Source organism: Scyliorhinus canicula, chromosome 15, assembly GCF_902713615.1.
Source record: "Scyliorhinus canicula chromosome 15, sScyCan1.1, whole genome shotgun sequence".
In the NCBI taxonomy this organism is placed as follows: domain Eukaryota; kingdom Metazoa; phylum Chordata; class Chondrichthyes; order Carcharhiniformes; family Scyliorhinidae; genus Scyliorhinus; species Scyliorhinus canicula.
In genome coordinates this window covers 129,572,057-129,716,235 of record NC_052160.1, presented here as the reverse complement: position 1 = coordinate 129,716,235, position 144,179 = coordinate 129,572,057, and the positions used below count along the sequence as shown (strand labels likewise).

The window sequence follows — 144,179 nt, the reverse complement described above, 5'->3', positions numbered from 1 at the left end:
GGTTGCCACCGCCTAAAGAACCCTTGTACCGACCCTCTCAGAGCGAATTTGACCTTCTCCAGTTTGATAAATCCCGCCATGTCATTGATCCAGGTCTCCACGCTTGGGGGCCTCGCATCCTTCCATTGTAGCAAGATCCTTTGTCGGGCTACTAGGGACGCAAAGGCCAGGACACTGGCCTCTTTCCCTTTCGCCTCCTGCACTCCCGGCTCCACCCCAACCCCAAAAATCGCGAGTCCCCATCCTGGCTTGACCCTGAATCCCACCACCCTTGACACCGTCCTCGCCACCCCCTTCCAGAACTCCTCCAGTGCCGGGCATGCCCAGAACATATGGGCATGGTTCGCTGGACTCCCCGAACACCTGACACACCTGTCCTCACCCCCAAAGAACCTACTCATCCTCGTCCCGGACATGTGGGCCCGGTGCAGCACCTTGAATTGGATGAGACTGAGCCTCGCACATGAGGAGGAAGAGTTGACTCTCTCCAAGGCATCCGCCCAAGTCCCGTCCTCTATCTGCTCCCCGAGTTCCTCCTCCCATTTGGCCTTCAGCTCCTCCACTGACGACTCCTCCACCTTCTGCATTACCTTATAAATGTCAGACACCTTCCCCTCTCCGACCCACACTCCCGAAAGCACCCTGTCACTCACCCCCCTCGCGGGAAGCGAAGGGAATCCCTCCACCTGCCGCCTAGCAAATGCCTTTACCTGCAGATACCTGAACATGTTCCCCGGGGAGCCCAAATTTCTCCTCCAACTCCAAACCTCCCATCAATAAACAGGTCCCTCAGCTGTCTGATGCCCGCTCTGTACCAACCCTGAAATCCCCCATCAATGTTCCCTGGGACGAACCGATGGTTCCCCCTTAACGGAGCCTCCATCGAGCCCCCCACTTCTCCCCTATGTCGCCTCCACTGCCCCCAAATCTTGAGGGTAGCCGCCACCACTGGGCTCGTGGTATACCTCATGGGAGGGAGCGGCCACGACGCCGTTACCAGGGCCCCCAGGCTTGTATCTCCACAGGACGCCCTCTCCATCCGTTTCCATGCTGCCCCCTCCCCCTCCATCACCCACTTGCGCACCATCGACACATTGGCCACCCAATAATACCCCGAGAGATTGGGTAACGCCAGCCCCCCCCCCCCCCCCCCCCATCTCTACCCCACTCCAAGAAGACCCTCTTAACTCTCGGGGTCCCATGCGCCCAAACAAAGCTCATGATGCTGCTAGTCACCCTTCTAAAAAAGGCCCTAGGGATAAAGATGGGCAGACACTGGAAGAGGAACAAGAACCTCGGGAGAACCGTCATTTTGACGGACTGCACTCTACCCGCCAACGATAGCGGCACCATGTCCCACCTTTTAAATTCCTCCTCCATCTGCTCCACCAGCCTGGTAAAATTAAGCTTATGGAGAGTCCCCCAACTCCTGGCCACCTGCACCCCAGGTATCTGAAACTCTTCACTGCCCTCTTAAATGGGAGTCTCCCAATTCCCTCCTCCTGATCATCCGGGTGCACTACAAATACCTCACTCTTGCCTAAATTTAATTTATAGCCCGAGAAGCCCCCAAATTCCGCTAACAGCTCCATCACCCCCAGCATTCCCCCTTCTGGGTCCGCCACATACAACAGCAGGTCGTCCGCATACAGCGATACCCAATGTTCCTCCCCACCCCGCACCAGACCCGGCCATCTCCCTGACTCCCTCAACGCCATAGCCAAAGGTTCAATCGCCAATGCAAAGAGCAAGGGGGACAGGGGGCACCCCTGCCTGGTCCCACGGTAGAGCCTAAAGTACTCCGATCTCCTTCCATTGGTAACTACACTTGCCATCGGAGCCGCGTAGAGCAGCCTCACCCATTTGATGAATCCCTCCCCGAATCCGAACCGCTCCAGCACCTCCCACAGGTACCCCCACTCAACTCTATCAAACGCTTTCTCTGCATCCAGCGCCACCACTATCTCCGCCTCCCCCTCCACTGCCGGCATCATAATAACATTTAGCAATCTCCGCACATTCGTGTTGAGCTGCCGTCCCTTGACAAATCCTGTCTGATCCTCGTGTATCACCCCTGGCACACAGTCCTCTATCCTGGTGGCCAGGATCTTCGCCAGCAACTTAGCGTCAATATTGAGGAGCGAGATAGGCCTGTATGATCCACACTGCAAGGGGTCCTTATCCTGCTTCAGGATCAGAGAGATCAGTGCCCTCGACATCGTCGGGGGCAAAGCCCCCCCCTCCCATGCTTCATTGAAAGCTCGCACCAATAGGGGGCCCACCAGATCCGCATACTTTTTATAAAATTCCACCAGGAACCCATCCGGCCCCGGCGCCTTACCTGACTGCATTTGTCCAATCCCCCTGACCAGCTCCTCCAACTCTATCGGCGACCCAGCCCCTCTACCAGCTCCTCTTGAACATTTGGGAAACATAGCCTGTTCATGAATCTCTCCATCACCCCTCTCCGCATCGGAGGTTCCGACCGTTACAGTTCCTCGTAGAAGTCCCTAAAGACCCCATTTACTTCTGCCCCCTTCTGCACTACATTCCCACCCCTATCCGTCACTCCACCAATTTCCCTAGCCGCATCCCGCCTACGGAGCTGATGCGCCAACATCCTGCTCGCCTTCTCCCCATACTCATATACCGCGCCCTGCGCCCTCCTCCACTGTGTCTCCGCCTTTCTGGTGGTCAACAAGTCAAATTTGGCCTGCAAACTACGCCGTTCCCCCAGCAACCCCTCCTCCGGTGCCTCCGCGTATCTCCTGTCCACATCCAGGAGCTCCCCCACCAGTCTCTCCCTCTCCCTCCTTTCCCTCCTTTCCCTATGGGCCCGGATGGAGATCAGCTCCCCCCGGATCACTGCTTTCAGGGCCTCCCAGACCATCCCCACCCGGACCTCCCCCGTGTCGTTGGTATCAAGATACCCCTCAATACTTCCCCGGACCCTCCTACACACCTCCTCATCAGCCAGCATCCCCACATCCAGGCGCCAGAGCGGGCGCTGGTCCCGCGCCTCCCCATCTCCAGATCCACCCAGTGCGGAGCATGGTCTGAAATTGCTATGGTCGAATACTCTGCATCCTGTACCTTCGGGATCAATCCCCTGCTCAGGATGAAAAAATCTATTCGGGAATAGACCCTATGGACATGGGAGAAAAAGGAATACTCCCGCGCCCTCGGCCTCCCAAACCTCCAGGGATCCACCCCTCCCATCTGGTCCATAAACCCCCTCAGAACTTTGGCCGCCGCCGGTCCAGTGGGGGATCCAGCACTGTGTTAAAGTCTCCCCCCATGATCAAGCCCCCTGCCTCCAGGTCTGGAATGCGGCCCAACAAGCGCCTCATGAAGCCAGCATCATCCCAATTCGGGGCATATACATTGACCAGCACCACCTTCTCTCCCTGCAGCCTACCCTTCACCATAATATATCTGCCCTCCTTGTCCGACACCACCTCAGCCGCCTCGAACGCCACCCTCTTCCCCACCAGAATCACCACCCCCCGGTTCTTCGCGTCCAATCCCGAGTGAAAAACCTGCCCCACCCACCCCTTCCTCAGACGAACCTGGTCCGCCGCCTTCAAGTGGGTCTCCTGGAGCATAGCCACGTCCGCCTTCAGCCCCTTCAGATGAGAAAATACCCTAGTTCTCTTAACCGGCCCATTCAGCCCTCTCACGGTCCAGGTAATCAGCCGGATCAGAGGGCAACCCACCCTCCTCCCCCGCCGGCTAGCCATAGCTTATCGACTGCTCGCCCCAGGCCAGCTCACCCCGCCCGACCCGTTCCCCATGGCGATAACGCCTCTCCTCTACCCCCCCGGCCCACACCAACTCCTTCCTGGCCATTCCAGCAGCAACCCGGTATCCCCCCCACCCCAGGCTAGGACCCCTCCTAGCCGCGACGCACCCTCCATGATACATCCGTGAGTCAGCTGACTTCTGCTGACCCCGGCAGCTCCCGCCAAAGCCCATCCCCTCCCGGCATGGGGTCATCCCCTTCTTGCCACACCTCCTTGGCACCGCTTCAGCGCGGGAAAGAAAACCTGTAGAGGCCACGCCCCCACCGCCAGCTCCGCCCCCCCCGCCCCGCAGCACGGGAAACCAGAGGAAAGCCCGCGCTTTCACACCTCCACACCCCACCCTTCTGACGCAGCTCCCCAAAATCCAGTTTCACCCCAACCCCCAGCCCCATACAGAAGAGAAAACACAAACCCCCAACATTCCCCACATACCCCACAACCATACCCAACAGACAGACCCACTCGGAAACAGAGCAAAAAGAAAACCAGCATAAAAAACACGTGTCAAAATTGCAGAACAACAACAGCGAAAAACGAAAAACAGCAACGGCCATAGTGTGTCCCCAGACCCTAGTTCGAGTCCAGCTTCTCCGCCTGTACAAAGGCCCACGCCTCCTCCGGGGACTCGAAGTAGTGGTGCCGGTCCTTGTATGTCACCCACAGACGCGCAGGCTGCAGTATTCCAAATCTGACCTGCCTGGCATGCAGCACCGCCTTTGTCCGGTTGAACCCGGCCCGCCGCTTAGCCACCGCCGCACTCCAGTCCTGGTAGATTCGCACTACCGAATTCTCCCACTTGCTGCTCCTCTCTTTCTTGGCCCAGCGCAGCACACAGCACACAGTCCCGGTCACTAAATCGATGGAACCGCACCAGCACCGCCCGCGGGGGTTCATTTGCCTTGGGCCTCCTGGCCAGCACTCTGTGAGCTCCCTCAAGCTCCAGGGGCAAATGGAAGGACCCCGCTCCCATCAACGAGCTCAGCATCGTGGTCACATACGACGGGAGATCCGACCCCTCCAGTCCCTCCGCAAGGCCCAGGATCCTCAAATTCTTTCACCTCGTGCGAACGTCCAGCTCCTCCAAGCGGTCTTGCCACTTTTTGTGAAGTGCCTCGTGCAACTCCACTTTCCCCATGAGGACCACGGCCTCCTCCTCCCGCTCAGCGGCCTGCTGCTGCAACTCCCGAATGGACACCTCCTGGGCCGCCTGGGTCTCAAGCAGCCTGTTGGTAGTTGCATTCAGGGAGTCCAGCAACTCAGCCTTCTGCTCCGCAAAACAGCGCAGAAGAGAAGTTTGCTGCTCCTGCGCCCACTTCCACCGGTCCTCGGGTGTTCCGCCAGCCGCCATTTTGTCCTTCTTCCCCCGCTTTTCTTGGGGAGTTGCTGCAGCTTTTTCCTTTGCCCCACTCCGGGTGAGCACCATAAATTATGGGGAATGCTCCTCTAGACACCTTCCCCCACCGGGCTTCGTCGAGACAGCGCCGTTTGGGGCCCTCAATTCGGCCCAAAAGTCCTTAAGTAGCGGGAGCTGCCGAACGTGCGGCTTAGCTCCGCATAGCCGCAACCGGAAGTCCCTTGATTTGATTTATTATTATCACATGTATTAGTATACAGTGAAAAGTATTGTTTCTTGCATGCTGTACAAACAATGCATACCATACATAAGGAAGGAAGGAGAGACTGCAGAATATAATGTTACAGTTATAGCAAGGTGTAGAGAAAAGATCAACTTATTACGAGGTAGGTCCATTCAAAAGTCTGATGGCAGTAGGGAAGAAGCTGTTCTTGAGTCAGTTGGTACGTGACCTCAAACTTTGGTATCTTTTTCCTAATGGAAGGAGGTGGAAGAGAGTATGCCCGGGGTGCGTGCGGTCCTTAATTATGCTGGCTGCCTTTATGAGGCAGTGGGAATTATAGATAGAGTCAGTGGATGGGAGGCTGGTTTGTGTGATGGACTGGGCTACATTCACAACCTTTTGTAGTTTCCTGCGGTCTTGGGCAGAGCAGGCTCCATACCAAGCTGTGATACAACCAGAAAGAATGCTTTCTATGGTGCATCTGTAGAAGTTGGTGAGGATCGTAGCTGACATGCCAAATTTCCTTAGTCTTCTGAGAAAGTAGAGTCGTTGGTGGGCTTTCTTAACTATAGTGTCGGCATGGGGGGACCAGGACAGGCTGTTGGTGATCTGTACACCTAAGAACTTGAAGCTCTCGACCCTTTCTACTTTGTTCCCATTGCTGTAGACAGGGGCATGTTCTCCACTACACTTCCTGAAGTAGATGTTTCGTATTTTGACCGAATGACCATACAACCAGTATATTAGTTCAAAAGACAGTTTATTAATAAACACAAGACTTATTTCTATATGCATTGATACACGCGGCTACGCAATAAACTAGACCTAATAACTAAGATGACCTTTACTTATCTTCAGCTGTCTGCGGGATATAAGGCCTTTTTCTGTGTCCGTGTGGGTCGGTTGGAAGTCATCAGGTTTGTCTCGGCTGGGCTCGTCCTTCAGGTAGCGATCGGGGGTCCTTGAATTTGGCTGGTTGATATGCTGCAATTGGTCGCACACAGGCCAGTCCAAAAGAGGCCATCCTTTCGGTCTGCAGTTCTTCTTATTCCCCAGTGTTTTCGCACCCTTTGGGGCGGTCCTAACTCCAGATCCAATAGATCGATTGATCACCCTCATTGATCCTGGCCTATTAGGGGGCGGATACCTCGATGGCTGGGCGGGTCCGAGCTGTCATTATCCCAGGTACGTATACCTTTCCAAATAAGGGGAAGTGGTGCCGGTTAGTCTGCTACTGTTGCCGTTCCTTGACTTGAGTTCTATTGTCCTGGGGAAAATGGTGATTGACCTTTTTTTTAAAAATAATTTTTATTCAAGTTTTTTAATAACAATAACAAATTTTCTCCCCGCAATTTAAAACAAACAAGGCGTGTTTCCACACCAAAACAAGAAAAGAACTCCCCCCCCCAAAATAAATAATAACAAATAGCAATACAAGAAAGAAGAAAATAACATAACAAACCCACCGCTGCAAACCACCCCCCCAATCATCACCAAACCCACCACTCCCTGCCCCACCCCCCCCCAGTTGCTGCTGAGACCGACCACTCTCTACCCCTTCGCCAGGAAATCTAGAAAGGGCTGCCACCGCCTAAAGAACCCCTGTACCGACCCCCTCGGGGCAAACTTCATCCTCTCCAACTTGAACCCAGCCATGTCGTTGACCCAGGTCTCCGAACTCTGGGGCCACGTATCCCTCCACTGTAACAGAATCCTGCGCCGGGCTACTAGAGACGCAAAGGCCAGAATGCCGGCCTCTCTCTCCTCCTGCACTCCCGGCTCCGAAGCTACCCCAAAGATCGCGAGCCCCCAGCCCGGCCTGACCCTAGACCCAACCACTTCCGACAAAATCCCCGCCACCCCCTTCCAAAACCCCTCCAGGGCCGGACATGCCCAAAACATATAGGTGATTTGCCGGGCCGCCCGAACACCTCCCACACCTGTCTTCCCCTCCGAAAAACCGGCTCATCCTTGCCCCCGTCATGTCAGCCCTATGCAGCACCTTCAGCTGAATTAGGCTGAGCCGTGCGCAAGAGGAGGAAGAATTCACCCTCTCCAGGGCGTCTGACCAAGTCCCATCCTCAATCTCTTCCCCCAGCTCTTCCTCCCATTTCGCTTTGAGCTCATCTACTGAGGCCTCCTCCTCCTGCATCAGTTGGTAAATAGCCGACCCACGACCCCGAAAGCACCCTGTCCTGCACCCCCCTTGGCAGCAACCGCGGAAACTCCGCCACCTGCCTCTTAACAAAGTCCCTGACCTGCATATACCTAAAAGCGTTCCCGGGGGGAGGTTCCACTTCCCCACCAGCTCCTCCAGTGTCGCGAACTTCCCATCCATGAAGAGGTCTCCAAACTGCCTGATGCCTGCCCTGTGCCAACTCCCAAATCCCCCATCCGTTCTCCCTGGCGCAAAACGGTGATTGCCCCGTATCGGGGCCCAAACTGAGGCCTTCACTTCCCCCCTATGCCGCCTCCACTGTCCCCAGATTTTGAGAGACGCAACCACCACCAGACACGTGGAGTACTTTGCCGGGGGGAGTGGAAGTGGGGCCGTCACCAAGGCCTCCAGACTCGTACCCACACAGGACACTACCTCCAGTCTCTTCCACGCATCCCCCTCCCCTTCCGTCACCCACCTGCGAATCATCGCCACGTTCGCCACCCAATAATATCCACACAGGTTGGGCAGCGCCAGGCCCCCAACCTCCCTTCTTCGCTCCAAAAATACCCTCCTTACACTTGGGGCCCACACAAACCCCAGAATCGACTTATTCACCCTTCTGAAAAAAGCCTTCGGGATCAATATGGGGAGGCACTGGAAAAGAAACAAAAACCTCGGGTGCACCGTCATTTTAACCGACTGGACCCTGCCAGCCAACGAGAGCGTCAGCTCATCCCACCTCCTGAACTCCTCCTCCATCTGCCTCACCAGCCTCGAAAAGTTAAGCCTATGCATAGCCCCCCAGGTCCTAGCCACGTGGACCCCAAGATACCTAAAGCTTCTCTCAGCCCTCCTCAACGGGAGTTCCCCTATCTCCCTCTCCTGACCCCCCGGGTGCAGGACAAACAGCTCGCTTTTCCCCACATTGAGCTTATATCCCGAAAAGTCCCCAAACTCCAAGTATCCTCAGCACCTCTGGCATCCCCTCAGCCGGGTCCGCGACATACAGCAGCAGATCATCTGCATACAGCGACAACCGGTGCTCCCCCTCCCCCACCCCCCCGGCCCCCAGCGCAAAATCCCCCTCCAACCCTTCGAGACCCTCAGCGCCATGGGCAGGGGCTCAACTGCTAACGCGAAGAGCAGGGGAGACAAGGGGCACCCCTGCCTCGTCCCTCTGGAAAGCCGAAAGTCCTCTGACCTCCTTCCATTCGTCACCACACTCGCCACCGGGGAGCTGTACAGCAACCTCACCCAGCTAATGACCCCCTCACCAAACCCAAACATCCGCAACACCTCCCACAGCTAACTCCACGCCACCCTATCAAAAGCTTTCTCCGCATCCATGGACGCCACTATTTCTGACTCCCCAGCCACCGGCGCCATCATCATGACATTCAGGAGCCTCTGCACGTTGGCATTCAATTGTCTCCCCTTTACAAACCCCGTTTGGTCCTCATGAATCACCATGGGGACCACATTCTCCACCCTCCTGGACAGCACCATTACCAACAACTTGACATCTACGTTAAGGAGCGAGATCGGCCTATAAGACCCACACTGAAGGGGGTCCATGTCCCGCTTCAGGAGCAAAGAGATAATTGCCCTGGACATCGTCGGGGGCAGAGCCCCCCCTCCCTGGCCTCATTCAGGGTCCTCACCAGCAGCGGGCCCAGGGAACCCATCAGGCCCCGGCGCTTTCCCTGTCTGCATGCTTCCCAATGCCTCCACCAGCACCTCCAACTCAATTGGGGCCCCCAAACCCTCCACCCGCTCGTCCCCTACTCTTGGGAACTCCAGCTTATCCAAATATCGGTCCATTCCGCCTGCTTCCCCAGGGGGTACCGCCCGGTACAGACCCTCATAAAAGGATCTGAACACCCCATTGATGTCCTTTCCACCCCGCACTAAGTTCCCACCTGCATCCATGGCTCCCCCAATTTCTCTAGCTGCCTCCCGCTTCCGGAGCTGGTGAGCCAACATCCGGCTTGCCTTCTCCCCGAGCTCATACTGCCCCCTGTGCCCTCCTCCACTGCGCCTCCGCCTTACGGGTGGTTAAAATGTTAAACTCCGCTTGGAGACAGCGCCACTCCCTCAGAAGCCCCTCCTCTGGGGTGTCTGCATATCTCCTATCCACCCTGACCATCTCCTCCACCAGCCTCTCCCTCACGACCCTCTTTCCCCCCTCTCCCTGTGCGCCCGAATAGATATCCGCTCCCCTCTAACTACTGCCTTTAGCGCTTCCCAAACCATCCCAACCTGCACCTCCCCGTTGTCATTGGTTTCTAGGTACCCCTCTATACCCCTACGGATCCGCCCGCACACTTCCTCCTCTGCCAAAAGCCCCACATCCAACCTCCACAGCGGGCGCTGGTCCTTCCCCTCCCCCAGCTCCAGATCCACCAAATGTGGAGCATGATCAGAAATGACTATCGCCGAATACTCCGGCCCCACCACTCTCGGGATCAGCGCCCTGCTGAGTACGAAAAAGTCAATCCGGGAGTACGCCGTATGAACATGGGAGAAAAAGGAGAACTCCCTACCCCCCGGATCCAAAAACCTCCAAGAGTCCACCCCTCCCATCTGATCCATGAACCCACTCAGCACCGAGGTCGCTGCCGGCCTCCTGCCCATCCTAGACTTCGAGATATCCAGAGCCGGATCCAGCACCATGTTAAAGTCCCCACCCAGAATGAATCCCCCTGTCTCCAGGTCCGGGATCAGGCCCAGCATATGCCGCAAGAAGCCCGCATCATCCCAGTTGGGGGCATAAACATTAACCAAGACCACCCGCTCGCCCTGAAGTCTCCCACTCAACATCACATATCGACCTGCACTGTCCGCCACCACTTTGGACGCGACGAACGACAGGCTCTTACCCACCAAAATTGCCACCACACGGTTCTTTGCATCAAGCCCCGAGTGAAACACCTGTCCCACCCAACTGTTTCTTGGCCTCACCTGATCTGTAACCCTGAGGTGTGTCTCCTGGAGCATAGCCACATCCGCTCCCAGCCCCCCCAAGTGAGCCAAGACCCGGGATCGCTTCACCGGACCATTCAGCCTCCTCGCATTCCATGTGACCAACCAAACCCGAGGGGCCGTCCCCTTCCCTCTATGCCGTCCCCTTCCCTCTATGCAGCCCCCTTCCCTCTATGCCGCCCCCTTCCCTCTATGCCATCCCCTTCCCTCTATGCCGCCCCCTTCCCTCTATGCCGTCCCCTTCCCTCTATGCCGATCAGCCATAGCCCTTCCGCAGCCCACCACGTGCCCGGGGAACACCCCCAAGCCCACTCCCCACGGTGGCAAACCCCCCTCCCAACCCCCCCCTTCACCATCCATTCCCTCACAGTCCCTGCAGCAACAACTCGGCACCCCCCCCCCTCATCTACCCCCCCAAACCCCCCCCCCCCCCCCCCCAAGCTAGGCCCCCCCCAGCTGCGTTACCCCCAACATTATGCTTCCGTGAGTCAGCTGACTTCTGCTGACCCCGGCTACTCCCGCCATAACCACGACCCCCCCCCCCCCCGGATGCAACACAGCCGCCAATCCCTCCCTCCCAGCGCCGGTCCCGCCCCCAATTCCACCGGCGCGGGAAGAAAGCCCGCGCTTCCAACCCGAGCCCCGCCCCACGATCCAACACGCGGGTAAAAGACGGACACATGACCCATCGGGACCCCAAACTACTCCCCAACCCACCAGTGGAAAAAACAAAAAAAAACACAATAAACAACCAACAGCCCCAAAGAAACCCTGAAAGAACCCAAATAACCATAACTAAAATAGCGAAAATGGCGAAAACAAACAGGAAACAACCATCAGCAAACACAGCCACTATGGGCGAAAGGATACCTAAGAGGGCAAAGCCTCCGAGCAAAGTACATTTCCCCCCAGCCCCCCAGTCCTCAGTCCGAGTCCAAGTTCTCAGCCTGGACCAAAGCCCAGGCCTCCTCCGGAGAGTCAAAATAGAGCTGGAGGTCCTTGTACGTGACCCAGATGTGAGCCGTAGAAGGCCAAACTTCACCCCCTTCCTGTGGAGCACTCCCTTCGCTCGATTGAAGCCAGCTCTTTTCCTCGCCACCTCCGCGCTCCAGTCCTGAAAAATCCGAACGTCCGTGTTCTCCCAACTGCTGCTCCTCTCCTTCTTCGCCCACCTCAACACGCACTCCCGGTCAACCAAGCGGTGAAAACGGACCAGCACCACCCTGGGCGGTTCGTTCGGCCTGGGCTTCCGCTGCAGCACTCGATGGGCGCCTTCCAGCTCCAGGGGACCACGAAACGACCCCGCACCCATCAGCGAGTTTAACATTAGGACCACATAGGCCGCCAAATCCGAACCTTCCAGCCCCTCCGCGAGAGGCCCAAAATCCGTAAATTCTTCCAGCGGGAGCGGTTCTCCATCTCCTCCATCCTCGCCTGCCATTTCTTGTGCAGTGCCTCGTGCGAATCCACTTTCACTGCCAGGCCCAAAAGCTCATCCTCATTCTCCGAAGCCTTGTGCTGCAGCTCCCGAATCTCCCCGGCCTGAGCCGTCTGAGTCGCCACCAGCTTGTCCAGCGAGGCCTTAAACGGCTCCAAAATCTTGGCTTTGAGCTCCTTGAAGGAGCGCTGAAGCAGCTCCTGCTGCTCCCGCGCCCACAGCTGGCACGCTGCTGCTGCTGCTTCCCCGCCTGCCGCCACCGGAAGTCCCTGGTGATTGACCTTTAATAGGTGCAAGTTTCTGTCAGGTCTGGCTTCTTTGCACAATACACAGAGGCTGTGTACTTGTCTGTGCCCCAAGTGGACTACAATTCCCATGGTCCTTTGCAGGTGGCCATTTTAGATGGCTACAATACAAACCTATGGTTATCACAAATAAGCGTCCACAACGTCATAACTTCTGACCCCAAGTGCTGCCTACGCTGCCCCCACAGCCTCAAAGCGGACATCACCACTGGACTAACAAAATATCTGGCCAGCAAGAAGAGGAGAGGAGCCGACAACAAAGCCCTCAAGCTCGTTCCCCTGCATGATGCCGCCTCCGCCCGTCCCCAAACCGACGTCTCTTACACGGCCCATTTCCTCACCATCGCAATGTTTGCAGCCCAGTAATAATTGATCAAATCCCTCCCCCCTCGCCCCCGCTCCAGAAAAAACAGCCGCACTCGCAGGGCTTTCCCCACCAACACAAACCCCGAGATCAATTTAATCTGGATGGGTACATGAGGGAAGTATTAGAGGGAAACGGACCGAGTAGGGGCAGGAGGCTTTTTTTTTTAGTTAGGGCATCATTATCGGCACAGGCTTGGAGGGCCGAATGGCCTGTTCCTGTGCTGTACTTTTCTTAATTTTAATTTTTTTTAAATAAATTTAGAGTACCAAATTATTCTTTTTTTTCAATTAAGGGGCAATTTAGCATGGCCAATCTACCTAGCCTGCACATCTTTGGGTTGTTTTGAAGAGGAGCACGGTGGCACAGTGGTTAGCACTGCGGCCTCACAGCGCCGAGGTCCCAGGTTCGATCCCGGCTCTGGGTCACTGTCCGTGTGAAGTTTGCACATTGTCCCCGTGGTTTGCGTGGGTTTCGCTCCCACAACCCAAAGATGTGCAGGTTAGGCGGATTGGCCACGCTAAATTGCCCCATAATTGGAAAAAATTAATTGGGTACTCAAAATTTATAAATTTAGAGTACCCCCCCCCCCCCCCCCCCCCCCCCCCTCCCCCCCCGGCAAGAAAATCGATCCGGGAATACACCTGACGCACATAGGAGAAATGGAAAACTCCTTTGCCCTTGGCCTCCCAAATCTCTATGGCCCCACCCCCCCCCCCCCCGCCCCCCTCCTCCTCCATGCGCCGCTCCATGAACCCACTGCTCAGCTCGCTAGCCACAGCTGAGCTCCTCAACGACTTTGGGCTTGACCGATCCAGGCTCGGGTCCCGGACCGTTCCCCCCCCCCCCCCCCCCTCCCAAATCAACTGCTGATATCTAAATCCGGAATCCTCCCCAACACCCGCCTCATAAAATCCCCATCCAGGCTTGCCCTCTGATATCTATCGCCATCTCTTCCTTCCCAACTGCGCCACACCCATGCCAGCAGCCCTCCCCTCACCCCCAAACAAAGAACCAATCCCCCTCCCATGTCTTCCTCCTGGCAACCCCCCACTTCAATTCCGTTAACTAGCCCCTACCCAAGGCTGTAACCTCCTCATCCCCTTCCAATCCAAGCCCCTCCCAACCACCAACAAACAAAGAACAAAAAGCACACTCAGCGTTGCCGCTCCCCCATTGAAACCCACCGCAGACATTTTACCATATGCCCAAAGCTCTTCTCCAAAGCTCAGTATCCTCCCACTCCTCCCACTCCATGGTCTCTCATAAAGTCCATGGCCTCCTCCGGCGGGTCAAAATAAAACTGCTGCTTCTGATGAGTCACCCATAACCGAACCACAAACTTCACTCCCTTCTTAGGAGGGCAGTCTTGGGCAGCACAGTGGCCTAGTGGTTAGCCCTGCTGCCTCACGGCGCCGAGGTCCCAGGTTCGATCCCGGCTCTGGGTCACTGTCCGTGTGGAGTTTGGACATTCTCCCCGTGTTTGCGTGGGTTTTGCCCCCACAATCCAAAGATGCGCAGGGTAGGTGTATTGGCCATGCTAAATTGCCCCTTAATTGTAAAAAATAATTGTGTTATCTAAATTTCTTTTTAAATAAAAAAAATAAATTTTAAAAAGAGGGCAGTCCAGGCTCTCCTCTTCACCAGCTCCACACGCAGGTCCTGACAGATCCGCAGCTTATTCCCTTTCCAGGAACGCCTCCTGGTCTGCCTCACCCACTGCAAAATCTTTTCCTTGTCCAAGAAACGGAGCAACCGCACCTCCATCACTCTCGGCGGCTCCCCCACCTACAGCCTCCCCCTCAGCGCCCTGCCTCCTCGATCCATCTTGAGGGGCCAATCAAAGATCTCCTCCCTCTTCAAGAGCTCCAACATCCTCGCCACATACCTGGCAGCGTCTCCTCCCTCGGGCATCCCGACTGTCCTAACGTTCTGCAGCATGGAGCGATTCTCCACGTCCTCCAACCTCTCTCAGCCTCTTCTGGCTGTCCACCACCATCCCCAACTCCGCCGCACGCTCCTCGTGCTTCCCCCACCACCTCCTCCACCTTCTGAATTGCCAGGCCCTGAACCTCCGCCTCTGCCCCACTTTCTCGGTCGCCGCTCTAAGCGGCTCCACCCCTTCGCCAGGTCCTCCGAGGACTCCTTCCTCTCCTGCTGGAGCTTATTATCTAAAAACTCCACCAGTTGCTCCGTCGGCCACCGGGTGGGCAGTGCTGCCCCCTTGCCCTCCTCCGCTATCTTGACCTGGGCGCACCATAAAAACTTCCCTGCCCCAGCTGCTGTCTCTTTCTCGGAGCACTTCTCTTCCTCTGATCCATGCACCAGACTCACCAGAGGAGTATTACCTTCCCTGGGCACTCGCACACCTTTCGCCCTCAAAAGGACCATACGGGTGGGGAAGGACTAGTAAAATCCACCTTGGGTGGGAGTCACCAAATGTGTGACCACTCATAGAATCATAGAGTTTACAGTGCAGAAGGAGGCCATTCGGCCCATCGAGTCTGCACTGGCTCTTGGAAAGAGCACCCTACCCAAGCCCACACCTCCACCCTGTCCCCACAACTCAGTAACCCCACCCAAAACTAAGGGCAATTTTGGACACTAAGGGCAATTTAGCATGGCCAAGGTTTAGGGGCTAGTTTAGCTCACTGGGCTAATTCGCTGGCTTTTAAAGCAGACCAAGGCAGGCCAGCAGCACGGTTCAATTCCTGTACCAGCCCCGAACAGGCGCCGGAATGTGGCGACTAGGGGCCTTTCACAGTAACTTAATTGAAGCCTACTTGTGACAATAAGCGATTTTCATTTTCATTTCAATCCACCTAACCAGCACATCTTTGGACTGTGGGAGGAAACCGGAGCACCCGGAGGAAACCCACGCAGACACGGGGAGAATGTGCAGACTCCGCACAGTCAGTGACCCAAGCCGGGAATCGAACCTGGGACCCTGGAGCTGTGAAGCAATTGTGCTAACCACTCCATGGCCACCCCCGGAAGCCGCCTTACCTCTATTTGTACGGGTATTTGGGTTTTGTATTCATGGGCATTGGTGAGGTGAGGGTGGGCTTGCGGGTAGTATACTGACGGTGTCTGCAGATTTTGCTTTGTGCAGTCTTTTGATTTGGTTTGGCGGCCATATTGGATGGGCCTTGGAAACAGGCTGACAAGACACATAGGCCCTGAACAGACACTACCACACGAGGCCCTGGCTGGAATCGATACTGGCTGTCTGCAAGAGCACTTAAGTCAATACATAAACTCGCTATTCATACTGACTTTGTGATTACCCACTCACGTTTACACAAAAGAACAAGACCACTCTATGAATATGTAACAACCTTCCAGACACATGTGATCAACTTTGCAGCAGGACGAAGGATAGACAAAAAAAGCCATCAGACTCCATAATGAGCTGATGGCAGGTCAGCCGAGAATGATTCCGAGGACAATGGGCCTTTATTGAATCAATCTGGATAAACAGGAGGATCCTGTTTTTCCCATTAACGAGTTGGGGTCTGGATGGGACAATGGGTAGTTGTGAGCGTATAAGGAACATTTAGAGCAGGTGATAACCTGGGAGCCCCGCCCCCCTGGCACAACCATCGCAAGAAGAAGGGACCCTGGGTTGTGAAGCCCAGAGAAGACATCCACATCGAGTGATCGTAGCCTGGCCTCCTTCACTAAGTGTGGGTAAAACCTAGAGCTCAGCTGTGAGTCAGAGTCATAGCTTGTTGAGTGAGAGAATTATGAATAAAACCGTGAACCTGTTTTGTCCTTTATTCATCTCACAACTAATGGCACCAGGGTAAAACCTTTGATGGTCGAAGAATCTGGTCGAAGTATCTGAGAGTTTACAGATACAACGGCCTGCTTGCTGTGCCTTTTAAGTGTATTTTGGGTAATCTCCCTCAGTCGAAATGCCTGACTCTAGAGTGAGGGGGTGTGAGACCCCCCCCCCCCCCCCCCCCCCCCCCGTTCACTTGGTCACCTGGAACGTTAGGAGGTTGAACGGCCCAGTGAGAGGGTCGAGAGTATTTGTTCACCTTAAGGGCTTAAACTCTGATGCGGTGTTTTTGCGGATCAGGGACCAGACAAGAAGTGGTGGATTGGACAGGTCTTTAAAAAAAGGATTCAGTTTTCTGCCTCTAAGATTTTGTCTGACCCTAACAGCAGACATGTTATTGTCTATGGCTCACTGGGGGCACCCTGGTGGTTCTGGTTAATATCTCTGCCCTGAACTGGGACAATATAAATGTTATCAATAATCTGCTCGCCTCCCTCCTTGATTTAGACACATCAGCACATTTTGGGTGGGGATCTGAACTTTGTCTTGGACCCGAGAGTGGATTATTTTACACCCAAAACTCAGCTGGTGGATTCCATTCTTTTTTTAAAATATAAATTTAGAGTACCCAATGATTTTTTTTAAGGGGCAATTTAGCGTGGCTAATCCACCTAACCTGCACATCTTTGGATTGTGGGGGTGAAACCCACGCAGACATGGGGAGAACGTGCAAACTCCACACGGACAGTGACCCAGGGCCGGGATTCGAACCCGGGTCCTCAGCGCCGCAGTCCCAGTGCTAACCACTGCGCCACATGCCGCCCTCAGGTGGATTCCATTCTTGAGGTGAGCCACCAGCACTCAGTTGTCCCTACCCCAGACTTGTTGGCAAGTAGGAATAAGCTCTAAACACAATTTGAGCTATTATCGACAATTATCGCTATTATCCCCTTCAAGTCTGGAGTTACGGCCATGTCCATGCCCGCGGATGGGTCCAAGAAACCGCTAGTCATCTTAGCCTGGGAACAGTCTCGGGGGCCGACCATGTGGCATCCGGAGGTGTGTAGCGAACCGGAAAGCGGCGTTTCCGCACAGAGCGTCTTGCCGGAATCGTCGGAACAGAGGTTCCGGTGGTGGCAAGACGTCCATATCAATCTCGGAATCGGAGTTCAGCGGGACCCCATCCGGAATCTTGGTGTCCTCGATGTCCGAATCCAGCTTCTCCGGCAGGTGTGGCTGGGGCCAAAGGCGGCAGCTCAGGGCGGAGGTGGTAACTCGAGCTGGGGCTGGTTTTGGTCTGAAACTTCTGGAATCGGATCTGGGGTCTTAGGGATGTGCCCATGGAGGTGACCCACATGCCGATTTGATTTGGGCCCCTTTGCCCTCACTCGATAAGAGACCAGTCCTGTCTGGGCTAACACGACGCCTGGGATCGATGTGGCACCTTCCCCAAAGTTGCAGACGTGCACCATGTCTCCGACAGTGAAGGTGAGCAAAGGCGTACACCGGACTTTGCCAGCCTCGGCTCTATCTGGTGCCATCCTGAGAACCAAACTCGAACACGTACGAACGTGGCGGTCCATCAGCAATTCGGCCGGAGCGACCTGCGTCCTGGCATGTGGCATTGTCCTGTCGCAAAAAAGGAATCGCGCCAGTCGAGTCTCGCAGGACCCCTCTCGCTGACATCTTCCACCCGGTCTGATAAAACGGTGCCAATACTGAACAGTGACATGACAATGAGGGGTTAGGCGGCATCATAATGAGTTAGCAAACCAGAAGTCAGCTGCTTCTTGACTTGCAAGAAAGCTTTGTTGTGTTATGCTGCTTCAGATAACACAGGCTGCTACTTGATGCAGTCTTAACTAAAGGATGCTCCAGACTCTGAAATGAGTTCAACGTGTTTATTGAACTATTAACACAGTTCTCAAATGAGTTCGACTCTCTGCTAATCTAACTGTAGTAACTCAATCTAACGGTACCAGCTTGCTCTAAGCCACGTGCTGGGGTGTGATGCTGCTGATCAACCCTGTCTAACTCTAGATGTCAGCCTGTGGAAAGAGGCAGCGTGTGAGTGCCTCATCCCTTTTATAGTGTTTTTTAAAATAAATTTAGATTACCCAATTATTTTTTCCAATTAAGGGACAATTTAGTGTGGCCAATCCACCTACTCTGCACATCTTTGGGTTGTGGGGCGAAACCCACGCAGACACGGGGAGAATGTGCAAACTCCACACGGACAGTGACCCAGAGCCGAGATCGAACCTGGGACCTCAGTGCCGTGAGGCAGCTGTGCTAACCACTAAGCCACCATGCTGCCCTCCTTATAATAGTGTTTATGTCATGCCCCCTTGTGGTGATGGCACCTCTGAGTGTCGTGACTGCCCATTGGTTGTGTCCTATTCTGAGTGTTCATTGGTTTCATGTTTGCATATCATGACAAGCTTCACCCTGCTGCCGTTTCCACGCTCACTCCTGGGTTTTTTTCAAAAGGAAATTCAGGGGGTGCGACATAATTGTAAGGCTGGGGATGAACTTGCCATAATAGTTCACCAAACCCAGAAACAAACTGGCACTCGTAGAGGTAGGAGCCGACTGAATAGTGCATACCTTCTCCGCGATTGGGTGCAAACTCTCAGGGTCCACTTGGTAGGCCAGATGCACAACTTCTCTGCTGTGAAAACCATGATGTGTAGATGCCGGCGTTGGACTGGGGTGAGCACAGTAAGAAGTCTTACAACACCAGGTTAAAGTCCAACAGGTTTGTTTCAAATCACTTGGTTCGAAAGTGATTTGAAACAAACCTGTTGGACTTTAACCTGGTGTTGTAAGACTTCTTACTGTGCTCACCCCAGTCCAACGCCAGCATCACCACATCGTGGGAAAACATACTTCACTCTCCGCAGGCGATGTTCCGTCTCCGGGAACCAACGGAACAACCCAGCGTTGTTATCGAAATACTTTAGAACTCAAAAGCAGCAATCATCTGTGCAGCGCAGATAAATTGGTAAAACGCTCCAAACATATCACTATTATGAAAAAAAATTTGCAATCAAGCCATGTTAAGTAAATACTGGAACAGGTAACCAAAAGCCTGTCCAAAGAAGTGGATCGTAAGGAAAACCATAAAGGTGGAGAGACAGGTCAAGAGGCAGGGAGATTTGGGCAGGGAATTCCAAAGCTCAGAGCCCAAGCAGCTGGCAATAGTGAGGTGAAGGGAGCGGGGAAGGTGAAAGAGGCCAAAATTGGAGGAACGCAGAGATTTCAGTCGGTTGTAGGGATGTTGAAGATTGCAGAGATAGGGAGGTGGGGCAAGGATTGATTTGAAAGAACTTTGGCCATGGGAGGGTGAATGTACATCTTTTGCTTTTAATTTAGAGTACCCAAAATTTATTTTCAGTTCAGAGGCAATTTAGCGTGGCCAATCCACCTAGCCAGCACATCTTTGGGTTGTGGGGGCAAAACCCACGCAGACACGGGGAGAATGTGCAAATTCCGGACAGTGACCCAGAGCCGGGATCAAACCTGGGACCTCGGCCCCGTGAGGCAGCAGTGCTAACCACTGCGCTACCATGCTACCCGGGATGAATGAAGGGATGACAAGGAAACGGGACTTGCGCGTCAGAATAGGGGTGGCAGAGTTGTGGATGACTTCAAATTCATGCAGGGTAGAAGACTGAAGACCAGCCAGGCGAGTATTGGAATAGTCAAGGCTGGTGGTAACGTTTCCTGTGCAATGTACCAATTCATTTTTCTGTTCTTTTCCATTTTAATAATTTCTTTACAGTTTGAGAAAGGGTCCACACCAGAAATGCGTATTTATCTTTTCCTAACAAGTTGTTGACTTGTTTCCTGAATTCCCTGTTCTTTCCAGATTTCCAATGTTTGCTGTGGTTTGAATTGTTGCTCTTGTTCAGTGACATCGATGAACTGAAGCATCAACATTCAAAAATCAAAAGAGAAAGGAAAGATTTGCATTTCTTTTTTTTTAAAATATATTTTTTATTGAAATTTTTCCATTTTAACAAATAACGCAACAAGTCCTCAGGATTGGAGTGGGACAGTGTAAATGTCTCAGCATGGAAAAATATAGAAAAGGACAGGAGAACAACAATACAGTTGGTTCAACATAGTCACTGAGCTCGGTACCTCTGTATGTACCAACAGATACATTTGAGAATGCCCGAGAGGAGGATAAGGCCATGGAAACATGGTAAAATGGCAGACTCCTTCCCACACAGGGAGTGCTCACACAGCCCATGAGAGTTCCAGGATACCAGAACATGTCTCCTCTGGCTGCTCATTCGAAACCTCACTCAGCCTCCCAGGCCATCCCGGCCAAGAAGGAACATTGAAGCTTACGGGAGCCATAAGATACCGATCACAGTACACGATATGGCCCAGCGTTGTGCACTCTGAGATACAGGAGTCAGAAAGCCAAGGATACACACACCATGCCAACGTCACACCTCTATCACACCAGCCCCATTGACACTGGAAGATTCACACCATCCTCTCCACCCCACCAACAAAGAATCGGCAAGACATCCACCAACTGGGCGTCTCAGGAGGGGTACGATCCTCCCCCTCCCGCCTTGACCTGATAAGGGAAACCCCCACGAGACACAATATACCAAGTAAGAAGTCTGACAACACCAGGTTAAAGTCCAACAGGTTTGTTTCAAATCACTAGCTTTCGGAGCGCTGCTCCTTCCTCAGGTGAAAGAGCAGTGCTCCGAAAGCTAGTGTTTGAAACAAACCTGTTGGACTTCAACCTGGTGTTGTAAGACTTCTTACTGTGCTCACCCCAGTCCAACGCCGGCATCTCCACATCACAATATATCAAATTGGGGCCTGCATCGGCATGTTACCTACCCAAATAGGGAAACAAGACCCCAAAAAGAGACGAGCATCAGGATTAGCCAAAGAACAGCAGACAAGGACCAGCACTGTATACCATCGCAGAAAGGATTCTGGGTGCAGAACAACATAGCCTCAGCAGAGGCAGAAAACTCCATCCCCAGGGGAGGGCAATCGGGAAATCACTTTATAATTTAGCACAGTGGACTAAACAGCTGACTTGTAAAGCAGAACAAGGCCAGCAGCGCAGGTTCAATTCCCACACCGGCCTCCCCGAACAGGCTGCGGAATGTGGCGACTAGGGGCTTTTCACAGTAATTTCATTTGAAGCCTACGTGTGACAATAAGTGATTTTCATTTCATGAAGACCACTTGAAGGAAAGGCAGCACGGTGGCGCAGTGGTTAGCACTGCTGCCTCATGACGCCAAGGCCCGGGTTCGATCCCGGCCCTGGGTCACTGTCCGCGTGGAGTTTGCACATATTTCCCGTGTCTGCGTGGGTCTCTCCCCCACAACCCAAAAAAATGTGTAGGGTAGGTGAATTGGCCATGTTAAATTGCCCCTTAATTGGGAAAATAATGAATTTGGTACTTTAAATTTAAAAAAAGGCCACTTTGAGGAGGGCGCCGAACTCCCTCCATTCAATCCACCCTCGAACTGAAGAAGGGCGACCAACAACACTAATCCACAGCACTCAGTCTCTCACTCAACCCCTGCTGCCCCCAGGGTACAGCCTCCCCAGTGGAACCCTGGCTCAAGAGGGAGAGAAGACCAGGAGCCCCCAAAAGGGGACAGCGCAGGGAAGGGAAACTCACTCGATCTCCCAACAGATCCTCCACCCGACCCAGGTAAACACAGTTACTCCTGCCCTAACCTAGCCGATAATGCGACCACTACCCACGCAGCCAAGGATAGATTAGCCGAACAAGGATCAACCGACCACGCCCAAGCGTGCGGTATTGCACATTTCCCCTGACTCCCAACAACTTCAGAGACACCAACCACAAAGAGGAATCGCAAGGAACCCAGTCCTCCCCAGGATAGACAATCTGTCCTTTTAAAAAAAATTTAGATTACCCAATTATTTTTTCCAATTAAGGGGCAATTTAGCGTGGCCAATCCACCTACTCTGCACATTTTTTGGGTTGTGGGGCGAAACACACGCAGACACGGGGAGAATGTGCAAACTCCACACGAACAGTGACCCAGAGCCGGGATCGAACCTGGGACCTCAGCGCCGTGAGGCAGCTGTGCTAACCACTAGGCCACCGTGCTGCCCTGCTGTCCTGACTCTCATTGGAGATATGCATGGATTCCATAAACCCAAAGTAACAAAATAAAAAAGAAAAGCACGACACTGATAGTTCTAACTGGGGGCTTTCTTATCCATAGTGAGGACTTACATGGCCATACCAACCACCGCCACACCAAACTACCCACCCACTACCCTGCCATGGCCATACCAACCACCGCCACACCAAACTACCCACCCACTACCCTGCCATGGCCATACCAACCACCGCCACACCAAACTACCCACCCACTACCCTGCCATGGCCATACCAACTACCAACTACCCACCCACACCAACTACCCACCCACTACCCTGTCATGGCCATACCAACCACCGCCACACCAAACTACCCACCCACTACCCTGCCATGGCCATACCAACCACCGCCACACCAAACTACCCACCCACTACCCTGCCATGGCCATACCAACCACTGCCACACCAAACTACCCACCCACTACCCTGTCATGGCCATACCAACTACCAACTACCCACCCACACCAACTACCCACCCACTACCCTGCCATGGCCATACCAACCACCGCCACACCAAACTACCCACCCACTACCCTGCCATGGCCATACCAACCACCGCCACACCAAACTACCCACCCACTACCCTGCCATGGCCATACCAACTACCAACTACCCACCCACACCAACTACCCACCCACTACCCTGTCATGGCGCTACTCATCATCTCCATGAACAAAATGCATCAAAAGTGCAAGGATTACAGCGCATTAAAAAGCAAAACTAGATAGACACTGCACAAATGCCACGCCACTGACCAACATGGTTTTTGCTATAACAGGCGACCACCACCTCTGTGCTCATTTATCGTACACCCCTGTCAGGAAGAAAAGGACAATAACATCAAATCAGTGGCACAGTCACAAGGGGATACAGTTCAGGATTATTGATGAACTGCAGGATATCACTAACCACAGAGCCTGGAAGGGCCAAAGGAACGACAGGATCATCAAACAGCATTCAGGATTTCTCCAGGGTTTCATTGAAACGCCTGCACCACCGCCATGCAGCCGTCCCGAAGCCCAGGCAGGAAGAAACCTGAGCCCTGACAGGAGATGACGGTCTGCTGTGCTCAGCCGCCTGCAGCCCCTCTCAAGGTGCATCGAGGATAAGACAGTGTAAGACCAGTGGCCGAGCTCCCAGGCCGGATACAGTGTGCGCCGTCTAATTCCAAACGCCCAGCCTTCAAATCGAGATGGTGAAAGCATGGCAGCCGACTCTCAAATTCCTCTGGGAATGCGTCCCCTCAAAACCCGGGGAATACGGGCAGAGCACTCCCTGTACAGCCCCCTCTCCCCGAATTGGCTAGGATAATCGGCATCCCATGCAACAGGATTTCCACATTCCGAATGCGAGCCCCCATCAAGGAGATTGCCATATCGGATAAGTGGATTCTCTTCTCCCTTTCCACTGTTCCCTCAAGCATATCTCAAAGTTCATCAGAGTGAGCAACAACAACATCTCTACAGCATCTTTCACAACACTAAGATATCCCAATGTGCTTTCTAGCCAGTGATGTTTTAAAAAAATTTTTTAAGATAAATTTGGAGTACCCAATTCATTTTTTTTCCAATTAATGGGGAATTTAGCTTGGCCAGTTCACCTACCCTGCACATCTTTGGGTTGTGGGGAGAAACGCACTCAAACACAGGGAGAATGTACAAACTCTACACGGACAGTGACCCGGAGCCTGAATCGAACCTGGGACCTCAGCGCCGTGAGGCAACTGTGCTAACCACTTGCGCCACAGTGCTGCCCTGTGATGTATTTTTGAAGGGCAGTAGGGGCAGCACGGTGGCACAGTGGTTAGCATTGCTGCCTCACGGTGCCGAGGTCCCAGGTTTGATCCCGGCTCTGGGTCACTGTCCGGGTGGAGTTTGCTCATTCTCCCCGTGTTTGCATGGGTTTCGCCCCCACAACCCAAAAGATGTGCAAACCCAATTAAACCTCTATAACGTTGCAGCAAAATATCTTTGCATATCCATCAAAATCTCAAGTAAAGTATTGACCTTAAATTCTCTGAGTAGCACACTTATCCAGCAAGGTATCTCTGCTCAAGCGTAGTATCTGACTATGTATTTGGTACCTTAACTATGAGAAGCATTGATGAGGATTCCGATACTTTTGAACTTTCAATGGTGAATTACCTATTTTTATACTGTTTCTTTTTAAAAAAATTTAAAGTGCCCAATTATTTTTTGTTCCAATTAAGGGGCAATTTAGTGTGGCCAACCCACCTACCCTGCACATCTTTTGGTTGTGGGGGTCAGACCCACGCAGACAAGGGAGAATGTGCAAACTCCACACCGACAGTGACCTGGGGCTGGGATCGAACCCTGGTCCTTGGCACCGTGAGGCAGCAGTGCTAACCACTGCACCACCGTGCCGCCCTTTTCATACTGTTACCAACCTGATTCCTCTCCCTGTGTAGGTTCATCCCCTTTTCATTATCCTGTTAAGGCTTTATCATTCACCATTAGTATCATTTTTAATTATTCAGTTGTTCCAAATTCTCTAATCATGAAGTTGTGACTTTTATCTCGTCTTAAGTAACTTGTTTTACAGCAACGATGACTATAACTTCTATTTATTTGTTTCTTAAAATTAGAATTGAATCTTATTCTTAAAAGGTTTTTGAATTTCACGAAGAACATTAATCTCCTCAACCAGGTTAACCCAAAGCTACATTCCCATGGCTTCTGTGTTTTTGTAAAGATAGTAAGGTGTTCCATTTCCATTTCTGTGATTGATCATTTTTAGAAAATTGATAATGGATCGCAACACCTCGGTGATATCTGGTCCTACCTTGTACCAGCTTTTAACAACGTCCTTTCTCAACCTGAGTGCATTAGAGTCTCCAGGTCATAGACAAACTGGATATGGTTTATATCACAAAGAGATGTTATGTCTGTTAATCCCCTTTTTCGGGTTATTTTGGTAGAAGCTGTATTAACAGGATTATAAAATAGACAGAATTTGTAATGTAGTATCACCATGTAACTTGCATTCAAAGAGCTTTCAAAAACATCCCAATGCTATAGATTTATTCTTAGCACTGTTAGGTAATGAACATATGTTTGAAATCAATTTTAGGTCAGTACTGTGTATAGCAGATATCTCTTGGATGGAGACATTAACCCTTTTCTGCTTTTCAACAGAGTGACAATTTATATGTATTAAGGGTCACTTTATTCCTAAAATGTTATGTCCAACTTATATCTGAATTTTACCTAATTATCAATATTTGGCACGGTAGCACAATGGTTAGCACTGTTGCTTCACAGCGCCAGGGTCCCAGGTTTGGGGCACGATTCTCCGACCCCCACGCCGGGTGGGAGAATCACGGGAGTGCCGGGCGAATCACACCACGCCGCTCTGGCACCCGCACGCGATTCTCCCACCCCCCCAAAACGGCGTGTCGCGTTTTGCGACAGGCCGCTCGGAGAATCGGCGCTCCGGTCGAGTGGCGATTCTCCGGCCCGGATGGGCCGAGCGGCCTGCCAAATCCGACCAGTTCACGGTTGGCGCCGGCGTGAACCGGTTTTCACTACGGCGTCAGCACTCTGTCTCCCTTTGGGAGAATCGCGGCCCTGGTTCCTGGCTTGGGTCACTGTCTGTGCGGAGTCTGCACGTTCTGCACGTTCTGCGTGGGTTTCCTCCGGGTGCTCCGGTTTCCTCCCACAAGTCCCGAAAAATGTGCTGTCAGGTCATTTGGACATTCTGAATTCTCCCTCTGTGTACCTGAACAGGCGCCGGAATGTGGCGACTAGGGGCTTTTCACAGTAACTTCATTGCAGTGTTAATGCAAGCCTACTTGTGACAATAAAGATTATTATTGTTATTCCCAAATTATATCTATATTCCTTCACAGAAGTCGTTCAGGATTAATGGACTTTCTGCAGGTCACAAAGCTGGTTGCTTGTACTCTTATTTGGCCATTTATTTTTATTTCATAAATTTAGAATACCCAATTCCTTTTTTTTCCAATTAAGGGGCAATTTAGCATGGCCAATCCACATACCCTGCTCATCTTTGGATTGTGGGAGTGAGACCTGCCCCCCACCACCACCACCACCACCCCCGACCCACTGACTGTGACCAATTCTTAAAGTTAACAGACAAAAAGTTTGCCTCCTCCCTGGAGCCTAGACCCACCTAAGACAGTCACCAACCCCACCCCGAGGGCAAGACACAGAAAAGCCCTTTGGCCCAGTCAGATCCCTTCCCCTCCCCCTCCCCTCTCCTCCATAAACCTGAAGAAAAGCTTTCTGGAGACAGGACTCCATCATGCCTCTCCCCCTCCCCCTACCAAACAATTAAGCTAGGCTCACTGAACCTTCCCCAAGCAAGGCCAACGAGCCGCAGTCCCTTCCCCCCCACATCACTCCCTTTCACCACCTGGAACTTCGTAGCCAGTAACGGTATCCCTCCACCCAGGGAGTACGCTCAAAGAACAAAGAGAAAAAGAACTCCCCCCAACCCGTTCCAGCTACAGAAGAGTAACCAAAATCCAATACCTTTACAATACGTAAACCCCCCCCCCACCAGCCGGGGACCATTTATTTCCCATACTGTTACCTTGACCACTACCCCCAACAACTGTACTCCCCTCAATTCCAAACATATACAAACTACAAATCATCCTACAAACTACAAACTACAAATCAAATAAGGGGCTGGTTTAGCTCACAAGGCTAAATCGCTGGCTTATAACGCAGACCAAGCAGGCCAGCAGCACGGTTCGATTCCCGCACCAGCCTCCCCGGACAGGCGCCGGAATGTGGCGACTAGGGGCTTTTCACAGTAACTTCATTGAAGCCTACTCGTGACAATAAGCGATTTTCATTTCATTTTTTTTCATTTCCCAAACTAAACCCTCCCACCCATTAAAGCCCCAATCCAAACCAATCAATCAAGCCCAAATCCAAGCTTCTTTTCCTAAAATATTTTATTCCGGCTTTCGTCTAAACAAACAATAAACGAAACAACTAAGAAGAGAAGTGAAATTGTACAACATAATAAATAACCCTTCTCCCGTTCTGCCTTCCCCATTTTAACCCCCTTATTACTCCCCTCCCCCCTCCCCCTCTGCTGACACCTCAATCCTCCATAAAGAACAGTAAGAAGTCTTACAACACCAGGTTAAAGTCCAACAGGTTTGTTTCAAACACGAGCTTTCGGAGCACGGCTCCTTCTTCAGGTGAAGGAGCCGTGCTCCGAAAGCTCGTGTTTGAAACAAACCTGTTGGACTTTAACCTGGTGTTGTAAGACTTCTTACTGTGCTCACCCCAGTCCAACGCCGGCATCTCCACATCATGGCTCCATAAAGGAGTCATTGAAAGGCTTCACCTCCAAGCGAACCCATCGACCCCCCCCCCCCCCCCCCAAAGACGATCTTGGCCTTCTCCAACCTCAGAGGTTCCGCCAAGTCACTCAGCCACACCCTCGCTTTCAGCGACTCTGAGTACTCCATTCAAACAAAATCCGTCTCCGGGCTATCGAGGAGGCAAAGGCCAAGCCATCGGTTTCTCTCGCCCCCCCCCCCCCCCCGGACTCCCAGGTCTTCCCACACCCCAAATATCGCCACCTCTGGATTCAGTGCCGCCTTCACCCTAATACCTTGGACACCACATCCGAAAACCCATGCCAGAACCCCCCTCCCCCCGGCTTCGGACACCCCCTCCCCCCAAATTCACAGCATTCCCCCCCCCCCCCCCCCCAACGAACCCACCCATCCCAGCCACTGCCACATGTACCATGAGGACCACCCCATACTGAATAAGACTCACCCCCTCAGGGCCTCCTCCCACGGCCCAGCCTCCATACCCCCCCCCCCCCCCCCCGCCCCCAGTTCCCCCTCCCACATCCGTTGAATGTCTCTCAGCGGAGCTCCCTACCAGTCCATCAGCTCCTTGTAGACCTCGGACACCGTTCCCTCCCCTACTCCCTCCCTCGACAGCACCTTATCTTTCAGCCCCAAGGCTGGTAACCCAGGAAAGGACGGCACCACCCTCCTCACAAAGTCCCGGACCTGCAAGAACCTGAAACCATTCCCCCTGGGCTGTCCGTATATACTCCCCCAGGTCCTATAATTTCGCAAAGCTGCCCCCTCGAACAGGTCCCCGAATCACTCAATCCCCGCCTGCCGCCACCCCCGAAACATCGCATCCAGCCCCCCCCCCCCCCCCCCCCCCCAAGTCCATGCTTCTGGACAAAAGCCTCTGCCTCCTCCGACATATTGAAAAAATGATCTTTCGACCGAAACGTCACTCTCAGCCTCACCAGATACACCATTCCAAACATGACTGCACTTCTGAATAGCGCTGACTTTGCCTTATTGAAAGCAGCACAACACTTTTAAAAAAAAATTTTAAGTACCCAATTCATTTTTTTCCAATTAAGGGGCAATTTAGCATGGCCAATCCACCTACCCTGCACATCTTTGGGTTGTGGGGGCGAAACCCACGCAAACACAGGGAGAATGTGCAAACTCCACACAGACAGTGACCCAGAGCCGGGATCGAACCTGGGACCTCGGCGCCGTGAGGCAGCAGGGCTAACCCACTGCGCCACCGTGCTGCCCAGCAAACGCATTTTTTCAAAATAAATTTTAAGTACCCAATTCTTTTTTCCAATTAAGGGTCAATTTAGCGTGGCCAATCCACCTACCGCGCACATATTTTTTGGTTGTGGGAGTGAGACCCACGCAGGCACAGGGAGAATGTGCAAACTACACACGGACAGTGACCCGGGCCCGGGATTGTCAAACCTTGGTGCTGTGAGGCAGCAGTGCTAACTACTGCACCACTGTGCTGCCCTTCAGGAGACGCCTTTGAAGTTGGGGGGAATCAGACGAGGTTGAGGAAGGGCTGTGTGGGGCAGATATTTCATTCGGGGTTGAATATGAAGATGAGAGGGTTGGCAGTTTTGGCCAACAAGAGGGTGGTTTTTTGAGGTGGGGAGTATAGTGACAGACCTTGGGGGTAGATCTGTAATGGCGAGTGGGAGATTGTAGGGGGTGTCCTTGGTGCCGGTGAACGTGGGACGATGTCGAGGTTTTCAGGCGGGTTTTGGCAAAGGTGCCGGACCTGGTCACACACTGGGTTTTTTTTGGGTTTTTTTATTTTTATTTTTTAAAAAATAATTATTATTAAGGTTTTCACAAAATATAAACAACAAAACAATATTAACAGCATAACCATTGTAAAAACCCAAGAACAACACCCACCCCCCTACAAAAGCAACTACTAAATCGGAAACAAAAAAAAAGCAAACAACAGAAAGGAAAGAGATAACACCCGCCACATCCCACAAACCCATGGACACACTTCTCCCTCCCACCAAACTAAATCCCCCCCCCGCCCGCCCGCCCGGGTTGCTGCTGCTGCCGGCCTATTTCCCTACCGTTCCGCCAGGAAGTCCAGGAAAGGCTGCCACCGCCTAAAGAACCCTTGCACTGATCCCCTCAGGGCAAATTTCACCTTCTCCAGTTTGATAAACCCCACCTTATCATTGATCCAGGCCTCCACGCTTGGGGGCCTCGCATCCTTCCATTGAAGCAAGATCCTCCGCCGGGCTACTAGGGACGCAAAGGCCAGGACACCGGCCTCTTTCGCCTCCTGCACTCCCGGCTCCACTGCAACCCCAAAAATTGCGAGTCCCCAGCCTGGCTTGACCCTGGATCCCACCACCCTCTACACCGTCCTTGTTGTCCCCTTCCAAAATTCCCCCCAGCGCTGGGCATGCCCAAAACATATGGGCGTGGTTCGCTGGGCTCCCCGAGCACCTAGCACACCTGTCTTCGCCCCCGAAAAACCTACTCATCCTCGTCCCAGTCATGTGGGCCCTATGCAGCACCTTGAACTGTATGAGGCTAAGCCTCACACAGGAAGAGGAGAAATTCACCCTTTCCAGGGCATCCGCCCTCGTCCCCTCCTCAATCTCCTCACCCAGCTCCTCTTCCCATTTACCCTTCAGCTCCTCCACCGAGGCCTCGTCTACCTCCTGCATTACGCGGTATATGTCCGAAATCCTCCCTCCTCCAACTCACACCCCCGAGAGCACCCTGTCCCGTACCCCACGTGGGGGCAGCAAGGAGAACCCCTTCACCTGCCGCCTGGCAAACGCCCTAACCTGCACGTACCTAAACATGTTCCCCGGGGGGAGCCCAAACTTCCCCTCTAACTCCCCCAGGCTCGCGAACCTCCCATCCACAAACAGGTCCCTCAACCTCCTAATACCTACCCTGTGCCAGCCCAGAAATCCGCCATCGATGCTCCCTGGAACAAACCGGTGGTTCCCCCGTATTGGGGACTCGATCGAGCCCCCCACCTCTCCCCTATGCCGTCTCCATTGCCCCCAAATTTTGAGGGTAGCCGCCACCACCGGGCTCGTGGTATACCTCGTAGGAGGGAGCGGCAACAGCGCCGTTACCAGCGCCTCCAGGCTCGTGTCCACACAGGACGCCATCTCCATTCTCTTCCATGCTGCCCCTTCCCCGTCCATTACCCACTTACGCACCATCAGAGGTTGGGCAGCGTCAGCCCCCCCCCTATCCCTGCCCCGTTCCAAGAACACCCTTCTCACCCTCGGAGTCCCATGCGCCCACACAAATCCCGTAATACTCCTGTTAACTCTCCTAAAAAAGGCCTTCGGGATAAGGATGGGGAGGCACTGGAACAGGAACAAAAACCTCGTGAGCACTGTGATCTTGACGGACTGCACCCTACCCGCCAGTGACAGCGGTAACATATCCCACCTTTTGAACTCCTCCTCCATTTGCTCCACCAACCTTGTGAGGTTGAGCTTGTGCAGGGCCCCCCAGCTCCTAGCCACCTGGACTCTCAGGTACCTAAAGCTCATCCCAGCCTGCTTCAGTGGGAGCCTACCAATCCCCCTCCTCCTTATCCCCCGGGTGCACCACGAACAACTCGCTCTTGCCCAGGTTGAGCTTATACCCAGAGAAGCCCCCAAATTCGCTGAGAATCCTCATCACCTCCGGCATCCCCCCCACTGGGTCCGCCACATACAGCAACAGGTCGTCCGCATAAAGCGACATTCGATGCTCCTCCCCACCCCGCACCAGGCCCATCCAGTTCCCTGACTCCCTCAACACCATGGCCAGGGGCTCAATTGCCAACGCAAAGAGCAAGGGGGACAGGGGACACCCCCTGTCTCGTCCCCCGGTACAGCCAAAAGTACTCCGACCTCTTCCTATTCGTGGCTACACTCGCCATCGGGGCCTCATAAAGCAACCTCACCCAACGGACAAACCCCTCCCCAAACCGAAACCTTTCCAACACCTCCCACAGATACCCCCACTCAACCCTATCAAAGGCCTTCTCCGCATCCAATGCCACCACTATCTCCGCCTCTCCTTCCACAGCCGGCATCATAATGACATTGAGGAGCCTTCGTATGTTGGTATTCAACTGCCTTCCCTTCACAAACCCCGTCTGGTCCTCGTGAATGACCCCGGCACACAATCCTCTATTCTTGTAGCTAAGATCTTTGCCAGCAGCTTGGCGTCTACATTTAGCGGCGAGATCGGCCTATATGACCCACACTGCAGAGGGTCCTTGTCCCGCTTAAGGATCAAGGAAATCAGTGCCCCGTGACATAGTTGGGGGCAAAGACCCCCCTCCCTTGCCTCGTTAAAGGTCCAGACCAACAGGGGGCCCAACAGGTCCGCATACATTTTATAAAATTCGGCCGGAAACCTATCCGGCCCCGGCGCCTTCCCCAACTGCATGCTCCCTATCCCTTTAACCAGCTCCTCCAGCTCAATCGGCGCCCCCAGTCCCTCCACCTGCCCCTCCTCCACCTTCGGAAATCGCAGCTTGTCCAAGAAGCGCCCCTCTCCCCCCCCCCCCCCCCCCTCCACCGGGGGTTCAGACTGGTACAGTTCCCCATAAAAGTACCTAAAGACCCCATTAACGTCCACCCCCCTCCGCACCACCTTCCCAGCTCTATCCGTCACTCCCCCAATCTCCCTGGCCGCGTCTCGCTTTCGGAGCTGGTGTGCCAGCATCCTGCTCGCCTTCTCCCCATATTCATACACCGCTCCCTGTGCTTTCCTCCACTGGGCTTCCGCCTTTCTGGTGGTCAGCAGATTGAACCTGGCCTGAAGGCTACGCCGCTCCCCCAGCAATCCCTCCTCAGGAGCCTCCGCATACCTCCTATCCACCCTCACCATCTCCCCTACCAATCTCTCCCTCTCCCTCTGCTCCCCCCTCTCCCTATGGGTTCAGATGGAAATCAACTCCCCTCTAATCACCGCCTTCAATGCCTCCCAGACCGTCCCCACTCGGACCTCCCCATTATCGTTGGCCTCAAGGTACCTCTTAATACACCCCCGAACCCTCTCGGCCACCTCCTCGTCTGCCAGCAGACCCACCTCCAAGCACCAGAGCGGACGCTGGTCCCTCTCCTCCCCCAGCCCCGAGGTCCACCCAGTGCAGGGCATGATCCGAAATGGCAATGGCAGAGTATTCAGCATCCTCCACCCTCGAAACCAGCCCCCTGCTCAGGACAAAAAAAGCAATCCTAGAATAGGCCTTATGCACGTAGGAGAAAAACGAGTACTCCCTGGCCCTCGGCCTCGCAAACCTCCAGGGATCCACCCCTCCCATCTGATCCATAAATCCCCTCAACACCTTAGCCGCCGCCGGCCTCCTACCCGTCCAGGACCTGGATCGGTCCAATGGGGGATCCAGCACCGTGTTGAAGTCCCCCCCCATGATCAGGCCCCCCACCTCCAAGTCCGGAATGCGGCCCAACATAGAACATAGAACATAGAACAGTATAGCACAGAACAGGCCCTTCGGCCCTCGATGTTGTGCCGAGCAATGATCACCCTACTTAAACCCACGTAACCCGTATACCCGTAACCCAACAATCCCCCCATTAACCTTACACTACGGGCAATTTAGCATGGCCAATCCACCTAACCCGCACATCTTTGGACTGTGGGAGGAAACCGGAGCACCCGGAGGAAACCCACGCACACACGGGGAGGACGTGCAGACTCCACACAGACAGTGACCCAGCCGGGAATCGAACCTGGGACCCTGGAGCTGTGAAGCATTGATGCTAACCACCATGCTACCGTGAGGCATGCGCCGCATCAACCCCGCATCGTCCCAGTTTGGGGCGTAAACATTTACCAACACCACCCGCTCCCCCTGCAGCTTGCCGCTCACCATCACATACCTCCCGCCACTGTCAACCACCACATTTAACGCCTCAAACGACACCCTCTTTCCCACCAGGATCGCCATCCCCCGATTCTTCTCATCCAGCCCTGAATGAAATACTTGGCCCACCCATCCCTTCCTCAGTCGAACCTGGTCCGCCACTTTCAGGTGTGTCTCTTGGAACATGGCCACATCCGCCTTCAGCCCCTTCAAGTGCGCAAACACCCGGTCCCGCTTGACCGGCCCATTCAGCCCACTCACATTCCAGGTTATCAGCCGGATCAGAGGGCTCCCTGCCCCCCTCCCCTGCCGACCAGCCATAACCCATCCCCTGCCCGCCACTGGCCAGCGTCCCCCGCTCGGCCTGTTCCCCACGGCGGCAACTCCCCCACCCACCCCCCCCCTCCCCCCACCAAGCACCCCCTGCATACTCCAGCTCCTTCCTGGCCATTTCAGCAGCAACCCGGTACCCCCCCCCCCAAGGCTAGGACCCCTCCTAGCCACGCCCCTCCCTCCGCAGCACTCCCGTGAGCCAGCTAACTTCTGCTGACCCCGGCGACTCCCGCCACACCACCGATCCCTCCCCACGTGGGACTACTCCTCCTCCTTCGTGCCCATCAACTGCCCCCCCCCCCCCGGGCTCTTGCGCAGGAAAATAACAACCAGCAAAGGCCCGCGCTTCTCAGCCCTGACCCCGCCCCCCATCATCCCGCAGCGCGGAAAACCAGAGAAAAGTCCGCGCTTTCACCCTGCCCAACCCCGCCTCCTCTAGGTCAACTCCCATTGCCAGTCCCCACCACCAGCTCCCCGCACTCCCAGTTTACCTCCCTGCCTGAACCCGTCCACCAGACCCATACAATAAGACATAAAGACATCGCCCTACCCACCCTGAAGCCAACACACATCCTGCATTAAACAGAGAACCCCCCCTCCAGAGAAAAAATTAAACAGTTACATTTTCATACAAAACCCCCATCCTTAACCCTCAGTTTGAGTCCAGTTTTTCGGCCTGCACAAAGGCCCACGCCTCCTCCGGGGACTCAAAATAATGGTGATGGTCCTTGTAGGTGACCCACAGACGCGCCGGCTGCAACATGCCAAACTTCACACTCCGTCTGTGGAGCACCGCCTTCGTCCGGTTGAACCCGGCCCTCCGTTTAGCCACCTCCGCACTCCAGTCCTGGAAGATCCGCACCTCCGTGTTCTCCCACTTGCTGCTCCGCTCCCTCTTGGCCCACCGGAGCACGCACTCCCGGTCAACGAACCGGTGGAACCGCACCAACACCGCCCGCAGCGGCTCAGTCGGCTTGGGCCTCCTAGCCAGTATTCTGTGGGCCCCCTCCAACTCCAGGGGCCCCTGGAAGGACCCAGCTCCCATTAACGAGTTCAGCATAACGACCACATAGGCCGCCAGGTCCGACCCCTCCAGCCCCTCCGAGAGGCCCAGGATCCGTAAGTTCTTCCGCCTCGACCGGTTGCCCAGCTCCTCGAACCGCTCCTGCCACTTTGGAGCAGCGGGTTTCATTATCTGCGGATGATCTCCTGATGTATATTTTGCACCCAGTTGGGAGGTTCGACAGGACCATGGGGATTTTGGGTGGCTTTAGTCTCTTTTTGGGTTAGAAACTCAACATTGGGAAAAGTGAGACCTTCCCAATTAATGGGCAGAGACAGGGGAGAAGTTTGCTGGGGCTGCCACTTTGGCTGGTAGGGGCGAGTTTTCATTATCTTGGGATACAGTGGCGCGGAGTTGGGCCCAGCTGCATAAGCTGAATTTGGCCCAGTTGGTGGAGGGAATGAAGTGAACTTTAAGAGGTGGGATGTGCTGCCATTGTTGTTGGCTAGTAGAGTTCAGGCGGTAGAGTGGACGTGGAGAGAATGTTTTCACTTGTAGGAAAAACTAGAACCAGAGGACACAATCTCAGACTAAAGGGACGATCATTTAAAACAGAGATGAGGAGGAATTTCTTCAGCCAGAGGGTGGTGAATCTGTGGAACTCTTTGCCGCAGAAGCCTGTTGAGGCCAAATCACTGAGTGTCTTTAAGACAGAGATATATAGGTTTTTGATCAATAAGGGGATCAGGGGTTATGGGGCGAAGGCAGGAGAATGGGGATGAGAAAAATATCAGCCATGATTGAATGGCTGAGCAGACTCGATAGGCTGAGTGGCCTAATTCTGCTCCTATGTCTTATTGTCTTATGGTAAAGATGATGTAGTTGGGGTAGCACGGTGGCGCAGTAGTTAGCACTACTGCCTCACGGCGCCAAGGTCCCAGGTTCGATCCCGGCTCTGGGTCACTGTCCGTGTGGAGTTTGCACATTCTCCCCGTGTTTGCATGGGCTTTGCCCCCACAACCCAGAGATGTGCAGGGTAGGTGGATTGGCTACGCTAAATTGCCATTTAATTTTTTTAAATGAATTGGGTACTCTAAATTTATATATTTTTAAAATTGGAAAAAATGGATTGGGTAATCTAAATTTTGTTTTTAAAAAAAATGATGGTGTTGCCGAAGTTTTTGTTTGTTTTTCAGAACTTCAGTTTGTATTTCAAATCCTTTTTTAGGAAGGTTAATGGCATGATTTTGAGGTCCGTGTGGGCGGGTAAGGCTCCACGGGCTAGGAGGGTAATCTTGGCGAGGGATCATAGAACATAGAACATACAGGGCAGAAGGAGGCCATTCGGCCTAACGAGTCTGCTCCGACTCACTTAAGCCCTCACTTCCACCCAATCCCCATAACCAATAACCCCTCCTCACCTTTTTGGTCACTAAGGGCAATTTAGCATGGCCAATCCACCTAACCTGCAAGTCTTTGGACTGTGGGAGGAAAGCGGAGCTCCCAGAGGAAACCCACGCAGACACGGGGAGAACGTGCAGATTCCGCACAGTGACCCAGCGGGGAATCGAACCTGGGACCCTGGCGCTGTGAAGCCACAGTGCTAGCCACTTGTGCTACCGTGCTGCCCTAACAACGTGAGGTGTGGGGGGAGGGGTGGTTTAGCATTGCCGAACTTGCAAAACTATTATTGGGCAGCAAACATTGCAATGGTTAGGAAATGGGCGGTGGAGGAGCAGTAGGTGTGGGGGCAAGTGGAGGCAGACTCATGTAAAGGGACCAGTTTGAGGATACTATTGCTGGTGCCCCTTCCATTCTCGCTGGCCAGATATTCCACGAGCCTGGTGGTGATATCAGCGTTGAGGGTGTGGAACCAGTATTTTAGAGTGGAAGGCATGTCCTTGTGTGTGCCGATTTGCGACAATCATAGACAACCTGGCGAGGTTGGATGAGAGGTTCCGGGGGTGGCGGCAGGTGGGGATAGAATATTTTAGGGATTTGTTTGTTGGAGGGTAGTTCACGAGCTTGGAGAGGCTGGAGGGAACATACCAGTTCATAGAATCATAGAATGTACAGTGCAGAAGGAAGCCTATCAAGTCTGTGCCGGCCCTTACGAAGAGCACCCTACTGAAGTCCACGTATCTACCTTATCCCCGTAACCCAGTAAGCCCCATTAAAAAATTTTTGGACACTAAGGGCAATTTAGCACGGCCAATCCACCTGACCAGCACATCTTTGGACTGTGGGAGGAAACCGGAGCACCCGGAGGAAACCCACACGGGGAGAACGTGCAGACTCCACACAGACAGTGATCCAGCCAGGAATCGAACCTGGGACCCTGGAGCTGTGAAGAAACTGTGCTAACCACTGTGCTCTGTGTTGCCCACAAAGGGGAATGGGTTCAGCTATCTGCACTTCATGCGGAAGAAGGTGGTTTTGTTTCCACCACTGCCACCCCCAACGCTGCAGGACAAACTCCTGGCCAGGGCAGAAATAGGAGAGGGCAAAGCCTCAGACATATATGGGGCACTATTGAAGAGAGAGAGAGTGCCCCGGTGGAGGAGGTTAGGCGTAAGTGGCAGGAAGAGCTCGGCTTTGGAGGCTTGAGTGTGGGGTAAGGCTTGGCGGAGGGTTAATGCGTCCCCGCTGTGCACAAGACTAAGTCCCACCCAGTGCAATATGGTACACAGGGCCCACATGACATTGTCCAGGATGAGTTGGTTCTTCCCAGGGCTGGAGGATAGATGTGGGTGGTGTTTGGGGAGGCCGGTGGACCACGTCCACATGATTTTGGCGTGTCCGCGGTTGAGGGGCCTTTGGACAGGATTTGCAGATATAACGTTGAAGGTTCTGGGGTGGGCGGTAGCTTGGAGGTGCAATATTTAGAGTGTTGGAGGATCTGGGTGTTCGGGTGGGGAGCGAGGCCGACGTGTTGGCCTTTGCCTCCCCGATAGCCCGGAGACAGATTTTATTGGGCTGGCAGGACTCAGAGCCGCCCAGTGCAGGGGTGTGGGTGAGCAATTTGGCAGAGTTCCTGCACTTTGAGAAAATCAAGTTCGAGATCAGAGGTGCATAGGGGAGCTATTTTTTTGTTTGGGCCCGGGGTGTGGGTTAAAAGTTGGAAAATGGGGGAACAGAAGCCGGGCTGGCAGCAGGTCGAGTGGGGGGCGGGAGGGGAGGGGAGGAGGTTGGGGTATTTGCTGTTGCTGTGGTTGTTTTTTGTATTTTTCGTCTTTGTTATGTATATATTTGAAAATGCCCCCAATTGAATACTAGTATTTACAGCAATGAGTATAAGGGCGTAGCAATTTATGCACTGTTTAAAATGCATACATAGTGGCGAATACCAATGGTCTAAAGAATTGTACTATTTTGAATTAATCACACTGTTACAAAGTTTAGTTCTAAGACAAAGTTAAAAGATAATTGCTCCTCTTCGCATTTATGAGGTAAACTAAAGTGAGGAACATCTGTTGTTTTGCTTCTCTCCCTCGCCCCCAGTCTCCTGTTGGTTATTCCTTCTGCTGAATGCTGAGCAGTCCCGGCACCTTGAAGGATTGAGACCCATGTAGTGATTGACCGTGCTTCGTTAGCCTGGTCTTGGGCCTTAAATCAATGAATATCACAACCGGCATTTTGGTTTAGAGGAGGCCTAATTTAGCCAAGCCATTTGGGGGACTTGTCCAACAGAACAAACGTTAACAAAGCAGGAGTTAATGAGGTTTTTGTCAGAGGGCCATGAGTTATGTCTGGAGGCGAATGGGACAAATGTTATCAAAGCAGAAGTTAATGTCAGATGACCATGAGTTATGTCTGGGATCGTGGGCCTGGCAAATGGGCAGGGTTGGGGGGAGGGGGTGTCGGGCCTTAAACTTTAAACTTCGAATCCTTCAACATGCACCTCAAGTGCTGCAATCTGCAGGGAAATGAAATGAAATGAAAATCGCTTATTGTCACGAGTAGGCTTCAAATGAAGTTACTGTGAAAAGCCCCTAGTCGCCACATTCCGGCGCCTGTTCGGGGAGGCTGGGACAGGAATTGAATCGTGCTGCTGGCCTGCCTTGGTCTGCTTTAAAAGTCAGCGATTTAGCCCAGTGTGCTAAACCAGCCCCAGGATGCGGACCAAATGCTGGAAAGTGGGGTCAGGCCGTGGTGCTCATTTTCCAGCCAGCGCAGGTACAATGGGCCAAGTGGTGTCTTTCGTGCCATAAACTTTCTATGATCCTCCATCTAAACCCCATGGGCGGGATTCTGCGTTCCCCGTCGCCGATTTCACCGTTGGGGAGGCCTCACGACGTCACCTGAAGACCCTCCCCGTGCTCCGTCTCAGCGGTCGGGAACCTGGCGTGGCGGCTGCGGACTGTGTCCAGCGCTGCCACAGTCGGGCGGGAGTCATACTGCTGGCCGGAGGGGGGCCTGGGGGGCCTGGTGGGGGGTGGCCAGGGAAGTGGCGAAGGGCGTGTCCAGGAAGGGCACTATCTGGCAGGTCGGGTCTGCGCACAGCTGGCGCCATGTTGTACGGCGCGACCGCTGCAGGTCGTCGCTGTGGGCATGCGCGCCCACAGACCCGGCAATTCTCCGGCCGTTTTTTTTGTCGTGGAGGCCGGGAATTTTACGTGGCGGGGCTGCTAGCCCCTCACCAGTCAGAGGATGGGTGCTGGGGCGCCGCCGATTTTTTTGACGTAAAACGCCACGGATCCTCTGGACATAGCCTGAAAATCGGAGAATCCAGCCCCATATATTTTGGAACACTCTCTGAAATCTCCTCTCGACCTTCTTTGCTTTAAGGGAAACAATCCCAGATTCTCTGCTCATAACTGACATCCCTCATATGGGGCACTTCAGGAAATTCTCCTGGCGTCTTGGTGAATGTTTTTCGCACGAGACGGATGGGGTCGGAGCAGTTGGTCTACTAAGGGGAAGGGGAGCCTGCCGATGATACCGATTGAGTTCTGTATCAAGTCGACCAAGCATGGTACCAACTACAGACTCGGCTAGGACCTGGTGGATATTGTAAAAGTAATTGGATTGCATTTGTTTATTGTCACGAGGTACAATGAAAAGTATTTTTCGGCGAGCAGCTCAACAGATCATCAAGTACATGAAAGAAAAGGAAATAAAAGAAAATACATAATAGGGCAACACAAGGTGTACAGTGTAACTACATAACACCAGCATCGGATGAAGCATACAGGGGTGTAGTGTTAATCAGGTCAGTCCATAAGAGGGTCATTTAGGAGTCTGGTAACAGCGGGGAAGAAGCTGTTTTTGAGTCTGTTTGTGCATGTTCTCAGACTTCTGTATCTCCTGTCCGATGGAAGAAGTTGTTAGAATGAGTAAACCGGATGGGAGGGGTCTTTGATTATGCTGCCCGCTTTCCCCAGGCAGCGGGAGGTGTCAATGGAGTCAATGGATGGGAGTCAGGTTCATGTGATGGACTGGGCTGTGTTCCCGACTCTCTGAAGTTTCTTGATTGCGGTCTTAATCGCTTTATAATAAACCAGGTTTTTATTAGATCGTCTCAGTTCGGACTTGTTTGTGGCCTACAAGAGTGAACTCTCCTCCTGCGTCTTAATCATCGGCCTCATTGCATTTTATGAGATTTGCTTTCACCAAAATGGCTGCCCACATAACTACAATCACTGCACATCAGGTTAACCGGTTATTTGTGAATCATTTCACAATGTTTCTGAGAGATGGCATATAGAAATGTTAAAAATGACAGGGGGAGGGGTACAAGGAGAGGACAAGAATTGGAGTTACTGGTCACATGCAATTGTTTCACAATTTTATTCTCTAATGCTTCTGCTGTGAAGCAAGACTTTAAAGAATCAAGATGGGATTTTACCTACATTTGAAACTTTATTGAAGCAAACTGTGACCCACAAAAGCTAAACTCATGTTGCCACTTACCAACCATTTTAAAAAGACTGGACTCTAATGGCTGCATTTTTTTTTTGCAACCCTAGTTTCCTAGGACTGCATTGAACACAAGTGTGTGTCAGTCCCAGCTCCCCTTATCACCAGGCCATGAGCTGAAGTCTCTGTTACTCTCCCATCTCTGATGCTGCACTGGCTGAGTCCCCAGGTGTGTATCTGACCTCTCTACTCCTGCTGACTTTAGAATGTAGACGGCCGGAGTGTAAATTTTAGTTCCTGACCAGGACAATTTAAAGTCACTTTTGCAGCTCACGCAGGGGGATATTTTTAATGGGCTATTTTGCTATTGTGTATGGTCTGTGCGGGGGGGGCAGGGCAGGGAATATTGAACCTTATCCAAAACAGGGAGAACAAACAATTCTGCTACGGCTAACAATTAAATACAATTAGGCAAACACATGCCCACAGAAACACCCTTTCACCACCTGATTCGGGCCTGTTCCAATTTAGGAAATTCTCGATTGTGGCTGAAGTCGAAATTTGATATTTCAAATCGCGCCTTTACCAAGTGGGCATGCAAATTTGCTGCTAAATTTAGCGTTGTATACCGAGCTTGCATTTTGCACGTCCGTTTCAGAATTTATGCCGCGGGTTATTTACACCGTCTCCCAGATTCATATTGCAATGTATCCCGGGTTATTAGCACCCTCTATTCCTGATTCATATTGCAATGTATCCCGGGTTATTAGCACCCTCTATTCCTGATTTACATTGCAATATATCCCGGGTTATTAGCACCCTCTATTCCTGATTCATATTGCAATGTATCCCGGGTTATTAGCACCCTCTATTCCTGATTTACATTGCAATATATCCCGGGTTATTAGCACCCTCTATTCCTGATTCATATTGCAATGTATCCCGGGTTATTAGCACCCTCTACTCCTGATTTACATTGCAATATATCCCGGGTTATTTGCACCCTCTATTCCTGATTCATATTGCAATGTATCCCGGGTTATTAGCACCCTCTATTCCTGATTTACATTGCAATATATCCCGGGTTATTAGCACCCTCTATTCCTGATTTACATTGCAATATATCCCGGGTTATTTGCACCCTCTATTCCTGATTTACATTGCAATGTATCCCGGGTTATTTGCACCCTCTATTCCTGATTCATATTGCAATGTATCCCGGGTTATTTGCACCCTCTATTCCTGATTTACATTGCAATTGCAATGTATCCCGGGTTATTTGCACCCTCTATTCCTGATTTACATTGCAATGTATCCCGGGTTATTTGCACCCTCTATTCCTGATTTACATTGCAATTGCAATGTATCCCGGGTTATTTGCACCCTCTATTCCTGATTTACATTGCAATGTATCCCGGGTTATTTGCACCCTGATCTGATATTTTAGGGCGAGCACTTTTTCTAATTTCCCAAGTGTAACTGCGAATTCGAGAGTGAGTTTCGCTTTCGTTTCTTGTGTGTATTTCAATTCGGTTTTCAGGAACTCCACAAATCAGACGAGTTGATTCATTTGTTTTCCTCCCTGCCCCCTACGAAACTGCAATTTTCCTTAAACACTTGGAACCCGCCCCTTTGTTTCATTTTGTTGTTTTTCGGTGCCCGGTGTTGTTGGATTTTAATTCGGCGCAGTAGTAATTTAAAAGCAAACCTCCCCAAAAACCCACATCGAAATGTCCAAGAAACTTAGTTTGAAAGAGAAGCGTGACGTGGGGGTGAAGTTTGTCAATTTCCTGAAAGAGACGGAACGTCAAGAAGTAACCTGCAAGGAGTCGATTAAAAGTATTTACAATTCCGAATTCCGGGGCAGGTAATATTTCATTTACTCCCCTATCAATACATTCCAGTTCCTCTGTTGTTACTTTCCGCTGGCTGTGGAGCCAAAATGTTACAATAGGCTTCTGAGCCATTCGTAAGATTGATTAAAATGTATTAAAGTGCTTCCCCATTCTCTTAAGCCCCTTGCTGCAACATTGAGTAAGACAGCTGAGTCAGAGAGGAGCATCATGAAGCCGTTAAAGGTTTAAAGGGGCAATTTCAATTAATATGCTCTTAGCTAGCCAGGTGGGTGGGTGTGTGTGGGGGGCGTTATTGGCTGTTACTGGCGAGAAGTGGCTTGTGTTGGGTTACTATGGGGAGTCCATAGTTTTGTTTTTCTGTTTCTTGAGTTGTGTGGAGGATGTTTGAGGTTGTGTTCATTAATTGAGTCACAAATGTTGGAAATGGCCGCCTTGTTCACTCGGGAGTGCAGAGGCAAATTAAAAACCTGCATTAACTCTCCCATCAATGTTCCCTCATTACCTACCTTTTCAGGTTCCCCCTCACTCCAATCTTCCCCTGGGTGGTCCACTCCCACAGGCTCACTGTCCCCCGTGTAGTCTGCTTCGTTTAACAGGTCCTCCACCAAACAATATTCTCTGAACCCAAAATCAAAGGCAAATTCTCGTTCTTTACATGGGATCATGGACTTAGTGGGTCAAATGGTCTGCTTCTGTAATTATAGCCCGGATGGATTTGAGGTGAAGTTGGATGAACAGAAGAATTAAGATTCAGATGGAAAAGGGTGGAAGGAGGTTTGTGTGGAGATGGGTTGAATGATCTGTCCAGAGCAACTAACACTCTTCCAATAAATCACCCCACTTTTTTTAATGTATGTTAAAGTGGCAAAGATTTGCTAATTAATATCTGAACGGCCACTTGGTGACTTTCCTCACTTGTACAATCCAGGGATGGGGGTGGTGTAGTGGTAGTGTCACGAGACTAGCAATCCGGAGATCCGGGTTCAGATCCCACCACAGGAGATGGTGAAACTTGAATTGAATAAAAATATGGAATTAATGAGTCTAATGATGACGATGTAACCATTGTCGTAATAACCCATCTGGTTAACTATTACCCTTCAGGAAATCTGCCATCTTTGACACCAGAACCACAGCAATGAATGTTGACTCTTAAATGTTCTTTGGCCTAGTCAGTTAGGGCAATTAGGGGGCCAACCAGTATAGGAATCAAAACAAAACTGCTGCTTGATGATCCTTTCATACTCTGGTTACATCTCATTTAGATTGTAGCTATGCTCTCTGCCCACTTTCAAGGATTCACTCTGTATTAATGAATAATAAATACTACGCCTTTGGGCGGAACATTATTACATCATTGAATGTCCATGTCAGCAAGTGGTTCAAATTCCATGTGCCTGCTCAGTTCCTGGATCCCTTTATCTCCCTTTTCTTCAAACATGTGTCAATACGGTTATTGCTCCAGATTAATATGGTTGCTGCAATGACAGCTCCTTGCAACTAGACACACCTTCCGTGCGAGTGTCCCAGTTGCCTTGCGTTATGGAGCAAAACCTGACACCAGGTGCACACGGAGAGGAGAGATTGCGAGGCATTTCCAGAACTCCAGTAAAATAAATAAAATGTTTGCATTTCTACAGCACCTCTTGTGATCACCGGACGCCTCAGCCAAAGAAGTGCTTTTGAAGCGAGGTCACTGTTTGTCATTGTATTCTAAAATTTTAAAAAAACTTTAAAAAAAGATCCAGTCTTTGGCTGCCAGTTACCAGGTTGTAAATTTAAACACAATTAACTTTTATTACTAACAATAACTATCATTAAATAGGCAAAAAGTACAATTGGTTAACTACTATCTAATTTTTAACCCCCCCCCCCCCCCCCAACTCACAAGGCAGACAAACACGAGGGGACAGAGGGGTGTAAAAATACTAAAAGTAAAAGGATGAAAGTCTCTCTTTCAGCTGGACATCTTCCAGTTAGATTTTTCTTCAGTCTGGGCCTCCTGTTGGATATCCTTTGCTCTGTCTGTGATGGTTTTCACTAGATTCACCAGGGTCTCAAGACTTCTCTGCAGGCTCAGAAACAGCAAGCGGGAAACATTTCTGAGAAAGAGAGAGCAATGCACAACCTCTCCTCTCTACCTCCAGGGGCTTTTACCTGCTTTCTCTGAAAAGTCTGTTGCCGGGCAGAAAACAGACTTTGGCCAATCATATCGTAGAATTTACAGTGCAGAAGGAGGCCTTTCGGCCCATCGAGTCTGCACCGTCCCTTGGAAAAAGCACCCTACCTAAGCCCACATCTCTACCTTATCCCAGTAACTCCACCCAATCTTTTTGGACACTAAGAGAAATTTAGCATGGCCAATCCACTTAACCTGCACATCTTTGGGTTGTGGGGGTGGGTGAAACCCACGCAGACACGGGGAGAATGTGCAAATTCCACATGGACCGTGACCCAGGGCCGGGATTCGAACGTGGGTCCTCAGCGCCGTAGTCCCAGTGCTTACCACTGTGCACCGCGCTGCCCTCAATCCACCAATCCTGCACACCTTTGGACTGTAGGAGGAAATCCATTCAGACACTGGGAGAACGTGCTGATTCCACGCAGACAGTGACCAAAGCTGGGACTCGAACATGGGACCCTGGAGATGTGACGCAACTGTGCTAACCACTGTGCTGCCAATCCATTGGCTACCAGTCAACCAATGGAACTGATTTCCTCCAATTTCTCAGGTGCCATATAGTTCTTTTCTTTCAAATCTTCATAGCACAGTGTACTATTTTATAACTTTTGAGTTCCTTGCTTCCCCTGCTCAACTTGAAGGTTTTTCTCCATTAAAGAACCATGGACCAAAATGCTAATGCTAAAGCAATGATAACGATAAAGTGGGCAGTACGGTAGCACAGTGGTTAGCATTGTAGCTTCATAGCTCCAGGGTCTCAGGTTCGGTTCCCGGCTGGGTCACTGTACGGAGTCTGCACATTTGCCCATGTCTGTGTCGGGTTCCTCCGGGAGCTCCGGTTTCCTCCCACAAAGTCCCGAAAGACCTGCTGTTAGGTAATTTGGACATTCTGAATTCTCCCTCTGTGAACCCGAACAGGCGCTGGAATGTGGCAACTAGGGGCTTTTCACAGTAACTTCATTGCAGTGTTTTATTTTATTTTATTTATTTTTTTATAAATTTAGTGTACCCAATCATTTTTCCAATTAAGGGGCAATTTAGAGTGGCCAATCCACCTAGCTTGCACCTTTTTGGGTTGTGGGGGGCGAAACCCACGCAAACACGGGGAGAATGTGCAAACTCCACACGGACAGTGACCCAGAGCCGGGATCGAACCTGGGACCTCGGCGCCGTGAGGCAGCAGTGCTACTCACTGCGCCACCGTGCTGCCCTTCATTGCAGTGTTAATGTAAGGCTGCTTGTGACAATAAAGATTATTATTAAAATAAATACGAAATAAGGGAATCAACAGGAAGGGCGGTTACAGTTTATATTCTTACCGCCAAAGTGAATAACTTCACATATCCCCACATCATTATCCATCTGCCACCTTGCTGCCCACTCGTATCCGTCTATATCTCTTTATCGTCTCTGGAACTATCCCCGCAGCTTGCTTCCCCATCTAAATTGGCAAGGTTGTCAATCTTGGTCTTTAGATTTCAGTTGGCTACCGGCAAACATTGCCTTTTGAGAGAGACAGGAAGTTCCCGATTTTCACTGCCATTTTGAGTGGGAGTGGGGGTCGGACTTATATGGGAATTGTAAAGGTGGAGGTAGTTCAAGAGGTCGGCAGAGGTGAAAGTTTTTAAAATGAAGCAGGGTAGCTCAATGTAGGTAAGCAACGGAGGTTATAGGTGGAAACGGAGTGGCCAAAGACCCAGGTTCGATTCCAACCTTGTGTGACTCGTATGGAGTTTGAACGTTCTCTCCATGTCTCTCCTCCGGATGCATTGGTTTTCTCCCACAGTCCAAAGATGTTCAGGTTTTGTGGATTGGCCATTGCTAAATTGCCTCTTAGTGTCCAAAAGGTTAGGTGGGATTATTAGATTATGGGGTTGGCTGGGTCATGAGCCTAGGTAGGGTGCTCTTTGAAAGGGTCGGTGCGGACTCGGGTGGGCCGAATGGCCTCCTTCCACACTGTATTGATTCCAAGACTATGGAAAGTTAGGGTGCAGGCTTCAGATCAGGGTTGGGATGGAGGGAGATGACTATCAATGAAAAATAAACTATCAGCCACGTTGGATGAGGTGTTAAGAGGAGGCTGTGTCTGCCGCCTTTGGTGGACACAGAAAATCCCATGGCTGTCATTTTGAAGAAGAGCAAAGGAGTTATCTCTGATGTCCTGGTCAATATTTATCCTTCATTCAGTATCCCTGACACACATTATCTGGTCATTATCACATTGCTGTTTGTGAGACCTTGCTGTGAGAGCTTGCTGTGTGCAAATTGGCTGTTGTGTTTCTACATTACTGCAACAGATCTAAAATGCAATATATATATAAAAATTTCCTACATTCATCACATAATGTTTTTAAAAGCCTGAGTCTGTCGCAGTAATATTCTTAAAGAATCTAGATTAGGGGTGGCACAGTGGTTAGCATTGCTGCCTCACGGCGCTGAGGCCCCAGGTTTGATCCCGGCCCTGGGTCACTGTCCGTGTGGAGTTTGCACATTCTCCCCGTGTCTGCGTGGGTTTCGTCCCCACAACCCAAAAGATGTGCAGGATAGGTGGATTGGCCACGCTAAATTGCCCCTTAATTGGAAAAAAATAATTGTGTACGTTAAATTTATTTAAAAAAAAATCTAGATTAAGGTATCCAGACTCTCTGGCTGCAAAGGGTGCAATTAAGTGAGATCGTCATTCATTACAACCGTGCCATTGTTTAGCTATATGGGGCGATTGGAATTTTGCTTATAGAAAGAAGGTTCCTTTGAAACATTGGGCACGATTCTCCCCAAAACGTCAAAGTTCATTTGAGGCGGGTTTTTCAGGGAGTTCCCCACTTCTATTCAAGACACGTAGTCATTTTCTGGGCTTTGGGGAGTTTCTCAGCGGTTTAGTCCACACGTAGAATTTTTTTTAGCACAGTGGGTAGCTGAATTCTGAGATCGGGCTGCCATTTTGAATGAGTTCCCAGATCTCTAAATGAGCTTGTGGGTCCCCCCCCCCCCCCCCCCCCCCCCCCCAAGTGAGGACACCTTGCTATGGGGTCCCCCCTCTTCAGCCCCCCCCCCCCCACAACCACTTACAGGCCCATCCCCTTCCCGGATCCCCACCCGACCCCTACTTACCTGCCCTGCACACCCCCATCCTTCAAACACCCCCTCCACATTACTTTAATGGGCATGGCCCCCCTGGCACTGCCCCCAGGCACCATGCTCCTGTCAGGTTGGCAGTACCAAGATGCCAGCTGGGCAGTGCCAAGGTGCCTGCATTCCAGGGGGAGGGCCAGGGAGCCACCACCCAGGAGCCTCTGATGGCCCAGGAGACCCCCTGGGTGACGTTCCACCTGGTACACATTTGTGTGGACCAGTGCTGAATGGCGCCTGACTGCGGCCTCGATGGGGAGACTGGTGGATCCCGGGTGGACTTGCTGAATTTGGTTTAAAACCGGCATCGGGCACACCTCCGTGTGAAGGACCAGGTTAGGTTAAGGAAGGGGTGGGTCGAGGCAGGTTTTTCACTCAGGGATTTGAAATCGAGGGGTGTGGCGATTTTAATGAGCAGAAAATGGGATTTGTGAGTGCGAAGGAGGTGGGGGATCCAGGTGGGAGATATGTGATTGTGAGTGGGGAATTGGAAGGGGCACCGGTAGTGTTGGTAAATGTGTACGCCCCAAATTGGGATGATGTGGGTTTTATGAGGGGGTTGCTGGCAGCAATCCTGGATTTGGCCACATACCAGTTGATCACGGGAGGAGATTTTAACTGTGTCCTGGAGCCGAGGGTGGATAGATCGAGCTCCAGGTTGATGGGTAGGGTACGAATGGCAAGGGAACTGGGGGGGGGGGCTTATGGAGAGGATGGGTCTGGTGGATCCATGGCGCTTTTAGAACCCAGGGGGAAGGGTGTATTCCTTCTTTTCACACGTCTATAAGGTGTATTCGAGGATTGATTACTTTGTAGTGAGTCGGGAGATTTTGGTTGGAGTGGAGGGGGCAGAGTATGCGGGGATAGTTTTTTTTTAACAAACAATTTTAATGAGATATTTTGGGCATTACGAACAACAACAGTATAAAAACAATGTACAAAGAACAATAAAGATAGTGCAAACACCGACTCCCATCCATCCAAGACCCGCCTATTTAACCCCCTATTCTACGCTACCCTACCCCCCCCCCCCCCCCCCCCCCTCCCACCACCCCCTGATGATGATTAATTCTCCGCAAAGAAGTCGATGAATGGTTGGCACCTCCGGACGAACACTGACTCTCTCAAGGCGAACTTAATCTTCTCTAGGCTGAGAAAGGTTACCATGTCGGTAAACCAGGTCTCCGACTTCGGGGGCTTTGAGCCCCTCCAAGCTAATAGTATCCGTCTCTGGGCTACCAGGGAGGCAAAGGCCAGAACATCTGCCTCTTTCTCCTCCTGGATTCCCGGATCTTCCGACACCCCGAAAATCGCCACCTCTGGACTCAGTGCCACCCTTGTTTTCAGTACTTTGGACATGACGTCCCCAAACCCCTGCCAATATCCCCTAAGTTTTGGACACGACCAGAATATGTGGACAGGGTTCGCTGATCCGCCTGCATATTTTACACACCTGTCCTCCAACCCAAAGAATCTACTCATCCGGGCCACTGTCAAATGAGCCCGGTGTACCACCTTGAATTGGATCAAGCTGAGCCTGACACATGTAGCGGTCGCGTTGACGCTGCACAATGCGTCCGCCCATAAGCCGTCCTCCATCTCTTCCCCCAAGCTCCTCCTCCCACTTACGATTCAGCTCCTCGGTCTGCGTCTCCTCTGCCCCCATTCGTTCTTTGTAGATGTCCAAGACGCTCCCCTCTCCCACCCATCCGAGACACTACCCTATCCTTTTTTAAAATAAATTTAGATTATCCAATTATTTTTTCCAATTAAGGGGCAATTTAGTGTGGCCAATCCACCTACTCTGCACATTTTTGGGTTGTGGGGGCGAAACCCACGCAGACACGGGGCGAATGTGCAAACTCCACACGGACAGTGACCCAGAGCCGGGATCGAACTAACCACTAGGCCACCATGCTGCCCTGACACTACCCTATCCTTGATCCCCCTTCGTGGCAGGAGTGGGAAGGATGATATCTGCCTGCGCAGGAAGTCCCGCACCTGTAAATATCTGAAGTTGTTCCCTCTTGTCAACCCAAACTACTCCTCCAGCTCCCTCAAGCTAGGGAAGCTCCCTTCCAGGAACAGGTCCCCCATCCTCTCAATTCCCGCCCTTCGCCATACTCGAAACCCCCCATCCAAGCACCATGGGGCAAACCAGTGGTTGCCACATATTGGAGACCAAACCGATGCTCCCACTGCTCCAATGTACCTCCTCCACTGTCCCCAGATCCTCAATGCCGTCACCACCAGTATGCGGGGATAGTTATCTCGGACCATGCACCCCACTGGCTGGATATTCGGTTCAATACGGGAGAGCAGAGGCCGGGGGTGGAGGTTTGACTCGGGGTTGTTGGCAGGTGGAGGTTTTTGTGATAAGGTGCGGTTGGCAATTAGGGATTATGTGGAGTTCAATCAGAATGGGGAGGTGTCGGTGGGCATTTTTTGGGAAGGACTGAAGGCAGTGGTCTGGGGGGAAATTATCTCATTTACGGTTCGTGCGAATAAGGAAAGGAAGGCGGAACATGACCGTCTAGTGAGCGAGATAGTGGAGGTGGACAGGGAATATTCGAGGGTGCCCAACGTGGAGGGATTTGCGAGGAGGAAAAAGTTGCAGGGGTAATTTGACAGATTGACAACGGGGAGGGCGTTAGGGCAACTGCGTAAGGCAAGAGGGGTGCAACACGAGTATGGGGAGAAGGCGAGCCACATGCTGGCGCACCAGCTGCGGAGGCAGGCTGCGTCCAGGGAACTATTGAAGATCCGGGCTGGGGATGTGGTGTCAGAGCCAGGGAAGATAAATGAGGCATTTAGAGAGTATTACCAGGGACTTTATGAGGCAGACCCAGGAGGAGAGGAGGGGGACATGGGGCGGTTTCTGGACGAGCTGGAATTTCCCCAGGTGGAGGAAGCAAAGAGGCAGGCATTGGAGGAGCCCCTGGGGCTAAGGGAGGTGCTGGATAGCGCCAGGGGATGAAGTCGGGGAAGGCCTCTGGGCTGGATGGCGGACCTGGCACCACATCTGTTGGGGGCGTTTAATGAAGCACTGGAGAAGGGGGAGTTGCCGGAGACGATGAAGCAGGCAGTAATCACACTAATCCCCAAAAAAGGGAAGGATCCGGTGGAATGTGGGTCATATAGACCCGTACCACTATTGGCTAAATTGTTGGCGGGGAGGATGGAGGATTGTGTCCCGGGGGTGGTTGCAGAAGATCAAACAGGCTTCGTGAAGGGCAGGCAGCTCACGAGTAATATAAAATAGCTGTTGAATGTGGTGATGAATCTGTTGAGAGCTCTGGTACCGGAGGTGGTGGTGTCCATGGGCGCGGAGAAAGCATTTGACCAGGTGGAGTGGTGGTACTTGTTCGAAGTTTTGGGAAGGTTTTGGTTTAGGCTGAGATTTGTGGCATGGGTGTGGTTGCTGTATGTGGCACCAAGAGCGAGGGTGAGGACGAATGATATGAGCTCAAGAGGCTTTGACTTACACAGGGGTATGAGAAAGGGGTGCCCGCTGTCACCGCTGTTTGCACTGGCCATAGAGCCATTGACGATGGCTCTCAGGGGGTCGGCAGAGTGGCAGGGGATAATGAGGGGACGGAGGGAGCATCGGGTGTTGCTCTATACCGATGACACCTTGCTGTATGTTTCGGATCCGTTGGGGAGTATGGGAAGGATTATGGGCCTGTTGGGGAGGTTTGGAGGGTTCTCGGGATACAAGCTGAATGTAGGGAGAAGCAAGGTATTCCCGGTGAATGAGCTGGCACAGCGGGCTTATTTAGGGGGGTTGCCATTTACGGTAGCGAGGGATAGTTTTGGGTACTTGGGGAATGAGTGTAGCGAGGGAATGGACGGGGCTCCATAACTTGGAACTTAACAAAGCTGGTGGAAGAGGCCAGGGAGGATCTGAAGAGGTGGGATACACTGCACTTAACGTTGGCGGGGAGGGTCCAAGTGGTGAAAATGAATATTCTGCTGAGGTTCTTGTTCATCTTTCAAGCTCTCCCGATCTTTATACCAATGGCCTTTTTTTGGAAAGTGGACACAATCATCTCTGACTTTGTATAGACGGGGAAGGTGCCGAGGGTGGGAAGGGCCCTGCTACAGAGGCAGAGGCAGCAGGGGGGGGTTGGCGTTGCCAAACTTGCTTCATTATTATTGGGCACCGAATGTGGACACAGTGCGGCGGGGGTGGGAAGGAGAAGGGGTAGAGTGGGTTAGGATGGAGGAGGAATCTTGTAAGGGGTCTAGTTTGAGGGCTATGGTGACGGCAGCATTGCCAATGGCTCCGAGTAGGAATTCAGGGAGCCCAGTGGTGCAGTCCACGGTGAAGATATGGAATCAGCTGAGGAGGCATTTCAGGGTGGAAGGGATGTCAGTGCTAACGCCGGTGTGCAAGAATCATGGGTTTGAGCCGGGGGGGGGGATGGATAGTGTATACAGGAGGTGGAGGGAAGTGGGGCTGGTCAAGGTGAGGGATTTGTATTTGGAGGAAGGGTCCGCCAGTCTGGAGGAGCTACGGGAGAGGGAGGAGCTAAGGGAGAGGGTAGAGCTGCTGAGGGGTAGTGAGTTCAGGTATCTACAGGTTAGGGACTTTGCACGAAAGGTTTGGAAGGGGATCTCTTGATTGCCGGGATACACCCAGCTGGAGTGACTGCTGCTTCCGGATGTAGAAGGGGAGGGAAGAATTGGGGATATATATATAAGTGGCTGGGGGGGCAGGGAGGCGAGCGGGTGGTGAAGATCAAGGAGAAATGGGAAGCGGAGTTGGGAATGGAGATCAATTGGGGAGTATGGAGTGAGGCACTGCGAAGGGTAAACTGGACCTCCTCTTGTGCAAGGATGAGCCTGATACAGTTTAAGGTGATGCAAAGGGTGCATATGACTCAGACGAGAAGGAGTGGGTTCTTTCGGTGGGTAGCAGAGGGTAGCAGATGAGTGTGAGAGGTGTGGGCCGGAGCCAGCAAATCATGCGCGCATGTTTTGGGGTTGTGAAAAATTGGGAAGATTCTGGGCGGGAGTGTTCGCGGTCTTAGCCAGGATAGTGGAGGAGGAGGTGGACCCGGACCCTTTGGTGGTGATATTTGGGGTTTCAGAGAAGCCGGAGCTCATGGAGAGGAGGAAGGCCGATGTCTTGGCCTTCGCCTCTCTGATTGCACGGCGACAAATTTTGCTGGAGTGGCGGTCGGCATCGCCACCGGGGGTAGCAGTATGGTTGGGTGACCTGTATGACTTCCTGCGGTTAGAGAAGATAAAGTATGAGTTAAGGGCTCAGCAGGGGAGTTTGAGAAAAGGTGGGGGATGTTTGTGACCACGTTTTGAGGAGCTGTTCGTCGTGGGTGATGGGGAGGATTGGGGGGGGGGGGTTAAAAAGGAGAAAAATCTGTACAAACCATATGGTTGATTGTTGGGAAGAATGTTTCCTGGGTTATTTACTTGCTGTAACTTACTTTGATACAACTTTGAATAAAATGCGTTGTTAAAAGAAAACGACTTCGGTGAGCGCTGTTTGGTCATGCTCCTTGTGGGCATTCTTTTGACTCGGCCGTCTGGCAGGACTTGGGTGGATCCCGCGAGACATGACCCTGCCGTGAAACCCTTGAGAGGCCACTCCCAGCATCCACTGGCCGCACCACGCCCATTGTCTTTTCGTCGCAATGTTACAAAGTCAAAAAAAAGTATTGGGTTTCTTGTCCGGTACACTTACCTACACTTCAAAAATACTTTGTTGTCTGTAAAGTACTTTGGAATGGCGCCATATAAATGCAAGTCCTTCTTATAAAGCTGGAATCTGCATTAAAAGTCTGCAGTCTCAGATCGACAGCGAGAGTTTGGGATTCGGACAAGTGGAAAATGCTCACAAGGTTCCTCCCAACCTTTTAAAGATGTCAGAACCTGTAGGATTGGTACCTAATGGTACCATGTTGATCAGAGGGACTCTATGGCTGCAACAACAGAATAAGAAGCGTGTCCCAAGCAAAGGGAGAGAAAATCAGCAGTGTTCCAGCTGTTGGTGCACAATGCTAACGTATGGATCCATGTGTGAACTGGATTGAGCAAGGCTGTGCTGCCTAATCTTGGCTTTGCAGAAGTGGGCATTTGGGCTTCAGTCTAGTGCCCATGGAACTGTACCACAACTTTAAACTAACCCGCCCATTGGCGATCTGACAATTTGATACATCTCTGCTTTTTGAAGTCCATGAAGAGCAGTATTGAGCTGGATTTTCACCCTGCCTTTTTGCTCGATCACTTGAGTTTCTTGCCTGGTGAGTTTAAATTGCTCTTTCTTTGCCTCTATAGCTAGGTTTGATTAATCTGTCTATTTTTTTTTTCCAGAGATGGCATCGTAAGTGCCAATTTCTCGAGTGTAATTTACGCTCTAAGTAAATCGGGGAAGGCCCAAGTAACTCGTGGTGAGATCGCCTTTAATTCTCAGGTATTGTACTGAAAATTTCACTACACCCCTTGTACAACTTTCAAAGCAGGGAGGGGCAGCACGGTGGTGCAGTGGTTAGCATTGCTGCCTCACGGCGCCGAGGTCCCAGGTTCGATCCCGGCTCTGGGTCACTGTCCGTGTGGAGTTTGCACATTCTCCCTGTGTTTGCGTGGGTTTCACCCCCACAACCCAAAGATGTGCAGGGTAGGTGGATTGAAAATGCTTAATTGCCCCTTAATTGGAAAAAATGAATTGGGTACTCTAAATTTATTTTTAAAAACCTTTCAAAGCAGGGACACTAAATCCTCTCTGAGCTGTGATCAAACCTCGGGGGGGGGGGGGGGGGGGGGGGGGGGAAATCATAGTGGGGACATGTGTTATTCTCACCTTCAAGCACTTCTGTTTATTCCACTTTCACATGCTTGGAGCAAAAATAGTGGCAGGTTGGATAAACAGAACTGTTGGAAGATGAGGAAAACACACTTGTGTTTATCCTACCTCCTGCTATTTTTGTAACTAATAAACAACTGTTTGTTAGAACCGCCTGATGATTGGGCAGGAAAGAGTTTGCTTGCTTTCCGATTGGTTATGGGGAAGGCATATTGATGGGATGGACATGTTAGGGAACCAATTGTAGGACAGTGGGGATGGGGTAGTTCGAGATGAGGGGGGCAGAAGATGAAATCCTTGGTTATGCTCCCAACTCGGATGGCAACCCAAGGCCTTCAGAATGACGCATTATTGATGGGGTGCAGTCCTTTGAACACCAAGCGTCTCTCCCCTTCCACACTCGCTTCTCCTGGCTGAGCTCCCTATCTCGGTAGCATTGCTGTATTTTTTTTCAAAATTAATTCTTAAGATGCGGGCGTGATGGGCTGGCATGGCCCTCCTTTAGTGCCCATCTCTAGTTACCCTGAGATGTGAAAAGTCTTGAACTAGTTTGATGCAACTGGGTAAACCTCTTCAGAGGGCAGAGGCAGCTGCAGAGGGCAATGACCGGTGTCACGCCCAGTCCGGATTGGGTAAGGGCGCTCTCTCTCCCTGTTGAGAGTCCGAGTAAGGAGGCGTTGATGGCGGAGGGGGGAAATCAACTGGAATGAGCATCCTTGTCTGTTTTGAGTGGCACACAGAGTCCTGGGAGGAGAGGCCTGACACCAAAGGGAATTGGGAGAAACCAGTTAACACAGGAGTTGTTTGCACCCATCCCCTTCCAGATCTGGTTTAATTAAACATTATCTGCAGCGTGTTTGTGTGGGCTGAATCCTTTGGGGGAAAAGCAAATCTGTTGTTGGAACCATTGATATTCCATGTTCGGTGAAAGACGAAGATTTAATTGTGTCTTGGTTCACTAAATCATGAGAATGTTGAGTTAGGGTACACTCTGAATCGTGGGCGCAATTGTTGTGTTCCAGGCAGCTTTTGATTTCTGTGGGTGCTGATCCGGTGAAGACTTGTTGTGGGGCAGCATGGTGGCGCAGTGGGTTAGCACTGCTGCCTCACGGCGCCGAGGTCCCAGCTTCGATCCCGGCTCTGGGTCACTGTCCGTGTGGAGTTTGCACATTCTCCCCGTGTTTGTGTGGGTTTTGCCCCCACAACCCAAAGATGTGCGGGTTGGGTGGATTGACCACGCTAAATTGCCCCTTAATTGGAAAAAAATAATTAGGAATTCTAAAATTTAAAAACAAAAAAGACTTGTTGTGAGCTAGATTGTGGCAGCAGAGTGCACGGCTTGGGTCAAATGTCACGTTGCTTAGAAACAACCCGACTGTCTAGGAAGAGAACATTATTTGTGTAATGTGTTACCATCAATCCAAGATGCATCATTCACTGTTAAAAGAATCCAATTATTATTTTATTTTAAATTTAGAGTACCCAATTTATTTTCTTTGTGGGGGTGAGACCCAAGCAGAGAATGTACAAACTCCATATGGGCAGTGATGCCGTGATGCAGCAGTGCTAACCACTGTGCCACCATGCTGCCGTAAAGAATCCAATTATCAATATTTATCAAATTGGATTTTTAAAAAAAGAAATTTAGATTACCCAATTACTTTTTCCAATTCAGGGGCAATTTAGCGTGGCCAATCCACCTACTCTGCACATTTTTGGGTTGTGGGGGCGAAACCCACGCAGACACGGAGAGAATGTGCAAACTCCACACAGACAGTGACCCAGAGCCGGGATCGAACCTGGGACCTCAGCGCCGTGAGGCTAACCACTAGGCCACCGTGCTGCCCAAATTGGATTATTTATGATGCATCAGGTTCTTTGATATTTTAAAATTCATTCTCTGGTTATGGTGTTACTGGTGAGGTGGCGTGCTACGTTATGTGTGATGAATATACTCGCACAATGTGACTAATGTTTAAGTTGATGCATGAGGTGCCAGTCGAGTGCCCGGATTATTGTTGTGGCACCCAGCCAGACAACTGGGGCATATTCCATCACTGGCCTCTGCCGCATAGCGGTTGGAGGTGCTTTGGGGAGTCGGAATGTGAGTCACTCACTGCAGAGCACGGAGAATCTGACTTTCTACAGTGGTCACGGCACCGATGTGGCTGGTCGAGCTCAGTTCTGGTCATAGTCATTGATAATGCCGTTGAACACCAAGGGAGGAGGTAGTTAGATTCTCTTGTTGGCAGTGGCTACTGTCTGCATCGTCAGTCTCTAATGTACAGTCGTCTTTCTGCTGTGACTGGAATAAGTGACTCAGTCATTACTCGTCCTGTTTTCATGTTAGTGGAGCTAAAGTAAGCAACCGCCTCTTATCTTTACATTTCAAAGTCCTCCCAGACCCAGTTATTTAATAAAATTTTAGGGAGGTTAATAACAAGATGTGCCTTGTGAGAATATTCTCATGGTTCAAAGAATGATTAAAAACAAAACAGCTGGTGTCTGCTTTATCATGCAAGGACACCAGAATAATAATTGAGACAAGGACATAAATTCTCTTGCCTGCTTTCTGCCTTAATTTTAACAGTTGTCATTTAAAAAATATAGTTTATCCTTTTTACCCAGTGACACCTTAGCAACCACACAGTCAGGGGATGTTCACACTTTCTGCCTTTTCATAGCCCGTTTCTCTTTCTGCCTGCACCAGTCTCTCTGACTAAGTAATGCAGCAGACTGACAAATAAATGCACAGTCACATGGTGCTGAGTTCGTAGTCATAGAGGTTTACAGCATGAAAACAGGCCCTTTGGCCCAACTTGTCCATGCCGCTCAGTTTTTACCACAAAGCTAATCCATCGTTCCCATATAACTGTCGCATTCTTTTTTTAAAAATAGAGTACAGTAAGATTGGCTTTTTAAAAAATGGGGTATATTTAACACCATTATAAATGCAATTGGATTACTGTATCAAATTTGACAACTTGTCCGACTGATAGGGCTGTGGAGAGGGGAATAAAAGGAAGAAAATGAGGGAAAGCAAAGGTTTTTTTTAAAAAAGAAAGTTGAATGAAAATGTAGATTTTGCCAATTTTCTAAACTGTTTGAGCGTTGTGCTTTGTGTATTTAAACCGTCCAGTTCAATTAATCTTGTAGTTCAGTATTAAGTTCCACTATGATGAGAGTTTTCTGGTTTCAGAGTCTCCTCTCCACCCCAACATTGTTTTCTGTTTCGAAAGGCAAAATGCTGGAAAATCTCAGCAAGTCTGGCAGCATCTGTAGGGAGAGAAAAGAGCTAACGTTTCGAGTCCAATTACTTTTTGTCAAAGCTTGTTTTCTGTTTCCTCTCCTCCACTAACTTGCTGAGATAGTGTTCCATCGTAGCGTGTCCAGCACCCCCTGGAAGCCCACAGCAGCACACAGTAAGGCTTAGGTTATGAAGTATGCTATTCTGTGCAGCTCAGTGCACATAAATGGAGTGTGTAGACGATGAGGTTGTACCTTTCCATTCCTCACTCCTTGCTGGGTGAGCAGACTTTGCCTAGGGATCTGGGCCTTCATCATGGACTGCAATTCTCCTTAATTTAGCAAGGAAGGGGAAAATCCACTGAGGTTGCCAGTGTGGACATGACCCCCCCCCCCCGGCTGCAAAAACCTGAACACTCAGTCCAGCCTGATGCTCCCAATGCTGGACGGAGTGAATGCTGCACTGTCAGAGGTGCCGTCTTTTGGATGAGAGATGAAACCAACCAAATCTATTCGACCAAATTATTTTACCATTTGCGACTCCGATATTTGGTGGGTGGATTTTTGAACTGAATTTTTAAATATGTACCCTGTACCTCGGGGAGGAAGTAATTACTTTGGAGAGGGTTCAACACAAATTCATCAGAATGGCTAAACAACATCAACTTGGAATGCATTCCCTTGAACATTGGGCATCGATATGCCCCGGTCAGGAACCAATCTACCTCCTCTTTGATGGGGTGAGGGGTGTCAGCGCCCACTGTAGGAACAGGCCATTCGGCCCCTTGAGCCTTGGAAATTTGGAACTGTATTTCCCAGTTCTAGATTTCCTCCACGTGGGGAGATGTCCTCTCAGCATCCACCCTGTCAAGTCCCCTTGGGATCTTTTATGTTTCCAATATGGGCATAGATTTAAGGTAAGAGGCAGGAGATTAGAGAGGATGTGAGGAACAACCTTTTCACCCAGAGGCTGATGGGAGTTTGGAATTCGCTGCCTGAAAGGTTGGTGGAGGCTGAGACCCCCCCCCCAATAACATTTTAAGTTTTTAAATGTGCACTTGCGATCCCAGGACATACAAGGCTATGGGCCAAGTGCTGGGAAATGGGATTAGAATGGTTAGGTGGTTGCTTTTGACCAGCACAAAGAGTATAGGCCAAACTTGCTCAACCGTTCATCCATAAGATGACCAGCTGTACAAAGACTCTTGTGCAAAGAGGAACGACCTAATGTCCAGTGTCCTTTCTCCTTCCCAGCGGAGAAGAGTGGTGTATGCCGACCAGTATTCTAATCCATGGCCTGACCCCGTGGACAATCTGGGGAGAACATCGCCTCTGGCTCTTGTCCAGGAGCCTGGCAAAAGGGGCCGTGCCAGAGCCATCATCCGGAAGCTGAAAAAGAACAGGTAAAGTGTACACCCTTCAACGCTGGGGGGGAGGGGGGGAATGATTTGTTTGTGCTCTGAAGGCTGGAGTTCAAATTTTCTCCTAAATTTCTCCTAATCCAGCGTGATTGTCATTGAGCTGTTTGACCTTGAGGTGCATCGTTAATGAACCCAATCTGATCCTGTCTTCACTTGACGCCGTGAGTGCTTCAAGCAGGAATCATGAGGCAGTGATTGGAAGCAGGAGTGCCTGATTGATTGTCCTGTCACTAACCCAGGGCACTGAAGGCAGTTTTTAAAAATGTATTTATTTATTTTAAATTTAGAGTACCCAATTCATCTTTTTCTAATTAAGGGGCAATTTAGCGTGGCAATCATACCTAGCCTGCACATCTTTGGGTTGCGGGGGCGAAACCCACGCAAACACTGGGAGATTGTGCAAACTCCACGCGGATTTGTCCTCTATCCCAAAGAATTTGCTCATCCGAGCCACCGTCATGTGGGCCCGGTGAACGACCTTAAATTGAATCAGCCCGAGCCTGGCACATGTTGCGGTCGAATTTACCCTACTCGGGGCCTCTGCCCACAGCACGTCCTCCATTTCCCCGCCTAGCTCCTCCTCCCATTTAAGTTTCAGTTCCTCTGTCTGGGATCCTTCCTCCCTCATGAGCACCTTATAAATATCAGAGACTCTACCCTCACCTTCTTCCCCCCCTAGAGACTATTCTGTCTTGGATCCCCATTGGCGGGAGGCGTGGGAAAGATGAGATCTGTCTACGAATAAAGTCCCGCAACTGTAGGTACCTAAAATCATTTCCCCTTACCAGCCCAAATTTCTCCTCCAAGCTCCTCAAACTCGCAAAGCTCCCTTCCAGGAACATATTTCCCACCCCAGCCCGCTGCCATGCTCGAAACCCCCCCATTCATGCTCCTGGGGGCAAACCGATGGTTGTCGCAGATTGGCGCCCAAATTGACGCCCCCATCTCCCCTACATGCCTCCTCCACTGGCCCTATATCCGCAGAGTCGCCACCACTACCGGGCTGGTGGAGTACCTGGCCGGCGGCAGCGGTAGAGGAGCCGTGACCAGGGCTGCCAAGCTGGAACCCCTGCACGAAACCGCCTCCACCCGCTCCCAGATAGACCCCGTACCCACCATCCACTTCCTTATCATAGTGATGTTGGCCGCCCAGTAATAATTAATCAGACTCGGCAAAGCCAGCCCTCCCTCGCTGCGGTTCCTCGCCAGCATCGCCGCCTTCACTCGCGGGGATTTTCCCGCTCAGACAAAGCTCATGATCATCCTGTTAACTCTTTTGAAGAAGGACTGTGGGACAAAGATCGGGAGGCACTGAAAAATAAACAGAAATCTAGGGAGGATTGTCATCTTTACAGTCTGCACCCTCCTTGCCAGCGACAGCAGGAGTGCATCGCATCTCCGAAACTCTCCCTTCATTTGCTCCACCACCCTGGCCAAATTTAACTTGTGCAGCCTGCCCCAGTCTCGTGCCACCTGGATTCCCAAATACCGGAAATGTTCCTCAACCAGCCTAAACGGTAGCCCTCTCAATTGGTTCTCCTGGCCCCTTGCCTGTACCACAAACATTTCACTCTTGGCCGTATTTAATTTGTATCCTGAAAACTGGCCGAACTTCCTCAACATTCCCAGTATACTTCCCATCCCGGCCACTGGGTCCGACACTTACAGGAGCAGGTCGTCTGCGTAAAGAGAGACCCTATGTTCTACCCCGCCCCTCACCATCCCCTTGCTCTCAGCGCAATCGCCAGCGGCTCTATGGCCAGCGCAAACAGCAGTGGGGAGAGCGGGCAGCCCTGTCTGGTCCCTCGGTACAGCCTAAAGTACTCCGACACTTCCCGGTTAGAACTGACGCTGGCCTTTGGGGCCTGATATAATAATTTGATCCAATTAACCAGTCCCTCCCCAAACCCAAACCGTCCGAGCACCTCCCATAGATAGTCCCACTCCACCCGGTCAAAGGCCTTCTCGGCGTCCATCGCCACCACTACCTCCACCTCCCTGCCCGCCGGGGGCATCATTATCACATTAAGTAATCTTCTCAGGTTGGCCACCAGCTGCCTACCTTTCACGAACCCAGTTTGGTCCTCCCCAATCACCTCCGGTAAGCAGTCCTCCATTCTAACCGCCAGTACCTTTGCCAGGAGCTTGGCGTCAACATTAATCAGGGAGATTGGCCTGTAGGACCCGCACGCCTCCGGGTCTTTACCCCGCTTCAATATCAGTGATATAGTGGCTTGCGACATTGTCGGCGACAGGGTCCCTCCGTCCCTTGCCTCATTGAAAACCCTCGCCAAGACCGGGCCCACACGCTCAGAAAACCTCCTATAGAACTCTACTGGGTATCCATCCGGCCCTGGGGCTTTCCCCGACTGCATGGCCTTTAGGCTCCCCAATACCTCCTCCACTCTAATCGGGGCCCCCAGCTCACCCACTCGCCCCCCACCTACTGTTGGGAATGTTAACCCGTCCAGAAACCTTTTCATCTCCTCCGGTTCTTCCGGCGGCCCCGAAGTATACAGCTTGCGATAGAAGTCCTGGAATTCCTTATTCAATCCTGCCGGGTCCTCCACTTTGCGCCCCTCCCCATCCATCACTCTACTTATTTCCCTGGCCGCCTCCCTCTTCCTGAGTTGCTGCGCTACCAGTCTGCTAGCCTTTTCCCCATGCTCGTACACCACGCCCCTTGCCTTCCTAAGCTGTTCCACGGCCCTGCTCGTGGATAGTGCCCCCAGTTCTGTCTGTAGTCTCTGCCTCTCCCTGAGTAAAACCTCCCCCGGGAACTCCGCGTGCTTTCATCTATCCGACCCATTTCCCTGACCAATCTATCCATCTCTGCCCTGTCTGCCTTGGTTCTGTGGGCTCCAATTGAAATCAGCTCCCCCCCGCACTACTGCCTTTAGCGCCTCCCATAGGGTCGCCGCTGAGACCTCCCCCGTGTCATTCACCGGCAAGTAATTTTGGATACACCTCCGAAGCCTCTCACAGATCCCCTCCTCCGACAGCAGTCCCACGTCTAGCCTCCATTGTGGGCGTTGGTGATTCGCCCCTCCGACCTGCAGGTCTACCCAGTGCGGGGCATGGTCTGAGATAGTAATTGCCGAATATTCCGTGTTCTTTACCTCCCCTATACAATCCCTGCTCAGTACGAAGAAATCTATCCTAGAATATACTTTATGGACGTGCGAGTAAATCGAGTAGCCCCTTCCTGTCGGCTGTCTGGCTCTCCAGGGGTCCACTGCCCCCATTTGCTCCATAAACCCTTTCAGCTCCCTTGCCATTGCTGGGAGTCTACCCGTTCTGGGACACGACCAATCCAAAGCCGGGTCAAGGACCATGTTAAAGTCTCCCCCCCCCCCAATATTAGCCTGCGAGAGTCCAGGTCCGGGATCTTCCCCAGCATTCTTTTTTTTAAAATTTAGTGTACCCAATTAATTTTTTCAATTAAGGGGCAATTTAGTGTGGCCAATTCACCTACCCTGCACATCTTTTGGGTTGTGAGGGCAAAACCCACGCAAACACGGGGTGAATGTGCAAACTCCACACTGACAGTGACCCAGGGCCGGGATCGAACCTGGGACCTCGGCGCCGTGAGGTGGCAATGCTAACCACTGTACCACCGTGCTGCCCTGCCCCAGCACTCTTTTAATGAAGTCCACGTCATCCCAGTTCGGGGCATATATATTCACCAGCACCACTCTTCTCCCCTCCAGTCTGCCCCGTACAATCAGGTATCTGCCCCCCCTGTCTGCGTCTATGCCCTCCGCCTCAAATTGCACCCCCTTGTTGATCATGATTGCCACCCCTCTGTACTTCGAGTCCAAGTCCGAGTGGAAGACCTCGCTAATCCAGGCCTTCCTTAGCCTGGTCTGGTCAGACACTTTCAGATGTGTCTCCTGCAACATAATTACGTCCGCCGTCAGAGCCCGCAAGTGCGCGAACACCCGCGCCCTCTTAACCGGCCCATTCAGTCCCCTGACGTTCAAGGTGACCAGCCTGGTCGGGGGGCAGAAAAAACAGGAAAAAACAAAAACATAAGAGAAAAAAAAAACACAAAAGAAAAAACCCAAGCCAGTGTCCATGAACAAAGGAAAGAGTCCCAAATGTTCCGCTTGGCACCTTTGGCCCAGCAAACCGTTGAACAGCAGTCCAGGCCCATTCGGCGTACCTTCCCACTGTAATCCTTGGGCCCTAATTCACGTCTGTGGGGCCTCTTTTCGGGACCAGCCCCTGATCCCTCGCAAAATCCATCGCTTCTTCGGGCTTGGAGAAGTAGTGGTGTTGACCCTGGTGCGTGACCCATAAACGAGCCGGGAACAGCAGAAACACTATAAAGTTACAGAATAAACACTACAATAATGCGCACCCCCCCCCCCCCCCCCCCCCCCCCCCTCCCGGGTTGCTGCTGCTATTGACCCAGTTACCTATCTCTGAGCCACTCCTTGACATTCTTAAAGGCTGTTCGCCGCCGAGCCACCTCCTGGCTTAGGTGCTGGTAAATGCGGAGGACACTGTTGTTCCACGCGCTGCTCCTGGCGCTCTTTGCCCACCGCAGCACCCGCTCCTTGTCCACGAACCTGTGGAACCTAATCACCATCGGGCGGGGTGGGGTCCGTCCGGCCGCCCCTGCCTTGCCTGCACTCTGTGTGCCCCCTCCAGCTCCAGCGGTCGTGGAAAGGCTTTGGCCCCCATCAGCTGCATCAATAGTTCTGCTACAAACGCTGCGGCATCAGCTCCCTCAGCCCCCTGCGGGAGGCCGACCATCCTCGGATTGTTCCTGCGGACTCTATTCTCCAGCTCCTCCACTCTGTCTAGCAGTCTTCTCTGCCGCTCCTTCAGCCCGTCAACTTCTAGCGCCGCAACCGTCTGCGCATCCGCCTGCTCCTCCACCGCTTCTCCCAGCTCCTTAACTTTAACATCTTGCGCATCCAGCCTCTGGTTCAGCTGATCCACCGCTTTCTGGATTGGGTCCAAGCTATCCTGCTTCAGCGCTTCAAAACTGGACTTCATTACCTGGAGCATGTTATCCAGCGCCTGCTGGATTGCTGAGTCCGGGGTCCGTGTGTCCGCCATCTTAGGTTCCAGGTAAGTTTCATCAGCTCCTTGTCTCTGTCCCTTTTTCTCTCTCTTCTTCTGCCTTCTGGACTCCCGCTGTTCCATGTGCCGCAGCCCGCTCCTCAGCACTTTCGCCGCCGCCTTCCTTCAGCTCCGTGGTCCCCGCTATCGCGGGGAATCAGCCCCTAAACTCCCGCCGGAGTGAGAGCCTGCCGAACGTGTGACTCACTCGGACATCGCCGCCACCGGAAGTAACATTAATATCTTTTAATCACAAGGTGGAGACACAGCGGGATTCACTCCGGTTTACAGTTCATCATCCTGTAGGTCACATGAAGCAATGATAATGGGGTTTGTTGACTAATCACAGAATCCTGGAATTGTTACCATGCAGAAGGAGGCTATTCGGCCCATCGTGTTTGTGCTGGATCTCCGAATGAACAATTCCATCTCGTACCCCCACTTTCCCCTCTTGTAACCCTGCACATTCTACTTCCGGTGAGACCTGATTGCGGCCTACAAAGAGAGGACCAGACAGGGTGACCAGTCAGAAACTTGTTTCCCAAAGTGGAAGACTAAATTGCAAGGGGGCAACAGGTTCAAGGTGAGAGTGGGAAAGTTTAGGGGAGATGTGCGGGAAAAGATTTTCACACAGAGGGTGGTGGGTGCCTAGAAAGTGTTGCCAGTGGAGGTGGTGGAGGCAGGCACAATGGTAACGCTTAAGATGCATCTTTTTTTTAAATTTAGAGAACCCAATTCATTTTTTCCAATTAAAGGGCAATTCAGCGTGGCCAATCCACCTACCCTGCACATCTTGGATTGTGGGGGCGAAACCCACGCAAACAAAGGGAGAATGTGCAAACTCCACACGGACAGTGACCCAGAGCCGGGATCGAACCTGGGACCTCGGCGCTGTGAAACAGCAGTGCTATCCACTACGCCACCGTGCTGCCCTGCTTAAGATGCATCTTGATAAGACGCATGAACAGGCGGGGAATGGAGGGATACAGATCATTTGGACAATAAGTAGTAGGTCTAAATAAGGAATCTGGATCGGCGCAGTCTTGGAGGGCCGAAGGGCCTGTTCTGGCTGTAATGTTCTTTGTTCGTTTTAGATAACCGCCTAATTCCCTTTTAAATTCTTCAATTGAACCTGCTTTCCGCCCACTCCAGATCCTAACCACTTGTGGTGCAAAAACAGAATATTCCTCGTGTCTCCATTGCTTCTTTTGCTGATTTAGGCTTGAATTTGTGCCCTCTGGTTCTCGACCTCTCCATGAGTGGGAACAGTTTCTCCATATCTGCTTTAACCTGACCCCTGATGGCTTTTAAAAAAAAAAAAAAATGTTTTATTAAGGTATTTGAAAATTTTTATAATAGTAACAAAAACAATGACATCGACATGGTAATTACTCCCCCCCCCCCCCCCCCCCCCCCCCCACTGCCCCGGAATACTGCATCTGCTGACGTTTTTCATTTTCCCCGAGAAAGTCGATGAACAGCTGCCACCTCCGGGAGAACCCTAACATTGACCCTCTTAAGGCAAACTTTATTTTTTCGAGGCTGAGAAAACCAGCCATGTCAGTAATCCAGGTCTCCACACTCGGGGGCTTCGAGTCCCTCCACATTAATAAGATCCATCTCCGGGCTACCAGGGAGGCAAAGGCCAGGACGTCGGCCTCTTTAGCCCCCTGAACTCCCGGATCTTCCGACACTCCAAAGATCGCTACCTCCGGACTTGGCACCCACCACCCGTGTTTTTAGCACTGTGGACATTGTCTTAGCAAAACCCTGCCAAAACCCTCTAAGCTTCAGGCATGTCCAAAACATGTGGACATGATTTGCTGGGCTCCCCGCGCACCTCGCACACCTATCCTCTACCCTGAAAAACATACTCATCCTAGCCACTGTCATGTGTGCCTGGTGGACTGCCGCATGATGAGGAGGTATTAACCCTGGTTAGGGTATCCGCCCATAAACCCGCCTCTATCTCTCCTCCTAGCTCGTCCTCCCACTTGCCCTTGAGCTCCTCCACCGGAGTTTCCTCCGCCTCCGAAAGCTCCTGGTAAATATCCGATACCTTCCCCTCTCCCACCCAGGTACTGGAAACTACTCTATCCTGTATCCCCCATGGCGGCTGCAGCGGAAAGGCCGGCACCTGTTTTCTCAGTAAGTCACGCACCTGCAAATACCTAAAACCATTCCCTGCTAGCAATTTAAATTTATCCCCCAAAGCTTTCCCTGGGAAAGCTCCCATCTATAAATCGATCCCCCATCCTTCTAATTCCTGCCGTCTGCCAACTCCGGAAGCCGCCATCTAGCCTACCCAGTACAAACCTGTGGTTGTTATAAATCGGGATCCAAATCGATGCTCCCTCCACTCTCTAATATCTCCTCAACTGCCCCAGATCCTCAGAGCCGCCACCACCACCGGACTTGCGGAGTATCGGGCCGGCGAGAACGGCAGAGGTGCCGTTACCAATGCTCCCAGACTGGTGTCTTTACAACTCGCTGCCTCCATCCGCTCCCATGCCGACCCCTCCCCCACTGCCCACTTCCTGATCATGTCTATATTAGCAGCCCAGTAGTAATTGAAGATTACTGGAGCGCCAACCTACCCTCCCCCCGGCTGCGCTCCAGCAACACTTTCTTCACTCGCTAGGTTTTACTCGCCCACACAAAGCCCAAAATAATCTTATTCACCCACTTGAAAAAGGCCTCTGGGATGAAGATGGGAGGCACTAAAATCTGGGGAGGACCGTCATTTTCGCGGTCTGTACCCTCCCCGCCAGTGACAGCGGGAGTGTGTCCCATCTCTTAGAGTCCCCTTCCATTTGTTCTACCAACCGGGATAGATTAAGCTTATGCAGTACCTCCCATTTCCGGACCACCTGGATTCCCAGATATCAAAGGCTCTTCCCTACCATTCTAAGCGGCAGCTCTCCCAGTCTCTTCTCCATCCCTCTTGCCTGGATCGCAAGCATCTCGCTTTTCCCCACGTTCAATTTATACCCCAAAAATTTGCCAAATTCCCCCACGATTAACCCCTGCTGGTTTTGAACACCTCTATCGGTGAGTCTGTGACAGAGCCAGAATTGAGGTGAGGAGAACCCCCAGAGGTGGGAGGGCTTTGGTGGGAACAATAGGTCCAAAGACACCTATTCCTCTCGCCACATGTTATGTCTCAAATTACTCCGATACTGGAGCCTAATATATTCTGAAAGAGTTCTACCTGATTTGATTGAGGTTGTGGAAGCAGATTCTTCAAAAGCGTTCAAAGGGCATCTTGACATTTAGAGGGATACGGCACTGGGAAGTGCTGAGGGTTTTGGCCAAGGGTGGTATCATGAACGGTACAGGCTTGGAGGGCCGAAGGGCCTGTCCCTGTGCTATATTGTTCTTTGAATGTGTACTACCCTCTCATCATTTCCCTAGGGAACCCAACCCATCTAAACACCACTCACTGACTGAAATATTGTTTCCACAGAACTGTGTTAAATTTGCCCCCATCTCCACCAAATTTCTATTCAGAACATAGAACAGTACAGCACAGAACAGGCCCTTCGGCCCTCGATGTTGTGCCGAGCAATGATCACCCTACTCAAACCCACGTATCCACCCTATACCCGTAACCCAACAACCCCCCCCTTAACCTTACTTTTTAGGACACTACGGGCAATTTATCAAGGCCAATCCACCTAACCTGCACATCTTTGGACTGTGGGAGGAAACCGGAGCACCCGGAGGAAACCCACGCACACACGGGGAGGACGTGCAGACTCCACACAGACAGTGACCCAGCCGGGAATCGAACCTAGGACCCTGGAGCTGTGAAGCATTTATGCTAACCACCATGCTACCGTGCTGCCCATGTTTTGACATTTTCAATCCTCTTGTGAATTTTTGGCCTTTGCTGGCCACTTGCTGAATGGAGCTAATATTGTCCCGGATTTCTGATTTGACCCATTGCCCCAATTGTTGGAGTGGATCCCTCACTGCACTATTGACCCCTGATTGTAACAATGGGCCCAGATCCCAGTAGTGTCGGAACCCGGGTGCCGTTACTCAACGTGGTGGGGAGTTTAACTGCTGGACGTCTGGTTGCTGTGGTAACTCGGTGTTACTGTGTCTTTCAGGCATCAGATGATCCAGAATAAAGGCGGTGTGACGGTATGGTCGGAGTTCGATACCGGTGAGGGGAAGATCCGAGTTTTCCTCGCCCCTAGTGAACGGAAATCGGTTCCCATCTATGTCAAGAATGAAGGGAGTGAGTCGGTGTCCTTCGTACGATGTGAGATGCTTCGCAAGTTCCGTGTGTTCAGCCTGAATGACGTGGCGAATGTGACCAGTTCCCAACCATTGACGCTGGGCTCAGGTGAGGTGCCTCTTTCCTTTTCCTGACTTCCTGCTGCCAGCTTCCTGAAAATTCTCTCTCCGGGTAAGAATGGATTTGACCGCCAACCGCTGACTGCTGCTTGGAGGTGCTGGCAGGCCTCTCACACGGGGCAATCCACAATTTAGGGGCCATAAATAAAAGGCGGTCACTAATAAATCCAGTGAAAAATTTAGGATAAACTTACTTACCCAGAGAGTGGTGAGAACGTGGAACTCGCTTTCGCAGGGAGTGGTTGAGGTGAATAGCAGAGTTTTAAAAAGAATTTAAAGTACCCAATTCTTTTTTTTTCCCAATTAAAGGACTATTTAGCATGACCGATCCACCAACCCTGTACATCTTTGGGTTGTGGGAGTGGGACCCTCGCAGACACGGGGGGTACGTGCAAACTCCACAAGTACAGTGACCCGGGGCTGGGATGGAACCCGGGTCCTCAGTGCCGTGAGGCAGCAGTGCTAGCCACTGCGCCACCGTGCCGCCCAGGAGAGTTACATTTAAGGGGAAATCTAGATAGACGCGTGAGGGATAGGAAAAGAAGGATATGCTGGTGGGAGGGAGAGTTGTGTTGGGCATTAACACCAGCCTGAATTAGTTGGCCTAAATGGCCTGCTTATGTAAATTCATTCTAATTATAGATAGAAGGTCATAGAATTTACAGTGCATAAGCAAGCCATTTGGCCCATCGAGTCTGCACCGGCTCTTGGAAAGAGCACCCTACTTAAGCCCACAACTCCATCCTATTCCAGTAACCCCAGCTATCTTTTTTTGGACACTAAGGGCAATTTATCATGGCCAATCCAGCTAACCCGCGCATCTTTGGATTGTGGGAGGAAGCTGGAGCAGCCGGAGGAAACCCACACACACACGGGGAGAACGTACAGACAGAGACCCAAGCCGAGAATCGAACCTGGGACACTGGGGTTGTGAAGCAACTGTGCTAACCACTGTGCTAACGTGCTGCCTACTGTAGAAACATATAAAAAGCAGGACTAAAACATGTGGTCCACAGAACCTAGAGTCTAGAAATCTACCTATTTCTTTCTTCGATACATTCAGTGACTTGGCTCCCGCAGTCTTCTGTGGTAGAAAATTCCACACATTCACCACCCTCTGGGAAAAGTGTCCCCTCGCCTCAATCCAAAATTACCTGTGTCCTGAGACTGACCCCTTGTTCTAGAACCCCCCCCCCCCCCCGCAGGCAGCGGAAACAACACCCTTACCATCCAGTCTGCCCACCCCTGTCACAACTTTGTACGTTTCAATGCGATCCACCCTCATTCTTCTAAATTCCAGGGAACACAGCCCCAGACTACCCAATCTCACCTCCTACGACAATCCTGCCACCCCAGGAATCAATCTGATGAACTGTCGCTGCACTTCCTCCATGGCAAGTGTATCCTTTCTTAGATAAGGAGATCGCCCGATATATCTCGATCACTGGTAGCAGTTTTTGATGCAATTGTGAGTGACTTGCCAGGCCACTTCAAAACACGGTTTACAAGTTAAAAAAGTTAAGTTTTAAGTGTGGCAGGACACTGTGCTTTGGACAGGTCAGTAACTTGTTCTTTATTTGTGCAGGAGAGGCCCACCAGATTGAAGTTGTTTGCTCGATGGCTGACTCTGGTTATTTCCCGATTACACTCGTTTTTCAGTTCCGAGATGGCAGCGCCAATTCTTTCCACATCATTCGCTTCTTCTCGGCTCGGGTAACCAGCAAGTTAATTGAAGAGCTTAAACCAACTGCTCCCTACAAGCCATACCAACTTAGCATCAAACGCCCGACGGACGAGATTGTGGTAGAAGGAACAATGCCGGATAGGTGAGCTCAAAGTTTTAATGTACTGTCTGTCAGAACCTGTCTGAGACCTGCATCCCTGAAAGGGGTGCATTCTGCAGCATTGCCAGGGCACTGTGGCTTGCCTGGGGGTCAGAAGGTTTTGGGTTCAAGACCTTGGAGTTGAACATGAAAATCAAAGCTGCCCCTCCCAGTGCAGTGCTTCTGGTTGAATTAAAATTGACCCTGTCTGCCCTCGTGGATGGATGTAAAAGATTCAACAGCGTTAGGGGCGGCATGCGGCACAGTGGTTAGCACTGGGACTGTGGCGCTGAGGGCCCGGGTTCGAAACCCGACCCTGGGTTGCTGTCTGTGTGGAGTTTGCACATTCTCCCCGTGTCTACATGGGTTTCACTCCCACAACCCAAAGATGTGCAGGGTAGGTGGATTGGCCACGCTAAATTGCCCCTTAATTGGAGAAAAAAAATAATTGGGTACTCTAAATTTATTTAAAAAAAGATTCAATGGCATTATTTTAAAGAAGCGAGCACTTCCCGGCTAATATTTACCCCTCCAGCATCGTTACTAAAGCCATGTGATCTAGTTCTTATCACGCTACTGTTTGTGGGAGATTGCTGGATACAAGTTGACTGCCACTTTTTAAAGCAAAACTAATTATTATGGGATGTGGGCTTCGCTGGTTAGACCAGCATTTGTTGCCCATCCCTAGTTAGCCGTGAGAAGGTGGTGATGTACTGCCTTGAACCGCTGCAGTTCATGTGGTGTAGGTACACCTACTGTGCTGTTGGGGAGGACGTTCCAGGATTTTGACCCAGTAACAGTGAGCAAACGTTATTTCCAAGTCAGGATGGTGAGTGACTCGGAGGGGAACCTGCAGGCAGTGGTGTTCCCATGTGTCTGCAGCCCTTGTCCTCAGTGGTAGAGATCATGGATTTGGAAGGTGCTGTCTAAGGAGCCTTGGTAAGTCACTGCCGTGCATCTTGTAGATGGTACACACTGCTGCCACTGTGCGCCAGTGGTGGAGGGGGTGAATGCTCTTGGCAGCGGTGCCAATTAAGTGGGATGCTTTGGCCAGTCAAGTGAAGAATATTCGATCACACTCCTGATTTGTGCCTTGGAGGTGGTGGATAGGCTTTGGGGAGTGAGGAGGTGGAGATATTCACCACAGGATTCCGAGTCTCTGTCCTGCTCTTGTAACCACAGTACTTGTGTGGCTTGTCCAGTTCTGTTTCTGGTCAATGGTAACCCTCTGGATGTTGATAGTGGTGGGGTTCAGTGATTGTAATACCATTTAATGTCAAATGGAGATGGTTAGATTCTCTTTTGTCATTGCCTGGCACTTGTGTGGCACAAATGTTACTTGGCACTTGTCACCTCAAGCCTGGGTATTGTCCAAGTCTTGTTTCATTTGGAAGAAGATTGCTTCAGATCTGAGTTGTGGGTGGTGTTGAACATTGTACAGTCATCAACGAATATGCCCACTTCTGACCCTATGAGTGTCATTGATGAAGCAGTTGGGTCTAGGATACTACCCAGAGGAACTCCTGAGTAGATTGAGTACTCCAAAAATGGCCACAACCATCTTCCTTTGGGCTAGGTATAACTCCAACCATCAGAGAGTTTCCCCCCTGATTCCCATTGACTCTAGTTTTGCTACACTTCAAAAGGTATTTTGTGACTTTAAAGTGCTTTAGGATGTCCTGTGTTTGTGAAAGGCAAACACAATTTTGTGTAATAAATAAAATTTTGTCTTTCTTGGACTTCATTTGCTTCACTATTAGCATTTATTGCCCATCCCTAATTGCCCCTGAGGGGGCAGTTAAGAGTCAACCACATGCTGTGGGTCTGGAGTCATGTAGGCCAGACCGTTGCAACCGGTCCATATCAGAGGCTATTTCCCTGGCCCTCCACTCATCCCCAGAGCATCTCGAAAACAAGGACTCCTCCATCAGACTCCAATTTATTGAATACAGCTCTGCCTTCCAACACCATAATCCCAGCCAAGCTCATATCAAAGCTCCAAAACCTAGGACTTGGCTCTCTACTCTGCAACTGGATCCTTGACTTTCTGACCAACAGACTACAATCAATAAGAATGAACAACAACACCACCTCCACAATAGTCCTCAATACTGGGGCCACGCAAGGGTGCGTACTTAGCCCCCTACTCTACTCCCTGTACGCACACGAATGCGTGGCAAAATTTGGTTCCAACTCCATCAACAAGTTTGCTGACGATATGACCATAGTGGGCCGGATATCGAATAACGACGAGTCAGAATACAGGAGGGAGATAGAGAACCTAGTGGAGTGGTGTAGGGACAACAATCTCTCCCTCAATGCCAGCAAAACTAAAGAGCTGGTCATTGACTTCAGGAAGCAAAGTACTGTACACACCCCTGTCAGCATCAACGGGGCCGAGGTGGAAATGGTTAGCAGTTTCAAATTCCTAAAAATCTGTCCTGGTCCACCCATGTCGACGCTACCACCAAGAAAGCACAACAGCGCCTATACTTCCTCAGGAAACTAAGGAAATTTGGCATGTCCACATTAGCCCTTACCAACTTTTACAGATGCACCATAGAAAGCATCCTATCGGGCTGCATCACAGCCTGGTATGGCAACTGCTCGGCCCAGGACCAAGAAACTTCAGAGAGTCGTGACACCACAGATTAACCTCAGATTATCTCCATTATGTAGACAGTGAAGATGTCTTTATAAAATATGGCCATTTTTGTCATGTTTTGTCAATTAAGTGATAACATAAATTTAATACTGATGAGCTGGAGGTCTTGTGCAGTTAGCAACGTTCCTGCCTCAGAGCCACAAGATCTGGGTTCAAGTAATAATAACAATCTTTATCAGTGTCACAAGTAGGCTTATATTAACACTGCAATGAAGTTACTGTGAAAAGCCTCTAGTTGCCACATTCTGGCTCCTGTTCGGGTACACTGAGGGATAATTCAGAATGTCCAATTCGCCCAACAAGCACATCTTTCGGGACTTTGTGGGAGGAAACTGGAACACCCGGAGGAAACCCACGCGCGCACAGGGAGAATGTGCAGACCCCTCGCAGACGGGTGACCCAAGCTGGGAATTGAACCTGGTTCCCTGGCGCTGGGAAGCAACAGTGCTAACCACTGTGCTCCCGTGCCACCCCAGGGCTTAGCGCAGCCAAACAAGTTGAGTGTTGCAAAATCCTTCCAACACACGGGAGAAACTCCATGCTTGATGTGGAATGGCGGCCCTCAAGCAAGCCACCCTTTCAGGAATTACTACCTGTGGGAACAGATTAAAGTCTGCCTTCCTACACCACTAGATGACAGAAGAGAATTGGAATCGGAATACTTTTAATATAAATTTAGAGTACCAATTATATTATTCCAATTAAGGTGGAATTTAGTGTGGCCAATCCACCACTCCGCCAATACGCACACCTTCCCCACTCTCTGGGTAAAAATGTTTCTCCTCGATTCCCTCTTTTAAAATTTTTTTTAGAGTACCCAATTGTTTATTTTTTCTCAATTAAGGGGCAGTTTTAGCGTGGCCAATCCACCTAACCTGCACCTTTTTTGGGTTGTGGGGATGAAACCCACGCAGACACAGGGAGAATGTGTAAACTCCACACAGACAGTGACCCAGGGCTGGGATTGAACCTGGGACCTCGGTGCTGTGAGGCAGCAGTGCTAACCACTGTGCTGCCCTGGAATGGGAATGCTGATGAATGTAAATTGTAAGTGAGAAGGACAAAAAAAGCAATGGTGATGTGCATGGGTACAGTGAATGAGACCCGGGGGCTTAATACTGAGACAGAGAAGCAATTTCCTCTTAAAACTAAGAAGTTTGAGGTCCCAGGTTTGATCCCGGCTCTGGGTCACTGTCCGTGTGGACTTTGCACATTCTCCCCGTGTCTGCGTGGGTTTCGCCCCCACAACCCCAAAAATGTGCAGAGTGGCCACACTAAATTGCCCCTTAATTGGAAAAAATAATTGGGTAATCTAAATTTATTTTAAAAATTAAAGGAAAAAAAAACCGAAGAAGTGGGCAGCACGGTAGCACAGTGGCTAGCACTGGCTTCACAGCGCCAGGGTCCCAGGTTTGATTCCCCGCTTGATCACTGTCTGTGCGGAGTGATGTGTTAGGGAGGTTGGTTCGATGTGGATTGCACTCGATGTAGGGAAGTTAGAAACAGATGTCTAACACTGGAGAAGATCCAACACTGTTTTATTCAACTATAGAGCTATACATATTCAGCTGTGGGTCGACACTATACTGATCTGACTGGTGACCTTGTAGTAGCCTGACCAGACTTATTAGCTACTGCATGGTGTTTGCACTTGCTAGCTCGTGGACTCTGACTGTCTCAGTGGCTGGGTCCCGAGAGAGCGGGAAACGTAGTGTCCGCTGGCTTTATAGTGGTAGTGTCCTGTCTGGTGATTGGCTGCTCTGTTCTGTGTGCTTACTGGTCCTCCTATGTGTCAATCACTGCCTGTCTGCATCTCATTATATACATGAGTGGATATTATGACATGGAGTCTGCAAGTTCTCCCCGTGTCTGCATGGGTTTCCTCCGGGTGCTCCGGTTTCCTCCCACAGTCCTGGAAGACGTTCAGGTTAGGTGGATTGGCCACGCTAAATTGCCCTTGGTGACCAAAAAGGTTAGGAGGGGTTATTGGGTTACAGGGATAGGGTGGAAATGAGGGCTTAAGTGGGTCAGTGCTGACTCGATGGGCTGAATCGCCTCTTTCTGCATTGTATGTTCTATAAGTGAAAGTTAGAATCCATGGGCCAAACAAGTGGGATTGGATTTTTCTGAAAGTTCTATAATGGACTGCCCAGACCTCACCTGAGTTATTCACCACAATTTCAAGGGCTTATTGATGGGTGATCAGTCCTCCTGGAATTGAAGATTAATTTCCAGGACGCTCCTGCAAGAAACCCATGAGGCAACTGACCCGCACGTTCTCGATTTGGCAAGAAACAACATTGTCACAAATGCTCCCAACGTGTAATGTGGCATTGGTTGAATGCTTGCACGATGGAGGGATTGGTTTTTGGGACTCGGGGAATTGTGCCATTATTAACTGAATGTTAAGTGGACTGGCACCTTGGGGGCCAAATGTATGATTTTGGTTGGGGAGAGGGGGGAAGAGTTCAACCAATGCTGGCCTCCTTACTGGGAGGGTGCCGAGAAACATTGAGACTAATTCCAAGTCTCTTGAGGAAATATTGAAGAGTCTCGGTTTCTGCAGTCTCGACGAGCAAAGGTGGGTAGGCAATGCTCATTGAGGATTAGAAAGGACAGATCAGGTTGAGGAGTATTCTTTTTCACCCTGCAGGCGATATGGCTTTGGAACCTGCTGCCTGAAAAGGTGGTAGGAGCAGAATCCCCCCCCCCCCATACATTTGGAAAACACCTGGCTCTGTACTTGACATGTTGAAACTTGCTGCAGAGCAAGAGCTGGAAGGTGGCATTAGATTGACAACTTTTTATCGGCCAGCGTAGGGCAGAATGGTCTACTTCTATGTTCTAAATGTTCCTGTGTTTCTATAAGGGAGTGGGGACTGTTGTGTTGGTAACGTGAGTAGAACAAAAGGGTGAAGATGTAAACTAGGGAGAAATAAATTGAGTAGCCCTTGAGTAGGGAGATAAAGATTAGGAATAATTTGAGGTGGGAGGTCCAAATGTATTGGGAATGGGTGAGGGGTGAGTACTTGGCCCCTCACTCCCTCCTGCGTTATGTGGTGTCTTGGAGTTCTAGCTGTGCATTTACTGACCCTGTATCTGCTTTGAATCTTTGCAGCTTTTCCAACTTCAAACTGGAAAGGGACATCCGTCTGGATGCCAATAAATACCCTCCTGTTTTGTTTGCCGCTGTAAAGAGTGGATTGGAGGAGAGCCGCACTCTTAATCCCAACGTGAAGCTGGAGGTACAAAGGATTAAGTAAGTCTTGCTTTCAGTTCCTGAACGGGGTGTGGAGTACGGGTTGGACTAGAGGGTGAACCAGGTGGTTTTTGTTTTCATAAACCAACAAAATGGTATTTTTTATTCTTCTCTGAAGGCATTGGGCCTCTCGGCGTGATGTTGGGGCTGCCACTCGCCTCGTCCAGCCCATGGAGCTAGTTTTGGAAATGGCTGACTCATCAGCAGTTTCTGTCCGAAGGGTGTGAGGAGCGATCTGAAATTGTTGAACTCCCGTGTTGAGTCTGTGAAGTGCCAAACCGAAAGATGAGGCGCAGTTCCCCGAGTTGACTCTGAGTTTCATTGGAACGTTGTAGGAAGCCGAGAGGAGGGTGGGGAATTGAAATGATAGGTGACCGGAGTCACTTGTAGACTGGTTTTCTCCTCTGGGACTGGATTGGATGGGAGAGGCAGGCTATCTGGAGGCGGGGTTGAGGTGTGGACGTGGGGGGTCTCGGCTGAGTCTGAGATCGGGCCTACTGTCAGTCTCGCCTCTCCCAATGCGTGCACCTTCCCCACTCTCTGGGTAAAGATGTTTCTCCTCGATTCCCTCTTTTTTTTTAAATTTAGAATACCCAATTTTTTTCTTCCTCCAATTAAGGGGCAATTTTAGCATGGCCAATCCACCTAACCTGCACATTTTGAGTTGTGGGGGGTGAAACCCTCCGACACGGGGACAATGTGCAAACACCACACGGACAGTGACCCAGAGCCAGGAAATCGAACCTGGGACCTCAGTGCTAGTGCTAACCACTGCGCCACATGCCGCCCCTCTTGATTCCTTCTTTGACTTATTGGTGATCATCTTATTTTTATGGCCCCTAGTTTTGGACTCCTCCACACGCTGAGACACTGGGATGAGGGGGAATTTCTTCTTTCAGAGGGTAGTGAATCTATGGAATTCTTTACCGCATAAAGCTGTAGAGGCTGGAATGTTAAATATATTCAAGGTTGAGATAGACTGATTGTTAATCAGTTTGGAAATCAGGGGTTATGGGGATAAGGTGGGAAAGTGGAGTTGAGGATTATCTTTTATTTAATGTATTTTATTACAAACAGGTATTAAAACAGATTGGAGCAAGTAAAAAGCCGAGGAAACATACTTCCTGGCAATCAACCTTACAGTCGTACAGGTCACCCAACCAAGCCTCTATCCCCAGTGTTGATGTCAACCGCCACTCCAGTAAAATTTGCCGCCGTGCAATCGGAGAAGCGAAGGCCACGACATCGGCCTTCCTCGTCTCCGTGAGCTCCAGCTTCTCTGAAACCCCAAGTATCGCCACCAAAGGGTCTGGGTCCACTTCCTCCTCCTCCACTATCCTGGCTAAGGTTGCGAACACTCCTGCCCAGAATCTTCCCAATTATTTTGCAAGGAGTTGAGGATTGTTATATCTGATCGGTCATGATCTCATGGAATGGTGGAGGAGACTCGATGGGCCGAATGGCCTACTTCTGCTACATCTTAAGGTCTTACCTCTACATTTGCCCTAACCAAACCCCTTCACAATTATTGAGCTCACTGCTCATCCAATTAATTTCTCAAGAAGAGAGCTGTAGCCTATTCCGTCTTTCCTGATGACCTCTCAGTAGCTGGGGTCATCCTTGTAAATGTTTTTTGGCAATGCTTCTACACCTGTTTGTTTGGAATATGGAGAGTGCAGAATGCTCCCACAAGTGGTTAGAACATGGATGCCTATTTCAGTAAAACTCACTCTTCTCAGGGTTGACTGGGAATGCTGGGTATGAGTGGAGTCGATTGTTAATATCTCTTCTGCAACGCTGATAAAAGAGACATGCTCTCAAAGCTTCTCCTCTTGCACTCATCAGATTAGCTTGCCAGAATTTTCCGACAGTAACAGGGGAACAACAATTTATACCACATGAAAAGAAAGCACTGATTGGTTGGCGAGTGGACTCTGATTGGTGGAGGCATTGCCATGGTGAATGCAATATGGAACAGTTAACTGCCTGGCTGCATTTGATGCCAATGCCGGGCATGCACAGTCAATTCTGTTGCTCCCCAACATCATAGTGAGCGTCAGGACCAAAAATGGTGCCGCTCAAATAAACACAGCTCAGTTTTCCCTCCAGTTTAGGCAACAGTTAAAGTCACCCGCTTTTTAAAGATGTTACAATTCTCAGTTCAGAATTTGAATTAATTATATTTTGTGAATAATGACTTCACCATTATCGTTTTAAGAAGAAAAACAGAAATCATAAACCTTTTCTTTATAAGTTCAGAGTATCCAATTATTTTTTTTTTCTCCAATTAAGGGGCTATTTAGCATGACCAATTCACCTAACTTGCACATCTTTGGGTTGTGGAGGTGAAACCCACGCAGACTCGAGGAGAATGTGTAAACTCCACATCGATCCCAGCTCTGGGTCACTGTCCGTGTGGAGTTTGCACATTCTCCCTGTGTTTGCGTGGGTTTTGCCCCCACAACCCAAAGATGTGCAGGGCAGGTGGATTGCCCATGCTAAATTGCCCCTTAATTGGAAAAAATAAATTGGCTACTCTAAATTTTTTAAAAAAGATAGGTTTATATCATTTCAGAGAAGTGTAATTTAAGAAGAAAATTTAATGGCAGGCTTGAAGGCCAATCACGAACTAGGGAGTGTTTCACACACAGGATTTTCTTTTTAAATGTAGAGTGCCCAATTATTTTCTTCCAATTAAGGAGCAATTTACCTTGACCAATCCACCTAACCTGCACATCTTTGTTTGGGTTGTGGGGGTGAAACCCACACAGACACGGGGAGAATGTGCAAGCTCTTTTAAAAAAAAAAAAAAATTAAATTTACAGTACCCAATTCATTTTTCCAATAAGGGGCAATTTAGCGTGGCCAATCCACCTACCGTGCACATCTTTGGGTTGTGGGGGCAAAACCCACGCAAACACAGGGAGAATGTGCAAACTCCTCACGGACAGTGACCCAGAGCTGGGATCGAACCTGGGACCTCAACGCCGTGAAGCAACAGTGCTAACCACTGCGACACCGTGCATTGGCCACATTAAATTGCCCCTTAATTGGGTGCTCTAATTTTATATTTAAAAAAAACAATAGAAGTTTGGGGTTCGGTCTCTCCTCCCTAGCAGACTTGATATGTGATTCAGCGATGTACACAGTACGCCAGGGCACTCTGTTGTTTGGCTGCTTCAACATTGGAATACGGAAGGATACATGTCCCTAATTAATTAATACCTTTTATTGTTCTTCAGGCAAACCCGTATTCATTACAGGATGGGTGCCCATGTAGATATAAAAACTCTTGAAGCATGCGCAGAGGTGTACTGGCAGGCTAGGCACAGTGGAATGAGGTTATTGGCATTCTGCACGTGCGTGGGACATTGTGTATGCACAGACCTGTCAACTTGTGCTGGGAGGAGTTACTGTGCAACTGTCCAGCTTTGTTCAACATCAAACCAGCCGGGTCGGCTCCATGCAGTATATATTGTTGTCCCCCATTACTGTTGGAAAATTCTTGTGAGCTCTCCTGGTGAATGCAAAATTTGTTTTTTGAAATTTAGAGTATCTAATTTATTTTTTCCAATTAAGGGGCAATTTAGCCTGGCCAATCCACCTAGCCTGCGCATCTTTGGGTTGTGGGGGCGAAACCCACGCAAACGCGGGGAGAATGTGCAAACTCCACACGGACAGTGACCCAGAGCCGGGATCGAACCTGGGACTTCGGCACCGTGAGGCGGCTGTGCTAACCACTGTGCCACCGTGCTGCCCTCTGGTGAATACAAGATGACCAACCTAGAAGACCTGCCTCTCTCTTTTCAGAAACCAAATGATTATTAATATCTCTTTTATTGATGATAATCCAGCTCTGTTTAGACCAGAGATCAGAGAAATCTCTTTGACACTTGCTCCTTCCTGGCTCTGCACCTCGCTGTCTGCTGCACCTCTCTAAGGGCAATTTAATGTTTTTTTTTGTCCAGCTCGTTACTGACCTCGACGTTGGCGTTTGACAACTATGGTGAGAGATTCAGTCTGCTGCTTCATGTTGAGGAGATTCAGATGGAAGCTGACATCACCAGGTACAACATGGAGGGAGTTACCATGGAAAGAGATCATCAGTGGAATAATCTGCTCGTTCTTAAGGTTAGTGCCGATGTTTCAAAGACGCTCCGAATTGGAGCGAGATCTTGGGAGACAGGAACAGGTATAGGCCATTCAGCCCCTTGAGCCTCCATCGTTCAGTCACAAACTATTTACCACACGAAACACGCCAGTTGGCCCAACTGGATCAAACTGGTGTTTCCACTTCACATGGGCTTTCACCCGCCAGCCTAGACACAAATGAGATATGAATTTCACTGCCTGTGTGGTTCTGGGCATGTAGGCCGTAGGTCCCAAAGGCTGGCAGATCATTTGCAATGGTTACCCAACCAGCCCGTGCTTGCAAAACTCAAAATACACTGTCCAACATTAGATGTGAATCCGAGATTTGACAACATTTGCTGAATCACCCTCAAGTGTGCTAAAAATAGGGCAGCACGGTGGCCTAGTGGTTAGCACAACCGCCTCACGGCGCTGAGGTCCCAGGTTCGATCCCGGCTCTGGGTCACTGTCCGTGTGGAGTTTGCACATTCTCCCCGTGTCTGCGTGGGTTTCGCCCCCACAACCCAGAAATGTGCAGAGTAGGTGGATTGGCCACGCTAAATTGCCCCTTAATTGGAAAAAATAATTCGGTAATCTAAATTTATCAAAAAAAAAAGTGTGCTAAAAATTATGCTGGCAGCCAATTTAAGATTGTCAGTTGGGCTCGCAGTGTGGTTGCTTGCATATATTAATGCACAGCTGTTTCCTTTACAGATAAAACGTGTTACACACACTGCGGCCATTTCAACTAAAAATGGGCAACAGCCATTCTCTGGTTCATTCCCCAGGGCAATGCCTTGACCAATCACAGTAACCTGCCTGGTTTGAATTTAAACAAGGTTGGCAGTTAACTGTCAGTCATCACCCTCGCCGGTGATATATCTGGTGTGATCTTTGTATTATTCCACTTGCTGAGAGTGAACTGGAAAATTCTGGAATTGATATCATCTTGGCTTCCTCCTGTGACCTGGTGGTATAGCTCACTGAACTTGTGAACCACAAACCTACATCAATACTATGAATTCTGAAATAAACTTCTACCAATCGGTGTCCACCTGGCAACCAATCAGCGCACTCTTCTCAGGAACCATAATTTGTTGTTCCCTTTACATTTGGTATTCTTGCGAATTGTCCTGAAGAATGTGAGAAACATAGAACATAGAGATTCAACAACATGTCTTTTTCAGCAATACTCATTCGATCATCCCTTAGTCATCCATATTGCAGGGAATACAAGTCTAGTTGTGAAATCTGTCCCCTCAGTTTGGCCTTAACCGCCAGAGAAGTGCAGCTTCTACATAAATATACATGTCAGGTGAATTGTGGCACTTAGGCAAGGCTTTGCGCTTCACTGGCCAGGAGCTGGACTGGTCAGTGTGGAGATGTGTCACCCCAGTCAGGAGGTAGACCGGTCAGCGTGGGACTGACCCACACCATCCAGGAGCGGGACTGGTCAGTGTGGAGACTATCCACACCGGCCAGGATGTAGACTGGTCACTATGGTGATGACACACACAGGTCAGGAGCGGGACCGGTCAGTGTGGAGACTATCTACACTGGCCAGGATGTAGACCGGTCAGCGTGGGACTGACCCGCACCATCCAGGAGCGGGACCGGTCAGTGTGGAGACTATCCACACCGGCCAGGATGTAGACCGGTCAGCGTGGAGACACCGGCCAGGAGCTGGTCCGGTCACTGGGGTGATGACCCACACTGGTCAGGAGTCTGACTGGTCAGCGTGGAGACACCGGCCAGGAGCTGGGCCAGTCACTGTGGTGATGACCCACACTGGTCAGGGGTCTGACTGGTCAGTGTGGAGACTATCCACACCGGCCAGGATGTAGACTGGTCACTATGGTGATGACCCACACAGGTCAGGAGCGGGACCGGTCACTGTGGTGATGACCCACACTGGTCAAGAGCGGGACCAGTCAGTGTGGTGATGACCCACACTGGTCAGGAGTCTGACTGGTCAGTGTGGAGACTATCCACACCGGCCAGGATGTAGACTGGTCACTGTGGTGATGACCCACACTGGTCAGGAGTGGGACTGATCAGTGTGGTGATTAGCTGGACTGGTCAATGTGGTGATGACCCTCATCGGCCAGGATGTAGACCAGTCACTATTGTTATGGGAGAGGTGTTTTCAGAACCCCAAAATGTATCATGGAGTTCAACTAACCCCCACCTTTAATGGATTGTTGCTTTTGAAACACACGGCTTGTTCCCCAGGTGTACTATTACAATTATGGACGCGTGGTTTTTTAAAAAAAAAAAACAATGTTTATTCCATGAACTCAAATTAACCTTTTAAAGAAACATTGGATCTCTTAACACCCCTTACTTCAAAGATAACCCCGAAAATAATACAACACTACCCAATCCTGCAAACTGTTCCTTTAAACATCCAAAAGACTTATCAAATCCTTCAAACAGAAGAGCATTAGATTTATATTCAATACTGAGATCTTTTTACAATTCCGATTTCACTAAAGGATTAAGAGATAGTCCTGCATGGCAGAGATCACCAGCAATGCACCTCACAGCCACACACAAGCTTTCTTCAAACTGAAACTAAAACTCCCAAGAAGCAGAAGTGAGCTCAGCTTCCCCCCTGTGACATCACTTCAGTAATATGATCCGCTGCATTTCTTAAAGGTAAATTTCTTAAACATCCAATTCTTAAAGGCACTCTCACACGACACAATGGTGATGACCCACACCGGTCATGAGCGAGACCGGTCAGTGTGGAGATGACCCGCACCATCCAGGAGGTGGGCCGATCAGTGTGGTGATGAGCTGGACTGGTCAGTGTGGTGATGATCCACATTGGCCAGAACCTAGACGGGTCAGTGCAGGCTGAGCCACACAGACCGAAAGGGAAAATGCTGGAAAATCTCAGCAAGTCTGGCAGTATCTGTAGGAAAAGAAAAGAGCTAACGTTTCGAGTCCGATGACTGAGACTTTGACAGAATCATCGGACTCCACGATAGCTCTTTTCTCTCCCTACAGATGCTGCCAGACTTGCTGAGATTTTCCAGCATTTTCCCTTTTGTTTCAGATTCCAGCATCCGCAGTAATTTGCTTTTCTCCAGAGCCATACTGATCTGCAGCTAGACAGGTCAGTGTGGTGACCAGCTGGACCGGTCAGTGTGGTGATGACCCACACCATCCAGGGGCTAGATTGGTCAGTGCGGAGACTGGTCACACCGGTCTCGAAGGGTGCAGGTTTTGATTGATTCCGAGTAGGTTGATTTCAGCCAGTGGGCTGTGCTCTCTAACTTACTCTAGTTTAATTTGTAACCGAGGGGCTGTTTCTATTCCTCCTCCCGACTGTGGCAGGTTCCGGGTGTTGCTGAGAACCGGCCGTCTGTGCTACGCGCGGACCACCTGTTTGTGTCAAAGAGTGATGATCGGAATCAACCAATCACACGTTACAAGGGCTACGTCCATGCGGTGGAACTGGAGAGGGTGAAGCTGGGCTTTTCCCAAAAGTAAGTACCAGGATATTTCCCTAACTAATCGTGTCTGTGCATTTGTGTGACCCATAACCCTGAAGATCAGCCTGAAACTGCAGACAACCTGACAGAACCACCCTCTGAAATGGCCCCGCAATCCACTCAGTTCAAGGGCCTTGGGTATAGGAAACTAATGGATACAGGAATCATGGGCCAGATCGAGTCAGGCAGATTCCCTTCCGTCAGGGAAACTGGCGACCCAGTTAGGATTTTGGGCAGCTTTCTAGCACCGGTTTGTATGACCAGATTCATCCTCCTTGAATAACCCCAACCATGGTTTGTGGTCTGCCGCTGATATGAAATGCAGCCCGTGCACATATTGGTGGAATTTTCTGGTGCCGAACCTGACCATCAACCCCTCCTTTGTAAAAAAAGAATTGAGCGTACCCCTTTTCTGCCTTGCAGAGGATCCAGCACATGTAGGCAATGGGCCTGTCAGTTCCATCAGGCAATCTACGTCCATGAGATAGAACGGCTCCAATTCCATATGGAGACTCATTGCAGGCAAGGACAACTTCTTTCCCGGGGTCGGAAATGACCAGTAAACTAGTCGACTCGAAGCTTCATTTTGGGATGCTTTCCAAAACCACTTCTGGTGTTTCTTCAGCAAAGCATGTAAAGGTGCAAATAAGGTGGCCAAATTGGGATAATCATCCCCAAAAAGTTTTTCTTAATAAAAATATTTGTAAAACGAATATCGTCCCCAAGTAGGAAAAAGTTAATTCAGTAGTGTTTATTTGGGGAAGGTGCTTCTCTGATGGCTTTGACACTCTCTTGCGACGGGTGCACTTATTTAGCATCTACCCTGTGACCCAAATAGGTCACCTCGCAGGCTGATGATCCCCCTAAATGGCATCCGAGTATATTCAAGCCGAGTATATTCAAGCCAGCCGTTTATGTGTGTTGCTGGTCACCATACTCTCGATGTTTCATCCAATCCTAGTTGTCAGTAAGTGTGGCCCATGCCTCGTTCGATAAATGTCAAAACCTCAACGATTTTAGCTTACAGGGTTCTCAATCTTGGGTATGGGGTATTGGTCTAATTTGGCTGCCTCATTTTATCATCTTTGCAAATTCGGATGTCTTGTCTGGCTTGATAATGGGAACGATAGGCACGGCCCATCTCTGCGAACTGTGCCGGTCTTATGATGCCTCGGTCTTCAAGGCACTTCCACCTTTTCTAACATGGAATAAGGGACCGGGCTGACCCTGCAAATCTTGGTGAGGCCTACTGGTTGGCATATATTTTGGCTTGGAGCCCCTTTATCTTTCCTAGTACATCTTGGAAGACCTCGGAATGCTACCGGATGACTTCGTACAGGCCCCCCTGGCAAAGTTTGAATATTTGCACTCAATTCAATTTACAATGTTGGAGCCAATCACCCCCTATTCAACTTGGACTCTGTCCGGGCAGCACGGTGGCCTAGTGGTTAGCACAGCTGCCTCACGGCGCAGAGGTCCCAGGTTCGATCCCGGCCCTGGGTCACTGTCCGTGTGGAGTTTGCACATTCTCCCCGTGTCTGCGTGGGTTTCGCCCCCACAACACACAAATGTGCAGAGTAGGTGGATCGGCCATGCTAAATTGCCCCTTTAATTGGAAAAAATAATTGGGTACTCTAAATTTCAAAAAAAACTTGGACCCTGTCCCATCACAACGATAAGCAGGAGCCAGGCCGACTGCCACCCGTAAGCTACTGGGGCAACCATGGTCCCCTTGATTTGAAGCGCCTCTCCTATATAAGTGGCTAGCCAGGTCGCAGAGTTTTGCATGTGAGGGAGAATTCTGAAATCTCCCTCAGTGTACCAGGCAGGTGTCATAATGTGGCGACGAGGGGATTTTCACAGTAACTTCATTGCAGTGTTAATGTAAGCCTACTTTGTGACACCAGTAAAGTATTATATGCAAACTCCACACAGACAAGTGACCCAAGGCCGGGATCGTACCCCGAACCTTTGCTAACCACTGTGCCACCGTGCCGCCCGACTTTAAATAATATTCTTTTATTGCCACAATAGGCTTACCTTAACACTGCAATGAAGTTACTGTGAAAAGCCCCTAGTCGCCACATTCTGGTGCCTGTTTGGGTACACAGAGGGAGAATTCAGAATGTCCAAGCCACCTAACAAGCAGGACTTGTGGGAGGATACCGGAGCACCCATAGGAAACCTACACAGACACAGGGAGAATGTGCAGACTCCACACGGACAGTGACCCAGAGCCGGGATCGAACCCGAGACCTCGGCGCCGTGAGGCAGCAGCACTAACTGCTGGGGAATTGAACCCTTAATAATAATCTTACTATCCTACTGTGAGAGCAAAATAATTTACTTGAGGACTAAAGGTTGTCAGATCAGAACTCCACTCAAAAGATTTCTCAAAATGTCTGAATACCTTAGTGCTACCCAGCAATGACATCATCTCCCCAGGCTGACAACACATTCACTCTCCAGGGACTCCCCCTAGTCAAAGAACAGTGTATTAGCCCAGGCGTTTAACTCCGGTCAATTCCATCTGTGGCTTGTAAAAGCTTTCTGTTCTTGCAAAACAAGATTCTTTTTAAAAACATTATTTATTTATTTGTTTTAAAAATATAAATTTAAAGTACCCGTTTCTTTTTGTTTCCAATTAAGGGGCAATTTAGCGTGGCCAATGCACCTACCCTCCACATCTTTGGGTTGTGGGGGTGAGTCCCACGTAAACTTGGGAGACTGTGCAAGCTCCAAACAGACAGTGACCCGGGGCCGGGATTGAACCTCGGGGTCCTCGGTGCCGTGAGGCAGCAGTGCTAACCTCTGTGCTGCCCCTAGATTCTTTATAAAAACATAACTACTGCAGCCAAACATACTCCAACCCAGACTTTTAAACCTTAAATTGCCTAACTTTTATAATCTAATAGATTTAAAATCCTGCATTTGTCACAGGGATCTCCCAAAACCACAATTCTCTTCCATCTTCCTAAACCTGGCCAGGAAAATCACAATGGATTATTCACGGGTCCACCCCGCTGTGTTAAACTTGAAGGATGTTAGAGGGCTTTGGGTGATAATCGCCACTAATTCCACAATATAGGGGCAGAACGGTAGCGTGGTGGTTAGCACAATTGCTTCACAGCTCTAGGGTCCCAGGTTCGATTCCTGACTCGGGTCACTGTCTGTGTGGGGTCTGCACGTTCAACCCGTGTGTGCGTGGGTTTCCTCCGGGTGCTCCGGTTTCCTCCCACAGTCCAAAGATGTGCAGGTAAGGTGGATTGGCCATGCTAAATTGCTCTTAGTGTCCAAAATTGCCCTTCGTGTTGGGGGGGGGTTACTGGTTTATGGGGATAGGATGGAGGCTTGGGTAGGGCGCTCTTTCAAAGAGCCGGTGCAGACTCGATGGGCCGGATGGCCTCCTTCTGCACTGTAAATTCTATGATCGTTAAATGATTTTGAGTCGAGACCTCTGGATAGGACAAGCTTCTTATTATACTGCTGGCCTGGGTAGCACAGGCTGTGACTGTTGCTTCACTTCTGTGTGCCCTGAGAAAGCTCTCCACATATTGTACCCAATCTTCTTCATCTGCATTAAAAGGCTCGAGCTAATAAATCCAATAGGGATTAATGGTGAGAATTTGGAACGTGGAGAGGTCGAGTTGGATAGTGAAAACGCATTTAAGGGGAAGTTGGAGAAACCCGAGGGAGAAAGGACGAGGGGCACAGGCTGATGGAGTGAGAGCATTAACGCCAGCCCATAGCAGTTGGGTTGAGTGACCTAATTCCGGGCTAGAGATAATGTATAATATTTGTTCATGGTTTACCATGACATGATTTGAACGCAAGTTCTCTAGATCCCACACCATAGTCGCTGCACCCATCAATCAACCTGAGCCAAGGATGATCTCGCCTCGTCCATCGACTCCCAATTGACCGGTTTCGAAGCAGTAACTTGGTGAGCTTTGTTCTCTCAAGCCAGGAATGTCTGAGCGCATTGTAGCCGAAACTGCCGTTTGCCAAGAGATCATCGAACTCGGCCAAGGATGGAGCCTTGTGCCCTTTGCCCTTGGCTTGTGTCATTCCCACGCTGGCTGGCATCTATAGCGACTGACTGTAGTTCGGGAATATGAACTTTTGTTTCAATGATATTTCAGGAGGAAGTTGCTTCCTAGCTGAAGAAGGTGGAGACAGTTGATGTAAGAAGGAGTTGACAGGACCACAAGAGTAACCCTGATAACGTAACGTTTTCAATCCCTCCAGGCTGCTGGCTGCTTTCATCACAAACATGAGGTTTAACGTCTCGTTCACGTTTAACCGATTGCCATTGCAATTTCAACACCGAGCAGCACAATTAGCGAAGGACTCCGATCTGAAGGACGTGCTCTTCCCCACTTATTCTGACGGACAGTGCATTCACCCATACGAGAAAAACTTGGCGTAAGTAAACCCGGCAGGAGCCACTGGCAGTAATTTGGGAGGCTCGTGGGGGACAGGGTGGGCAAGGGCAGCCTCAAGCTTTGTCTCGGTTTATTGAGGCCTTAGTTGATGCGGGTGAAGTGAGCGGGTGCTGACCACCAGGAAAAGGTGACAGTCTCTTCTGGAAAAGAGAAGACTGAAGGGTCATAAGAGGCCATTAAAATTATGGAAGGGTTTGGTGGGGTACATATGGAGAAGATGTTTCCACTTGTGGGGGAGACCAAAAATAGGCACGATTTTATAAGATGGTTACTTTTGTTTTCTTATGAATTTAGAGTACCCAATTCTTTCCTTTCCAATTAAGGGGCAATTTAGCGTGGCCAATCCAACTACCCTGCACATGTTTTAGGGTTGTGGGGGTGAGACCCATGCAGACACGGGGAGAATGTGCAAACTCCACACGGACAATGACCAGGGGCTGGGATCGAACCCGGGTCTTTGGCGTCGTGAGGCAGGAGTGCTAACCACTGTGCCACCTTGCCACCCTGTTATAGGATAGTTACTAATTAATACTCTGAGGTATACAGGAGCAATTTATTTACCCGGGAACAAATGAGAATGCGATCCCTCTATCACTGAGTGGTTGAGGTGAATACGTAGTATTTAAGGGTTGTTGGATGAACGGATGAGGGAAAAATGAATGGCAGGGGATGGGTGGAGGGGGAGACTAGTGTGAATTATAAACAATTGTTTAAATCAGTTGGACAAATAGCCCCCTTTTTTTTTTTGGAGAGAGAATTTGCCTATTTTAAAAACAATTGCTGTGGAAGGATTGATGGTTTAAGTGGAGAGATTAGAGTTGAGCGCAGCTCCTTTAGAAATTTGAATGTTGGACCTGTTAATGTTCTGTTTTAAATTTTTTCACAAAAAGACTTTACGATCGGTCCCTCGAGAACAATCCGGAACAGGCCGCTGCTGTCAAGTGCATTGTGGCTGGGATCTCCAGACCTGCGCCGTACCTGGTATTTGGCCCTCCAGGCACAGGGAAAACCGTCACTATCGTGGAAGCAATTAAACAGGTAACGAATGCCCATTCCAAAAACCCAACATTTTTGCTCAATGTTTTTGCTACTCGATTTTCTGCCGGGAAATCGAGAAAGGTGGTGACAATTCTGCTTCCATGTGTTCGGACTCTTAGACCACCACCATTTGCCTAGCCAAGGGAACAGGAGTTTCATAAAAGCAAAAAGCGTGGCCAATCCACCTGACCTGCACATCTTTGGGTTGTGGGGTTGAAACCCACGCAGACACGGGGAGAATGTGCAAACTCCACACGGACAGTGACCCAGGGCCGGGATTCAAACCCGGGTCCTCAGCGCCGCAGTCCCAGTGCTAACCACTGAGCCACATGCCGCCCCCGAAAATCCCGTTATTTCCGGAATGGTTTGGAGCTGTATTCATTCCGTAAAAAATAAAAAGAATCTGGTACATTGATGGGGATAAATTGGGCAATTATAATTTGCAGGGAATACACAAGGCTGGGAATCCTTCTGATATAAATTTAAAAGTACACAATTCTTTTTTTTTTGATTAAGGGGCAATTTAGCGTGGTCATTCAACTTACTCTGCATATATCTGGTTGTTGGGATGAAGCCATAAGCACCAGGCAATGGCCATCACCAACAAGAAAGAGTGTAACCATCTCTTTTGACATTCAGTGGTATTATCATCACTAAATCCCCCCCCCCCCCCCCCCCCCCCCACGACGCTAGCACTCGTCAGCACTGCACTGACTTCAGCCACAACCTGTCCTGTGATGACTGTCCCACTATCGAAGGAGTGAATAATGTTTTAAGGCTCGCTGCTCCCGCTCTCTCTCTCCTGAATTTCAGCTCAAGCTCTTGTTCGGAGTAGGTGACCCAGATGGCACACAATATTTTTAGAAAATGGAGAATTTCTGTCATGACCTCTATCGTGATTCACTTGCTCAAAGCAATGGAGAAGGTGCCAGGAAAGATTACAAGGATGGGAAACTTTGTTCCCTAAGAAACAGAAGGCTGAAGGATGACCTGAGAGCGGATTTCACGATCCTGGCTCCTCCTTGGCCGCTGCCTCTCATTCTCCCCCGTGTAATCTTTGAGGTCAACCAAAGCTCTGCTGCCTCTCTCTCAGCTCGCATAAAATCCTGTCTGCTCGTCATCCCCAGATTCGCTGACCTACATTTAGCTCTCGCTTAAACAACACCTCGGTTTCAAAATTCTTGTCCTTGTTTCAAATTCCTCCGTGGCCTCATTTCTTCCCATCTGTACAAACCTCTCCAGCTCTCTTGAGGTATCTCTGCTTCTCTATTTCTGGCTTTTGGAGCATCTCTGATTTTAATCCTTTCCATCTTTGACAGCCTTTCCTTCAGTTAGGCCCTAACTCTGGAATTCCTTCCCTAAACCTCACACCTCTGTCCTCCTCAAAATGCTCCTTAAACCAAAAGGTTTGACCAAGTTTATGGTCACCTTTCCTTCTTTTAAAAAAAAAAATAAAAATTTTTATTGAAAATTTTTTGAATTTATACAACAATAACGCACCATAGTAAAATACCAAAAATAACAATAATATTAGCAATCATAAACATTCGCCCCACCTCCATGAACAACACAGCATTTGAACAACACAGCATTTTAACAACACAAATTAACACAATATAAAGTTACAGAATAGAAACTACAATAAGGAACCCCCCCCCGGTTGCTGCTGTTATTGACCAAAATACCTATCTTTGAGCCAGGAAGTCCAGAAAAGGCTGCCATCGTTTATAGAACCCTTGTATTGATCCTCTCCGGGCAAATTTGACCCTTTCCAATTTTATAAATCCCGCCATTTCACTGATCCAGGTCTCCACACTTGGGGGCCTTGCATCCTTCCACTGCAGCAAGATCCTTCGACGGGCTACTCGGGACGCAAAGGTCAGGACACCGTCCTCTTTCGCCTCCTGCACTACCGGCTCTACCGCAACTCCAAAAATCGCGAGTCCCCACCCTGGTTTGACCCTGGATCCAACCACCCTCAACACCGTCCCCGCCACCCCCTTCCAGAATTCTTCCAGTGCTGGGCATGCCCAGAACATATGGGCGTGGTTCGCTGGACTCCCCGAACATCTGGTGCACCTGTCCTCACCCCCAAAGAACCTACTCATCCTAGTCCCGGACATGTGGGCCCGGTGCAGCACCTTAAATTGGATGAGACTAAGCCTCGCACATGAGGAGGAAGAGTTGACTCTCTCCAGGGCATCCGCCCAAGTCCCGTCCTCTATCTGCTCCCTGAGTTCCTCCTCCCATTTAGCATTCAGCTCCTCCACCTCCTGCATTACCTTATAGATGTCAGACACCTTCCCCTCTCCGACCCACACCCCCGAAACGCTCTGTCCATCGTCCCCCGCGACGGCAGCAGAGGGAATCCCTCTACCTGTTGCCTAGCAAACGCCTTTACCTGCAAATATCTGAACATGTTCCCTTGGGGAAGCCCAAATTTATCTTCCAGTTCCCCCAGGCCCGCAAACCTCCTGCCAATAAACAGGTCCCTCAATTTGCTGATGCCCGCCCTTTGCCACCCCCTAAATCCCCCATCTTTGTTCCCCGGTATGAACCGATGATTGCCACCCAATGGAGCCTCCATCGAGCCCCCTGTTTCCCCCGATGCCGTCTCCACCGTCCCCAGATTCTTAGGGTCGCCGCCACCACCGGGCTCGTGGTAAACCTCTTGGGGGAGAGCGGCAACGGCGCCGTTACCATGGCACCCAGGCTCGTACCTCTACATGTTGCCATCTCCTTTCTTTTCCACACCGCCCCTCCCCCCTCCATCACCCATTTACGCACCATTGACACATTGGCCGCCCAATAGTACCCCAGAAGGTTGGGCAGCGCCAGCCCGCCTCTATCCCTCCCTCGCTCCAGGAACACCTTCTTCACTCTCGGAGTCCCGTGTGCCCACACAAAGCTCGGAATACTGCTAGTCACTCTCCTAAAGAAGGCCCTGGGGATAAAGATGGGCAGGCACTGAAAGAGGAACAAGAACCTCGGAAGGACCGTCATTTTGACGGACTGTACCCTCCCCGCCAACGACAATGGCAGCATGTCCCACCTCTTGAACTCCTCCTCCATCTGATCTACAAGTCTGGTGAAATTATGTTTGTGAAGAGTCCCCCAGTCCCTGGCCACCTGCACCCCCAGGTACCTAAAGCTCTCCCCTGCCCGCCTAAGCGGGAGCCTACCAATTCCTTCCTCCTGGTCTCCAGGGTGCACCACAAACACTTGCCTCACTCTTGCCGTACCTCACTCTTGCCTAAATTTAATTTATAACCTGAAAAGGTCCCAAACTCAGCTATCAGCTCCATCACCCCCGGCATCCCTCCCACCGGGTCTGCCACATACAGTAACAGGTCATCGGCATACAACGACACCCTATGTTCCTCCCCACCTTGCACCAAGACTCTCCACCTCTCTGAATCCCTCAACACCATCGCCAGCGGCTCGATTGCCAGTGCAAACAACAAGGGGGACAGGGGGCAACCATGCCTGGTCCCTCGGTAAAGCCGGAAGTACTCCGACCTCCTCCCATTCGTGACCACGCATGCCATCGGGGCCTCGTATAGCAGCCTTACCCATCTAATGAACCCTTCACCAAATCCAAACCTCCCCAACACCTCCCATAGGTACCCCCACTCCACTCTATCGAAGGCCTTCTCAACATCCAGCGCCACCTCTATCTCTGCCTCCCCCTCAATCGCCGGCATCATGATGACATTCAACAATCTCCGCACATTCGTGTTCAGCTGCCTTCCCTTCACAAAACCCGTCTGGTCCTCGTGCACAACACCTGGCACACAGTCCTCTATCCTGGTGGCCGGGATTTTTGCCAGCACTTTAGCATCCATGTTGAGGAGAGATATGGGCCTGTATGAACCACACTGCTGGGGGTCCTTGTCCCTCTTTAAAATTAACGAGATCAGCGCCCGCGACATCGTCGGGGACAAAGTCCCCCCCCTCCCACGCTTCATTGAGTGTCCGCACCAGCAAGGGGCCCACTAGGTCCACAAACTTTTTATAAAATTCCACCGGGAACCCATCCGGCCCCGGTGCCTTCCCTGACTGCATCTGCCCGATCCCTTTAACTAGCTACTCCAGCTCAATCGGCGCACCCAACCCCTCCACCTTCTGCTCCTGCTCCTGCTCCTGCACCTTTGGGAAAGGAAGCCCGTCGAGGAACCTCTCCATTTCCCTCCTCTCCACCGTTGGCTCCGACCGGTACAGTTCCCCTTAAAAGTCCTTGAAGACCTCATTCACCTCTACCTCCTTCCGCACCACATTCCCACTCTTGTCTCTCACTCCCGCAATCTCCTTAGCCGCATCCCGCTTGCGGAGCTGATGAGCCAGCATCCTACTCGCCTTTTCACCATGTTCGTACACTGCCCCTTGTGCCTTCCTCCACTGTGCCTCCGCCTTTCTAGTGGTCAGCAAATCAAATTTAGCCTGCAGGCTGCGCCTCTCCCCCAACAGCCCCTCCCCTGGTGTCTCTGCATACCTCCTGTCCACCTCCAGCATCTTTCCCACCAGCCTATCCCTCTCGCTCCTCTCCCTGTGTGCTCGGATGGATATCAGCTCCCCACGAATCACTGCCTTCAGGGCTTCCCAGACCATCCCCACCTGAACCTCCCCCGTATCATTCAACTCGAGGTACCCCTCAATACTTGCCCGGACCCTCCTACACACCACCTCCTCCGCCAACAACCCCACATCCAACCGCCACAACGGGCGCTGGTCCCGCACCTCCCCCATCTCCAACTCTATCCAATGCGGAGCGTGGTCGGAGTTTGCAATGGCCGAATACTCGGCCTCCTCTACTCTCGGAATCAGTCCCCTACTCACCACGAAGAAGTCTATCCGAGAGTAGACCCTATGTACGTGGGAGAAGAAAGAGTACTCCCGTGCCACCGGCCTCACAAACCTCCATGGATCCACCCCACCCATCTGGTCCATAAACCCTCTCCGTACCTTGGCCGCCGCCGGCCTCCTACCCGTCCTAGAGCTGGACCGATCCAGTGAAGGATCCAACACCATATTGAAGTCCCGTCCCGTCCCCCCACCCTCCCCCCCCCCCCCCCCCCCCCCATGATCAGACTTCCCGCCTCTAGATCCGGGACCCGTCCCAACATACACCTCATAAAGCCCGCATCGTCCCAATTTGGGGCATACACACTAGCAAGTACCACCTTCTCTCCTTGTAGCCTGCCCCTAACCATAACATACCTCCCCCCCCGTTATCCGCCACCACCTCTGATGCCTTAAACAACACATTTTTCCCCACCAGAATCGCCACTCCCCGGTTCTTCACATCCAACCCAGAGTGGAAAACCTGCCCCACCCACCCCTTCCTCAGACGGACCTGGTCCGCCACCTTCAGGTGGGTCTCCTGAAGCATTGCCACATCTGCCGTTAGCCCCTTCAGATGAGCAAGTACCCTTGACCGCTTCACCGACCCATTCGATCCTCTCGCGTTCCAGGTGACCAACTGGATCAGAGGGCGTCCCGCCCCCCTCCCCCGTCGACTGTCCGCCCCAGGCCAGCACCTCCTGCCCGACCCAGTCCCCACAGCGACAACACCTCACCTCTGTCCCCCCACCAGCTCCTTCCTGACCCTCCCGGTATCCCCCCCCCCCCCCCCCCCCCCCCCCCCCCCCCCCCCCCCCAGGCTAGGAACCCTCCCAGCCGCGAACCGTCCTCCATTGTACTTCCGTGGGTCAGCTAACTTCTGCTGACCCCGGAAACCCCCGCCAATAACCCGACCCCTCCCAAAGTGGGATCATCCCTCAATCTATCCCTCCTCCAGGCACCGCTCCAGCACGGGGAAGAACCAGTTAAGGCCCCGCCTCCCCACGTCATCGTCTCCGCCCCGCAGCGCGGGAAACCAGAGGAAAGCCCGCGCTTTCGCACTGCCCCACCACACACTTCTGACGCAACTCCCAAATACCAGCCCCACTCCATACCCCCAACCCGACATTGAATACAACAAACCCCCCCAACCCTCCCCGCAAGATACAAAACTCAAACAATGCCCCACAGCAAAAAAAACATAACAAAACAACACCCCCATAAATAACCATATCAAAAAGTACAAAAAAAAAAGAACGCAGAAACCAGCAATAAAGCATTACAACTGACCCCGCAACCCCCAACCCCTAATTCAAGCCCAGTTTCTCCGTCCGCACGAAGGCCCACGCCTCCTCCGGGGAATCAAAATAATAATGCCGGTCCGAATAAGTTACCCACAGGCGTGCGGGCTGCAACATTCTGAACTTTATCTTTTTCCTGTAAAGCACCTCTTTCGTCCGATTAAATTCAGACCGCCGCTTAGCCACCTCCGCACTCCAGTCCTGGTATCCGTACTACCACATTCTCCCAATTGCTGCTCTTCACCTTCTTGGCCCAGCGCAGCACACACTCCCAATCACTGAACCGGTGGAACCTCACCAGCACCGCACGCGGGGCTTTATCTTCCTTAGGCCTCCTGGCCAGCACCCTGTGCGCTCCCTCCAGCTCCAAGGGCGGATGGAGAGACCCGGCCCCCACTAGCGAGTTCAGCATTATAGCCACATAGGTTGTCAGGTCCGACCCCTCCAGCCCCTCCGCAAGGCCCAAGATCCTCAGGTTTTTCCGCCTCATGCGGTGATCAAGCTCCTCGAAGTGTTCCTGCCACTTCTTGTGGAGTGCCTCGTGCCCCTCCACCTTACTCACGAGGACCACGGCCTCCTCCTCTCACGAACCCCGTCTGATCCTCGCCTATCACCTTCGGAAGGCACCCCTACCCACCAATACCTTCGCCAATACTTTTGCGTCCACATTCAGAAGTGATATGGGCCTATACGACCCACACTCCGTCGGATCCTTATATTTTTTTAGCAACAGTGAAATCTATGCCTGCCCCAAGGTTTGTGGCAACACCCCCTTGCATATCGCCTCCTCAAACATCCCCACCATCAGGGGTGCCAACTTATCCTTGAATTTTTTAATAATATTCCAGCGGAAACCCATCCGGCCCAGCCATCTTCCCCGACTGCATCCTCCCAATCGCATCCTCCCAATCGCATCCTTTATCTCCTACTCCACTATTGCTCCTTCTAACGTAGCCCTGTCTCCCTCCCCTAGCCTCGGGTACTCCAACCCATCTAGAAATTCCTGCATCTCACAGTCTCCCCCGGGTGGCTCTGACCTTTACAACCTCTCATTAAACTTCTCAAAAACCTTGTTAATCAGCTCCGGAGCCACCACCAACTTCCCTGCCCTATCCCTCACCTGAAGAATTTCCCTTGCCGCTGCTTCCCTCTGGAGCTGACCTGCTAACATCTTTATCTCCATGTTCATAAACTGCACCCCTCGCTCGTCTCAGTTGGTGCACCGCCTTCCTGGTGGACAGTCGGTCGAAGCTCGCCTGTAGTTCCTTCCTCCTTTCTAGCTTCGCTGGGTCCCCATCCTCTGCGTAACCCCTATCTACCTCCAACATCTCGTCTATTACCCTCTATCGCTCCAACCTCTCCTCTTTGTCCACCCTGGCCTTAAACGAAATTACCTCACCCCTCACCACCGCCTTTTAGAGCCTCCCAGACCACTGCCTTTGACACCTCACCCGTACAGTTGAAACCTACATATTCCTTAATTACCGTTTCAATTTTCTCACAGAACACTTGGTTCCCCAAAAGCCCCACATCCAGTTTCCACCCCGGTCTCTGCGCTACCCCCTTCTCCAGCACCATATTCACCCAATGTGGAGCCTGATCTGACACTGCAATTGCAGAGTATTCCGACCCCTTGACCCCAGCCAGCAAAGTCTTTCCCACCACAAAGAAGTTGATCTGCGAGTATACCTCATGGACTGCTGAGAAAAACGAGTACTCCCGTTCCCTTGGGTGCAGAAACCTCCAAGGGTCCACCCCTCCCATTTCCCCCCCATCAGCCCAGCCAGCGCCTTCGCCCCCCCCTGATGGGACCAGCGAGCGCGGCCATGACCTGTTCAACCTTTGCTCCTGCACCAAGTTCCAGTCCCCCCCACAATCAGTTCGTGTGTGTCCAAGTTGGGAATGGCCCCAAACACCTTCCTCGCGAATCCCACATCATCCCAATTGGGACAGTATAACAGCGCCACTAATCTCCCCTCCAGCGCCCCTGCCACAATCACATATCTACCCCCCCCCTGGTCTGCCACCACATTCTCTATCTGGAACCGTACCCTTTTGCTGACCAACACCACTACCCCTCGAGCCCTTCCATCCCTTCCATCAAATCCAGAGTGAAACACTTGACTAACTCAGCCCTTCTTGGGCAGCATGGTGGCACAGTGGTTAGCATTGCTGCCTACGGCGCTGAGGACCCGGGTTCGAATCCCGGCCCTGGGTCACTGTCCGTGTGGAGTTTGCACATTCTCCCCGTGTCTGCGTGGGTTTCACCCCCACAATCCAAAGATGTGCAGGCTAGGCGGATTGGCCACGCTAAATTGCCCCTTAATTGGAAAAAATAATTGGGCACTCTAAATTTAAAAAAAAAACTCAGCCCTTCTTAAGTCTCACCTGGTCCTTCACCCTCAAGTGAGTCTCCTGCAGCATTACCACATCGGCTTTTACACTTTTAAGATGCGCAAGCACCCTTGACCTCCTGACTGGACCTCCTAACCCTCTCACGTTCCACGTGACTATCCTAACTGGGGTCTCTCACCCCCCCACCCTTCTTATCCACCATCATCATACCACCCGGCCCTGCCCCATAAGCCTGACCCGCCCCTGTCCATTGTTAACATCGAACCCCCCCCAACATGACCCCTTGAAAGAACATCTCCCAGCGTCAACCCCCCCCCCCCCCCCCCCCCCTCCCCCGGTCTCTCGCTCGCCTTGTAGGCCCATTGAAACCTGCTATCCAGGCTCCAACGTCCGCAGCCCTCCTCTCCTCACCTCCGTTCACTAGCTGACTTTAGTTAGCTGGCGTGGGTGGCTCTCCCCGCTAAGATATATCATCCCCTTCCATCCAGTCCCAGAGAAAGAAAAAAAACAAAAGCAACAATCCAACCCATACAATCCACTAACATAAGATTTAACCGTCGCAACACAGAACGCCAATCCACCCAACCATTAACTTGAACTCTGTAACAATGCAAAGTGAAGTAAATTACAATACACATCAGTAAAAAGAAAGTTGTAGCATTTATACATTTTCCAGCTGCTCAAACACAGTCACCAGTCTCTCTTCCAGCTCTGTTCCTCACGTCTGTCCCAAGCCTTCTGCCCTCACAAACGCCTCAGCCGCCTCCGCTGTCTCAAAATAAAAGTCTTTGGCGTAATACGTTACCCTCAGCTTCGCCGGGTACACCATACCAAATCGCGCTCCCTGTTTGAACAGTGCCGCCTTCACCCTCCCGAACGCGGCTCGTCTCTTTGCTAACTCAACCGTCAAGTCCTGATCGATCCGAACTCCAGCACCGTCCCACAGCACCTCGCACTTCTGCTTCGCCCAGCTTAACACCTTCTCCTTCATGCAGTACTTATGGTAGCAGATGATTACTGCTCTTGGCGGCTCGTTCACTTTGGGCTTCAGCCTTAATGATCAATGAGCTCGGTCCAGCTCGTACCAGGAGGGGTTCTCGCCCTCCCCTATCAGCTCCGCCAACTTCGTAGCAAAGTATTCTGTTGGCCTTGGGCCCTCTGTCCCTTTGGGCAAGCCCACAATTCTCAGATTGTGCCATCTCAAGTGGTTCTCCAAGTCCTCGAGCTTTGCTCGGAGTCCTCTGTTTTTTTTTATTTTAAAAAAACATTTAGAATACCCAATTCATATTTTCCAATTAAGGAGCAATTTAGCGTGGCCAATCCACCTACCTTGCGCATCTTTTGGGTTGTGGGGGCGAGACCCACGCGACACGGGGAGAATATGCAAACTCCACACAGACAGTGACCCAGAGCCGGGATCGAACCTGGGACCTCGGCGCCGTGAGGCAGCAGGGCTAACCCACTGCACCACCGTGCTGCCCTGGAGTCCTCTGTTGACCTCCACCACCCTCCGCAGCTCGTCCCCCATCGAGGTGAGCTGGTCGCTGTACTGCGACACGGCTTCCTCCACTTCCTTCATCTTCTCGCCCTGCTCTCTCACCTCGGCCGATGTCTTTGCCACAGCTACCCTCACCGGGGAGATTGCCTCCTCCACCAACGATTTCAATGCGACCGCCGTCTCCTTCCTCAAAGCCTCCATATGCCTCGCAAACGTTTCCAGCTCCACCGCCACCACCTCGGTCACCTTCTCCACCGTAAGTAGTGCGGCCCCACCATGTGGTCCGGCATCCGCCATCTTGTCCGCGCTTTTGCTGGCCTTCTCATTCAGCGGCGAACCCGGGTTTTCTTCCTTCTTCCCAGCTGCTTTACGCATCCTCTAACGACTTCTTAGTGCTTCTTTCTTTCTTCAATCCGAAAAGAACAAAGTAATTATTTTCACAAAATTTTCCCCCAAAATTTCCAAAGTCAGGAAATCTCTTCCTCCGGGAACCGGACTTCAAACTCCTCAAAGATCCATTTTCAGTGGGAGCCACCCAGTCCCCCTCTACATCGCGTTCTGGACTCGGGCCTGCCACATCGATTGCCGGGAGTTGAGCGACTTTGGTTTTTTGAGTGCCCAGTTATTTTTTTTTTTCAATTAAGGGACAATTTAGCCAATTCACCTACCCTGCAAATCTTTTTGGGTTGTGGGGGTGAGACCCACAGACACGGGGAGAATGTGCAAACTCCACACAGACAGTGACCCAGGGCCCCTCGGTGCTGTAAGGCAGCAGTGCTAACCACCGTGCTGCACTTGGGTGATAAGAGTGAACAAGGCAAAGCTTTCCGCTGGTAGAAGAGTCGGTAACCAGTGGGAACGGGTTTAAGATCATTGGCTATGAACCAAAGGGAAGAAAGTAGTTTTTTAAATGTAAGAGAGGGCAGCACAGGTGGCTAGCACTGTGGCTTCACAGTGCCAGGGTCCCAGGTTCGATTCCCCGCTGGGTCGCTGTCTGTGAGGAGTCTGCACGTTCTCCCCGTGTCTGCGTGGGTTTCCTCCGGGTGCTCCGGTTTCCTCCCACAGTCCAAAGACGTGCAGGTTAAGTGGATTGGCCACGCTAAATTGCCCTTAGTGTCCAAAAAGGTTGGGAGGGGTTATTGGGTTACGGGGATGGGGCGGAAGTGAGGGCTTAATGTGGGTCGGTGCAGACTCGATGGGCCGAATGGCCTCCTGAACTGTATGTTCTATGTAACTTGGTATGATCAAGAATGTGCTGCCGTAAACCGGTTTCAGAGTAACATTTAAAAAGGAATAAATAAATACTTGAGCAAGAAGAAAATATTTTCATGTTTAGACGAAAAGAGTGGGAGTAAATTGAATAATCCTTTCACAGGGCTGGCAAAGGAGCGATGGGTCAAATGGCCTGTTCCCATCTGTTGCGCGATTCTGCAATTGCAATTGAGGATCTTTCAACTGCTTTGTGCTTTGATATTTGTAACACTCCTTAGCTGTTTTTCTAAAATGTATTTATTGGATTTGACACTCAGGTGCTGAAATGTATCCCGACAGCCCATATCCTCGCCTGTGCCCCCTCCAACAGCGCCACTGACCTACTTTGCCAGCGAATCAGGAAACATGTGGACAAAAGGGAAATTTACCGTCTTAATGCCATGTGTCGGTACTGGGACACCATCCCCCGGGAAGTACAGGTAACTGCCCTCCTTCTGTTCAATGTCGCCTCCTCAATCTGACTTTCCACTGACGTAGGAAACCCAAAACTCGGGCCGCCAAATAAAAGATTGTTACTAACAAATCCAAGAAGCAATTCAGAAGGCCATCTTCACCCAGAGAGAGTGTTTAGAATGTGGAACTGGCTACCACAGTGAGGTGAACAGTATAGATATAAACATGCCTGTTAGGAGCAGGAGTCGGCCAAGGAGCAGGAGTCGGCCATTCAGTCCCTCAAGCCTGTCCCACCATTCAATTAAGATCATGCTGATCTGATTGTAACTAGCGTTTCTCTGTATCTAAACCCATGCTGTACCTGTCCTGGGAGTGTTTGATGGGGACAGTGTAGAGGGAGCTTTACTCTGTATCTAACCTCGTGCTGTACCTGTCCTGGGAGTGTTTGATGGGGACAGTGTAGAGGGAGCTTTACTCTGTATCTAACCCCGTGCTGCACCTGTCCTGAGAGTGTTTGATGAGGACAGTGGAATGGAAGCTTTACTCTGTATCTAACCCCATGCTGTACCTGTCCTGGGAGTGTTTGATGGGATAATGTTGGTGGAGCTTTACTCTGTATCTAACCCTGTGCTGTACCTGTCCTGGGAGTGTTTGATGAGATAATGTTGGTGGAGCTTTACTCTGTATCTAACCCTGTGCTGTACCTGTCCTGGGAGTGTTTGATGGTGCCAGTGTAGCGGGAGCTTTACTCTGTATCTAAGCTGTTTGAAGGTTTTGAAGTAGTTTGTTATCTCTCTTGCTGTGCTGCCTTCCATATTTTGCCATCATGCTGTGACCAAGGATCTTCAGGCCCCTGCAACCTAATCGCTAGGTTGTTTGTTGCTGGTATTGATTACTTTTCTACTGCATTGTAAAGAAAGACTTGCAATTCTAGCTTACCTTTCAGACTTCAGGCTGTAGAACAGAGAATCACCATAGTGCAGAAGGAGGCCATTCAGTCCATCGTGTCTGCACCAACCCGCTGAAAGAGTACCCTACCTGTGCCCAGTTTCCCCGTAACCCCACATTCCTGGACACTAAGGGGCAATTTAACGGGTTGGGTACGTTTTGGCACCGCCCTTTTGGCACCGATCCTTTGGCACCACCATTTTGGCGTTAAATTGATTTGGCGCTCGTTATTTTGGCGCCCAGCTGTTTTGGTGCCTTTGTTGTGTAGATGTTTGGTGTACTATGCTCAAATATGAATGCGGAATACAGGGTTAACGGTAGGGTTCTTGGCAATGTGGAGGAGCAAAGAGATAGAACATAGAACATAGAACAGTACAGCACAGAACAGGCCCTTCGGCCCTCGATGTTGTGCCGAGCAATGATCACCCTACTCAAACCCACGTATCCACCCTATACCCATAACCCAACAAACCCCCCCCCCCCCCACCCCAACCTTACTTTTTAGGACACTACGGGCAATTTAGCATGGCCAATCCACCTAACCCGCACATCTTTGGACTGTGGGAGGAAACCGGAGCACCCGGAGGAAACCCACGCACACACGGGGAGGACGTGCAGATTCCGCACAGACAGTGACCCAGCCGGGAATCGAACCTGGGACCCTGGAGCTGTGAAGCATTTATGCTAACCACCATGCTACTGTGCTGCCCATAGATATTGGGGTCTATGTTCATAGATCTTTAAAAGTTGCCACTCAAGTGGATAGAGCTGTGAAGAAGGCCTATGGTGTGCTAGCGTTCATTAGCAGAGGGATTGAATTTAAGAGCCGTGAGGCGATGATGCAGCTGTACAAAACCTTGGTCAGGCCACATTTGGAGTACTGTGTGCAGTTCTGGTCACCTCATTTTAGGAAGGATGTGGAAGCTTTGGTAAAGGTGCAAAGGAGATTTACCAGGATGTTGCCTGGAATGGAGAGTAGGTCATACGAGGAAAGGTTGAGGGTGCTAGGCCTTTTCTCATTAGAACAGAGAAGGATGAGGGGCGACTTGATAGAGGTTTATAAGATGATTAGGGGAATAGAGAGAGTAGACAGTCAGAGACTTTTCCCCCGGGTGGGACACACCATTACAAGGGGACATAAATTTAAGATAAATGGTGGAAGATATAGAGGGTAAGATAAATGGTGGAAGATATAGAGGGGATGTCAGAGATAGGTTCTTTACCCAGAGAGTAGTGGGGGCATGGAATGCACTGCCTGTGGAAGTAGTGAGTCGGAAACGTTAGGGACCTTCAAGCGGCTATTGGATAGGTACATGGATTAGGGTAGAATAATGGAGTGTAGGTTAACTTCTTAAGGGCAGCACGGTAGCATTGTGGATAGCACAATTGCTTCACAGCTCCAGGGTCCCAAGTTCGATTTCGACTTGGGCCACTGTCTGTGTGGAGTCTGCACATCCTCCCCGTGACTGCGTGGGTTTCCTGCGGGTACTCCGGTTTCCTCCCACAGTCCAAAGATGTGCAGGTTGGGTGGATTGGCCATGAAAAATTGTCCAAAATTCTTTGATTAACCTAGGGCAAAAGTTCGGCGCAACATCATGGGCCGAAGGGCCTGTTCTGTGCTGTATTTCTCTATCTATCATGACGGGGCGGTCTATTACTGTGCAGTTGAGGCACAGCGTTAGATAGCAGCTGGTGGCCCGTACAAAAAACCTCAGCGAGTACTCACAGCTCCACTGAATCTGCTTTCCTGCTCCTGTCTGCGGGAATTGTTTAATCCTGGATTCACGAACACAGTCAGGTCTATTTATCAGACATTTATATTGGTGTCTCCGCTCTTCTGCGGGTGAACAGATGAGCAATTTGGGATATCATGACACTCGCTTTCATACCGCGACGTTCATGGTAAATTAAACCTTGGAACACCCCCTTAGTAGCAGGGCTAATAACAGCTCTCAGATGTAGAAATAACACAGCCGGAAATTATAGTTTGCTCTTCCAGAACCGTTAACTCCGATGAGCCCAATCCCACTGCCCCCAGATGAAACATGAACAGCGCCAAAACAGATGAGCGCCAAAAGGTCGGCGCCAAATAGTCCCATTCCCCAATTTAACATGGCCAATCCACCTAATCTGCATATCTTTGGACTGTGGGAGGAAACCACAGCACCCGGAGGAAACCCACGCAGACATGTGGAAAAAGTGCGAATTCCACAGAGACAGTGACCCGAGGCTGGAGTTGGACCCTGGTCCCTGGCGCTGTGAGGCAGCAGTGCTAGCCACTGTGCCACCGTGATGCCCATGCACGTGCCACATTCTTTACGCCCAATTAAATGTTTTTTATGTGTAGTGACTGATGTAGGGAAACTCAGAAGCGAGAATGGTGACAATTTGGTGCTCTAACTCCTCTGAACTAACAGCTGTTTCTTCTCTTTGACAGGAGTGCTCGAACTGGAATGAGTCTGAGCGGACATTTGAGTATCCATCAAAAGAGATACTGAAGCAATATCGTGTGATTGCGACCACGCTGGTAACCGCTGGAAGGTGGGTACTGAAAACAGTGTGACCTGCAGTGAGTGACCTTTCGTTGAATCGTCTCGGGGAGATGGAGGCCATTTGGCCCATTGCGCCTGTGTTGTAACTTTTGAAAGAGCTATCCCATTGTCCCACTCACTTTTTCTTTACCCAAACTCTTGAGGTTAACTCCTTAAAAGTGTTTATTCAGCTTCCCTTTGAAAGATTGTTATATTTTCTTCCATAGCCTTTCCAGGCAGTCATGTCATCATAATGTCTGTGCAGAAAAATCCTCATCCCGCCCTGAATGTCTTACCAATTGTTTAAAACAGTTTACCTCTGGCTACTGAGCCTCCTGTCAGTGGAAATAGCTTTTCTTTATTTACTCTAAACACACCCCCTCCTAATGTTGACCTTCCCCTGCCCTATCAAATCTCCTCTTCTCCAATGAGAATTTGATTTTTAATGCCATTTGCAATCTCACTTTCATAAACTGTATACCAGGAAGCATAGAGTAACAAAGCTCTGGCCGGGGCTGCATAACTATCATTGGATCCAGTACTGTTCTGGGCATCAGTGCAGTGTGTTTATCGGATGGCATGTTGCTCAGTGGTTAGCACTGGGACTGCGGCGCTGAGGACCCGGGTTCGAATCCCGGCCCTGGGTCACTGCCCGTGTGGAGTATGTTTATCCGTCTCACTGTCTAGTATCGACTGAAGCAAGTCGTGGCTGTGACTCCATTTCTCCCCATACTCCCTGAATTCCAAAGGACATGAGTGCTGGAGCTGGTGTTCCCACAAACTCCCACACTCTCCAAATCATTTCAATATTGCACCAAATCCAATCCCAATTTCCTACTCATTCTTCACCCCTGTCTAATCCCTCTCTCCAGCTGTCAACACTAACCATTTGTATTCGTTTAGCACCTTCGACATAAAACGTCGCAAACCCCTTCATAAGAACTTTATCAACAAAATTTGACACTTGAGTTAAATTAGCTATTTGGCAGATTATTTGACAGCCGTGTGTACAATTTACAGGATGCGCTGCAGGAACTCATCAAGGCTCCTGCTCCTTCCAGTCCCACAAAAGCTGCCACCCAGAACGACAAGGGCAGTAGATGCATGGGGGACACCACCATCTGGAAGTTCCCCTCCAAGCCATGCACCATCCTCGCCATTCCGTCACTGTCGCTGCGTCAAAACTGTGGGACTCCCTCCCTAACAGCACTGTGGGTGTACCTACACCACATGGACTGCAGCTCACCGTTACCTTCTCGAGGTTCAATTGGGGATGGGCAATAAAGGCTGGTCTAGCCAGCGACATCCACATTACGTGAAATAAAAGAAGACCAAAAGCTTGCTCTGGGAGGTCAGTTTTCAGGACTGTTTTGAAGCACGAGAGGTTCAGGAAGTGAATTTCAGAATTTAGGTCCCAGGCAGCTGGATGCACGGCTGCCAACAGATCAGGGCCGGGATTCTCCCCTACCCGGCGGGGCGGGGGGGGTCCCGGCATAGCGGAGTGGTGCCGTCGGCTAGGCCCGCGCCGGAGTGGTTGGCGCCACGCTGACTGGCTGCTAAGCCAGGGCCAATGGCCTTTGACGCCGGTGTCGGGGCTGGCCGATAGACCTTCGCCGGTTCGTGCATGCGTCGGTGCATCAGCGACTGCTGACGTCACCACCGCCGCATGCGCGGTAGGGGGGGTTCTCTTCCGCCTTCGCCATGGTGGAGGCCGTGGCGGCGGCGGAAGAAAAAGAGTGCCCCCACGGCACAGGCCCGCCCGACGATCGGTGGGCCCCGATCGCGGGCTAGGCCACCGTGGGGGCACCCCCCGGGGTCTGATCGCCCCGCGCCCCCCCCAGGACCCCGGGGGCCCGCTCGCGCCGCCAATCCCGCCGCCACCAGAGGTGGTTGAAACCCCGGCGGCGGGATTGGCCTCTCAGCGGCGGGACTTTAGCCCATCGCAGGCCGGAGAATCGCCGTGGGGGGCCCACCGACCCTGCGGGGGTCGGAGAATTTCGCCCCAGGTGTGTGTAAGAGGCAAGAATTGGAGGAGTGACGAGATCTCTGAGAGATGTAACGCGGAGAGATTACAGAGATAGGGAGGGGCGAGACCATGGGGCAGGTTTTAAAAAATCAAAACAATGCAAATGTTAAAATTGGGATGTTGTTGGATTGGGAGCCAGTGTAGATCAGTGAGCACAGAGGGCGATAGGGGAGCAGGACTCAATAAGAGTTAGGATTGTTGTTCAAAGTTTTGAACAAGTCCATGTGTGTAGGTACACCCACAGTGCTGTTAGGGAGGGAGATCCAGGATTTTCACCCAGTGATAGTGGAGGAATGGTGGGCTAGACAGCTGGTTTGTAATGCAGAACAAGGCCATCAGTGCGGGTTCAATTCCCGTTCCAGCTTACCTGACAGGCGCCGGAATGTGGCGACTAGGGGCTTTTCACAGTAACTTCATACTTGTGACAATAAAAGATTATTATTATAATATTTCCAAGTCGGAATGGTGGGTGGCTTTGGGTGGGGGGGGTTGCAGGTGGTGGTGTTCCCAGGTGTCTGCTGCCATTGTCCTTTTGGCAGATGGAAGATGAGAGGTTGGCTAGGAGAGTTGTAATAGTTAAACCTGATGTAACTGAGGCGTGAATGAATGGAGCAGTTATCAGCATTCGGGTTGGGCAGTAATACAGTGAGGGTGCGAATATGCGTTCTGAATCTGAACTCTGGGTCTGATGCAACACTTGAGGTTGTGAGCAGCCCGATTCAGCTCTCGTGTTGCTAGGGAGAACAGTGGAGTCGGTGGTCACGTGATGCGCTTATTGTTTAGGCTAAAGACGATGGCTTCGGTCTTGCCAATATTCAGTCAGAGGAAATGTCTCATTCCGTACTGGGTATCGGACAAGCATCCAGTGACACTGATAAAGCAGTAACCAGAGAGCAGACCCTGAATAATCCCTCATTCATGAACTCGAATTGAAAGAATTTATTTTTAAAAAAAGATTTAGAGTACCCAATTCATTTATTTCAATTAAGGGGCAATTTAGCGTGGCCAATCTACCTAACCTGCACATTTTTGGGCTGTGGAGGCGAAACCCACTCAAACACTGGGAGAATGTGTACAGTCCACACGGACAGTGACCCAGAGCCGGGATCGAACCTGGGACCTCGGCGCCGTGAGGTATTGAAGGAATTCATATCAGCCATTTGGAGAGGCTTTATGTCCGGCACATGGTGTTGGTCAAGAGCCAATCTGGTGGTGAACTGCGGTTATAAAGGTGATGCCTGCGGGTGTTTAAACACGTGGGAGAGGTGTGGGAGAAAGATGTTACATTTCGATGCTATTTACTTTATATTTTAAAACAGGTTAGCCTCTGCAAATTTCCCAGCTGGGCATTTTTCCCATGTGTTCATTGATGAGGCCGGGCACGCTGTTGAACCGGAGTGTGTCATTGCTATCGCAGGTAAGAATATGTCACCGATGGGCACCTCTGCCCCTGCTTCCTGTTCTTCAAACTCTTTGGGATTTTGATAGCGTAGATGGGGAGAAACTGTTTCCACTTTCCCGGGTGGGCAATCGGGGTGGCAAACTTAGAATATTTAGCAAAACAGCCGGGGAAGTTGAAAATTATTTTTTACGCAGAGAATCATTTTTTTTTTTTTATCCCTTTTTTTTTATAAATTTAGTGTACCCAATCATTTTTCCAATTAAGGGGCAATTTAGAGTGGCCAATCCACCTAGCTTGCACCTTCTTGGGTTGTGGGGGCGAAACCCACGCAAACACGGGGAGAATGTGCAAACTCCACACGGACAGTGACCCAGAGCCGGGATCGAACCTGGGACCTCGGCGCCGTGAGGCAGCAGTGCTACTCACTGCGCCACCGTGCTGCCCCTACGCAGAGAATCATGACCTGGTACGCACTTCCTGAAGGGGTGGCGGGAGCAGATTCAGTAGCGCTGCGGGGGGGGGGGGGGGGGGGGGGAAAAGAGCAACTCTTCTGTGATTAACTGAATAGCTCTTCCAAAGAGCTGACGTAAGCACGATGCGCCGAATGGACTCTGATTGTTTCAGTGCGATTTTATTAGATTGCATTGTCTGTTTGTTTTTTTTGTCTGCTAACTAAATGAACTCGGTAACCCGAATTCAGCAATTTGATTACCTGTTTAATTCCGGGAACCCCACGGGATGGGGAGACTTGAGAAAAAGGTGCAGGTGCAGGAGAAAGTTAACCGAATGATTCTAGTGATAAGGGCAGTAAGAATTCTATGGATAGACTGGTAAAACTGAGATTTATTTCATTTTTGCAGGTATTTGTCCAATTCTCTTTTTGAAAGTTATTATTGTGTCTCCTACCACCTTTCCGGGCAGCGCGTTCCTGATCGCAATGACTTGTGTGAAAAGAAACCAAATCTCTGTCTCCCTCCGCTTCTTTAATGACCCTCCAGGCAACAGAATCAATTCTCCGTTTCCTTATTAAAATCCCTCATGATTTTGAATGCCTCTATTCAATCTCCTCTTGACCTTCTCTGCTCTGAGAAGAATAATTGCACTCCATTCACTTCTGTGTCATCTGGTGTGACCATTTATTTTAGTTCCCCTCCCTTCCCCGCCCTCCTCCGGATAGATAAAATTCTTGGCAGGGTTGGTTTTGAAATGAATGTGCTGAGGGATATTTTTGTTTTTTTAATAAATTTAGAGTATCCAATTCATTTTCCAATTGAGGGGCAATTTAGCGTGGCCAATCCACCTAGCCTGTACATTTTTGGGTTGTGGGGGCAAAACCCACGCAAACACGGGGAGACTGTGCAAACTCCACACGGATAGTGACCCAGAACCGGGATCGAACCTGGGACCACGGCGCAGTGAGGCTACAGAGCTAACTTACCGCGCCACTGTGCTGCCCCTGAGGGTATTTAACTAGAAACCAGATGGAGGGGTAGTTAGGAGTCTTTCACCTCCTGTCAACTGGATTGGCCCAGGTGACTGGGCTCATTGTCGTCATCTCCTGCTGCGAGTTTGAAAGATCCAGTGAAACATTGAACGTTGGCAGGATCAGTCTATTTTACGAGAGTCTCTCAGCACAGGGTTAGATAGGGGCTGGTTTAGCTCACAAGGCTAAATCACTGGCTTTTCAAGCAGACCAAGCAGGCCAGCAGCACGGTTCGATTCCCGTACCAGCCTCCCCAGACAGGCGCCGGAATGTGGCGACTAGGGTCTTTTCACAGTAACTTCATTGAAGCCTACTCGTGACAATAAGCGATTTTCATTTTCAGATACAGTACCTTCTTCCAGCCCTAGAAGAGTTTGCAGTCTCGTGGTGTAGTGGCCCTGTCTCTCAGCCAGAAGCCCCCAGTTCATCCGAGAAATCTTTGTCCCTCTAACCCTGAGAAGCTTTCCCAAGTCTAGAGGCACACAAAGCACAAGCTAGTGCCTGTCTTCAATAGTTTGTCTTTTCTGGATCAGCTCGCTGGCCTGTCACTAGCGGCTTCAGGTTGAGAGGTGCCACTGTGCATCAAAAATAGCTTATCAGCAGTCCTTCTACACTTTCTGTCTGCCACAAGCATATTAGAAAGATTTACAGGTTGATAATCAACCCGTTTGACTATGTTATGGACACCCCTTCCATTGCCATCAAGTCGTGCAGTGGGACTTGAACCTGGAGCTTCTGCCCAGAGGTAGGACAGGCCGAATGTGCGATGTGATATGTAACTCTGATCGTGTGAGCACAGCAATAATTGCCCTAATTGATTTTTTTCTAAATTTTGAGGACCCAATAATTTTTTTTCAATTAAGGGGCAATTTAGCATGGCCAATCCACCTACCCTGCACATCTTTGGGTTGTGGGGGTGAGGCCCACGCAGACACTGGGAGAGTGTGCAAACTCCGATTGCCCCTAATTCAGCATTAATCTGCATTGAGTTGGCAGTCTTGCTTAGGATAGTTGATGTTATGAATATCAAATCATAGGGCAGCACGGTGGCGCAGTGGTTAGCATTGCTGCCTCACGTCACCGAGATCCCAGGTTCAATCCCGGCTCTGGGTCACTGCTCGTGTGGAGTTTGCACATTCTCCCCGTGGGTTTCGCCCCCAGCGCCCAAAGATGGGCAGGGTAGGTGAATTGGCGACACTAAATTGCCCCTTAATTGGGAAAAAATGAATTGGGCACTCTATATTTAAAAAGAACAAAATAAATGAATGCGAAATCATGCAAATAGTATGTTGGCTTTATTGCAAGCGGGTGGAGCCTAAGAGTAAGGATGTCTTGCTGCAGTTGTACAGGTCTTTGTTGAGACCACACTTGGAGCACTGTCAATACAGTTTGGATCCCCCATCCTAAATAAAGAAGGAAATGATTGCTTTGGAGAGGAGATGATGAAGTTTCACTGGATTGATTCCCACTATGAGGATTGTCCTATGAGGAGAGATTGAATGGTGCGGAGAGATTGAATGGAATGAGCCAACTCTCTCTGGAGCTTAGACAAAAAGTGAGCTTATTGAAGAATACACAGTTCTGAGAGGGTGATGATGTGCCATTTCCCCCCCTGACTGGAGAGTCTAGAACTAGGGGGCTCAGTTTCAGTATAAGTGTTTGGCCATTTAGCATTGAGCTGAGGTGAAATCTCTTCTCTCGGAGGGTTGTGAATCTTTGTAATTCTCAACCCCAAATAACTCTGGTATTGACTGCATTCAGGATCAGAGCCGGACATATTTAGACACTATCTGCATCCCTCTGGTTCCCCTCCATTCCCTTGGAGGAAAATGAGCATCACCTGCCATCTTATTGGATGGGGCAGCTGGCTCAAGAAGTTGAATGGACCACCCTGCACCCATTTTTGTTCAGCTGTCACTGGTGTAGCAGACAGCTTTTCTGAGATTGTGGCTAAGATAAATTGATGATTGCTTCTCCGCCTTTTGGCTAAGATCAAGTGTGGTATCTGCTCTGCCTTTTGGCTCCAATCTGGTTTGTGTCTCTTGTGGGGACCATGAATTGGATTCCATTTGAATTGGTTTTTGGCGTAGGCAAGGAGCTGGATTAGGGGTCCGGCCCTGTCCACACACTGCGCTCTGGCTTTGTAACTCAGAAAAAATAATTTAAAAAAAGATAAATTGATAGACCCTATAGCTTTACTCAATATCTAACCCTGTACCAGCTGGGAATGTTTGATGGAATAGTGCAAAGAGAGCTTTACTCTGTATCTAACCCTGTGCTGTACCTGTCCTGGGAGTGTTTGATGGGGACAGTGTAGAGGGAGCTTTACTCTGTATCTAACCCTGTGCTATACCTGCCCTGGGAGTGTTTGATGGGGACAGTGTAGAGGGAGCTTTACTCTGTATCTAACCCTGTGCTATACCTGCCCTGGGAGTGTTTGATGGGGACAGTGTAGAGGGAACTTTACTCTGTATCTAACCCTGTGCTATACCTGCCCTGGGAGTGTTTGATGGGGACAGTGTAGAGGGAGCTTTACTCTGTATCTAACCCCGTGCTGTACCTGTCCTGGGAGTGTTTGATGGGGACAGTGTAGAGGGAGCTTTATTCTGTATCTAACCCCGTGCTTCCCTACCGTGGGAGTGTTTGATGGGGACAGGGTAGAGGGAGCTTTACTCTGTATCTAACCCCGTGCTGTACCTGTCCTGGGAGTGTTTGATGGGGACAGTGTAGAGGGAGCTTTACTCTGTATCTAACCCCGTGCTGTACCTGTCCTGGGAGTGTTTGATGGGGACAGTGTAGAGGGAGCTTTACTCTGTATCTAACCCCGTGCTGTACCGGCCCTGGGAGTGTTTGATGGGGCAGTGTAGAGAGAGCGTTACTCTGTATCTAACCCGTGCTGTACCTGTCCTGGGAGTGTTTGATGGGGACAGTGTAGAGGGAGCTTTACTCTGTATCGAACCCTGTGCTGTACCTGTCCTGGGAGTGTTTGATGGGGCAGTGTAGAGAGAGCGTTACTCTGTATCTAACCCGTGCTGTACCTGTCCTGGGAGTGTTTGATGGGGACAGTGTAGAGGGAGCTTTACTCTGTATCTAACCCAATGCTGTATCGGTCCTGGGAGTGTTTGATGGGGACAGTGTAGAGGGAGCTTTACTCTGTATCTAACCCAATGCTGTACCTATCCTGGGAGTGTTTGATGGGGACAGTGTAGAGCGAGCTTTATTCTGTATCTAACCCCGTGCTTCCCTACCCTGGGAGTGTTTGATGGGGACAGTGTAGAGGGAGCTTCACTCTGTATCGAACCCTGTACCTGTCCCGGGAGTGTTCGATGCGGGACGATTTAGATGTGGGCCTTACTTTGTATTTAACTCTGTGCTGTATGTTTCCGGTGCATTAATGCCGATGTTTTTGGTTCAAGGGCTGCTGGATGCGATGGATTTAGAAAGCAACCGGGATGGTGGACAGCTGGTCTTGGCTGGAGATCCAAAGCAGCTGGGTCCGGTGCTGAGGTCGCCCATTGCCATCAAGCACGGACTGGGTAAGTGGCGATAGCTGTTTTTTATGTGTGTCCCTTCTTACTGCTCAAGAGGTGGAGACCTCTAACTGGGGTGAGCTGATAGAAATCTAGACGGGTGTGAAAGGGTTCGATCGAGTTTATTTTAAAACTCATTTTATTCAAAAGTTAGTTACAGCAAATAAATACCGCGGGAAACATTCTTCCCAGCAATCCACTAAATAGCTTGTACAGATTTTTCTCCTTTTTCACCCCCCGGCGACGAACAACTCCTCAAACAGGGGTCACAAATATCCCCCACCTTTTCTCAAACTCCCCTGCTGAACCCCTAGACTCATACTTTATCTTCTCTAACTGCAGGAAGTCTGACAGGTCACCCAACCATACTGCTACCCCCGGTGGCAATGCCGACCGCCACTCCAGCAAAATTCATCACCGTGCAATCAGAGAGGCGAAGGCCAAGACATCGGCCTTCCTCCTCTCCATGAGTTCCGGCTTCTCTGAAACCCCAAATATTGCCACCAAAAGGTCCGGGTCCATTCCCTGCTCCACAATCCTGGCTAAGACCACGAACACCACGCCCAGAATCCTCCCAATTTTCATAACCCTAAAGCATGTGCGCATGATTTGTTGGTCCCTGCCCACACCTCTCGCACTCATCTGCTAACCCCTGAAAGAACCCACTTATTCTGGCCCGAGTCATATGCACCCTGTGCACCACCTTAAACTGTATCAGGCTCACCCTTGCACAAGAGGAGGTCTCGTTTACCTTTCGCAGTGCCTCACTCCATACTCCCCAATTGATCTCCATTCCCAACTCCGATTCCCATTTCTCCTTGATCTTCACCACCCGCTCGCCTCCCTGCCTCCCCAGCCACATATATATATAAAGATGGGCAAACACTGAAAAAGGAACAAGAACCTCGGGAGAACCGTCATTTTGACGGACTGCACTCTACCCGCCAACGATAGCGGCACCATGTCCCACCTTTTAAATTCCTCCTCCGTCTGCTCCACCAGCCTGGTAAAATTAAGCTTATGGAGAGTCCCCCAACTCCTGGCCACCTGCACCCCCAGGTATCTGAAACTCTTCACTGCCCTCTTAAATGGGAGTCTCCCAATTCCCTCCTCCTGATCACCCGGGTGTACTACAAATACCTCACTCTTGCCTAAATTTAACTTGTAGCCCGAGAAGCCCCCAAATTCCGCTAACAGCTCCATCACCCCCGGCATTCCCCCCACTGGATCCGCCACATACAACAGCAGGTCGTCCGCGTACAGTGATACACGATGTTTCTCCCCACCCCGCACCAGACCCCTCCATCTCCCTGACTCCCTCAACGCCATAGCCAAAGGTTCAATCGCCAGTGCAAAGAGCAAGGGGGACAGGGGGCACCCCTGCCTGGTCCCACGGTAGAGCCTAAAGTACTCCGATCTCCTTCCATTGGTAACTACACTTGCCATCGGAGCCGCGTAGAGCAGCCTCACCCATTTGATGAATCCCTCCCCGAATCTGAACCGCTCCAGCACCTCCCACAGGTACCCCCACTCAACTCTATCAAACGCTTTCTCCGCATCCAGCGCCACCACTATCTCCGCCTCCCCCTCCACTGCCGGCATCATAATAACATTTAGCAGTCTCCGGACATTCGTGTTGAGCTGCCGTCCCTTGACAAATCCTGTCTGATACTCGTGTATCACCCCTGGCACACAGTCCTCTATCCTGGTGGCCAGGATCTTCGCCAGCAACTTAGCATCAACATTGAGGAGCGAGATAGGCCTGTATGATCCACACTGCAAGGGGACCTTATCCCGCTTCAGGATCAGAGAGATCAGTGCCCGCGACATCGTCGGGGGCAAAGCCCCCCCCCCCCCTCCCATGCCTCATTGAAGGCTCGCACCAACAGGGGGCCCACCAGATCCGCATACTTTTTATAAAATTCCACCGGGAACCCGTCCGGCCCCGGCGCCTTACCTGACTGCATTTGTCCAATCCCCCTGACTAGCTCCTCCAACTCTATCGGCGCCCCCAGCCCCTCTACCAGCTCCTCTTGAACCCTTGGGAAACATAGCCTGTTCATGAAGCTCTCCATCCCCCCTCTCCCCATCGGAGGTTCTGACCGGTACAGTTCCTCGTAGAAGTCCCTAAAGACCCCATTTACTTCTGCCCCCTTCTGCACTACATTCCCACCCCTATCCGTCACTCCACCAATTTCCCTAGCCGTATCTCGCCTGCGGAGCTGATGCGCCAACATCCTGCTCGCCTTCTCCCCATACTCGTATACCGCGCCCTGCGACCTCCTCCACTGTGTCTCCGCCTTTCTAGTGGTCAACAAGTCAAATGTGGCCTGCAAACTACGCCGTTCCCCCAGCAACCCCTCCTCCGGTGCCTCCGCGTATCTCCTGTCCACATCCAGGAGCTCCCTCACCAGTCTCTCCCTCTCCTTCCTCTCCCTCCTTTCCCTATGGGCCCGGATGGAGATCAGCTCCCCCCGGATCACTGCTTTCAGAGCCTCCCAGACCATCCCCACCCCGACCTCTCCCGTGTCGTTGGTATCCAGATACCCCTCAATACTTCCCCGGACCCTCCTACACACCACCTCATCAGCCAGCATCCCCACATCCAGAGCGGGTGCTGGTCCCGCGCCTCCCCCATCTCCAGATCAACCCAGTGCGGAGCATGGTCTGAAATCGCTATGGCCGAATACTCTGCATCCTGCACCTTCGGGATCAATCCCCTGCTCAGGACGAAAAAATCTATTCGGGAATAGACCCTATGGACATGGGCCCCACCAACAACTTAGCCAATACTTTCACATCCATGTTCAATAGTGATACGGGTCTATACGACCCATATTCTACTGGAGCCTTCCCTTTTTCTGGGGTATTAGTGTGATTGCTGCCTGCTTCATCGTCTCCGGCAACTCCCCCTTCTCTAGCGCTTCAGTAAACACGCCCAACAAATGTGGTGCCAGGTCCGCCGCAAAAGTCCTTATAAAATTCTGCCGGGTACCCATCCGGCCCAGAGGCTTTCCCCGACTTCATACCCCTGATACTATCCAGCATCTCCCTCAGCCCCAGGGGCTCCTCCAACGCCTGCCTCTTTGCTTCCTCCACCTGGGGAAATTCCAGCTCGTCCAGAAATCACCCTCCTGGGTCTGCCTGTAAAGTCCCTGGTAATACTCTTTAAATGCCTCATTTATCTTCCCTGGCTCTGACACCACATCCCCAGCCCCAGTCCGGATCTTCAGTATTTCCCTGGATGCTGCCTTCCTCCGCAGCTGGTGCGCCAGCATGTGGCTCGCCTTCTCCCCATACTCTTAATGCACCCCTCACCTTACGCAATTGCCCTACCGCCCTCCCCGTTGTCAACCTGTCAAATTGCCTTTGCAATTTTTTCCTCCTCGCCAATCCCTCCATGGTGGGCACCCTCGAATATTCCCTGTCTATCTCCACTATCTCGCTCCACCCTCCTTTCCTTCGCACAAACTGTAAATGAGATAATTTCTCCCCGGACCACTGCCTTCAGTGCTTCCCAACAGATTCCCGCCGGCACCTCCCCATTCTGATTGAACTCCACATAATCCCTAATCGCCAACCGCACCTTATCACAAAAACCTCCATCCGCCAACAACCCCAAGTTATACCTCCACTCCGGCCTCTGCTCTCGTCCCGTACTGAACCGAATATCCAGCCAGTGGGGTGCGTGGTCTGAGTTAACTATCCCCGCATACTCTGCCCCCTCCACCCCAACCAAAATCTCCCAACTCACTACAAAGTAATCAATCCTTGAATACACCTTATAGACGTGTGAAAAGAAGGAATACACCCTTCCCCCTGGGTTCTGAAAGCGCCATGGATCCACCAGACCCATCCTCTCCATAAGGCCCCCCCCCCCCCCCCCCCCCAGTTCCCTTGCCATTCGTACCCTACCCATCGACCTGGGGCTCGATCTATCCACCCTCGGCTCCAGGGCACAGTTAAAATCACCTCCCGTGATCAACTGGTACGTGGCCAAATCCGGGATTGCTGCCAGCAACCCCCTCATAAAACCCACATCATCCCAATTTGGGGCGTACACATTTACCAACACTACCGGTGCCCCTTCCAATACCCCACACACAATCACATAGCTCCCACCCAGATCCCTCACCTCCTTCGCACTCACAAATCCCATTTTTTTTGCTCATTAAAATCGCCACACCCCTCGATTTCATAATCCCCAAGTGAAAAACCTGCCCGACCCACCCCTTCCTTAACCTAACCTGGTCCTTCACATGGAGGTGTGTCTCATGCAAAAAAAAACAACCCCCGCTTTCAAACTCCTGAGGTGTGCGAACACCCGCAAACTTTTAACCGGCCCATTCAGTCCCCGAACGTTCCACGTTACCAACTTTACCAGAAGCTTGTGCCTCCAATCCCCTCTACCGTCCGTCAGCTTCCCCACTTAACTCCTGCCCCTTTCATTTCATTCTGTACCTAGCCTGTCCCAGATGGCCCCTTTCTTCGCCCTTGACCATGTCATCTCTCACCCCCTGCCATGTCGCAGAACCCCCCCGCTGCTTTTCCCCTTCTCCCCCCCCCCCCCCCCCCCCCCCCCACTATCACCACCACCTCACTTCCGTTCACCAGCATAACCTGCTAGCGTGGCTGCCCCTGCCCAAAGGCACATCCTGATGACCTCTCCCTCCCTCTTCCCCACCCCCCTCACTCCTCAGCTCATAGAAGAAGGCCTCCTGCTGGCCTTACCCTCCCCCACCCAAAGAAGGATTTCTCCTGAACTCCAGGTAGCCTTCTCCAAAAGCAAACAAACAGATGTTAAACACAAACAGTCCCATAAAACAGGAGGGGGGATGGGAACATCCATCCCCACATAAACTTTTCACCCCTCCAATTCCGTACAATCTCAACATTGAACAGAAACCCCCCCCCCAAAACAAAAAAAGGCGAAAATCCCCCAATCCGTACACCCACTTCAAACATGCTCCCGAACATTACATATTGCCAGCACTCCAGTTCCCAAGCATTGTCCACTCAGTTCTCCCCGAGTTTATGCTCCTTAATGAAGTCTTTGGCTGCTTCTGGGGTCTCGAAATAATACTCCCGGCCTCCGAACGTCACCCATAATTTCGCCGAGTAGAGCACCCCAAACCTGATCTGCCGCCGTGGCCTTGTTGAAACCTGCCCGCCGTTTTGCCAACTTGGCTCCGATGTCCTGCTAAATCTGGACGTTATTTCTCTCCCAGTCGCAGCTACGCTTCTCCCTGGCCCACTGTAGAATTTTCTCTTTCTCCACAAATTTATGGAGTCTCACGATCACCGCCCGCAGCAGCTCCCCAGCTCTAGGCTTTTGCCTCAGTGACCTATGCGCTCGGTCCACTTCAGGTGCCTTATCCAGCATCCCTTCTGCCACCAGTCCCGCCAGCATCCTCGAGACGTACCTCGTGGCACTTACACCTTCCACTCCTTCAGGCAGGCTCTGTCTTCTCGAGGTATTCTCCTGCTCCTCAACCTTTGCTCTCAGCGTTTTACAGCGGTTTCCTAGGAACCCCACCTCAGCCTCCAGAGCCACCACACGATCGCTGTGGTCCGTGATCACTCCTTCAATCTCCTGAATCTGTGACCCCTGCACCTCCAAACACCTCTCCATCCGCTCCAAAGTGCTCTTCAGGGGTGCCACGGCTTCCGCAATGGCCTTTGCATGACCCTCAGGCATTTCTTTCTTCTGTTTATGGAATTCCTCCTTGATAAAAGTCATCAGTTCCTGTATCTGGGGCCTTACAGCTTGCCCCTCCCCCACCTGCATGCTGGAAGAGACTGTCTGTGAAGCACAAGACTGTTTCAACTTTCCAGCCAAACCTTTGACTGTTTTCTGCCGGGTCCGGTGATCAGAAGACATACCATTCCAGGGGTAAACTACTCCTCTAACATACACCTATGTCTTTTCATGAAAATTCCACCCGTATCTGGATAAAAAGAGCCCTTTTCTGTGGCTTTGAACAGGAACAGCCCTTTATGTGACCATTCACTCCATGGTCACAAGCGGAAGTCTTCGCTAGAGTTAATGTAGGGAGGATGTTTCCACTTGTACATGGGGCCTAAACTGGAGGGAATGAATATCACTTCGTAATCCATTCAGGAGAAAGGGTTTTACCCAGAGGTCTGGTGAGAATGTGGAGCTGGCGAACACGTAGAGGAGCTGAGATGGATAAACATGGATGCATTTAAGGAAAAGCTAGATAAACACACGAGGGAGAAAGGAATAGAAGGATATGTGGATGGGATGAGATGGAGGTGCATGGAAAGGGATGTATGAGCTGATGGACTGAATGAAGTGTTCCTGTGCTGTTATATTGGATATGTTGCACATTTCACAAGCTTAGCTCCTGAACCCACCAATACTATACTCACAAGTGCAAAAACGTTGCTTTTGAAGCATTGGCTGGATGGAGGAGCTTAGCTTGGAGGTCCATTGAGTAGCATCATGCTGGTGTGTGTGCATGGCAGTGTTCACTGTCTAACCTTCATATAATCCACGTAATTTACTCCTCTTCTCTGTGTGATGACTGCACTATAATGCGGGACAAAGATCATTGAACCAGCTCACTGGCACCTTCTAGTGGCGAGTCACAGGAGGCGATCTCTGGCATTTTGTCTTTCCATTTGTAAAATGTCACGGGAGGCTTCACAGGAGCGTCGTCAGGTAAAAAGTGACACCTGAACCAAAGGAGACAGTCGAACAGATGACTGAAGGCTTTGCCAAAGTGTTAGATTTTAATCAATGTCTTGATGGAGAAGCGAGATGAAGAAAGGCCGTGAGAAATCCAGAGCTTCAGGCCGAGGAGCTAGTGGTGGAATGATTCATGTTGAAGATGATCAAGAGGCCAGAATTGGAGTGCAGAGATCTCACTGGGTAGTTGAGGTAGGGAGAGGTGAGGGTGACAATTTTAAAATAAGGGCTCAATAGTGGGAGAAAACTGAGGCCATTTAAAAAAATTTGAATGTGAATGTAATTTACAACTTCACTCTCTTTGGCTGGAGGATCGGCTTGTCGTATGTAGGTGACGGATTAAACAGTCATTTTCAATGTGTTTCAGACTTGTCTTTGTTGGAAAGGTTAATGGATACAAACACCCTTTACCAGAAGAACCCAGATTCTGACTCCTACAACCAACATTTTGTAACAAAGCTTCTCCGCAATTACAGGTGAGTTCTGTGCGAGGCCAACAAGCTGGGAGTTTGCTTCAGATGTCCATCTCCTTTTCTATCTGGGTTAGGGATCTGTTGCCATCTCCTTCCTTCCCCCTGCTTGGGTTTGATGCCAGCAGGCATTATTCACACAAGTAATCGAGACTGATGGTGTTTCCCCACCTTCCTGAGACCCCCACCCTCCGCCGCAACATTCTGCATCACCTGGTGCTCTTTCTGTCACCTCTTCCTCCATCCAACTTGTTCTCACCTGGCCAGTGTGGCACTGGGAGTATAACTCCATTGGTACTTGGAGCTTTACGCATGTTCATGATGTACAACAGTCAATGACATTGTCATTAAATAGTATAGACTCATTCAAGGGCGAAGTTAGGACTGGAAGGAGGGGGGAATAGGATGGGCGGAGGGCCATATGGAGCTGAGAAACTAACAAGGTCCCGTTGAGCTTGAATGCCCTATTTCTGTGCTTTAGATCACGAGGGGTGTGGACAGAGTAGATCGGGAGAGAAACTGTTCCCACGTTTGTGAAAGAATCGAGAATATGAGGGCACAGATTTAACGTTGTGGGCAAAAGAAGCCAAGGTGAGACGAGGGAAACCTTTTCATACAACGAGTGGTTAGGATATGGAATGCTCTGCTGGAGAGTGAGATGGAGGCAGGTTTAATTGAAGCATTCAAAAGGCAGTTATCCGAAAATGGAGAATGTACAAGGAGAAAAACGGGTGGATGGCGTGGGATGAGTTCTTTCAGACTGCCAGCGCTGACACAATGGGCCAAATGGCCTCCTTCTGCACTGTAACGATTCTGCGAAATACTTTGTATTAAAATGGGGAAGTTTTGCTGACCATGCGTTTGGCCTGTTTGAAGTTGTAAAAAGTTGCTGTGTTTGTTAGGTCACATCCCACTATCCTGGAGATTCCCAATGAGTTATTTTACGATAATGAGCTGATGACGTACGCGGATCCTTTGATCACGGAGTCTTACTGCCAGTGGCAACATTTACCAAAGAAGGTAAGTTTGACAGGTGGAAGCATTTCCCTGACGTTTGGTTCCCAGTAACACTTACTACACACACTGGGAAGGCTTGAAGCCTCTCTCCATACACTGCCACTGTTGGGTGTCCACCGAGATGTTGCTGTCGATATTTGAATTCCACTTCTGTATCTCGACTGAGTTTTCTAATGCCCTTTCTTCTCTGCAACAGGGCGAGAGAGAGACTCTTGGATGAACATCATCTCTAGTCTTGGGCGGCACGGTGGCACAGTGGTTCGCACTGCTGCCTCACAGTTCCAGGGTCCCAGGTTCAATTCGGGCCTCTGGTTTCTGTCTGTGTGGAGTTTGCACATTCTCCCCGTGTCTGCGTGGGTTTCCTCCGGTTTCCCCTCACTGTCCAAAGCAGTGCAGGTTAGGTGGACTGGCCATGCTAAATTACCCCTTTTGTGTCCAAAAGATTAGATGGGGTTACGGAGATAGGGTGGTGGTGTGGGCTTAAATAGGGTGCTCTTTCCAAGGGTCGGTGCAGACTCGATGGGCCAAATGGCCTCCTTCTGCACTGTAAATTCTATGATTCTTGAAGGTGTGTTCTTCCTCTTGCCTCTGCAAGACTCTCTTCCTCTCTCTCTCTCACATATGTTTTTGCATGTTTTCACATGCTCTCCATGGTTCTTGCTTGTCTGAACTGCCCACTCTTGTTTTATATCTGTTTCTTGCACACTTCTTTCTGTGCCCTGGTGTTAAAAATGTGGACTGGTGCTTTTACAGGACAAGAAAAAATTGAAATTCCTTTCCCTCCATTTTCTCTTTCCCCTACAAGCTTTTGAAATGCAAGCCTCTGAGTCTCTTACTCAATGATTCCTGTTTTTAATTACTCTTAATTTCTGCTTTTTGTTCTCAAATTTTGCTTTCTGGATCTTTTGAATCTCTGCTTCCTCTAATTATTTTTACATTCTGGCAGAGAAATGGGCCGCCTCCTCTTTTATTCTCACCAGGTCACCGTACCCTTTTATTCCTTGCTTTAATCTTCTCTCCCCTTTAGCATATCTATACTATTCACCTTCATTCCTGCGTGTGGTAGATAGTTCAACCTTCTCACCACTCTGATTAAAGATGTTTTTCTTAATTCTTTAATGGATTTGTGACTATCGTATACCTTTACCCTCGAGTTTTGCTCTTGCCCATGAGTGCAAACATCCTCTTTGCACCTGCCCCATCCAAATCTGATGCCAGACTGGGAGATCCTGTCTCGACTGAATTAGTGAGGGGATAGCTGGGACGAAAATGGGTCGCTTTTGTCAAAGTGAACTTTGGCCAGGCTATGCTGGCACAGGGGTGAATGGCCAAATGACCTTGTTATCATTCGATGATGGTTTGAACGATAACCATTTGAGTCAGGTGTTACGGGGCAGGGGATGCCTGCGTTGTTCCACCCCCAAGCCAATCACCATCCTGATTTGGAAATGTATCGCTGTACCTTCACTGTCGCTGGGTCAAAATCTTGTAGCTCCCTCCCTAACAGCACGGTGGGTGTACCTACACCACATGGATTGCAACGGGTCAAGATGGTGGCTCACCCACCACCTTCCCATGGGCAATTAGGGGCGGGTAATAAATGCTGGCCCGATCAGCGATGCCCGCATCCTGTGAAGGAATGAAAAGGCTATTCTTGCATGCCAGCCAGTACCCGGAGGGGAAAACGGGCCATGATTGGTGAGAAAGTTGGAAGCGGTCACTGTGTGGGGAATAATGACTGACCTCGGTCTGTGTGCATCATGCTGGCTCCAGCGGTCTGAAATCCTGACAATGAACATTTTGGACTTCTAGGATTTTCCAATAATCTTCCATGGCATTCTCGGCGAAGACCAAAGGGAAGAAAAGAGCCCGTCTTTCTTCAATGTTGACGAGATCGATAAAGTATTGTTCTACCTCAAAAAGCTGCTGACCGACCAAGGGAAGAAGGGTATTGCTAAGATTTCGCCCAAGGAAATTGGTGTGATTTCTCCTTACAGGAAACAGGTTTGGAATTTTTCATCCTTGAGGGGCGGGGGCAGAATTCTCTCTTGTCTTATTCAGACCTGTCACCTTTCTCTGTCTTCTCCTGTAACCTCACAGGCCTTTCTAACCTGACATCAGTATGTCTGTAGCAATCTCTTTCCTCACAGCTCTGTAATATTTGTTTTCGCTTTCAAGGTTTTATCCAATTCTCCTTTTTGAAAGTTACATTTGAACCTGTATCCACCGCCCTCGCTTCGGGCAGTGAATCCCAGATCACAATAATTCACTGATTTCTTTTTTTAAGTGTCACGGGTTTTCCCTGCAGCTATTTTTGTCAATTACCTTGCAACACGTTTAACATCAACAAAACAAAACATTGCACGACGCTTCACAAATGTGATCTTAAAATGGGAGGTCAAACCGAGCGAGGAGATGAGGGAAGGGGTGACGACGCTCCATCAAGGAGGCAGGATTGACGGAGGTGGATGGAGGATTGGGGCTGGAGAGGTTTCGGGAGAGACGTCCGTAGTGTGGAGCTTAGACGGCTAAAGGCACAGTCAGCCATGGTAAGGTGAAGTGAGGGAGCGTGAGCATCAGGATCACAGGAGTCCAGATTTGGAATATTGGTGTGGGACATGCGAGTGGGGGGGTGTTAAAGGAGACAGACACAGAAACAAATATATGGCTGTAACACAATCAGAAAAGAGAAGTCTGGTAATGCTGGTGGAGGGTTTGTGGTTTGGGGTATTGCGGAAGGTCAATGCCTCAACTTTGTGCACGGCTGGGGCTGATACAGCTGAAGGTAGTGTTCAGGGCGCACCTGACAAAATGAAATGAAATGAAAATCGCTTATTGTCATGAGTAGGCTTCAATGAAGTTACTGTGAAAAGCCCCTAGTCGCCACATTCCGGCGCCTGTCCGGGGAGGCTGGTACGGGAATCGAACCGTACTGCTGGCCTGCTTGGAAAGCCAGTGATTTAGCCGAGTGAGATAAACCGAATCAGCTGTTTGAGGGGGTAGAGGATGTCTGAGCGGTATGAGAGTGGTCCTGTGAGCCAAGTACATATGTTTCGGTCCTGCCTGAAGCTGGAAACGTTTTGGAGGATGGTGTTCAGCACTATCCTGGGGGTCTCGCATGTCGATATGGAGCCCGGTCCCCTGGAAGCCATGTTCGGGATGTCGGACATTCCGGAGCTACAGGCGGGTGCGGGGGAAGATGTTTCGGCCTTCGCCTCGCTGATTGCTCGCAGACTGGTCTTGTTGGGTTGGAGGTCAGCTTCTCCATCACGTGCCTCCGTGTTGGGGGGGCGGCCCTGGGGGGGGGGGGGGGGGGGGGGGGGGGGCTGCTATAGCTTTTGACTCTGGAGAAGGTGAAGTTTGTGGGGCGGAGGGCGTGGGGGGAAGAATGAGGGGTTCTACAATTGTTGGGGTTTGTTCATCGTGCACTTCGTTCGGAGAGTTAGTTACCGTTGAAGGGGAGTTTGGGGGATTTTTGTTTGGGGTTGTTTTGTATTGTAAAATTGTTGAAAATTTGCTGAATAAAAATAGTTTCCAAAAAAAAAAGAGAAATTTGGTTGACAGTATCCCTTTGACGGAGAGGAACTGAAACCATTGCCATATCCTGGCCAGAAGCTTCTAATTCGCCACCAGAAGCTCGCTTGAGAAGTACTTGCTGGCCAAGAGAAGTAATTGCCATGGAACTGGCATTTAAGGTACAGATGAACCACAAGCTAATGGTAGGCTAGACAAGAGGGACTGAATGGCTCCCTTCTGGGAGTTTCAGCTGTTAGCTGCGGGGACACCAGACGGAACTTTGGTTTGTGCTATTTCATGAAAATTTCTTTCCCCCTGAAGGTGGAGAAGATCCGAAGAGCAATAACCAAACTGGACAAGGAGCTGATGGCCATGAATGACATCAAAGAATTGAAGGTATGTTGTGTGTTCCTGGTAATGTCGTTCCTTCTGCTTTTCTATTCTCTGCAGGAATTCATGGGGTGTGGGCTTCGCTGGCTGGGCTGGCATTTGTTGACCATCCCCAATTGTCCTTGAACTGAGTGGTATTCGGAGGGGGGGGGGAGAAATTGGAGGGGGTGCAGGTGGTATTAGTAAATGTATACGTGCCAAACTGGGATGATGTGGAGTTTATAAAGAGGATGCTGGGGAAGATACCGGACCTAGATTCGCATAAGCTGGTCATGGGAGGGGACTTCAACACAGTTATTGACCCTGGTTTAGACCGGTCAAGCTCAAAAATGGGGCAGGGTGCCGGCAATGGCTAAGGAGCTAAAAGGGTTTATGGGGGAGGGGGGGGGGGGGGGGGGGGGGGGGGGGATGAACCCATGGAGATTTGGGCAGCCGAGGGTGAAGGATTTCTCCTTCTACTCTGACGTGCATAAAGTGTACTCCTGGATTGATTTCTTTATTATGAGCAGGGCTTTACTGCCTGGGGTGGTGGACACTGGGTACTCGGCGATTACAATGTCAGGCCATGCCCTGCGATGGGTTGACCTACAGGTTAGTAAAGGCAGTGATCAGCGCCCGCACTGGAGGTTAGACGTGGGGCATTTAGCGGACGAGGAGGTGTGGGAGCGGTTAAGGAAATGTATTCAGAACTACCTGGAGGTCAATGACACGGGGGTAATTTCAGCAGCGGTGGTCTGGGAGGCATTGAAGGCGGTGGTTAGAGGGGAGCTGATCTCGATACAGGCCCACAGAGAGAAGGTAGACAGGGCAGGGACGGACCGACTGGTAAAGGAGATACTACAGATCGATAGGAGGTATGCGGAGACCCCAGAGACAGGGCTTCTAAGGGAATAGAGGAGGCTACAGGTGAAGTTCGGCTTGTTAACCACAGGGAGGGCGGTGGAGCAGCTGAGAAAGGCGAGGGGGGTGATCTACGAGCACGTTGAGAAGGCCAGCAGAATGCTTGCACAACAGCTTAGAAAGAGGGAGGCGGCCAGGGAGATAGGGAAAGTAAATGATGGAGACGGGAACCTGGTGGGAGACCCAGCAGGGGTGAATAAGGCAGTTAAGGAGGCTTACAGTAGGCTGTGTGGGTCGGAACCCCCAGCGGGGCCGGAGGGGATGAGGCACTTCCTAGGGGGGCTGAAGTTCCCGAAGGTGGACGGTGAGCTGGTAGAAGGGCTGGGGTCCCAATCAAGTTGGAAGAGATAGTGGAGGGTCTGAAGCCATGCAGGAGGGTAAAGCCCTGGGGCTGGACGGGTATCCAGCGGAGTTCTACAAAACATTCTCTGGGATATTGGGGCCGTTGTTGATGAGGATGTTCAATGAGGCAAGGGGAAGAGGGGTGCTGCCCCCAATTACGTCACAGGCCACGATTTCGCTGATTCTGAAGCGGGACAAGAACCCGGAGCTGTGTGGGTCCTACAGGCCGATATCCCTGTTGAATGTGGACGCCAAACTGCTGGCCAAAATTTTGTCCTCTAGGATTTAAGATTGTGTTCTGGACGTTATTGGGGAGGACCAGACGGGGTTTGTTAATGGTAGGCAGTTGGTGTCCAATGTAAGAAGATTGTTAAATGCGATCATGATGCCCCCGGAAGGTAGGGGGTAGTGATCGCAATGGACGCAGAGAAGGCTTTTGATCGAGTAGAATGGGATTATCTGTGGGAGGTACTGGGGCAGTTTGGATTTGGACGGGGCTTTATTGACTGGGTCAGGTTACTGTATCTGGCTCCTGTGGCGAGTGTATGGACGAATAGGACGACATCGGACTATTTTAGATTACACCGGGGGATGAGGCAGGGGTGCCCCCTCTCCCCACTGTTGTTCGCGCTAGCTATAGAGCCGCTGGCAATTGCGCTGAGAGCCTCAAGGGGCTGGAAAGGGTTGGTCCAGGGGGAAGTGGAAGACAAGAGTCTCTCTTTACGCAAACGACCTGCTCCTGTATGTGTCGGACCCAGTTGGGGGGATGGAAGAAATCATGAGGATTCTGGGGGAATTTGGCCGGTTCTCGGGGTACAAACTGAATATGGGGAAAAGAAAGATATTTGTGATCGAGCAAGGGGACAGGAGAGGTGACTGGGGGAACTGCCGTTGAGAGTGGTTGGGGGAAGCTTTGGGTATCTGGGCATCCAAGTGGCGCGTGAATGGGAACGGTTACACAAACTTAATCGGGCCCGTCTGGTGGACCAAATAAAGGACGATTTTCGGAGGTGGGACGCGCTAGCTGGGAGGGTCCAGACGGTGAAGATGACAGTCCTTCCGAGATTCCTGTTTGTGTTCCAGTGTCTCCCCATCTTTATTCCGCGCTCCTTCTTTAAACGGGTTAACAAAGTTATCACCGGCTTTGGATGGGCGGGCAAGACCCCGCGAGTAAAAAGGGGGATAATTGAGCAGAGCCAGGGAGAGGGAGGGCTGGCGCTGCCAAATTTCAGGAACTATTATTGGGTGGCGAATATAGCTATGATCAGGAAGTGGGTGGTGGGGGGAGGGTTGGCACGGGAGCGTATGGAGGCGGCTCCATGCAAGGGCACCAGTTTGGGGGCATTGGTAACTGCGCCACGGTCATTCCTGCCGGCACTGTACTCCCTCAGCCCCGTGGTGGTGGCAGCTCAGAGTCTGGGGGCAATGGAGGAAGCATGTGGGAGCGGAGGGAACATCGGTCTGGCCCCCAATCTAATAACCACTGGTTTGCCCCAGGAAAGATGGACGGGGGGTTTCGGAGATGGCAAAGGGCAGGAATTGAGAGGATGAGGGATATGTTTATAGAGGGGAGCTTTCCGAGTATGAGGGAGCTGGAGGGGAAATTCGGATTGGTGAGGGAAAATGAATTTACCTGCAGGTGCGAGACTTCCTATGTAGACAGGTCTCAACCTTCCCGCTCCTACCACAAAAGGGGATTCAGGACAGGATAGTTTCCAGAGTGTAGCTGCGAGAAGGGAAGGTCTCCGACATCTATAAGGAGCTTATGGGGTCAGAGGACAGGCAGACTGAGGAGCTGAAGCGTAAATGGGAGGAGGAGTTGGAGGAGAGATACAGGATGGTCTCTGGGCGGATGCATTGAGTAGAATCAACGCGTCCACAACATGTGCCAGGCTCAGCCTGATACAGTTCAAGGTCGTTCACCGGGCTCACATGACAGTGATTCTTTGGGGTGGAAGACAGGTGTGCGGGGTGGGGGACCAGCAAACCATGCTCACATGTTCTGGGCATGTCCGAAGCTTAGGGGATTTTGGCAGGGGTTTGCAGATGTCATGTCCACGGTGTTAAAAACAAGGGTGGTGCTGAGTCCAGAGGTGGCGATTTTTGGGGTGTCAGAAGACCCGGGAATCCAGGAGGAGAAAGAGGGAGACATTCTGGCCTTTGCTTCCCTGGTAGCCCGGAGACGGATACTATTAGCTTGGAGGGACTCAAAGTCCCCGAAGCCGGAGACCTGGCTATCGGACATGGCTAGCTTTCTCTGTTTGGAGAAAATCAAGTTCGAGATGGTCACAGTTAGGGTTCGCCCGGAGGTGGCAACCGTTCGTTGACTTATTTGCAGAAAATTAATCGTCAGCAGAAGGGGGGGGGGAGGTTAGTTTATTTTACAGAGTAGGAGGTTAATAAAGGTGGGACCTGCAAGGGGGGGTAGCAGGCGTTTTTGTTTTGCACTATGTTGACAGACTTAAGTATATTGTTTATTTTGTCGTTTTTGTAAAACCAAAAAATACCTCCATGAAAAGTTTATTTTTTTAAAAAAAATTGGAGTACCCAATTATTTTATTTTTCCAATTAAGGGGCAATTTAACGTGGCCATCCACCTACCCTGCACATCTTTTTTGGGTTGTGAGGGTGAGATCCACACAGATACTGGGAGAATGTGCAAACCACACGGGCAGTGACCCGGGGTCGGGATCGAACCAGAGTCCTCAGCGCTGTGAGGCAGCAGTGCGAACCACTGATCCGCCGTGCCACCCCCCCACTTGAAGAATTTAAGGATCAGTTTGTCTATGTACAACTTCCAGACTTCCCAAACACTTCACACCACACCAATGTGTGAAGTGTAGTCACTGTTGCAATGTAGGAAACAACCCAGCAAAACTGCTGGGGCTGGGGCTGGTTTAGCACAGTGGGCAAAGACAGCTGGCTTGGAATGCAGAACAAGACCAGCAGCGCGGGTTCAATTCCCGTTCCAGCCTCCCCGAACAGGCGCCGGAATCTGGCGACTAGGGGCTTTTCACAGTAACTTCATTGAAGCCTACTTGTGATTATTATATTATTATTAAAACTTCACAAACAGCAAAATAAAAGCAAACTGCTGGAAATCAAATTTTCACGTCAGATATGGGTGTTGTTCGATTCAAAACATTAACTCTGTTTCTCTCGCCGCAGATTTAATAGAATTTACAGTGCTGAAGGAGGCCATTAGGCCCATCGAGTCTGCACCGGCCCTTGGAAAGAGCACCCCACCCAAGCCCACACCTCCACCTTATCCCCGTAACCCCACCCAACCTTTTTGGACACTAAGGGCAATTTAGCATGGCCAATACACCTAACCCGCACATCTTTGGACTGTGGGAGGAAACCGGAGCACCCGGAGGAAACCCAGGCAGACACGGGGAGAAAGTGCAGACTCCGCACAGTCGGTGACCCAAGCCGGGAATCCAACCTGGGACCCTGGAGCTGTGAAGCAACTGTGCTAATCACTATGCTACCGTGCTGCCCTTGTTGCCAGACCTGCTGAATTTTGCCAGCGCTTGTGTTTTTTTTATCCCATGAGCAGTAATCTGTCTTTGTGATGTTGATTGAAGGATGAATGTTGGCCAGGAAAGACCATAACTAGATTAGAGATTAAGTTTGACTATTTTTGGTTTTGGAGTCCGTCCTGTATAGTGGGAAAATCATGTCAACATATAATGCACCCTCTTCAAGTAGTGAAGACCTGCTATTCCAGGCCAGGATGTTGGGGAAGAATAGTGCTTTTGGGTCTCTTCTGTCCACCTGAGGGAGCATCTCATCCAAAGCCGCCATGTTTAACAGTGCAGCACTGAGCGTGTCAGCCTGGATATTGTGTTCATGTCTCTGGAGCGGGCCTTGAACACATGTCCAACTCACTTTGAGGCGAACCTGCTATCCTGCTGTCCAATGTGCCAGATATGTTGATGAGAATGAAGCTGGAAATGGCTCGTTGTTGCTTCCGAAGGTAAGGTGGTGTACTCGCCCGAGTGGAGGAAAAGAGGGCCCTTAATTCAGATTTACCAGTGTTTGAAATCCTGCCAGCCTTGGAATAGCAAGTCTTCACCACTTGAAGTGAGTTTGTTCATGTTAACATGATTATCCCACTACACAGGACGGACTCCAAAACCAAAAACGGTCAAACTTCATCTCTAATCTAATAATGGCCTTTCCTTTTCTTTTTGAAAATCTTTTTATGAGCTTTTCTCATATTTATAAACAGTTGTTGCTTATATACATAACATTTTTCTTGCCCGTGCTAATTTGCTTTAATAATGGCCTTTTCTAGCTGTTACCAACTGCACCCAGATCCCATCGCTCACGTAATCGCACTTTAACAAGCCAATTGAAGTCCGGGCTGAAACCAGCGAAGGCTTTTGATATTGCCCAGAACAGCCTGATTGATTTAGTATGGGTTTAGTGACTCTTTTGTAATTGGTGTCCATGGTGATGGTAAATGGTTGATTCCATTTGCCTGATGTAGCCAGCTGGCAGCGGCGGGCCCTGTGATTGTGAGTGTTTTATATTTCTTCAGGTGGGGTCAGTTGAGGAGTTCCAGGGTCAGGAACGGAAGGTGATCATCATCTCCACTGTTCGCAGCAGCTCCGATTATTTACAGATGGATGAGGATTTCAATCTGGGCTTCCTTAAAAACCCAAAGGTAATTTGTCACATCTTCTTGCCAGGCATCTCCACTCCCTTAGCTATCCATACCCCTTCACCTCATTTTGAGCTGCAGTCACTATTGTAGGACATGTGGCAACTGATTTGTGCTCAGCAAGCTTCCACGGACAATGTTTTTTTAATTGTCCCAATTAAGGGGCAATTTAGCGTGGTCAATACACTTAGCCTGCAGATCTTTGGATTGTCGGGGTGTGACCCACGCAAACACGGGGCGAATGTGCAAACTCCGCACGGACAGTGACCCAGAGCCAGGATCGAACCGTTAGTCCTCAACACTGTGAGGCAGCAGTGCTAAACACTGTGCCACCGTGCTGCCCCTTCCCACAAACCGAATGATCACATCTATTTTTGTGATGTTGATTTACAAACTGAGTGGCCAGGTGGAGAGAACCCTTTAGTTCTTTGAAATAGTAGAAATGGGACCTTTCTTGTCATTTTGAGAGAGTAAAACAGGTTTCTGTTTAATGTTTCATTTGAAAGACCATATCGGCGGCTGTGCAGCACTCCTGCTGCATTGCGTTGGGAATGTGTCAAAAATATGGGCTCAAGATTTCAGAGAGTGAACCAGGGCTGGAGATGATGTGTTTCTCTACTGGGTATCAATTGCATTCTCTTTCTCACTCTCTACCGATCTGGGTTTCCAAGAATGCTGCGTGAAGTGTGGAAATATTTGAATGAATCTTGAGTAATCTTCTTTCTCTCCTCTTCTTAATAGCGCTTTAATGTTGCACTAACCAGAGCCAAGGCCCTGCTGATAGTAGTGGGAAACCCCATGATCCTCCGCCAGGACCCAAACTGGAACAGGTAGGTGGACCTACCCTCTTTGTACTGCTGCACATCATGTATTTGACACCAGTTTTATTTCCCAGTGCCAGTTGGTGCCCGACACCCGAGCTTTAGTTAAAACTCGTGCACTCTGAAGTAGTGCTGTTGGGTTTATGTGCTGTCGCTCCGGTTACCAACCCACCAGGGTTGCCATGGGGTCTCCAGGAATTAAGGATTCAATTCCAGGATGCAGCTGTGAGCCAATTTAAAAAAAAAAAAGTGTTCAGTATTCTTTGAAGACTTATTTATTGCAAAAATATTGGATGTGGTAAAATTGGCTGTTTGACTAAGAGTCAAGAATGATCCAATCTAGTAACAGTCCTGTCCAGTTTACACTTGGTGTGGGAAGGCGGAGACTTGTGACGATGGATGTGTCAAATGGCCAATGGTGGGAGTGTAGGGGCGGGGCATTTGGAAGCGCGAGATCATGTGGTGAAACCTCCAGTGTTCTGTGCAACTAGAGTTGGCAACCCAGGTTGTTTGTCAAGTCGCTACTCAGAGAGCCAGATAGATTGGAGATTTCCTCAGTTCGGCACTGCTGTATTCCGTTAGCGGGTCTGGGCTGGGGCAGTGGAATAGTTAGCCTTTGGGTCATGGGAGTGGAACATCGATGTGGGTCATTGTGCTGCTGAATGAATGGTGTGTGAATGGAAGAGAGGATTGAGCAGGGCTGTGAATTGCCCTCTTCCTGCTGATTTTTGCTTCTAAGTGGAGAGCCGCTGGCTGGTGAATGTGCATTTGTATAGCATACTAAAATGTTCAAAGATGTTTCAAAGTAGCATAAATGAAACAAAATGTGACACCGAGCCAATGGAACTGGCAGTAAGAGTGATTAAAAGCTCGAGTCAAAAGAGAAAGGATTTTAATGAGCTTCTTAAAAGAGCGAGAGAGAGGGACAGAGAGGTTTGGGGAGGGAATTGCATGGCTTGGGGCCCAAGTAGCTGAAGTAGTGGAACAGAAGTCAGAATTGGAGTTTGAGGTGTGTACAGGTTACAGACATATGGAGGGGTGAGGCCATAACGTGTTTTGAATATGGAAGAGAACTTTAAATTGGAGGCAAGATTCACCTTTGTACCTGTTCCGCTCTTTGGATGTCCCTCTCTGATTTAATGTTTGGTCTGCAGACTCCTGAGCTACTGCGTCACAAAACAGGCCTACACTGGCTATGAGTATGAAAGTGATGACCACGAAATCGACCTTATCGATCGCCTTGGACAGCTCAGCCTGGACACTGAACCAACAGGTACAATTCAGAGATACCATGAAGTGGCTGTAATTAATGTAGGTCTTTGCCTCTCTCCTATATTTACAATTACATGACGTTGACTGTTAAAACGAATCACAATGTGCTCCTTGAGAGTAGCCCACTTCTATAAGGGTTTTTGATTTGGTTTGTTAGGGGATTTTGCTGGTTATGCAGTGAGCACTGCCGGACCTCAATTCCTAGTCTTTGGGGCGGGGGGGGGGGATCAGCTGTTTTTCTTGGTCACTGACTCCTGCTGGGACTTTCCACACTTCAGGGAAGAGCCTGACTGTCATAACCTCCTGTCCCTCGCAGTCGGACTTCTTTATGACCACTTGGATGAGGTACCAGTGCTCTTGAAGAGTCACTGCCTGCGGAAGCAGACAGGAAAAGATTTAGCAGAAACCAGGGCCTTATTTCAATTTCTGAAAAGTTAAATCCATGTGAATTTTGCTCAAGCACTTTTTAAAATCTTTTTTAAAAAGAAAATAAATTTGGAGTACCAATTACTTTTTTCCAGTTGAGGGGCAATTTAACGTGGCCATTCCACCTACCCTGCACATATTTTGGGTTGTGGGGGTGAGATCCACACAGACACGGGGAGAATGTGCAAACTCCACACGGACAGTGACCCGAGACCAGGATTGAACCCGGGTCCTCGGCGCTGTGAGACAGCAGTGCTAACCACTGTGCCGCCCTAACAGATTAGTTCTTGAGGACATGATTAAGTATCGATGAGGCTACACCAAACAAGCTGATTAGATGATGAGTAGAGCGCAATGTTCAATTCACAACCCTCGAGTGAGATGAACGGGGTTTAAAAGCATTTGCCAGAGTCGTGTGGAAAATGAAATGAAAATGAAAATCGCTTTATTGTCACGAGTAGACTTCAATGAAGTTACTGTGAAAAGCAAACTGTTCTTGAATGGAATGGTTTTTACCTTTAACATGGCGTTGGATAGTTAAGGTTTGGGGTGGGTGTTGGAGGTGAAGCAGGATTGATGGGGGCAAAGTGGCATTTTCATGTTTCCTTCCCAAATATTGTTCCTCGCGCTTTGGGAATATAATTGTGGGAAATTGTGACTCAGAATTGGTGATACATTGTCCGATAAACTGACTGATTTATTCTGATTTGTCAGATCCTGATGTGGTTAGCGACGTCCAGCAGCAGCTAGAACCAGAATGGAGAAGTGATGTTTGATCGAATGGAATCTTGAAGGAAAAAAGACACAGGAAGATGGAAACGTTGAAACAATGAAAAGTGGGGGAAGAAAAAAGTTTCAGCTGCTTTTGTCAAATATATAAAAAAAATTGGAAATTCAATTCTCTTAAATGAATCAGGTGCTTTCTATAAATTTTGTAATCACGGAAAGAATTTTTAACTGTTTTCTAAAGTGGAGACCTTTTGATGTTTAATGGTATTGCTGCATTTCTGAACTGCTTTCTCTGCACGATTGTTTACTCCCTTTGCAACATGAAGCAGGGTTCAGGTGGGAATCGTGCATCTTCGAAACACTTGCGCTTCAGGATGGAGTATCCTGTAAATCCACACTCAAAGACTGTGTAGTTGAGCTGGGGAGATCCCCCATATTCCATTCCTGATCTACGTTGAGTTGGCTTATTCTCAGCAGGGGAAATGGCAGCATGGTTTTCCCGAACTGACCTCTTGTGTTTGGGGTTGTTAGCTGGCGGTGGAGGGAGGGGAGGAAATGGGCTCATCAGCCTGATCATAATCCAGTAGGCCCAGTGTAGACTTCAGGACCAGGTAGAATGTGAGCCCCATGGCCAATTAGCCACTCTTGACTTGGGAAAGAAGGTCGACCTAATCAGGTCCTCTGGAACAGTACCCCAGCCAACGGGCATGATCAAGTGGGAGGTGAATATTTTATTTTGAAACCATGCTGCTGGCTGAGCCTAGCTAGCAATGAAGCATTTGGGGATTAGTTGATGCAGTGAATCTCCAACCTGTGATGTTTACCCACACCTACCCACTGTTTAACTATTTGTTACTCTGCTGAAGTTGTAGAAACAAGTTATTTACCTTGTGCTCCTTTTAAGGAGGCAGCTGCTTTTACCAGGATTGCTAATCTAAGTGGTTAGCATCAAACTATAAATTTATTTACCGATTGGGAGTGTGTATATTGTCAAGACACCTAGTAATCTGCATGCCTTTATCAGAATGCACAAAGCATTCTGTAATGCAACCCCCGTGTTCTGCTGTTTTTGACTCTCCCGCTTCAGACCTGACAGGGTAGTTTTGATTGTAGTCCACAGTATATAATTGGGAACACTGCGTTGACCTGCTATTATACTTTTCTGAAATAGCATACAGGGAGAGAAATAACAGACGGCTGATCTGAAACCTTCGGAAGTCAAAAACCCGTGAGTGCGCCTGGTCGATATAGTTAGCAGCTGCTTGCCCCAGTACAGGTTAATGAGTTTATTGTTCTGAGCAGAGGAAACAATGAGAGGCTTGATTCCAGATGTGAATATGTTCAGCGTTTGGTTTCAAATATCCAGCGCCTCGTTCCTTCCTGGTGGTTTTGATGTAATTGTGAACTGTATATCTGGTAAAAGTCCTCTTCACTGTATTTTCTAGATTAATAGTTTATTTTGGCTGCAGCATACCATTTGAAAGAAAAGATGCAATGTTTGGATATCTCAAATAAATTATGTATAAAGAACAAACGCTTGTTTTTGTCAAAATGTGGCAAAGTGCCACGCCCTGCACAATCCCCCAATCACTGGTTAATCTATTTTTGGTTTTGTTGATTGAAAGCAGGATATTGGGTGGGACACCAAACAAACTTTCGAATCCTCCAATCCATCACTCAGTTCTCTCAGGTGCCCAGTTGGTAATTGGCATGGATTCTTCTCCCAATAGGCGCTGATGCCAATGTGCTGCTGACTAGGGTGGAACTAACTAGATCAGGTTTTCATTTCCAGGGGCAGCACGGTGACGCAGTGGTTAGCACTGATGCCTCACGGCGCCGAGGACATGGGTTTCATCTCAGCCCCGGGTCACTGTCCGTGTGGAGTTTGCACATTCTCCCCGTGTCTGCGTGGGTCTCACCCCCACAAGCCAAAGATGTGCAGGGTAGGTGGATTGGCCACGCTAAATTGCCCCTTACATGGAACAAAAAAATAATTGGGTACTCTAAATTTAAAAGAAGTCCTAAGTTCCAAAAACTGTGATGTGGAATCATTTAATTTCCCTTGCTGGTAATTGCAGCACGGGTAATCACATTGAGCTCATCATGTCATGATGCAGTAAGATGCAGTTTGCGAGATCAGCCATGATCTTACTGAATGGCAAGAGCAGGCTGGAGGACCAAATGGCCAGCTCCCATTTCTGACATTCTTGTATTTGTTTAATTCGTTCATGGGATGTAGAAATCGCTGGCTGGGCTAGTATTTATTGGCCACCCCGGAGGGCATTTAAGAGTCAATTACATTGCTGTGGATCTGGAGTCGCATGTAAGCCAGGCAACGATGATAAATTTCCTTCCCCGTGAACTAGCAGTTTCATAGTCATCTTTAGCCTTTAATTCTAGTTCAAACTTCATCTGCCATGGTGGGATTTGAACTCTGATCCCCTGAGAATGAGTCGGGGTTTCTGGATTATAACTCCGGAGACAATACCACAAAGCCACTGCCTCCCCTCCTGGGGACACGGGGAGAATGTGCAAACTCCACACAGACAGTGACCTGTGGCCAGGATCAAACCTGGGTCTTCGGAGCAGCGAGGCAGCAGTGCTAACCACTGCCACCGTGCATGCCCTCCCTCCTATTTGACTTGATGTTGAATTTTGTTTGGTAATGTTTCTATGGGATGCCTTTCTACAGGAAAATGCTATATAAATGCAAGTTCTTTAAAAAGCCAGCAGATAAATCCTGATGCTCTGCTGATAAACGCAGTGCTCGATCTCTCACTAAAGCTATGTGGTACTAATATTCTGCTTTTGGCCGTTTGATCATTCCTGCTGTGCTACACAAATGCAATGGGAAAGGGGATGGATAATCAGCTGGGGGCAGGAGGTGCTGCATAGGAGGTGACTTTTCAAGTGTGGCTGTGATCTAACAAAAGACTATCATTTTTTCCCCCTCTGAGCACGTTTAAATTATTTTAAAATTATGTTGGGAGTGCAGCCACCTTCCTCGTCCCCATAATATGAGGGGTAAGTTTCCGGAACCGGAGACCTTTTACTGCTCAATTGATCAATTAAGAGGAGTCAATCCACCTCCACTGCCATAAAACACTGCAATGGCAGGCAGGCCAGAAAGAGAAGACGTTTTTTGAAATGCAGCCTTGAAAAGGTGGGAAGGGGGCATACATCAATCGGAGGGCAGGAGTGCCCTTTGCTTCAAGAAGACGACCATCATCCCTGTACCAAAAAAAAGTCAAGCAGCTTGCCTTAATGACTATCGTCCAGTGGCTCTGACATCCATCATCATGAAGTGCTTCGAACGGTTAGTCATGGCACGAATCAACTCCAGCCTCCCGGATTAACATAAGAACATAAGAACTAGGAGCAGGAGTAGGCCATCTGGCCCCTCGAGCCTGCTCCGCCATTCAATTAGATCATGGCTGATCTTTTGTGGACTCAGCTCCACTTTCCGGCCCGAACACCATAAACCCTTAATTCTTCAAAAAACTATCTATCTTTACCTTAAAAACATGTAATGAAGGAGCCTCAACTGGATTGCCTTAATCCACTACAGTTCACCTACTGCTTCAACAGGTACACAGCAGACGCCATCTCCATGGCCCCGCACTCTACCCTGGAACACCGAGATAACAAAGACACCTATGTCAGACTCCTATTTATCGACTACAGCTCAGCCTTCAACAATATCATTCCTACGAAACTCATCTCCAAACTCTGTGGCCTTGGCCTCGGCTCCTCCCTCTGCGACTGGATCCTGAACTTTCTAACCCACAGGCCACAATCAGTAAAGATAGGCAACAACACCTGCTCCACGATCATCCTCAACACCGGTGCCCCACAGGTTGTGTCCTCAGCCCCCCCCCCCCCCCCCAATACTCCTTATACACCTATGTGAGGCCAAATTCCTCTCCAACTCAATTTTCAAATTTGCTGATGACACCACTGTAGTGGGTCGGATTTCAAACAATGATGAGACAGAGTACAGGAATGAGATAGAGAATCTGGTGAACTGGTCTCTCCCTCAATGTCAACAAAACAAAGGAGATTGTCATCAACTTCAGGAAGCGTAGTGGAGAATATGCCCCTGTCTACATCAATGGGAACGAAGTAGAAAGGGTCGAGAGCTTCAGGTTTTTCGGTGTACAGATCACCAACAGCCTGTCCTCGTCCACCCGTGCTGACACTATAGTTAAGAAAGCCCACCAATGACATTACTTTCTCAGAAGACTCAGTAAATTTAGCATGTCAGTGACGCCCCTCACCACCTTCTGCAGATGCACCATAGAAAGCATTCTTTCTGATTGCATCACAGCTCGGTATGGAGCCTGCTCTGCCCAAGACTGCAGGAAACTACGAAAGGTTGTGAATGTAGCCCAGTCCATCACGCAAACCAGCCTCCCATCCATTGACTCTATCTATAATTCACGCTGCCTCAGAAAGGCAGCCAGCATAATTAAGGACCCCATGCACCCCGGACATACTCTCTTCCACCTTCTTCCGTCAGGAAAAATATACCAAAATTTGAAGTCGCATACCAATTGACTCAAAAAAAGCTTCTTCCCTACTGCCATCAGACTTTTGAATGGACCTACCTCGTATTAAGTTGATCTTTTCCTTGCACCTTGCTATAACTGTAACATTATATTCTGCAGTCTCTCTTTCCTTCCCTATGTACGGTGTGCATTGTTTGTACAGCATGCAATAAACAATACTTTTCACTGTTTACCAATACATGTGACTATAATAAATCAAATCAAAATCAGTCCTTCACCACCTGTCCTCTAAACCCCCACCTCAGCTCTTTGCTCCCTCCCAGCTCTAACTGTCCAGGGACTTGCCTCTCTCCGGTTGCTATCGCTCTCCTTCCTCCACCTCCTTACAATCCCGACAGTGTCTACCACAGAGCTTTTTAAAAATAAATTTAGATTACTCAATTATTTTTTCCAATTAAGGGGCAATTTAGCGTGGCCAATCCACCTACTCTGCACATTTTTGGGTTGTGAGGGCGAAACCCACGCAGACATGGGGAGAATGTGCAAACCCCACACAGACAGTGACCCAGAGCCGGGATCGAACCTGGGACCTCAGCGCCGTGAGGCAGCTGTGCTAACCACTATGTCACCGTGTTGCCCTACCACAGCTTTAATCTGCCAGAGCAGCGAGTATCTCTCCGGGGTGGGACTAGCGGTCCACTGAGGGGGTGGAAACCTGTCATGGAGCTTGCTTTGCCCGTTCCCAGCATTTTATCACTGTGGGGCAGACTTTCTAAAAGTTGGTCTGCTTGTCAATGAATTTCCTTTCAGGAAGGGGAATGATCCGTCCACCTTGTCTCCCTATCCCACCGTAAAATCCAGTCCTTGGAGAAGATGGGGCTAAGAACTAGGGGTCATCAATAAAAAATAGTGACTATTAAATCCAAGTACGAATTCAGGAGAAACTTCTTTTACCCAAAAATGGTGAGAATGTGAAACTTGAGTGGTTGAAGCAACAGATAATATCAACCATTTAGCAGATAAGGGAGAAAGGAATAGGATCGGTTAGACAAAAAGGGGGTGGGAGGAAATTTACTTGTTGGGCTAAACGGCTTTTTCTGTGCTGAAATACTTTGAATGGTGGCAGGGACATTATTGTCTAAACTCAAAAGAACAGCCACTGAAGATTTTGCCTGTACTCATACCCATGAGGGCAAACCTCAACGAGGTAGTTGAAAGTAGCAAGAGAGGTGCTTTTTTCTTTTGAAGAATTCCTCCTTTGAAACGCCGCCTTCCTGAGTGTTTGTATTGAATTTTAAATATTTTAAGTTTAATATGTTACAAGTCAGGGTTTGTCTCTTTTTGTTTTGATCTTAAAAACACTGGAGAATGATAGTACTGACTATTGGGCACCCGGTGTGGCGAGGGGGAGGGAGAAGAACAGGTGGAAACAGCCAGTCTTTGTTACACACGAGTGCACATAGCAAGAAAGTATGTCCTGGATTTTGCAGCCACCACAGGTACAGATACAGTTTCCTGCTCCCATGCTGCCCCCAAGTCTGTACAACTATCTGCAGCCATCTGGTGCTAGATCTGGAAATAAAAGTCACTGGAGGGGGTGTAGGGAAGAGAAAGATAAAAAGCAAAGATCAAACATCTAGTTTTTAAAAAAAAAATTAGAGTGTCCAATTCATTTTTCCAATTAAAGGGCAATTTAGCGTGGCCAATCTACCTACCCCGCACATCTTTGGGTTGTGGAGGCGAAACCCACGCACACACGGGGAGAATGATACATCTAGTTTTAACAGCCCACAGTATGAAAGACCGTACAAGGTCTTTAATTTGGGTTTTGACAAAGCTAAGGCTGATTGTAATACAGCATTCTTTGCATTGTTGCCAAGGGACCAGTGGGTTCTTTTACCTTTCAGAAAAATGTTTACGGTACAGAAAGAGGCCACTTGGACGATTGTGTTTGCATCAGTGAATTGGAGTACCGGTCTAATTAATGTTTTTCAAATTTTCTTTTGCCTGGGACCCACTTTTACCAACGGCAGCCGACTTTCATGACGCAGGCCGCCCGATCTTCATGACCCACCATTTTCACTTACCTTTAATGTGACAGATGAGCCTGGTTGGTCCTCACTTGCTTTGTTGTTCAATGTTACATTTTTTGTTTAATGTAAATTTTGAGTACCCAATTATTTTTTCCAATTAAGGGGCAATTTAACGTGACCAATTCACCAACCCTGCACATCTTTTTGGGTTGTAGGGGTGAGACGCCACTCAGACACGGAGAGAATGCGCAAACTCCACACGGAGAGTGACCCTGGGCCAGGATCGAACCTGGTCCTCAGTACTGTTGGGCGGCAGTGCTAATCTCTGTGCCACAGTGCTGTTCCTCAATGTTACATCTCTGACAATGACTTCAGCTGATGGTTTATGGTCTCACTGCATCCATTGAAAAAAAAGGTTTGTCCTCGAGTTCGCCATGCCATTTCTATATGCTGTCTTCAAATGCCTTTGAAGGTTTGAAACTTTAATTTGCCAGTGTTTCCCTGCCTATAAGCACACATGCACTTTGAATCCTGATTTGCAGTGGCACAATTAATAACCCACACCTCAAGTAACCATCTTTATGCTGCTTTGTTTCTGTTTTTAGCTTCTTCACGGGTTGTTTAGCACAAGCCCTGGAGTTCACACCAGCACTGCTGGCAGCTGCAAAATGGAGGAATCTCTCTTGCGCCCAGAGCTCATGGCATCAACGTATGGTGTGCATGACCTGTTCTCTGTTGCCACTCCAGGCATGAAGACTCCAGTGATTTTAAAAATTAAAACTGCTCCTAGGTCAGCACACTGATGTCAGGAGATGTTCTGCACTGCTGAGGGGGCACGCATATGCGGAATAGCAGGCATTGTGAAAGCTGGTCGCAGTTGGCACTTTTACAAGCTGGTCTGGGCCATTGGCCACTTCTGCCACGATTGGGAACGCCGTTTCACATGCCCTGCATTGCTTCCAACACCCATGGGTCACGACCCTGGGTTTGAAAATGACTGGTGTAATCCCACTCTCCCAAAATGTGGCCTGTAGCTCTGCAGGTTACAGCACTTCACATTATGCAGACACCTTTTAATTGCGGAGGTTTTCTGCCTCGACCAGTTCAGATCCCCACCAATCATTGGGTGAAAATATTTTTCCTCCTCTCTCCCCTCTAATCTTTCTACCAATCATTTTAAATTAATGCCTCTCATCACTTACCTCTCTGCTAAGGTGCCCATCCACTCTATTCAGGCCCCTCACAATTTTGTACATCTCGATCAAATCTCCCCTCAGCCTCCTCCGTTCCAAGGAGAACAACCACAGTCTATCCAAATCTTTCCTCATTCCTGGCAACATCCTTATACCCTGTCTTTCAGTTATGAGGTGACCAGAACTGCACACATTACTCAAGTTGGTGTTTTCTATAGTTCCAGCATAATATCTCTGCTCTTATATTCTATACCTTGGCTAATAAGGAAAGGATTCCATATACCACCTTAACAACCTGTCCTGCTACTTTCAGCAATCAGTGGACCTCTCCGCATCCTCCCACATTTTGCTTTCTACATACTGTTAAGGGGGGGTGGGGGTTAAAGGAAACTTGAGAGGTCTGTATAGTCTGCACACATCCATCTATGGCAATAACCAACCAACCGCATTTGGTGCAAAGGACATATTGCTTAACTGCACCTCCAACAACCCCCTCACCCCAACATTGTTTGGAATTTGCCAGGTTAAGTGCCAGTGAGAAAGGGGTGGGGAATAGGGTAGGAAGTGTCTTCGATTGGTGCTGTGGTACAGACAAGCATTCTGGGCTCAATCAGCATCTCCCGATGACACTGCTGGTGGTGGGTGGGAAATGAATAGCACTTGGGGAACCCGATGAACAGATGAGATTCACAGGTCAGGCAGGGGACAGGAGGAACATAGAACTGTGGCTAAAATATGAAAGTAGTTTGAACCAGAAGCTGTATTTCTTTCATTTGTTCCAGGAAGGGCAGTACCTATTGCCCATCCTAATTGGCCTGGAGAAGGTCGTATTAGGATTGCCCATCCTAACTAGCCTGGAAACATCAGTGGCTCAAAACCACCATGTGGTTTGCTAGGACATTTCAACTTTGTAATGACTTAGGCCAGTTGTTTGAGATTGGCAATTAGAATATGAGTTCCCTGCTTAGTGGCCCAATCAGGGAACCCCTTTCTGTGTATATAACAGGGAGTATCAGGTCCTCTGCACTCCTGGTGCAGACAGCAGACTGTATGGTCGTGGTTGTTCAGCTGTTGGGTTTGAAAATAAAAGTAATTCTGGTGACGGGATTTCTACCTCCGTGGACTTATTACAAACTTAATCACATATTGCTGTTGGTACAGTTGGCCAGACTGAGTTGTCAGCAATTTCCACCCTCACACAACATCAGTGAACCAGATGGGTTTGCATATCGTTCCCCAACAGTGGGACTTGAATTTATAGCCAGATCATTAGTCCAGACCTCTGCTTTACTATGCTAATAGCATAACCATTATGCCGCTGTAGCCCTATTAAGTGTCATTCTGCTTTCAAACCTCACCAGAGGTAAGTTTTCACTTTTTGTTTTTTGCATCTTTTGTAGCTAAATTTATTCAAAAGAAGTTATGTGGGAGAAACAAGGATAGGGGAGGATCAACATATTTCTTGGAGGAACTCATTTTGAGGAAGTAATGGATCCTTACTGGCAGGTGTCACGTACTGTAAATATCGACAACAAAGCTGAGAAGTGAGTTTATAAAGGCTATCAAGGGTTATGCAGTTCAGGGGAGATTTACGAGATTACCTCAGTTGTGGAGAGATGAGAAAGTGAGATTGTTCTACTAAGAACAGGAGGGACTTCT

The 144,179-nt window shown here is 50.3% G+C and overlaps 1 protein-coding gene and 1 non-coding gene across 3 annotated transcripts; both read left to right on the top strand.

Annotated features, from left to right (window-relative positions):
• Positions 1-41,107: 41,107 nt before the first annotated feature.
• On the top strand, positions 41,108-136,320 carry LOC119978501 (putative helicase MOV-10). 2 transcript variants are annotated; one of them, XM_038820176.1, is made up of 22 exons: positions 41,108-41,217; positions 54,489-54,588; positions 59,479-59,627; positions 68,834-69,072; positions 70,669-70,909; positions 76,690-76,830; positions 80,799-80,961; positions 84,304-84,455; positions 88,710-88,886; positions 89,797-89,944; positions 101,467-101,628; positions 104,988-105,091; positions 108,427-108,524; positions 113,409-113,528; positions 120,602-120,710; positions 121,607-121,724; positions 123,534-123,725; positions 125,559-125,633; positions 131,416-131,541; positions 132,280-132,368; positions 133,514-133,632; positions 134,772-136,320. In XM_038820176.1, exons 4-22 carry the CDS (start codon positions 68,841-68,843, stop codon positions 134,831-134,833), a joined length of 2,628 nt encoding a protein of 875 aa, XP_038676104.1. In that variant the 5' UTR covers positions 41,108-41,217; positions 54,489-54,588; positions 59,479-59,627; positions 68,834-68,840; the 3' UTR covers positions 134,834-136,320. The 2 variants fall into 2 exon arrangements, with proteins under 2 accessions (XP_038676104.1, XP_038676103.1); XM_038820175.1 differs by lacking the exon at positions 41,108-41,217 and adding an exon at positions 42,486-42,855.
• On the top strand, positions 111,959-112,152 carry LOC119979146. Its single transcript, XR_005463652.1, has one exon. It is a non-coding gene; the product is annotated as a U2 spliceosomal RNA (small nuclear RNA).
• Positions 136,321-144,179: the final 7,859 nt, after the last annotated feature.

What these genes read in the sequence shown, in the direction of transcription:
- LOC119978501 (XM_038820175.1), top strand. Translation starts at nt 42,719, where the DNA reads ATGTCCAAGAAACTTAGTTTGAAAGAGAAGCGTGACGTGGGGGTGAAG. An exon ending in CGGAAGCTGAAAAAGAACAG is followed by an intron (nt 59,628 to 68,833) that starts GTAAAGTGTACA and finishes TGTGTCTTTCAG; the next exon opens with GCATCAGATGATCCAGAATA. An exon ending in ATGACATCAAAGAATTGAAG is followed by an intron (nt 125,634 to 131,415) that starts GTATGTTGTGTG and finishes ATATTTCTTCAG; the next exon opens with GTGGGGTCAGTTGAGGAGTT.